The 141,620-nt window shown below is 41.1% G+C and overlaps 1 protein-coding gene across 1 annotated transcript; it reads left to right on the top strand.

Moving 5' to 3' along the window:
• The first annotated feature begins 29,101 nt into the window (after positions 1-29,101).
• tbx15 (T-box transcription factor 15) lies at positions 29,102-125,011 on the top strand. The gene is made up of 8 exons (XM_080203742.1): positions 29,102-29,598; positions 67,607-67,832; positions 73,096-73,197; positions 76,615-76,786; positions 80,826-80,993; positions 84,518-84,582; positions 107,658-107,755; positions 123,027-125,011. Exons 1-8 carry the CDS (start codon positions 29,397-29,399, stop codon positions 123,803-123,805), a joined length of 1,812 nt encoding a protein of 603 aa, XP_080059868.1. The 5' UTR covers positions 29,102-29,396; the 3' UTR covers positions 123,806-125,011.
• Positions 125,012-141,620: the final 16,609 nt, after the last annotated feature.

Raw genomic sequence — 141,620 nt, 5'->3', positions numbered from 1 at the left:
GAGAATCTGATGAACTGGTGTGGCAACAATAATCTCTCCCTCAATGTCAACAAAACGAAGGAGGTTGTCATCGACTTCAGGAAGCGTAGAAGAGAACATGCCCCATCTACGTCAACAGGGACGAAGTAGAAAGGGTCGAGAACTTCAAGTTTTAGGTGTCTAGATGACCAACAACCTGTCCTGGTCCACACATGCCATCACTATAGTTAAGAAAGCCCATCAACACCTCTACTTTCTCAGAAGACTAAGAAAATTTGGCATGTCAGCTATGACTCTTACCAACTTTTACAGAAGCACAATACAAAGCATCCTTTCAGCTTGGTATGGCTCCTGCTCTGCGCAAGACCGTAAGAAACTACAAAAGATTGTGAATGTAGTCCAATCCATCACACAAACCATCCATTGACTCTGTCTACACTTCCCACTGCCTCAGCATAGCAGCCAGCATAATTAAGGACCCCACACACCCCAGGCATTCTCTCTTCCACCTTCTTACACCAGGAAAGTCTGAGGTCACATACCAACCGACTCAAAAACAGCTTCTTCCCTGCTGCTGTCAAACGTTTGAATGAGCCTACCTTGTATTAAGTTGATCTTTCTCTACAGCCTAACTATGACTGTAACACTACATTTTACACTCTCTTGTTTCTTTCTCTATGAACGATATGATCTGTCTGTATAGCATGCAAGAAACAACTGTATGCTAATGCATGTGACAATAATAAATCAAATCATTGTATCTGTTACTGATCTAGAATGTGGCATAGTGGAGTAGCTGCTGACTTTGTGTATTTGTGCAGAATTCTTTACATCTAACATTTTCCGTGACTATCTATCCAAGTTGGCTAGTGAGTTCCAGTTAAGAAAGCCAACAGAAGACAGATGGTTAATTTTGGACTTTAATTTTTCTACATTTGCCAAATTGGCCTCACAATACAAGAAGATCTGTGGTATGGTTAATGCTGTAACTTACTTTATAATTGCACCATATGCCCAGCTCACAAAATAAACAACTTCTTTTTAACCATATTCTGATAAAATGGAACTATGGAAAAAACTGCACATAAACTGCTGCCAAAATCATTATAATGTTGTATCATTAAATTCTAACTTTAAGATGTTCCAACTAGACTACAAATCAGCACAATGTCACTGCAAAATGTTGAGAGTGTTATTGTTTGTCTTCCTGCACCTCGTGGTGCACGAGGCAGATTTTCATATGTTCCCATAGCAATGTTTTACCTAGAACGGATTACTAGCTTGTCACCTGAGAAGCATGATAGTCTAGAGTAAATCTGCGAAGTGCATTGCATGCACACTTAATATACTATGGTGATTTCTGAAAGGAAAGCAGGTAACTCACACTGTCCATTATCAGAAATCACTCCTGGTTCTTTCTCTGACTTGTTCCCTTGTTTTATATGGCTTCAGGAGGAAAAGTGTTAAAATTGTATATACTTATCACCTCAAGTGATCCCAGTTAAATTGTCATGATTGAAATCGCATCCGATTTGAAAGCAAGTGCAAGTATAACCACTGATCCATAAAACCACATGTGCGGACACATATGGGTGGCTTGTGATATGTGAAATCTTTTCCATGAATCATCTCTTCCTCATGGGGTGGTTGAATCCATGTGTGAAACGTACTTGTACCGCAGGCATTCAGTGGTCTGCGCTGTTTATGTGGCTGCTTTCATTTTACATGTACCATTTTAAAATAATTCCCTTTTGACAGAATTTTAACGTTTAGTTGTTCAATGGACTGTGGAGTGTTTCAACCGTTGTCTTGTGCCATCACTGTATGTTTAATTGCAAATGCTTTATGGACCACACACAATGCAAAAGAAGCACAATGTTCCATCTTGAAGAAAGCTAACCATAACTTTTGTTGCCAGTTAGATGTGTAACATCTGAAGCAGATTCAATTTTCAGTTGTACAATGGTTGCCGTTACCTTATGTACAAATATGGCTGCGGTGGTTGAGAGGAGACCATGTACTATCATCCAATGGATTCATTTGGCTGTGGATAATTGCAAACATGCCTGCTTTGTCTCCTTTATACTTGCAAGCTGGCTTTGCGATAGTAGAGGGTGGGGTATTCATGGTGTTCCCTTCTATTAGTGATATATGGTGACTGGACTTGCACATGGCCACTAACATGCTTTACTAACATGTAAAACAGAACTACTTTTCAAATAGTTTATTCTTCATGTGCTCCACAATTCATCTGACCTTTGTTTACTTCAGTTTGCATTTGCATTGTCTGAGGCAATGCATTATTTTTCTATTCAGCCATACAACAGTCAACAAATTCACAGAGAGTCACAGTTGATACAGCACAGAAGATGACCATTCGGCCTGTCATGTTTATGTTGGTTGGAGCAGAACTCTTTAGACTTTCCATATCTTGATTGATCGGTGGTGATTAAGCAAGAAATTAACAGGAGGTGGAAATTCCGTGAACATCTCCATCAGCTGATGAAGCCCAACATTGAATAGAAGAGTCAAGGCTGAAGTTTTTGCAGATGCCTCCAGCCAAAAGGGCCAAGTGGCAGATACTATTTGGTTTCCAGTGGCCCTACCTGCATAGATGCCGATGTGGACTGAAAGAGTCCACTCCAAAAGGAAGTGCATGAGACCCACCAAAGACTTGGCCCTGACAACATATCGCTCTGGTGCTAAATACCTGTGCAGCAGGGTTAATCAGTTCCCCAGCCATGCTGTTCCAGTATAACAATGGTATCTACTTGACAGCGTTTCTGCCATTTCACTAGGAGCTTTCTCAATGTTGCACTGAATTTATGGTGGGTTTATCAGAAGAGCTCTGTTGAGATTGTAGATTTACAGTACAATGTTTATAGGAAACCTGTAAATACTCACAATATCCCCCATCCAGGAATTTCAAGCTAAGTGTCCTTTTCAAGCAGCCACTCGTTGCTGCTTTGAGATTTTAAAGGACTGTCTTTTTCATTGGATTGTTGTGAAAACCCATGATTGATCTGATTTTTTTTAAAAAAGTCTCCTGGAAAAGAGTTAATTGGATTTAGTGAGCTTTGTTTTCACTTGGGCACAAGTGAAAGTCTAGTAGTTGAAAATCAGCCCTACAAAAACCTAATTGCTTTCTGTTAAACTTGCCTTGAGTCCGAAATAAAAGTTCCTTGTAATAGATTTTAAAACTAATCATTAAAATTTGAATATAAATTCTAAGTGAGATGCAATCTGTCCCAATCACAAAGTCCATATGTATTTGAAAACTTGTTTCTTGGACTTCATCACCACCTTGTTAGCAGAGAGAGCACAATAGACTTTGTAACAATTAGGTTAAGGCAGCCCAGTTTATGACTTCAGTTTGAGTTGGTTGTTAAACTCTATCTGCACATTGACTTGAGCTGAAAGAAGTAGCACCAACCTAGAAGTTATTCTGAAATGCATTAATTTTGTCACAGTAATATTCCAATAAGTTATGGTACTATTACTGTTCTCGGGTTTGTGTAAAAATATTCTCATGTTGCAGAAAGTACAGCACAGCAGGGGGTTATTCGGCCCATTGCGCATAGGCTGATCCAAGCTACGCATCTGGTGCTGTCTAATCCAATTTCCCTCCCATTTCGCTATCCTTTAATATTCTTCCTTTTCAAGTATTTATCCAATTTCCTTTTAAATGATATCATTTCTGCCTTAAGGGCTGCTTGCCATATAAAGCATTCCATATTCTAACAATCCTCTGCAGAAAAAACATTCTTCTAACTTCCACTTTTGTTCTTTTGGTAACTATCTTGAACTGAGATTCCCTTGCTAATAATTTGCCACCCAGTGGAAACAGTCATTTATTTATTTTTTTGTCCTGTCGAAACCTTTTGCAATGTTAGAAGCTTTGTAAGATTTTGCCCTTTAACTCCCTCTGTTACATTGAAAAATGAAATTGTTTTAAACATTTCTTCATAGTAATATTCTCTCATTTCAGATGTTATTGTAATGAATCTTCTCAATGCTCCTCCTAGAGCTTGTTCCTATGTATTGAGGATCCCCAGAATGTTACCGGCAACATTCGTAACCAATGTCCTGAAAACACAATTTTCTTGTTTTTATACTCAATACCATTATGTAGTCTAAAATTGCATTTTGTCTCTTTAAGGTCTTTTCCCTCTGCACTCCCACCTTTCAATATCTGCACTCGAAAACTCTAAATAGTCTTACTGTTTGTGGGTGTAGATCCTTTCATAAGAACATAAGAAATAGGAGCAGGAGTAGGCCATCTAGCCCTTCGAGCCTGCCCCGCCCTTCAATAAGATCATGGCTGATCTGTCATGGCTCAGTTCCACTTTCCCGCCCTCTCCCCATAACCCTTAATCCCCTCTCTTATCAAGAACCCATCAACCCGCTTCTTAAAAATATTTAGCGAGGCAGCCTCCACCACTTCAACGGGCAGAGAATTCCAGAGATTCACCACCCTTTGAGTGAAGAAGTTCCTCCTCAACTCCGTTCTAAACCGCCTCCCCCTTATCTTGAGGCTGTGCCCCCTAGTCCTACTGTCTTTTTTGAGCGGGAAGAGTCTCTCCACCTCTATCCTATCCATCCCATTCATCATCTTATACGTCTCAATGAGATCTCCCCTCATTCTTCTAAACTCTAACGAGTACAAGCCTAGTTTATTCAGCCTCTCCTCATAGCTCAATCCCCTCAACTCCGGTATCAGCCTAGTAAACCTCCTCTGCACTCCCTCCAGGGCCAAAATATCCTTGCGCAGGTGCGGCGCCCAAAACTGCACACAGTACTCCAGCTGCGGCCTCACCAATGCCCTATACAGCTGCAGCAAGACCTCCCTACTTTTATATTCAATCCCCCTCGCTATGAAGGCCAGCATCCCATTCGCCTTCCTGACCACCTGCTGCACCTGCAAGCTGGGTTTTTGCGACTCATTTTTGCGACTCTTTCATTTGAGTTTGACAGGTTTGCTCATGCTCTGTGTCTTTTGTGATAATGAAATATAACGCATTAGTCAAATATTCTGATAGAATTATGAAGAAACGAGTAAGTATTGGGGATCTGAGATATATAAAGAATATATTGGAAATACACTACACTTGGGTTAATTCTGTGCATGTAGTATGTCTAGACTTCAAAGAGGCATTTGACAAGGTGCTGCATAAAAAACTGATCTGGAAGGAGGTTGGGGTAGAGTATTGGCTTGGATTGAGGATTGCTGATAGACAGAAAACTGAGGGTTGCAATAAATGGGTCCTTCTCTGATGGCAAACTGTAACTAGTGGGGTGCCGCATAGTTCATTTCTCGGACCTCAACTATTTATAATCTATACAAATGATAACAGGCAACCTATATAAATGGGTGGCACAGTGGTTAGCACCGCTGCCTCACAGTGCCAGGGACCCAGGTTCAATTCCTGGCTTGGGTCACTCTGTGGAGTTCGCACATTCTCCCTGTGTCTATGTGGATTTCCTCCAGCTGCTCCAATTTTCTCCCACACTCCAAAGATGTGCAGGTTAGGTTGATTGACCATGCTATATTGATCCTTAGTTTCAGGGGGTTAGTAGGGTAAATAAGTAGGGTTATGGGGATAGGGTCTGGGTGGGATTGTGGTTGGTGTCTGCAAGCAGGGGCAGAGTGTGACATAGCAAAATTTGTGGATGATACTAAAATAGGTGGGAAAGCAGGCTGTGATGAAAGGAAGAGTTTACAAATAGATATTGATAAGCAAGAAGAATGGACCAGAATCTGGCAGATGGTGTTTGATGTGGATAAATGTGAGGTTTTGGCTAGAAAAATAAAAAGGCAATGGGAAGCAGATTCAAAGTGCATCAGTGCAGAGGGATCTGGGTGTCCTTGTGCATGAATCGCAGAAAGTGGGAATACAGGTGCAGCATATAATAAAAAAAAAATGGAATGTTGGCATTTATTGCAAAAGAACTATATTTTAAAAGTAAAGAAGTGTCGTTGGAATTGTATAAGGCGTTGTTGAGACCACATTTGGAGCACTGTGTCCAGTTTTGGGTCTCCTTCCTTGAGGAAGGATGTGGTGACACTGGAGGCAGTTCAAAGAAGATTCACCAGATTGATTCCCATGATGCAAGGGCTGTAGTACGAGGAGCAGTTGGATAGTTTAGGCTTTTAGTCGCTGGAGTTCAAAACAATGAAAGGGATCTGATCGAGATATATAAAATGTAAAAGGGGATTGATAAGGTGGATGTTGAGCAGATGCACCCCTTTATGGGACAGTCGAGAACAAGGGCTTATAGAAATAGAGTGAAAGGAAGTAGACACTACTTCTCTGAGAGTTGTGAATCTGTGGTACTCTCTGCCCCAGGGTGCAGTGGAGGCAGAATCAATCAATAGATTCAGGAGAGAAACAGATAAGTTCCTATTTAAAAATCGGGATAAAGGGCTATGGGGAGCAGGCAGGAAAGTGAAGGATAAGATCAGCATGATCATGTTAAATGGGCTACAAGGACTGAATTGCCTACTCCTGCTCCTAATTCCTATGTTAATTCTGTTCCAAAATGTCATTGCCATTGTTTTCTTTACAGATGCTGATTGACTTGCTGTGTTCTGTCAGTATCTTGTGTGGTATAATTGTATCGTAGAGAATAACCAAATTTGCTAATGTTTCATTGTATCATGACAAATTGTATGCATCGTAAGTGTTATAAAATATTTGTCAAGACCATGCTTATCTTCTCAAAAAGGATGGTTGGGCTGAGAATGTTTCCCTAAGGAACTCCTCCAACAAGTAATCTAAAAACACAGAGTATATGCTTGTAAGTCTATAAAAAGAAGAGAATAACTTAAGTAAGCATTTCTCCCTTGGGGAATGAGACTGGGGAATTAATACTTGCAAACAAAGAAATGACAGAGAATTTAAACAAGTATTTTGTGTTCTGACCTCACAGTAGAAGACACAGGAAGCACCCAAGATTAGCAGAAAGTCAAGAAACAAAAAGGTAGGGGAACTTAAAATGATCATGATCACTTAAAGTTTGTTTTATTCATTTGTGGGATTTGGGCATCACTGGCTGGCCAGCATTTATTGCCCATCCCTAGTTGCCCTTGAGAAGGTGGTGGTGAGCTGTCTTCTTGAGTTGCTGCAGTCCACATGTTGTGGGTTGACCCAAAATGCCATTAGGGAGGGAATTCCAGGATTTTGACCCAGCGACTGAAAGAACAGCAATATATTTCCAAGTCAGGATGGTGGTTGGTTTGGAGGAAAACTTGGTGGTGTTCCCATTTATCTGCTGCCCATGTCCTTCCAGATGGAAGTGGTCAGGGGTTTTGAAGATGTTGTCGAAGGATCTTTGATAAATTGCTGCAGTGAATCTTGTAGATAGTACACACTATTGAGCGTCAGTGGTGGAGGGAGTGGGTGTTTGTGGATGTGGTGCCAATAAAGTGGGCTGCTACGTCCTGGATGGTGCCCAGCTTCTTGAGTGTTGTGGAGCTGCACCCATACAAGCAAGTGGGGAGTTTTCCATCACACTCCTGAATTTCAAAAAGGCATTTGCAACACAAAATGTTACTACACAATATAATGTTGGGAGTGATGTGTTGACATGGATCATGGATTGGCTAGTGAACAGGAAACCAAGTCAATGTAAATGGGCCATTTTCAGGTTGGCGGATTGTGGAGTACCACAAGGATCAGTGCCCGGGTTTCAATTATTTATGATCTATATTAATTACTTGGATGAAGGGACAGATTGTATTGTAGCCAAATTTGCTGATGATGCAAGGAGAGGCTGGAAAGCAAGTTGCAGAAGATAGAAAAGTCTGCAAAGTGACATAGATTTAGTGAGGGTGCAAAAATTGGCAGGTGGAGTACAATGTGGGAAAATGTGGGGTTGCCACTGTGGCAAGAAAATTGGAAAAGCAGAATATTATTTTAAATAGAGAGAGACTGTAGAATGCTGCAGTTGAGAGGTATATGAATATTTTTATATGAATTGCAAAATACATGCAGGTACAGTAAGTAGTTTGTAAGGCAAATGAAATGTTGGCCTTTACTCAATTCAATTTCATTTTATTATTTAAATTAATTCTAACATTCGTTCATTAAAAAGTTTACATATAAATGAATAGCATTAGAGAGAATGAATGTTACCCTATCACATAGTTCAATCTTTAATTAAAATATATGTTAAAAATTATTCAAATACGCCAATCAGTGATACATCAATCACTAATTATTCCAATACATACAATCAGAGAGTCACACCATGAGTGCATGTTCTTATCCAGACTTCAAATCTATGTTAAAAGTTCTTAGAGAAGAGCACAAATGAGGTCAGCAAATGATTTGTCCTGTATTTATGAACATACAAATTAGGAACAGGCATTTAGCCCCTGGAACCTGCTCCTCCATTCATTAGATAAGTTATTGACCAGTAAATTCTATTCATTCTTCATGACATTAATGTTCTTCTTATTAAGCACAGCAAAGGATATGGGCTCCTTTAAAATCTGTTTAATTATGAATGGCTGATCTGATTATAACCTCAATTCCACATTCCCACCTACCCCTACTAACCTCTCATCCTCTTTGCTCATCAAGAATCTTATCTAACTCTGCCTTAAAAATATTAAACGTATTTGTTTCCACTGCCTTTTGAGCAAGAGACTTCCAGATATGATCCCCAGAGAGAAAAAAAACTCATCTGTTTGAAATGGGCAACTCCTTATTTTTAAACAGTGACCCCCTAGTTCTGGATTCTCCCAGAAGAGGAAACATCCTTTCAACATCCTATCTGCCAAGACCCCTCAGGGATTGTAGCCTTTTCCTTAAACACAACCAGCATTAATACTTAGACAAGAAGTGATTTTCATTGTTCACAACACTCTTTACTTTCATCAACATTCTTCAAGAGCAGGTTTTATCAGGAAAGATCTGCTCTTCAAATAGCCTCCCTGTCTGGTTCAATAATCTCTGTACCTTTAAGAGTCTACTTTCCTAAGACATCAGTACCAGGAGAAATATCCAAAAAGGAATACACTCTCAAGTACAGCCATATGGAAGAGTTTCATAACTGTAGGAACTATTCAAAAGGCTTTAAGTTTAATATTGCAGGTGAAATGGAGGATAAAGTAAGGATACCTTGCAACACCTGTACAGGCATTGGAGAGATCAGACTTTGACTGCAGCATACAGTTTGAGTCTTATTTAAATAGGATTACTTACATTGGAAGCAGTTCAGGAAAGGATCACTAAGAAAATTCCTGGAATGATGGGGTTGCCTCATGAGGAAAGGTTGAGCAGTTTGGATCTACACTCTTTGGAGTTTAGAAGAATAAGAGATGATCTTATTGAAACATATAAGATTCTAAAGGGGGCTTGACAAGGGGATGTTAAGATGTTTTCTCTCATGGGGGGAATCTAGAGCTGGGGGGGTACAGTTTAAAAATAAGGTGTCTACTGTTTAAAATGGAGATGAGGAGGAATTTATTCTCTGAGATCATTAGTCTTTGGAATTCTCTTTTGCAGAAAGCAATGGAGGTTGGACCATTGAATGTATTCAAGGCTGAGTTAGATTTTTCATCAACAAGGAAGTTAAAAGTTATGGGGGACTGGCAGGAAAGTGGAGTTAAGGCCATAATCAGATCGGACATATTCTTATGGATTGGCAGAACATGGTTGAATGATCTACTCCTGCCCTAGATCTTATGATCTATTGCAGTGATCCAATATCATAGTGATTAGCCTCTGACATCCTTTCCATTTTCCCTGTAACAGACATGACTTCACCACTGGTGATCCTCCCATTGAACCCCACTGACTTCAGCTTTATTGGGACTCTTTTGTGACATAGAGACATATGAAAATGATTGACAAATAAAGACCAGCAAGTAGATCAAGCTTGTCCCATATCTTCTTGGTGCAATTGAGTATTATGACTCCCAGTGTCCTGACCTCACCAGTAGATACATGCTCTTCTGGAAATGGGGGTGATGGGGGGCCAAATTCCTAAAGAGAGAAAGAAAATATGAAAAATTCTTCTTTTGATGCCCTGAAGATGATCAGCACAATTTCCAGGAGACCAATGACCTTTTGAAAACTGCAACGTTGACTATAGCTTGGAACACATTCAACTCCCTTTGAACATTTGCAGTGATTCCAACTCTCTCAGAATTCAGTTACACTTTTGCAAAAATAAAATAGTCCTGACTTCTAATCTAGTTGTATGTTTATGTAATTTATGTATGTATCATTTGGTCAAATGCTGCTTTGATATTGTGAGCAGAAACTCTTATTGCATTCTTCTTTGCAACAAGGTCAGTTTTGGATGGAAATCAAACTAAATATTAACATGCAAATTATTGCTAAGTGGGTATTGCTTGATTGCACTATTGAAAATACCTTCTATGATTTGCCATTTATTGGGAGAAGGTTGGAGGACAGTAATTATTGGCAGAGGTAGATTTATTGTGATTTTTGTGGGAAATTTGCCACATTGTCAGATAGGTGTGGATGCTGGAATATCTTTTCTAGTGCACATTTTCCACACTGCAACTGAAATGTCACAACATGTCCTTTGTTGTGTCCAATATGCTGAACAAACATTAATGTCATGAAGAGTGAATTGAATTTACTGGCCAATAACTTCTCTAGTGATGAAGAATGAGTACATTCTCATACATAAGAAATTTGGCCCAGCCAATCCATTCCATTGTTTATGCTTCACTTGAGCTTCTTCCCATCTTTTCTTATCCAAATCTATTATTGTAACCCTCTATTCCCTTCCCCAGCAAATGCTTGCCTATCTTCCCCTGAAATGCTATATTATTTACTCAACTAATCCCTGTGGTAGCAAGTTCCACATTCTTATCATTCTATGTAAAGGAGTTTCTTGCAAATTCCTTATTAGAATTCTTAGTAACTATCTTATATTAATGGCCTTTTTTATGCTCTTGCTCAATAGAGGAAACATTCTCTCACTATTCACTCTATCAAAACTGTTCATAATTTTGAAGACCTCCTTTATGTTACCCCTTAGTAATGTTGCATGAGAAAATGTGGCACAATGGTTAGCACTGCTGCCTTACAGCACCAGGGACTCAAGGTTCAATACCCGAGTTGGGTCACTGTCGGTGCAGAGTCTGCATGTTCTCCCTGTATCTGCGTGGGTTTCCTCCGGGTGCTCCAGTTTCCTCCCACAGTCCAAAAATGTGCTGGTTAGGTGCATGGGCCATGCTAAATTCTCCCTCAGTGTACCTAAACAGGCACTGGAGTGTGGCGAGTTGGGGATTTTCACATTAACTTCATTGCAGTATTAATGTAAGCTTACTTGTGACACTAATAAGATAAACTTAAAAAGGGACAGACTTGTCAGTCCTTTCCTGAGATGTATACCCATGCATCTCCAGTGCTTAATAAATTTTCCTTACCCAACCGAGACCTGCACTCTCCAAGCAACAAGTGACCATTTTATTCTTCCTATCAAAATGTAGCACTGCACATTTATCTGACTTAAAACTTCATTTGCTAATTATTTGCTCATCCTGCACTCTTATTGATGTCCTCCTGTAATTTGTTGCAGTGCTTCTCAATATTAATCCAACCCCCTCCGCCCCACCCCCAAGTTAGATGTGGTTCACAAATTTAAATGTAATGGGGGAGGGTGATTCTCCCATCCCGCTGCAGTGCTTTTGTAGTTCAGCAGACTGGGAGACTCGAGCAGAAGCCATTTTTTGGGCTTCCTGATGAATGCCTCAGGCTCCACACATCTCCAATCACTGGATTTCTAGCGCCGTCAGCTCTGTGTCAGAAATTGGTGCGAAGCTGCATAATTTATTGAAGTGAGGATTTTAACTTATTTTAAATATCATTAGTTGGTCTGAAGTCTCTGAGCCTGCGAGCCTCTCCCCACCCCTGCCAGGGGTAGTTCAGTCCAGCAGGGTTTACTATATCTCCCCACTTGCAGCAATCTTGCATCCTGGCCCCGCTGGAGTGAAAGGGGCAATCGGGGCCTTCCAGAGTGTCAGGGTTAAGGGCATTGGTCTTGGGCATTACCAGCTTGGCAGTGCCAGCCTAGGCCCCTGCACTGCCCAAGGGGCAAAGTGGCAATGCCCAGGGGCACTTTGGCACTGTCCACTGGATATTGGGCAGGGCCTAATGTGGGGTGGGGCCTAAAGGGTGGGACCTCAGTGGGGGAGATCGTAGGGGTGGAGGGATCTGCCCCTCTGGATAGGGAATGCAGGCAGATGGAGTGAGATCAGCAATCAGAGGTGGCCATTGTGATGGGGGAGGGTGGAAATTGGCCTGCTGGACGGAGGGTGGTCGGACTGCGGTTGGGGGGTGGGGGTCCTGGGCTTCTGGTGGGTGAGTGTCAGGGCTGCTGTTGCGGGAAGGGGGGAAGAAGATCAGGAGATTGGGGCTGCCTCAGGTGTGGGGGGGTAGTGTTTGAGGCTGGCCTGGACATGTTCGTGGGACCAGTGATCGGGCAGTGGGGGGGCATGGAGTGGCAGCAATATGGGGGGTTGTGGGCTGACTAGCAATCGAGCTGGCCAATGACTGGGAGACCAGCAATGCATTTTCACTGATCTCAGCATTGACAGATCGGCACATGCACAGTGTTATGCTGCTAGCATCTCCAGTGGGAATAGGCCCCACCTCCTGATTTTTGGATTGATTCACACCACAACACTCTTTAGTGCTCAGGCTGTGGCAGATTCATTTTGAAACTCCTGCTGAAAAAACTAGCAGGATTTACTCCAGTTTTTACACAAATTTGACACTTAGTATTTTTTGGGAGAATCGCTGCCAGTGTTATTGATTCCAAAGTCTAAACTGTCAATGTACATTGTGAACAGCAGTGGTCCCAGCAATGCCACTCTGTCAGTCTGAGTAACTACCCTTTTACTCCCAACACTCAGCATTCTATCTTAAAGTTAGCTAACACTTTGTGGTTTTCACTGGTGGTTTTGCCCTGTGTTGTAACTTCACTAGTTTGATGCCTCATTCACACAAATGTTTCTGTTGCTCCCAACCACACCTGTGTACACACCTCCATTAAAAATGTATTAGATTCTCTAATGGTATTGTCTCCTGACAATGGAGATGGAGCCATGAGTCACTGATTGTGATATACAGAAGACTAAGGAAATTTGGCATGTCAACAACGACTCCCACCAACTTTTACAGATGCACCATAGAAAGCATTTTTTCTGGTGGTATCACAGCTTGGTATGGCTCCTGGTCTGCCCATGACTGCAAGGAACTACAAAAGGTCGTGAATGTAGGCCAATTCATCATGCAAACCAAGTTCCCATCAATTTATGCTGTCTACACCTCCCGCTGCCTTGACAAAGCAGCCAGCATAATTAAGGACCCCATGTACCCCGGACATTCTCTCTTCCACCTTCTTCCATTGGGAAAAAGATACAAAAGTCTGAGGTCATGTACCAACTGACTCAAGAACAACTCCTTCCCTGCTGCTATCAGACTTTTGAATGGACTTACCTTGTGTTAAGTTGACCTTTCTCTACACCCTAGCTATGACTGTAACACTACAGTCTGCACTCTCTTGTTTGCTTCTCTATGTATGGTATGCTTTGTCTGTATAGCATAAAAGGAATAACACTTCTCGCTGTATATTAATACATGTGACAATAAATCAGATCAGTTATTTTGCTGAAGATGGATTCAGCACCTCATGAATGCCCAGTTTGGTCTGCTATGTCTGTTCTTAGTCCATCCCCAATAGGTAGTGCCATTGGACATAATGAATGCTGCATTTACATAAAGACTGGATTTTACAAATACTATGTGCTTACCTCTGCTTTCAGATCTGTCTCTAGCAGTAGAACAGCTGGATAGTGAGGAAGAGCTAAAGTGGTTTATCCCAATATTAGTTTCCTCATCACCTGATGCATGCCCATTCTGAGGTTATGCCCTTAAAGATTCAGCCACCTCCATCAGTGCTAGTAGTACTCAGCCATTCTTAGTGATGGTCAGTGAGCATACTTCTTCCAATTGCTATTCAACGTGAAGGAGTACTGGACCATCAGTGGCTCTGTGGGAGGGGACTGGTAGCTGGTAATCAGCAGCAAGTTTGCTTGACCTTGGTTGGCCTGAAGCCTTGTGGTTTCTGAGTAAAGATTTGAGGATTCTCTAATGGTATCAGATTGTGTCCTCATTCTTGAAGGGCCTATCTAGCAGTAGAACAGGACATACCAAAGGATTGTGATGGCAGAATTTGGTGCTGGCAGGAAGATATCACTCTGTGAACAGAACTCCGTATACCAGACCATTATCTGGCCTGTCTGTGGGACAGATCTCCAAATCTGGGCAGCCGTTCTTAAATATTAATGAGGAAGGCTTAACAGGGTCAGAGAGTTGAGTTGTTTAAATCTTGTCCTGATCAGATGTTGAGGTCAGTAAGTTGAATTATATTTTTCTTCTGGTTTTGTTTTGTGATCAGTGATAAAATTGCTTAAGAGAAGCTATTTAACACAGCCAAAAATATGGCACTGGGTATAGCCATGATGTGAAGATGCTGGTGCTGGACTGCGGTGGGCACAGGAAGAAGTCTCACAACACCAGGTTAAAGTCCAACAGGTTTAATTTAGAATCACAAGCTTTCAGAGTGCTGCTCCTTCATCAGGTGAGTGACTCTGAAAGCAGGTGAGTCAGGGTTGCTGTTGAGGGGGGGGAGGGAGGTTGGGGGTCGGGGGACCCGGGCTGCCTGGGTGGGAAGGAGTTGTCAAGGCTGGCAAGGAAGGAGCAGCTGAAAACTCCTGATTCCAAATAAACCTGTTGGACTTTAACCTGAGACTTTGCACTGGTTATAGGCAGAAGATTAGTCCCCCAAAGTTTTGCAGAGAAAAGATGCGAGAATAGGGCTAAGAAACTTTATCAGCTATGATTGAAAGGTGGAACAGATTTGATGGACTGAATGGCCTAATTATGCTCTGATATTTTATGGTCTAAGATATTAGAGCACGTTGGTGAACCTGTTTTTTTAAAACAAACCAGCAGCTTTTAGCTGACCAATTACTTTAGTTTCACAATTTGAGATTTGAATGCAGGACCTCTGAGGCTCCTGGGCCTATTGTGATATCCTTTTCAATGTATTATAGTTTCAGGTAAGGTTGTCAATTTAGAGAGCTTGTTAGCTTTTCCTTTCAGCCCCATTTTTTGGTGAATGATAACTGCTTGACTCCGCTCTAAACAAAGTAAGAAGTCTCACAACACCAGGTTAAAGCCCAACAGGTTTAATAATAAATAATAATAAAAAACCTGTTGGACTTCAACCTGGTGTTGTGAGACTTCTTACTGTGCTTACCCCAGTCCAACGCCGGCATCTCCACATCATGACTCCGCTCTGCCAGTAGAGGACACTACAGTGTGTTTAATATGAGTTCACACCGGAGACCTACACGGAAAATACCAAAGGAAAAGATAACCGTTCAGAGGAACTGGGACCCACAAATTCCCTGAGTTGTGATTAGCTGCTCGAATGCATAGCCAATGGAAATGGAGCCATGTAGAGTTATATAGACATTTTCCTAATAACGCATAGCCAAATATATTTCCTGCCAGAATTTGTACCGTACCCGTCTAAAACCAGTTCATTCCATGATGTTAAAATAATGACAATAACCTTTATCTTGCTAATTCGGTTATTTCTTTCCTCTAACTTATAACGTTATTTCTCTCCTGAGAGCAATTGCGATTTTTACAGGATTCGAGCTCTCTAGTTGTGTTATGAATTTGTTAAACTCGTTGCTTCTCTCTCTGCGACGACCTATAGGGAATCCAAGAATAATTATGAAAACCGTTCAAGATTAATGTGAATCATTTCATCCGTGCATCGGTTCTGGTAACAACACCAGATGGATTTACAATCCCGATGCCGGGTGATGGGAGGCAGGCTGTGATTAACTGAAGACTTAGAATACTGTACATGGAAGGCAGGAAACTGCCTAGGTATATCTGTTACACTGGAGGCAGCCTGGGTATACCTGTAACACTGGAGACAGCCTGGGTATACCTGTAACACTGGAGGCAGCCTGGGTATACCTGTAACACTGGAGGCAGCCTGGGTATACCTGTAACACTGGAGGCAGCCTGGGTATACCTGTAACACTGGAGGCAGCCTGGGTATACCTGTAACACTGGAGGCAGCCTGGGTATACCGTAACACTGGAGGCAGCCTGGGTATACCTGTAACACTGGAGGCAGCCTGGGTATACCTGTAACACTGGAGGCAGCCTGGGTATACCTGTAACACTGGAGGCAGCCTGGGTATACCTGTAACACTGGAGGCAGCCTGGGTATACCTGTAACACTGGAGGCAGCCTGGGTATACCTGTAACACTGGAGGCAGCCTGGGTATACCTGTAACACTGGAGGCAGCCTGGGTATACCTGTAACACTGGAGGCAGCCTGGGTATACCTGTAACACTGGAGGCAGCCTGGATAGACCTGTAACACTGGAATCTGCCTGTGGATACATGCATTCCTGGAGACAGTATGAATATGACAATATGAATAGTGTCCTGAGACGCATAGGTTAGAGGGATTAGCAGGTAAAATATGTAGGGATAAAGAGGTGGGGGCCCTGGTGGGATTGTGGTTGGTGCAGACTCGATGGGCCGGGTGGCCTCCTTCTGCACTGTGGGGTTTCTATGATTTTCTATGATTCTATGACTGTGATGCTGGACACAAGTTGAGTACACTGACGAATGTCTGCATATAATTAATATCTGAGACTGAATATATCTGTAACATTGTAGATTGAGTAATTACCGGAGACTGTCTGTGGCACAGTGGTTAGCACTGATACCTCACAGCAAAATCTCACAACACAGGGCCACGGATCCGGGTTTGATTCCTGGCTTGGGTCACTGTGTGCACCTTCTCCCTGTGTCTGCGTGGGTTTCCTCCCACAGTCCAAACATGTGCTGGTTAGGTGCATTGGCCATGCTAAATTCTCCCTCAGTGTACCAGATCAGGTGCTGGAGTGTGGCAACTAGAGGATTTTCACAGTAATTTCATTGTAGTGTGAATGTAAGCCTACGTGTGACCAACAATTTTTTTTTACTTTATGACTTTAACACTGGGGAAGCCTGAGTATATCTGTAATACTGGAATCTGTTTGAGTATACCTATAGCTCAGAGTCAAAAGTCATTGGAGGTAGGCAAAATGTGGAATTGAGGCCACAGTTGTAATCTTATTGAATGGCAAAGCAGGTTCAAGGTGCAGAATGGTCTATTGTTGCTTTTAATGTGTTTGTTTGTAATAGTGGGGATTGCTTGTGTTTTGCTGTGTTACTAGTGACTGTTTGAGTTTACCTTTCGCACTGGAAGCTGCCTGAGTATATCTATAATGCTGCTTATGCTCTAAACTAAAAAACAGGCTGTCAACAGTAATAATTTCTGGATTATTTCCCAAACCACATGCAAACTGGAAGAGGTGCAGACAGGTCAGGATAATTAGCATGTGGCTGGAGGACTGTAATGGGAAAAAGAGATTCCTTTTAATGGGACATTGGCATCAGTTCTGGGACAGGAAAACTGTACTCATGGGACATCCTCCACTTGAACCCAGATGAGACCCGTGTCCCAGCAGAAAAGGTAAACGGAGGTGGCAAAGATTTAAACTAGTAAGAGGAGCCAAGGGATCTACAAGAAACATAAACAACCTGAATATAAACACAACAGAAGAACATAGAGAGAAAAAAATAAAATGAAGAAAGACATTAATGAAAAGGGAATAAATGGTTCTATAGAATAGGATTCTAAAAAGATGATTAAGCGAACAGGGAGGGGGGATTCTAATAAACTTGAGTTAAAATGTCTGTGCAGCAATACATACAGTGTCCTTAATAAAACAGCAACTGAAGGCAATCATGCATTGGGAGGAAACAGACATAATAGTGATTACTGAGACATGGCTACAAAAAGTTAGGACTGGGAATTAAACCTTGTAGGATATAATTACTTAGAAAAGATAGAGATCATGGGGAGGTATAGTAGTTTTACTTATTTTGGATAAAATAATGGCAGTAGAAAAAAAGGATATAGCTATCAGTAAGGTAAAAGTAAAATCTGTATATAAATACAGATTAAATAGTATCTAAGAACAATCATAAACATAGCGTAGTCTATAGACCACCTGATAGTGGAAGAGAGGCGAAGGAAGAAATAAGTTGACAAATTAGGGATTGAGTGAGAAACATAAAATAGGAATTTCAACTGGCCTGATGTTACCTCTATAAAAGAGGTATGTGAAGGCAATAATGGAGTAGGCTCACTATAATGTGTACAGAACTCCTTCTTAACCCAATATGTAAAAAGCCCAACAAGGGAAGATTTGGATCCAGTAATGGGGAAAAAACAGGGCAGAGAAGTATAAATAGAGTGATACATTGAAGTTAGTAATAAGATGATGACAGAGATAGACATAAATATGACAAAAAAGCAAGTTAAAATATTTGAGAAAATTTGATTTTGAAGGGTAGGAATGGCTAGCCCTTCCTAATAAAATGAACAACTATAATTACTAACAAACATGTAGAAGGGCAATAAGAAATTTTTAAAAAGGTGTTCAAATGAGTGCAGGAAAATATATTCCAGTAAAAGGAAAACACAAACTAAACACCAATGGGACTCCGTGGCTGAGTAGAGTACATAAGGGAATGATTAAGGGTCCAGAAAGGAGCATACATGAAGTACATGGACAGGAGAGAAATGCATGGTAAGAAAGAATATGAAGAAATTGGGAGAGAAGTCAAAAAAATTAGGAAGGCAAAGAGGAAGGATGGTAATGGAACATCAAACAAAAGAGTAAACTATTTACACACGCATCAATAAAAAGCAGGCCATTTAAGAACAGATAAGCTAATACAATGGTCAATGGTAAAGAAATGGCAGATATAGGCCCTGATTTTACTGGCATGGCCACCCTGAAATTGAGGCAGTCAAGGCTAACAGAACAATATTCCCCATTGGCCTCGGGTGCAATCTTACAAGGCTCGGACGGCCGTGCCAGTAAAATCAGGGCCATAGTGTACAATGATTTTGCTTTAATATTTACAAGTGAGGCAGAATGGGTAGACATGATACTAAATGATGAGATGAATAATAAGGTAAATACATTTAAATTAAGAAGAAAAGAGAATATATTGAATAAACCAAGCAAACTCAAAGAGGATATGTACATATTACCGAGAAAGAGGTGCTGGAAATCTTAAAGTGCATCAAGGCAGATAAATTCCCGAGATCTGATGAAGTGTATCCCAGGATGTTGTGGGAGGCTAGGGAGGAAATTATGGATCCCCTCGCAGAGACATTTGAATCATCTACAGGTGAGGTACCTGAAGATTGGAGGGTGGCAAATGTTGTGCCTTTGATTAAGAAGGACTGCAGGGAAAAGCCTGGGAAGTATAGGCTAGTGAGCCTAACCTCTGTAGTGGGCAAGTTGTTAGAAGCAATTCTGAGAAACAGGATCTAGAGGCAAGAACTGATTAGAGGCAGTTAGCTTGGCTTTGTGAGTGGAAAATCATGTCTCACGGATTTGATTGAGCTTTTTGAAGGGGTAACGAAGAAGGTAAATGAGGGCAGTGCAACTGACATTGCCTACGTGGACTTTAGCAAGGCCTTTGACAAGGTACCGCATAGTAAGTCATTGCGTAAGGTTAAATCTCACGGGATCCAGGGTGAGGCAGTCAATTGGATACAAAATTGGCTTGATGACAGAAGACAGAGGGTACTTGTAGAGGGTTGTTTTTCAAACTAGAGGCCTGTGACCAGCAGTGTGCCTCAAGGATTGGAGCTAGGTCTACTGTTATTTGTCATTTACATTAATGATTTGAATGAGAATTTAGGAAGCATGGTTATTAAGTTTGCAGATGATATCAAGATTGATAGCATAGCGGACTGTGAAAAAGGTTATCAAGAATTGCATAGAATCTTGATCAATTGAGTCAGTAGGCTGATGAATGGCAGATGGAGTTTAATTTAGATAAATGTGAGGTGATGCATCGTGCTAGATCAAACCAGGGCAGTTGACAGTAGGGCATTGGAAAGAGTTGTAGAACCAAGAGGTCTAGGGATACAGGTTCATAGCGCCTTGAAAGTGGAGCCAGAGATGTACAGGGTGGTGAATAAGACATTTTGCATGCTTGGTTTCATTGGTCAGAACATTGAATACAGGAATTGGGATGTCTTGTTGAAGTTGTACAAGACATTGGTAAGACCAGACTTGGAATACTATGTACAGTTCTGGTCACCTTATCATAGCTTAATGGTCAAAATGGAGCAGCATGGAAAAGTTGGGCTAAAGGACTCGTTTCCATGCTGTAAACCTCTACCCTGGTCCGATTTAGTTGCACCCATGCATTTTTGAGGAATCTAGAAAAGAGATAGAAAAGACATTGGGACACATAATCAGTAATTAATAGAAAAAAAGATGGAGTTCCAGAGAGGACTGACAGATAACTAATATAATTTCTACATTTAAGAAGAGGGACATAGTATGTCTTGTGAATTATAAAGCAGTCAGCTTAACCTTACTGGCAGGAAAACTAATGGAACCTTTACTAAAGATGAAAATAAAAGAAGATCCAGAAATGAGACATACAATTAGGAACAATCAGCCTGGATTTCAAAAGAGAAAACTTTGCATGATCAGCCTTACTGATTTTTTTTTGAGGAGGTGACAGAGACAGTAGACAATGTTAATATAGTATGGATTTTTAAAAGGGCCTCAATAAGGTGCCCCATTACAGACTAATGATTAGAGTCAATAAGGGCAAACACCAGAATGATTGCTGTCTGGCATCAAGACAGAAAGCCAAGAGTTATTCAAAGTGACTACAGGTGGAAAGTGGTGTTCTACAAAGATCAGTATTTCACAATTTATATTAATGGTAAGGACTTTGGAATGAAAAACACAATTTCCAAATTTGTAAACCACTCCAAATTTCTGGGGTTGGAGAAGAAGGGCAAGGTGAAGTGAATGGCTAGGGAGAGTGTTTTCAATGTTGAAAAGGACTGCAGTAAATTACAGCAGGGCATTAATAAACTTGTAGAATGATCACTTATTACTTGGAATGTGCAAGACAAGGTAGGGCATACCATTAACACAGGAGACTGTTCAAGTATAACTGCAATATTGTAGACTGCATGCATATACCTGTAGCATTGGAAACAAAATGAATATATTTGCAACATTGGAGATTGCCTGAGCATATCTATAATACTAGATATTTTCTGAATATACCTGTAACACTGGAGTCTCTCTGAGGTTACCTGTAATGCTGGAGACAGTCTCAGTCTCAGTGTATGTGTAACACAGCAGCATGTTTGAATCTGGAAACTGTTTCCATGTCCCTGTAACACTGAAGACTGTCAATGTACATCTGTAACACAGCAGATTGTCTGCGTATACCTCTAACACCGACCATTGTCTGTATATACCTGTCTGAATGTGCCTACAAAACTAAAGACTGTCTGTGTACCCATAACACTAGACACTCCCTGAGTCCGCTTGTAATGCTGGAGCCAGTCTGAACATACCTGTAACATTATAGAATGCATGTACGCCTGTAAGACTGGAGACTTCTGTGTACATCTGCAATACTGGAGACTGTGTATACCTGTAATAGCAGAGAATGCCTGATGTGCCTGTAACGCTGAATCTGGGTGTACTGTCGGAGTAAACTTGGAGTCTCGAAATGTCTGAAACCAACTGGGGGTAGTAGTGTCGGTCCCCCTCTTATCTCTTACGGGTTATTTTATACATATGTTATAAAGGTTCACTCGAGGACCATAAACTCAGATAAATCAACTGGGATTAGAAATTCGCTCATTCCACATATGTTACCTGTTTATTTAATGTCGGCCTAAAGTATAATCCAATACGCTTGTGTAATTACCATTAGTAATAATGACCCTCACTAACTGTACTGAACAATTACATGTTTAATTTTTCATAAAAGATCTGTTTAAACAATTGCATTAATAGTCTACATTGCAAATACAGCGTTGGTTTTTGCAACAAATAGTTTCTGGCCGTGCTGAGGTTTTTAAAAAATACATTAGCTGCAACCGGAGACACGCACACTTCCGTAGTGTAACAAACTGGTTATATATTAGAGTTAAAACGTTCTACCAATTACTAATATTAAATATTTCAAGAGAAAGAACAAAAGCATATTAGTAAAACAGAGGTAAACATTTAATTAATGTTGCCAATAAAATCTCCTAATTGCGATGAAAATTCATTTTGGGGATTCGCCTTCTAACCCTTCACTGTCTCTGGTTTATGATGTTATTCGTTCTCACCCACTGAGGGACTCCGGATACAGGAGGAATTCCACAATAACTTCATTGCAATGTTAATGTAAGCCTTCCTCGTGACGAATAAAAAAAGCTTTACATGAAGCGGATTTGTGTTCAAACAGGTTTCTCCATTAAGTGCGATCGTCCCCGTGTGAGGAGCCTTGTAGATCGGAGTATGTCCAAGAACCGATACACTGGTGGGGCGGGGAGGGGGGAGCGAGATAGTTTTCTATTCTAACTTCCCGGGAGTGGGGGAGTAAATTGGAGCTCACTGCAGCAGGCAGATTTGGCCCATCAAAAATAAATAGTGTACAGCACTGTCGATTGATAACTATTGTATCGGGAAATATACCGGCAAATTCAAGCATTTAGAAGCAAAGGCCATCCCTCCAAGTCATTCAGCAAGCTGCGTTTGTTTTCTGTGTTAAACACAAACCCTAATGATTAGGAAGTGAGCGCCCATCGCTCTAAGAAGACATTGGGTTGAGTTGACCAGAATTATTCTAAAACACGTCTGCAGTACATTTATCTCGTAAACAATCTCTTTGATTGATGAAAAGGTCACACATCAATGGTTTAGATTTGAAAACACGCGTGCCAATGCCCTGAGAATGTGTGTAAAGAAAGGAGCCGTCTGCACGATTTACCTACCTCTGTTGCTGGTCCAGATTGTACTGTATATCGGAGCCAGCGAATGATTTTGATTTTGATTTGATTTATTATTGCCACATGTATTAGTATACAATGAAAAATATTGTTTTTATACAAAGCACACCGTACAAAGAGAAGTAAAGGAGAGAGTGTAGAATGTAATCACAGTCATAGCTAGGGTATAGAGAAAGGTCAACTTAATACCAGGTAGGTCCACTCAAAAATCTGTTGGCAGCAGGGAAGAAGAGTTTGAATTGAAGCATTGTTACAGATTTTAAAAGAGTTGGCGTTTTAAAAGTGTAGAACCAGAGTGAAATATAGAATTAGACGTATGTATGCTGGGCTTTAGAAAAGATTCCTTCATAATATTGTTCAGGGGCCGTGTCAAAATGCCTGAGCGGAAGATGCAGCCAGGTTCTGTAAGGATTATCCCAATATAATGTACAATCTTAACCAGCTGGAGCGTAGACTCACTTTGAAACTCGCATCTTCTAGGTACCTTGGCCGATATCGGATCAGGATTGAACCTGAGCTGTTCCAGATAAATAAAACCAATGCTTCCTTTTCTGAATGAATGTCCTCTGACGTTTATTTTCAATCTTTCTGCCTAACATTTATTTAGCCCGAGGATAGGAACATATACAATGTGGCTTGAGCTTTAGAGAAGGGAAGTTTTCCTGTTCCACGGACGTGGTGGCCTGGAAGAGGGGCGGGGGAGAGAAACACTGCTGTTACTTTCATTCATATCCGAATAATCCCGCTAAAACTCTGGGCATTTTGACCCTCCCAGGCCAGAGACTTCAATTTCCTTTGATCTGGTAGGACGGACTATATAACCTAACCGCTAGAAACAAGTTCTCATGGTTTCATCGATCCCACTGTGTTTTTGTTCAAATCCCGTCCTAAACAAAAAGGCCAAATTACAAGAGCAATCGTTCTTTCGCCGTTCTTCGGTTTCTTAACCTCACACTAAGCGGTGGGCTTCACTCCCCCCGCTGCTCCGTGTTAAAGGCGAGCAACAGATTGAGGAGGAATCCGATCATTTGGGTGCCGGGGTTAAGGTTTCAACAGAGCCGGAGCTGCAGTGAACCATTCCCGAACTTCCAGCACGCCACCAAGAAGCGATCATTAGAAACTAAAAGCCGGGGAAGTGGTGACTTTGACGCGGGATGAATTTTGATTGACGTGTTCGAGGGGCCTAGGAAAACCGGCCTCTTGTTATTGTTGATGTTTGGCAAGTAGAATTGACGCAAATGCGGGTTGAAATTTGTTTTGCTAACTCTCCTTTCAATTACTAAAGCTGGACTGGCAGTTTTACTCCGCAGTTCTTAAATGTTGGTTTGACTGTCTCTTCCCCAACACAGCGCGGAGGAGAAAAGGTTTCTGAGAGAGAAAGAGAGAGAGGAAGAAATATTTGAAGGTTGGCGTTCTAACCCAAAGTTCCTAATGACTCCTTGATGCAGGATCTGACAACGCCGGTTAGTTGAGAGATCGTCAGAATGTTTTAAATTCTTACTAGCTTGTTTAGATTGTATGAACAGAGATAAGTGGCATTATTGGAAAAGTACATCGCTCTGCCAAGTGTCCAGGTCAACATTATCCCTCCAACCCACCGCAATCCAACCCAGGGAATTGTTTTGTGTACTCGTGTGTATACGCTCTGCTGTATCCAAACCGGCAGCGCCCTTTACAATAGACTGCAAGTGCAGCCAGTGCTTTGTGAAGGTCTCTGAGACCTCCTGAGAATCTCTTTAGGCATTACATTGACATCGGTTATTCATTTCCTTCACGGTCTTCAGATGCAAATAGAACACGATAGGACTTTTCACCAAATCACTGAGTGTCTCAGTTGTGGCCTGACACGATGCTGTGGTTATGTTCATGCTACTAACCGCACTGCCAGGTCCCTGTATCAGCTATGGCACCAGTCATTCAATTTTCCCCTGAGAGCGGTCACTGTGCAGAGTAATCGCCCTTGGGCCTTGTGCCTATCTGTGAATATGCACCCCTTATAGCAATGGCGAGTGTCAGGGGTCTAGCCCCAAGCTGTATCATTAATAACTGACAGTGCCAAACACGACACCACCCTCAGAGAGAAAAATAAACAGCCTCTAGTTTGATTTGAATTATATATTTGAAGGTGGCGAGGATCATTTGGTTTCATTTAGTGGCAGGGATAAATTCAGAAGACCATGAAGACGGCGATTTTCCAATGACTGTCAGGCCCTCTGTGAATCACGCCGAACAATTCCCTGTTTAGTCTTGAATTCTGTGGCGATTTCTGAATCCTGTGGCGATTCCACTATTTTCACGATCCTGTAATTTCTGAGCCAATGTCGGCTCCGGGGTGCTGGGAGAGGCGGAGGCACGAAGGTAACAGTCAGTGAAAAGAAGAAGTCCTCTAAAACTGGCCTCCTTCTCTGTATTAGAAATCGTACCGCCGTCGCATCAAGAGACGGTGGCCATCAGTCGGTAAAGCAACACGGCGTGTGAGGACCTGTCTTGGGGACAGACAGAAGTTGGGCTTCACTCACCACCAAACTTCACCCAAGTCTTGTTACTTACAATAAGATTCGGTGATTCTTTGATTATGCTTACGGGGTGATTCGCTTTTTGATAATGGCGAAATTGGAGCGAATTCTTATTACAACACAGTAATAAATGGACAGTTAACTAGATAGTTACGTATTAATATTTATATATTAATGGATATTACTAATTCACCTATCGCGACACACATCGAAACGCACATATACAGGTAGAATTCTGTTTTATGGAACATGTATTAGTGATAAACACTTAAGCATTCCGCCAGCCTCGAAATCTAATGTGCGAAGTTGTAAAACTGTCCGAAACATTTCAAATGCCTTAATGGGTAGAATTTTCAGATCTAAAGCTAACATATAACCTTCACATCAGACTATTATACAGGCACAAAACAACTGTAATCACGGCCTCTGTGTTTCGACAATAACTAATCGCATACCTTCATGTGTTTTATTCCTGTTCGCGTTCCTTGTCCACGTGAATTCTGTCACATATACCCCTTGGCCGTACAGATGCATCTTACACCAGATTTCACAAAGTTTGACAGATTTATCGGAATTCTAATTCCTAAATTAGATTTAAGAATAAATTCTCATTTTTAGTCTGCGCGCGTGAGGAAAAAAAACTCATTTTTTTCCCAATTGTTTAGTCTCCTGGTCCGTATAATTATTCTGAAGGCACATGCAAAGAGAGTATTTGTTCAGTCTTCTGTCTATCGATACAATTGAGCTTAATTTTAAAACTTAAAAAGAACACTTAGAAAAATAAACTAAAAGATATTCACTTTATCATTGCCGGCCCTATAGCAAAAAATGTTCGGCGGTTGAAATGCAATATATTGAAGTAGGAAAGTTATGGATATTGGAGGTAGACATTTCCCCTTTGGCTGACAAGTATGTGTATATCTATATCTATTTATATTTTATATATTGTATTTTATATAACTATATACACAATATATAAAACTAACTATTTTATATATTTTACCTAAATACATATATATATAAAAGTTTCCTTTCCTTAAGGTCTTAATTTCTTTCCGTTATTTCTGGACCTTATATTTTGTTTATCTCTTGCTACCCGGTAGGATGTGTGCAGAGTAACATTGCGGGATGGGGAGGGAGGAGGAAGGGGAGAGCTCCTCGATTCGAGATCAGTAAAACATTAATGGAGCAGTCCAACCTGCTGGAGAAGATAAGGAGAAAACAATGAGGCAATTGTTTATTAAGTGAGATCCAAAACATTATGAAGATACTTCGCGGAAGGATACCGGAGATGTGACAGTGTTGAAATAAATTGTCCCTGTTGAACACTAATTTTTTCAGCTCGAGTTTATTCGATGATTTATTATTACATGATATGAATTACACTTTATCTGTAACATATGCATACGTTTATTATACATACAGATATATAATTTACATAGGATGTCCGCAATTAGTATCTATTAGTTTCCGCTAGTTAGCTTTGATTTAAATGGTTGTTTTGAATAATAAGGAATTTGGTTTTGTGAGTTTTTTAGGGATTATTTCCGAACCAAAGCGATCTAAATAAGTAACAGCGAAAAAAAATCAAACAATGAACATGACATATTGATTAATTAACGAAGACATCGATAACATTAAAAACGGCTAAATGTTACTGAGCATTTGCTCCACTTACAGGATCAGGACGTCAAAAAAAAATCCCAATTTGAATTTCAGTAAATGCATAAGTGTGTGTGTGTATGTGCGTATGTACACGTGTATACGCGTGTGTGCATGTGTATGCGCGTGAGTGTGTGTATATTTGTGTATATATGCGTGTTTGCATATGTGTACATGCGTGTATGTGCCTATGAATGTGCAAATGTGAATGTATGTCTTTATGTATGTGTGTATGTGCGCGTATGTGTGTGTATATATGTGTGTATGTACGTGTGTGTATGTGCGTGTATATGTATGGCGTGTGTAAGTGTGTATCTGTGTGCGTGCATGTGTATGTGTGTTCGCATGGGTGCACGTGTGAATTTGTATGTGTGTGTTTGTATGTGTATGCGTGTGCAGGTTGGGGAGGATAACGAATAAAAATCTACACCTGAACCGTTAACCTATTTCTGTACACATTCTGATGGAGCTGGCGTACAATGCTACAGCATTTTCCATTTTATTCCGTTTATTCCCGGCATCAGAAACAGTCAGCAACGGGCGAGCTGATCTGTCCATCTTCCTAAACACCCTTAGCGAGGATCTGGTTTGAAAAAGGTTGTTCTTCCCCACTGTTTGCATACTTTTAAATCAGAATATTTCTTTCAGGTTAATTTCGGTGGGTGCATGCACCCAGCAGCAGAGTGCCAAATGCACGGGGTTTAAATCTGGCAAGTTTCACAATGTTATATAAGCATTGCTTCCATCAAGTGACCCCGTGTGCCCAAGAGTAAATCGAATGCCGGTAATGCTACATACATTCAAAATGGGAACATAACTTCGGTGCTCATAACACGCGCAGCCAACCAAGACTAATTTTCCCCAAGCAAATCCAACAGCGTGGAATACTCAAGGGAGACATGAAAAGCATATCGACCTGTTTGTTTGACACTTTGTTCGTGCCTTTTTGTTTGTTTTAATAATTTCTCGAACCAGAATATCTTGATTCTTCAAGACCTAAACTAAATCCCGTAAAGAAAGTGGAGGAAGCTGTTTCGGTGTGAAAATTCATTCTAAGTACCGTTTGTAGGAATCTGAGGATAAAGTCAATAATTCTGAAACGTCAAAGCACTTTTGCTTTATCCCAGTCGATGCATTTTGCTGTAGATGTCTTTAGTTCTCTCCCCTGTTCCATCGCAACATGGCAAGGAGAAGGGAAGTACAGATGGGAGTTAACTATTAAGTAGCAGGGAAAAGCTTAACAGAATCTGCGGGAAATTGGTGTTTCTTCCAATGTTGCGCTAGCATGAGTATAGTTTCTAAACTATCCTATTATCACCGTTGGCAAAAATTCGCAAGAAAGTTTGACACAGTGCTCTGTAACGTTATTATTAACGGAATTTAAAACACCAGCAGAAGTGGAGGGGGTGGGGAAGGGGGGTGTCAGCAGCCACCAAAGGGTTAATCCTCAACACTGGATAAAAAGCAAATTACTGCCGATGCTGGAATCTGAAACCAAAAGAGCAAACGCTGGAAAATCTCAGCAGGTCTGGCAGCATCTGCGAGGAGAGAAAAGAACTGACATTTCGAGTCCAGATGACCCTTTGTCAAAGCTGGGCAGACCTGCTGAGATTTTCCAGCGTTTTCCCTTTTGGTTTTAATCCCCTGGTCCATTTTAAAACGGCACACGGAACATGTGGGAGGGAAATAGCAACTCTTCCAATGCAGTTGGCCACAGAGGCGGTAGAACGGCGCCTTGCGGTCCCCAAACGGTTAAACCTGGGCACTTTTTTCTGTCGCTGTGAACATCAAGGTGTCTGGCTGGGGACGAAAGTATCCAAAGTTGCGGCTGTTTGTCTTGGAGTTCTGCTGGCGTGCCATTGGATACTGGCCGCTGGCTGAGTGTCTATTGGATGGGGAAGTTTTGACAGACACGGAAATCTCTGCCCTGCAGTAAAATGCAGCAGAAGTTTGCATCAATCAGCCAGGGGGGGAGATGACAGAGCCGAGGCAGAAAGTGGACTAAGTTCAATGACTGCTCTCACTCAGTCAGCAACATGCTAACTGGGACTGTGAGAGATGTAATCAGCTCTGGACTTCTTGCCTGAAGTACTGAACTTGCTACCGTTATTCTGATCTTGTTTCTTATATAAAAAGAATATTGGAATCTGCAACTGGTATACACACAACTGCCCGCGCCCCGCAACTTCACAGTGTTGAGAGTAATTTGAAGGAAAATTTGGTATTTGCTCATTCTTGGACGGTTCTTGTACGGGCGATGAGTGAGCGGAGGAGGTCGGCCGCTGCCCTCAGTTCAAGGGCTCACGCGTTCTCCGTCGAATCACTGATCGGGACAAATAAAAAGAGGAAAATCCAGGAATGGGGCGAAAAGACCATGGAACTGAGTGTGGACAGTCTAAGCCCGGAGTCAGAGCTCGCAGACAACGTGGATTCCAGCCAGTGTATGGAGGTCAACTCCGGTTAGTCTTCATATGTAATATATTTTAGATATAAAAGCACTCCTGTCTTCTCCAACACAACTTCCTGACTACGCTTCACCCTACAGACTGTCGGAGTTCATAAAGATTAAACCCGGAAGAATGGCGGTAGACCATTTTCTTTTTAGAGAAAAAAATCATCTTGCTTTTTTTATGTCCCTTTGCTTTTTTTTGAATAATCCTTCCGTTTTATTTTTATTTTTCCGGAGTCGCGTTGCCAATTTTTTCTTTCCCGTTTTCAGGGGCGCGAAAAGGCTAATTCTGGGCGGGAGGATCAAATTCCGTGTACTCCCACTTAAAACAAAAACGTGTTTTTAAAATGATTATTTCATCGATGTCAAGGCGAGCTATTTTCTGGTTGATAATCGGAGGTTCAGACGGGGTGCACGTGTTCCCCGCTTTCATATCTAAAAAAAATTGACCACTGGCCAGACTGTAGGCTAGCTCTGGATCACTATTCCAGTGTATAAACTTTGATGTTTTGCCTTTGCCGCTCTGTGGGGTGGCGCGAGTATTACTTTTCAGACATGAGAAAGTTCACTCGCAGTAAGTGTTTATCCACTTGTTCCAGTGTCTGACTTTAAACCTTAGTTTAAATTGCGCTTTTATGCCCGGTGCCCCCCCCCCCCCACCCCCGCTGTTTGACAGATAGTTCAGCGGGTCAGGGTGAGGACTGACCGAGATATCTGTCCTCTGTTGCTCCGGAGGACAAGTGCCACTCCGGAGTGATTGGCACAAACATTGTAACAGCTCGAGTGATATTTAACCAGGAGATTTAGGATAAATAACAGGACACTGTTTACACCACAATTATCACGCACTTCATTCACAGTGCGATCTCGATAGTTCCTGTCAAATGTCAGATTCTGCAAATAATTAAAAAGGTTCAACATCTCGCTTCTTTAGAATCCGCAGTGACATCTGCTCACCAACTCCAATCCTTTTAAAACGCGGCGATTATGTTTTTTTGAGAAGTTGCCGCTTGCCTTGCCTTGTGTTGAGCTTGAATATTGATTCCTCGCTGATGCTAAGTTGTCTGCGTACGCGGTCTCCGATGGCTGTGAAGGACGGTAAGATATTCTCGGGTACAACTCAGTTCTGTTTGGGAGGTTGACGCAGGCCCCTGCCATTCTACTTGTTCTCACTGTGAGACTGGGAAAGGTCTGTCTATCTGTGCCCGGGAAGCTGGTAAGTTGCTCACGTTTCATTTGACACCGGCTATACTTAAACTCCGAGACCACCTCGAGAAACCTTAAACAATCAGTCAGAAATAAGAGTTGTGTGTCTCTCTTTAAACACAAGAATTAGAAACAGGCTGACATTAGATAATGTAGGTTTCCATCGACAAATAAACTTTAAAATAATAAGTCGTGCGGTTCCAATTGTATTTGGTGCAAGGCGGGCAGGTATATAAAATGCCAAAGTGGCTCCTTCACTCATTCCTCCTTACCTCTGGTTTACTGGATTTTAACTCGCATTGGACCGGGAGAGACTGATCCGATTTACATTGCATTTGGCGATACACAGGCCACAACCCAGTCCAAAAAAAAGTCATGTTTCTTTCTAACTTTCGGTCCCTCTCCTATTATAGGGGAGCTAGGATGAAAAGCGAGCGCGTGTTTGCAGGTAGTTTGGAGTGTGCGGAATGACAGGTACCTATAGGGGTGTCTGCTGCGGCTGGAGTTCCTGTTTGCCATGACAGGTACCATAGGGGTGAGGGTTCTTCTGGACAGTGCAGAGGACAGAAACCAGGCGCTACCGTTTTCATATATTCGAGATATAATATAGAAACTGGACAAACATTGGCGCAACGCTGCTCTCATTTGGATAGAACAACAGACCAACTCGCCAGCACCAAGCGGTTTGTGTTTGAGGAATGGCCAACTCGCACTCGGCACATTTGGCCATGTTAAATACAATATGAACGGGTTTTGCATCCAAAGAAATGTTGGCATTCCCCACATCATTTTTCACTGTGGGGAATTCAGTCTGTGTGCTTTGACAACGACTCGTCTTTCTTTTCGTTCCAAATTTCAACGAAATCCCACCTGGAATGCGAAATAAAAAGCTCTTACCGCAGAATATTCCTGCAAATGAACAAGACTGGAAAGAAAGGGTGGGTGGTGTTGCGGGGGGGAAGGGGGGCTGTTATGTGAAATTAATGGGGGAGTGGGTGAGGGGGGAGTTAGCTTTTTTTTTAGCTCGAATCTCCGTTGAGGGTTTAGATTTCAATTTTCCAGCATTGGCGATCAGGAGAGAACCGCAAAATCTTCCAGTTCCTGCCCTGGAGCTGGTATCAGAAAGGGTTTAACTTTATTTATTAGTGTCACAAGTAAGCTTACACTAACACTGCAATGAAGTTACGGTGAAAATCCTCTAGTCGCCACACTCCTGTTTGTTTTTGAACCGGGTGCTATGTATTATTCCCATTCTTCTCAATATTCATGGACAACATTATTGTTAGCTCAAATGATTCGGTCAATTTTCCAGATGTGATCTGTGGGAAAAGGTTATTTGCCCGAGCTGGAACAGACTCAGCCGAGAGAAACGCAGAGGCGCACACCAGCGACCTTTCTTATTTATCGCCGATCAGTTTTATAGAATCCCAGTTTGCTGTATTTGAAATCAATCAGTCATTAGTTCCTACTTGTGAGCTGTTTGAATTTCCTGTTTGCTGCAGATACAGCTTTCGAATATATATATATTTTTGCACAAAACGTAAATTTTTAAAAACACGATTTTTTGAAAACAATCTGGTGGCTTGCGAATGATGGTAAAATAACATTGCCGGAGTTGTGTGAAGTGTCCGGGTTTTGTCTCATTCACACACTTGTCTGTCTGCAATGTCCTTTGCTGGACTAAGCTCCACTTTCAGGACATTGGCATTAGTTCTGAAGAAGCCAACAGCTGATGTTGAGTTGGAAGAATGATTTATTAGCTACAACTAGGGCTGCACAAAAGGAAGCTGACATCTTGCGGCTTCTTTAACACAGGCTAAGATCCTAAAAATAAAGATAAAAGAACGGGGGTAAGAACAATCTGCAACGCGTGGAAGACTAAAAAAATTACTCTGGAACAGTCAGTGTTGGGGACTTTGCCGATTATTCTAGAAAGGGACGGCCGTAATATTTTAGAAAGCGCGTTCCGCCGAATAGGCTGGACGGCGCGGCAGGATTGCAGGGCGTCTAATTCATTCTCAGAAGATGCATTCTGGCCTTTCATTCCAGAAGCGACGGCGTTGGGTGCCGCTTAATACTTAAGTGGACAGAATTTTCATTCAAGGCTTTGGTTTAGGCAATCACAGAACTTCAGTTTAATGATTTATCGGATGCTCACTAATTATGGAGAGGACAATTTCGGTTAATGCGTTCGATTTTTTTAACTGCAATTTACATTCCCTGATTCAAAAGCACAATTTCTTCTTAAATACTTTTAATAGGCGCGCCATCTCTGTGTAATATTTCTGTATGGAAGCAATGTGGACCCAGCTTTATAACGTGTTTGATCTACTGATATTTGGGCCGCACCTTTGTTTAATACCTTAGAAGAGCAAGTGCCTTCGGAAACAGGCTGCGGTGCAGTTCAGATGAGAGAAAAAAACAATATTTTAAGTTTGGACAGAATCCTTGAGAAAGAGAACATTCTGTAATTGCAATGTAATATTATCAGCGAAACAATTTGATTTCAGGATGGTACTTTAGCAAAGGGGCTGTTGTATTTTGTGTTCAATATTTTGTAATGTTTTCTGCGTGGAAACAGCGCGACGTGTTCGAAGCGGCCAAGCGATTTCAAAGTAACACGGTCCAGAGATACGGCTACATTGTCCGCGCGTTCACTTAGGAACAGCAGATATTTAGATCTAACGAGCGTTATCATTTGAAAGAAGTACTTATTTGAATCTGATATCTTAGAAAAATCGAGTGTTGTCCTTTTTCAGTATAGATTTACAGAAAAGGCAACTTTCAAATTGTGGCCGATGTATTTCAGACGCGGAAACGGCGCGTTTCAGCGTGATATTCAAAATTGCAGTTATTATACACTTGAGAGTGTTTTTTTTTAGCGGAGATAGTTTGTTCTTGGTCTAAGTAGTACTTCAGATGAAGTATTGCAATTTCAGTGTAATAATTTAGACACGGCAATGTTGTAATTTCAGGGTCTTATTTTAGATGAAACAGCGTTGTAATTTGCGTGACGCTCTTTACACGATGTAGATTTGTAATTTTTATGCTAGACACTAGAAAAGTAGGACTGCAAATATATATTTAATATGTGGGAACAGTGTACTTTGAGTCCAATACTTTGCAAGTTAAGTAGTTTCGCTATATGATCAGAGAGGCGAAAATTAGAAGAAGCCGTGGTAGGGTCCAATTTGCTACATTTGAAAAGGCAGTATTGTAATTGCAAAATAATATCATGGAAGAAGCAGCAACATTGTAATTTAGGCTCAGTAGTTTGGCTGAACCATTTCTGTCATCTCAGTGCAATATATTCAAAGTGGCAATGATATAATTTGTGTTATGGTGGATGGGGATAGTATTGTAAATGTAATATAACAGATTAGAAGAGGAACAATTGTCATTTAAGGGTGGGTTGGAGCAGGTAATGTTTTCATTTCATTACACCATTTTAAACGTGACTGTGTTGTATTTCGAGAGTAACAATCCAGAAAAGACTTTATAATAATTTAACCCGATTGAAATTGCTATGATTCAAAGTTGAACAAGAGGCTAATTTTCAATGTGATTTGTTAAGACACGCAACGTTGACAGCTTAGTTTGATGTTATAGAACAGGTAGTAGCTTAATTGTGGTGAAAAATTCTTGAAAACTCATTGCTGCAATTAGTGTGATATTTAAGAAATTATGTTGTTGTAATATCGGTACAACATTATAGAAAAGTTTGTGTGGAGAAGGCGGGTTCCAGAAATGAGAAGAATAATAGTGGGGGCAACTGCAATTGAATCCCATGGAATTTTAGGAACTGAACGACTCTCTTCTTTTGACCCCTCAGCTTCATATGCTTTATGAAGTTAATGGAAAACATAAAATAAAACTACAACAGTGTACAATTAGAATATTGTTATTTCCCCTCTCTCATACTTTCCCTCTCTCCCTTTCACACACAGCCTGTCTTTTTTCCTAAAAAAAAACTCTATATAAATTGTATCCTAATAAATCTTTTGAAAATTGTCTTCCCAGCTTTCAAAATTGTTATTTGTACATACTGAGCTGATAATGTTTCCTTGGGAACTTGTTCAGATATTCAGATTACAGAATGCAAATCCAGCTCAGATTGGCATAGATATGGGCAAAACAATTGTGTTAAAATAAAGGCTATGGGGAGAGTGTTGGCAGCAAATAAAAGCTTTGCTGTGGGCACTAAAAGGCACAAGAGAAAATATAATAGCTAATACTGCCGTTATAAATATGCATATTTAAACCTTGATGTGGACATTAGAAATTTCAGTTACTGAGAAAACAAATCAGTAAAAAATTCAGAGCATTTTGATCAATTTGTGTAGATCTAATTGTGCAATCAGATGGTGATGTAAAAAGTTATTGTAAAGTAACAGCTATTCTGTAGTGCAGTGTGAGACAGCTAACATCAAAAAAAATCGCAGAATCACCAATAGCAAGGAATCTTCAACGAAATGTATGTCCGTGTACTGATTTTAATAAATTAGAGATTTTAAATGTTGCAGTATTGAAATCTCATTTTAAAAGTCAGGAAGTGTTGCAATATTAAGAAGAGGCAATGTTGTAATTGAGTAAATTACAACAAAATACGCCTGCTGAATAAATCAACAGAATACTTTGGAAGGAGTAGTTTTGTATTTAGTATTGTGCAACATAGCAGATGTGACAGCTTTATAGTTTTGGTGTAATATTTATGAAGTGTTGTAAATTCTCAGTGATACTTTAATGATGGAAACATTATAATTTCAGTGCAATATTTTAAGAAAAGGAGTGCTTGTTTGACAAAATATCAAACAAAAGTTTTGTTGTAGTTTTATTGTAATATATCGATAGATGCATTATTATAATTTGTTGAAATATTTTTGAAATAATACTACTGTTGAAATAAGAGACAGTGTTGGAAATTTGGTGCAATATTTGAAGAACATGGTCATTCAACTCGTTTAAAAAAACCCAAAACCTATCAATTGACCACTTCTTCTACTATCTATCTGATTCTTACTTAAGTTGTCTGTCTCATGGGGTCCCTCAACAATTTGTTTGACATATTCACCATTCTCTGTGTGCTTGCATTTAAATTGTGTATCTTCCTTTTTCTAAGCAGAAACACATGTCCTTTGTTTTTGAGTGGAAAACCTGAACATAATATCAATTCCAATTTAATATGTGAATACTTTTTTCCAAAGCATACAATTCAGGGTCTGCTTATCTCATACGTCTGAAGGTAGCTGTGAGTTTTGTATCCCTTTTCTCTACTGCCTCCACTGCTTGGATATCCTCGCTGTAGTCATGACCAGAATTATACAGTGTACCAGCAGAAATAGATTGCGTTCAGTGTCTGTCATGATGTTAGGATGTCCCAAAATGTTTCACAGCTAATTACTTAGTTTTGAAGTAAATTCAGTGTTATAATGCAGCAACTAATTCATGAAAATAATGATTGCACAAATGGCAATTAGAAATGATGTGTGTGTGTGTGTGTGTGTGTGTGTGTGTGGAGGGGGGGGGGGGTGGAGAAGGGGGGGGGGGGGTTGGGGAGGAGAGGGGTTCTCCCCTGTCAGCTTCAAACAATTTCATTAGATCATTATTATCCACCAAGAGGGCAGAGCATAATGTCTCCAACAATGTAGCACTCCCTCAATATTGCACTGTAGTGTCAACTCTTATTTTATGTTCAGGTCTCAGGGGTAGAACTTGAATCATAGAATCCTTACAGTGCAGAAGGAAGCCATCAACTCTGCACTGACTCATAGCCAGAGCATCTTTCCTAGGGCCACCCCACTCTATCTCTGTAACCCCAAATATTTACCCCACCAGTCCACTTAACCTACAGATGTTGAGGCACTAAGGCCAGGATTTTCCAACTGAGTTTGGCCCAAGGCCAGAAATTTAATTAACCTTTGTATGGTCTGCTTCCCCTGCTATGATTCCCATGTCAGGTGGGATGTTAAAATTTTGCCCTAAGGTGCAATTTGGCATGGCCAGACCTATCCTGCACATCTTTGGATTGTGGGAGGAAACCCGCACTGACACATGGAGAACATGCAAACTTTACATAGGCAGTCACCCAAGGCTGGAATAAAATCTGGATGCCTGGTATTCTGTGTTGTTTGAATGTCCACCATTCTGACCCCTATTATGGTGTCATCTGAAAACTCACAAATCTTTACCAATATTTCTTCATCCAAATCACAATTACACATTCAACACAACAGCCACTTCAGGACTTAGGGGTACACTGCTAGTGATCCTTTGCAAAATTGGTGCACCTCTATTCAGAACAATATCACTTTCCCTCACCCTAGTTTGCTTTATCTTACCTTGCCATATTCCAATCCATCTCAGAAGTATTTTTCCTATTCCACGGGTTCAGACTTGTGGCAAATCATTTAGCTTATTGTTTAATTCACTTCCTTGGAATCAATACTCTGCATTTTTTCATGATAAATGAGCAGCTATGAAATATAAACTCAGTTGATGAACTAAAATTTGAAATAAATAGTTGATATTAGTAACAAAGACCATGAAACTAAGATAAAAGCAAAATACAGCAGACACTGGAATCTGAAGCAAAAACAGAAAATGCTGAAAAATCTCAGCAGGTCAGACAGGATTTGTAGAGAGAGAATAGAGCCAATGTTTCCAGTCAGATTGGCCCTTTGTCCAATGACTATCTGGTTTTCTGATGCCCTGAAAGGAAATATGGTCCATATGTGATGCCAGTCCTCAGTAATGTGTTTGATCTTAGTTGGTTTCTGAAATAGCCTAGCAAGCCATCAACTGTAAAGAAGTGAGCTTGTCAGCAGTATTCACATATTGTGAACAAATAAAATAAAACATTAGTATTGTACAAGCATCAAAGGCTCACATTAAATCTGAACAGATGACTCCACAGAATTTCTGTTGTCATTTACTTAGAGAACTCCATTAAATTTTGGCAGACTTCCCATCCCATAAATCGATGCTCGCACTCACTTACCATGTCATCACCGTCTACGTGTTTAACTATTCTCTCTTTCAGGATGCTTTCTTACACTTCACCCACGACGAATGTTTGTCACATGAGCCTTCAGTTTCCTGAGATCCCCATTTGACAAAAAAAAGTTCCTTTCATTTTCCTTTCGAACAACTTAGCTCAGTAAAAGCTTCCTTAATTCTATCAATGCATTCTGAGTTGAAGACCAACTTCACTCACAGAGAAGTATGCCAGCTCATTTTTGATACATTTGTTGCAGAGTTTAGTTGTATTTTATCTAAAGAAGGGTAGCCAGGAGAGGAGCCAAATCATTCAACTTGAAAGGCCCTCTTAGTGTTTTGTCAAAATATACTTTTGAGCCATTAGTTAAATTCTGTTCAAATTTCAGTCAGAAGTTATTTATCAGCTTGACTTTTCAAAATGTATTAATCTACTAACAGGCTCTGAGGAAAGATTTTCTGGAACTTTCAAAAGGAGTTAATGAGGTCAGTTAGCTTCTGCAATTCATATGAAAAAGAATTGCTCAAACTAAATGCATAATTCTAGTTCACATCATAGCTGTAAACAATATATTATTTTTGACAAAAGAATCAAATTAAGCTTAATAACTACTCTAAAAATATATTATTAAAATATCACTATTTATTGTTCAATTATACTGATAAGTGATTTGATCAGGTAAAGCCTAAAAACAGATTGATACTTGACCTGCCTCATCAAGGATGGTAAGAGTTGAAGAGTCCTTTGAAGGAACAGAATAGCATAAGTAGTTAAATATTGTCGTTTTTTTCTAAAAAAAAATGGCTTTTCTTGTTCGTTACTTGTGCCTCCTTCAAATTTTTCCTAGGTGAAAACATTCTCTGGGTCTTAGAGTTACAACTCACGTGTGAGAATTGTCTGAGCTATGAAGCTAAAAATCCCAAGAGCAAAAAGATTACAGGAAACATAAAAATGTTCCGGGCCCAATACACCTTTTGAAAAATGTGTTTTACATTAACTGCTTTCCAATCTTCAGGCATTATTTCAGTTTTTAATAATCTGAATAAGCAAGCACCCAGGACATGGTTTTAGTGGTAGAGCCATGGAAATACTAGGGGAGTAAATCTTGGATAGAACTTTCTATGCCATTTCTATGGCATTTTTTTTCAGCTCTTTCACCAAACTTACAGCAGGTAAGTTGGGAACCAGGGCAGGAATTCATCATCATTTTTTATTTTTATCTGTATTTCAGAGTCCATCTTAACATTTGTTTCCTAGCTATCAACACCACCCCTTTTTCTGACTACTGTCTGAGGTTCAACCAGACTGTTTGCAACTTTGGAATCCCATTTGCTGAGCTTCGGCATTCATAGTCTCTCCATAATTGCACACTTCTACCTCTATTTATGCATGCCTTTCTTATTTTTAGACTGGATTATTCCAATGTTCTTGAGGCTGGCCTCCAATCTGGCACTTTCAATAAACTGGAGCTAATCTAAAATTATTCTGCACCAGATCTTAACTTCCATCAAGTCCCATTCGCCCCAACACCCCTGAAGTGGCTGTTGATCCAGCAACACCTCAATTTTAAGATTCTTATCCTTATTTTCAAAAATTTCCAAGACCTTATCCCCCCTTATCCCTGTAACCCCCTTCACCCTTTAAACAATCAAAAACCTTTGTGCTCCTCTAATTTTGGCTTCCTGCATGCCCTGATCTTAATATCTCTACTGGCAGCCATGCCTTCAGCTGTTAAGGCCCTGGAATTTCACCCCCGCCCCAATCCCCCAACTCCAGGCCCCTCTGCCTCTTTCTCCTTCTTTGAAATACACCTTAAAACTTACCCCATCACCTTATTAATATCTCACTTTATGATTCAAGTCAAACTTTCTTTGAACTAACCCCTGTAAAGCACTTTGAGCCATTTTACTGCATTAATAGTTGTGTAGCTATAACCATACAACCCCATCCTTCTGGTTGGGTATCTGTAGCTCCGTGAAGCCTCTGCATATATTGGTGCACATCTATGTAGCCCATGGCAATTTAAAAAATGATTTTGGATGTGGACAACATTGGTGAGGCAATTTTTTTTTGTTCATTCTTGGGTCGATCATTTAAAACCAAAATGTGTAGAAATTTCTTCTGGCACAGGATTGTGAAAGTCTGGAATTCTTTGCTCTGAAGGAAGGCTAGATCTTTAGAAGTATTTAAAGTAGACGTGGATAAATATTTGATGGATCACATAATAAAAGGGTATGGGGAAATGGCATAAAACAGGAGCTGAGGTTGGCATAGATCAGTCATGATCATATTGAATAGTGGGACAATCTTGAAGGGTCTGGTAGCATACTCCTGCTTCTATTTCTTGTGTTCTTGAAATTCCTCTGATCTCAGTCAGAATCAACACTAAAGTATGGGTCTGGAATCAGATGCAGGTTTTGGGTGATAGATTCTCTTGACAAGGACATTAGTGACCCCATTGGGTTTGTACAGCACTCAGCTGTTTCCATTGTAATTTCTGGGGGAAAGGCTAGCAGGCAAATTTACCAGATTTATTGAAAACATCCTCCCAACTTGCCCACAAAGCCCAAGGTCAACAATGACATGGGGTGAGTGAACATGAAACCCAGTAACACTGTTTACACTGTATATTGAGACATAAAAACAAGATGCGTATTGTAATTTTATAGAAACATTTTTAAAGTGCTAGTTATGTCATTTGTCTGAATAGCCGTCGAGGACATACTATTAAAATTCCAATGTCATATCTGGATGAAACAGCCTAAAGGTAGATATAGCAACACAAAACTGAGCAGTCATTTGGAGCTTTGAGCCATTACAGCAGCTGTATTGTGTTCCAGCACAATCTGGAATCTCATAGCCCAGCACAACTCCCCCACCACCGGATGACCTACTCCATAAAAGAACATACAATGCACAGTATAACAGTTCCTGTGAAACGCTGTATAACCCAAGTGGAGCTATTACACTTGGTTAGCTGCATGCTAAACACCAGGAGTATGGCTGGCTGGGCCAACATTAATTGCCCATCCCTAATTGCCTGTGAACTGAGTAGCTTGCTGGGCCATTTCAGAGGACATTTGTTTTTAAGAAGTCTACCACATTGCCACAGACCTGCAGTCACATGTAGGCCAGACCAGGTAGGGAAGGCGGATTTCCTTCCCGAAAGGACATCAGTGAACCAGGTGTGTTTTTAACGACAATGGGCAATGGTTTTGTGGTCATCATTAGACTTTTAACTAGAATGAGTGATCCTGTATGGACTCCAGGGACCTACAAGATCACATACCCCAACCCTATCCCTATAAGTTGTCTCATCAAGCGATACTTCCATCCTGAGATTGCTCACTGGATTTTACATTTTAAAAAGTGACATATTACAGTGCAAGTAAGTGAATGTTCATTCTCGTTATGAAGATAAATTGAAATAAAGTAGCACCATTTGCCGTGATGTGAATACGGTTATCCCAGACTGTGTGGTGGGAGTATGAGGGACACTGACTGATTAACCAAAAACACCCCTCTCTTTCCAAACACTGTCTGAAAAAATCTCCATGGCACCCAATTTTATCTAAACATCAATAAGCTTTTCAAAAATCTGCGAAGTTTAATATTCCGAGAAACGCTTTACGTTATTTGTCCTAGGCTTTGATCGCTCCCACAACAAGCAGGCAAGCGATGCTTCTAACTTCAACGGCCGTTAATAAAATTCAGGCTATTGAAAACATTGCGCAAGTGGAAAATACATGCAGTACTACCGGGTAGAAATACTCGCTTTTATGAATAAATCTGAAAGGGGACTTGTTGGAGACCCAGGCCTGGTCTGGATGATCACACGAATTATTTGGAGTAAGAGTAACGGTAGACTTCCCTAACCTGGAGTTAAGTCCAACAACCCCAGTCAACTATGGCCTTACACTCTTTGCTTTTACATGGTTCATTTCTGACATAGTGAATTTCACTCTCTTCCAAACGACAAGGTTCGGCTGCAAACGGGGGCTCGAAATCCATTAGACTCCGTATAAATAGTTCGACCTGGGTGGTTCGCGTGCTTTATAACATTGTGGCGTCGCCTATAGATCGGGTGAAAATAATTACGTGAAATTAATGCTGTGTAGGTATTCTTTTTAAAATTAGCGGCTTGGTAAAATCGGAAGTGGCGAGATTTCTTTAGTGTCCCAAACTAATGAAATCATCAGTCCGATTTTTTTCTCGCATGGAAAAGGATGTTAACATTGAATTCTCCGAGCCCTCCCAGGAACGGTTCCATTTCATGCTGCTTTTAGCAATCAGCGTACATTTAGTGAAAATAATTCTGGAAAGGACACCATACAAGGGGAGGTTTCGGAGTTTGGTGGATTTTTATCAATACCAAAGTCTCGACCCGTGCATTTTAATTTTCTTCCAAAGTTGAATATTTATTTCAAGAAATCGGTTAGCTGAACAGTGAAGATCCCAGGCACAACGCTAAAGATAAATGATCACTTTAAGATAATAACAATCTTGACAGTAAATAGTCTCTCCTATATTGAATACAAATTGTAGTTTTATTATTGGGCCGAGCTGACAGGGGCAGTGTCGTTGTGCATACTATTTGCCATTAGGTGTTTTTTGTTGACCTGAAAACACAACAGTAATGATTACAGTTATGATACATTGGAATAAATATACTCAGATCCAGACGCATTAATGGGTCATCGTTAAGCATTTGTTTTAATGATTTATTTCAAACATTTTGCTTGCTTCCTCGAACCAGCTAGTAACAGCAGAAACCATCTCCCAACCGTATCGCCCCACCCCGAGAGATCAGGTCCATGAGACATAGGAGCATTAGTGGGCCATTTGGCCCATCGAGTCTGCTCCGCCATTCAAATATCTCGGTTCTCTAAAGCATCAGGTTCCCGGAATTGCGGCCAATGGTCCTTTATCCAGCCCGAAACAAATCCTCGAAAACGACAACACCGGATGAATATACATGTTTTATAACATTCAATTTGAAAAGTTAAACATTTTTCTACTTCAACAGGAATCTGGGAAGTCAGTAGCATTTCAGTAATTGTTGAATGCTGCTACACACCTTACAGTATTTCTAAATATTATTTTCTAGATCCTAATAATATCTCTTTTAACAGAAGTCAGCATTCCTACAACCTGTTTGTAGGTGACACAATTCGCAGTTACCCGCAGAGCAGCATAGGGGCAAAGATCCTGTGCGTAAGGCTGTACAAACTGAGTCTATGTACACAGTATGAAGGGGTAGCGTTTGGACATAGATAGGGATCCTCTCCCTCTCCTCCCCGTTGTGTGTTGAGCAAGTTTTGTGAATGGAGTGTGTGTCCACTTGGAGTCCTGGCCTTGGTAAAGGATCGCCTCGTTCCATTATTCTCCTTCCCTGCTTGCTGCATCGAATTTCAGAACGAAAGGGTATTTTATTCGGAATCATTTTTTTAATGACGCTACACATACTTACAGAGCTGTATTCTGTTTTTCGGAAACACCGATTAACTGCTGTTTACATCCAGACCCAATGCGAATGTGAGGAAGAAATCTGTATTTATGGAAAACGATCCTCGTTTGCTTATTCTGATTGTTTTCAAGCCTGAACAGACTCATTGGGCGGCACGGTGGCACAGTGGTTAGCATAGCTGCGTGACAGTGTCAGAGACCCGGGTTCGATTCCCGGCTTGGATCACTGGGTGGGTGAAACCTGCACATTCTACCCGTGTCTGCGTGGGTTCTCTCCGCGTGCTCCGGTCCTTCCCACAGTCCAGAGATGCGCCGGTTAGGTGGATTGGCCATACCACACTCTCCCTTAGTAAATTCGAACAGGCGCTGGCATGTAGCTACTTGGGGGTTTTCATAGTAACTTCATTGCAGTGTCAATATAAACCTATTTGCAGTAAATAAATAAGCTTTACTTTCATAGAAAAATGCAATCTAGGAGGAGGCCAGTTAGCTAAGAACAAATTTCTTTCATGAGGTGTAGGTGTGGCTGGCTAGGCTAACATTTAACATTTGTTCACCATCCCTAATTGCCTCTGAGAAGGTGGTGGTGAATCATGGAACCCCTATAATGCATATGGAAGCCATTTGGTCCATTGAATCTGCACCAACTCTCCTACACTATCCCCATAACTGCACATATTTACCCCACTAATCCCCCTAATCCAGGGACACTCTGGAGTAATTTAGCATGGCCAATCCACCTAATCAGCATGTCTTTTGAACAGTGAGAGGAAACCAATGCACCCAGAGGAAACACACACACAGACACAAGGAGAATGTGCAAATTCACACAGTCACCCCAAGCTGGAATTGAACTGTTAACTAAGCAGCTCCTGGTGCTGTGAGGCAGCAGTGCTAACCACTATGCCACCATGTCACCCATAAGCTATGGCTTTGAATCACTGCAGTCAATGTGGTGTAGGTACACCCATAGTGCTATTAGGATGGAATCCCAGGATTTTGACCAAGCGATCACAAAGGAACAGCAACATATTTCCAGGTCAGAATGGAATGTGGTTTGGAGGGAAACTTGCAGGTGGTAGTGTTCCTTTGCATCTTCTGCCCTTGTCCTTCTAGATAGTAATGGTCTCGGATTTGGAGGAGTATTAGAGAATTGCTACAGTGCAGCTTATACATGGTAAATCTTGTATGTGGCGCACACTACTACCACTGTGTCGGTGGTGGATGGAATAAATGTTTAATTTGATGATTGAGATGTTAATCAAGCAGGTTGCTTCATCCTGGATGATGTTCAGCTTCCCAAGTTTTGTTGGAGTTGCATTAATCCAGGCAAGTGGAGAATATTCCTTCACACTTCTACTCCATATGGAAGGTGGTGAAGTAATGTCTCCAGAGACCCAAGATAATCCCATCAGAATTGCAGATGGTAAAATTTGAAATCAATAAAAAAAATCTGAACTAAAAGTCTAAAGACAACCATTAAACCATTGTTGATTGTTATAAAAAAAACCATCTGGCTCACGAATGGCATTTATGGAAGGAAATCTGCTGTCCTTACCTGGTCTGGCCTACATGTGACCTATTTGGCCTCCTCCTGAGGTCCCTGGCATCACAGAAGACAGTTGTTAACCAATTCAATTCACTTCACGTGATCTCAAGAAATGGCTGAAGGCATTGGAAAGCGCAAAGGCCATGGGCTGTGTCAATATTCTAGCAATGGTACTGAAGATGTGTGCTCCAGAACTTGCCAAGGCCCTAGACAAGCTATTCCAGTACAGCTACAACAGTTACATCTACCCGGCAATGTGAAAATAGCCTGGGTATGTCCTGTACACAAAAGCAGGACAAATTCAATGTAGTCAATTCCTGCCCCATCAGTCCACACTTGATCATTGGTAAAGTGATGGAAGGGATCATCAACAATACTATCAAGTGGCACTTGTTTAGCAGTAACAAGCTCACCAATGCTTAGTTTGGGTTTGCCAGGGTCTCTCAGCAACTCTCCTCATTACAGCCTTGGTTCAAATATGACAAAAGAGCTGAACTCCGGGAGTGAGGTAAGAGTGACAGCCCTTGCCATAAAGGCAGTATTTGACTGAGTACAGCATCAAGGGAGTCCTAGCAAAACTGAAGTCATTGGGAATCAGGAGAAAATCTGTCCGCTGATTGAAGTCACACCTAGCACAAAGTAAGATAGTTGTGGCTATCGGAGGTCAATCACTTCAGTTCCAGGACACCACTGCAGGAGTTTGTTAGGGTAGTGTCCTACACCCAACAATCTCCAGCTGTTCCATCAATGAACTTCCTGCCATCATAAGGTCAGAAGTGGGGATGTTTGCTAATGATTGCACAATGTTCAGCACAATCTGCAACTCCTCAGATACTGAAGCAGCAAGACGTGAACAATATCCAGGCTTGGGCTGACAAGCAGCAAGTAACATTTATGCTACACAAGTGTGAGGCAATGACTATCTCCAACAACAGAGGATGTACTCATTGCTCCTTAATAGTGAATGGCATTGCCATTGCTGAATCCATACCATTAATATCCTAGGGTTACTATTGACCAGAAACAAAACTGGATTAGCCATAAAAGTACTGTGGCTACAAGAGCAGGTCAGACCTGGGAATCCTACAATGAGTAACTCACCGCCTGACCATCCCCCCGCTCCCCCCACAAAGCCTGTTCACCATCTACAAGGCACAAGTCAGGAATGTAATGGAATGCATCCTGTTTGCTTGTTGTAACTCCAACAGCACTTAAGAAGCTTGACACCATCTAAGAGAAAACAACCTGCTTGATTGGCATTCCCATCCACAAACTTTCAATCTCTCACCGCTGACACACACTGGCAGCAGAGTGTACCACTACAAGAAGCACTGTAGGAACTCACCAAGTCTTCTTGGACAGAACCTTCCAATTCCACATCCATTCCCATCCAGAAGGACAATGGCAGCTGACGCATAGGAACAGCACACCTGGACGTTTTTCTCCAACCCACTTATCATCTTGACTTGGACATAATCCCTTCAATGTCTCTGGCTCAAAATCCTGGAACTCTCTTCCTAACAGTATGTGCATGTATCTATACCGTATGAACTGTGACAGTTCAAGAAGGCAGATCGCCACAACCTTCTCAAAGGCAATTAGGGATGGGCAATAAATGATGTCCTACCCAGCGAAGCCCACATCGATAACCAAATACAAAAACTTTTGACTTATGCTTTCTCAAGTATGGACAGACTTTGTGGAGTCGGGAGGTGAGTAATTCCTCCTGCTCCTGTAGACACAGTATTTATATGGCTTATCCTGTTCAGTTTCTGGTCAATGGTCACCCTGCTAGGATGTTGATACTGGAGGAGGGGATTTCAATGATGGTAATGCCATTGAATAGCAAGAGGAAATAATTAGATTATCTCTTGTTGGAGATGGTCATTGCCCGGTACTTGTGTGGAACAAATGTTACTTGTCACTTGTCAGCCCAAGCTTGGTTTCAGTTGATTGTTACTGCATATGGACACCAGCTGTTTCTGTACCTGAGGAATTGTGAATGGTACTCCACATTGTGTAATCATCAGCAAATATCCCCACTTCTGACCTGATGATGGTGAGAATGTCATTGATGAAGCAGCTGAAGATGGTTGGGCCAAGGACACCACCTTAAGGTTTTGGGATTGAGGTGCTTGGGCTTCAACAACCACAACCAACTTCCTTTGTGCTAGGTATGGCATCAACCAGTGGAGTCCCCTGACTCCCATTAATGTCAGCTTTGCTAGGTTTCCTTGATGCCCACTCGGTCAAATGATGCTTTGTTGTCAAGAGCAGTCACTCTTACTTCACCTCCTGATTACAGTTCATTTGGGAGCCAAAGAGCAGAAAGTGGAATCGTTGTGGGTGGAGATTAGGAACAGCAAAGGGAGGAAGACGCTGGTGGGTGTCGTCTATAGGCCCCCGAATAATGATCTGGAGGTGGGGCGGGCTGTTAACGCGCAAATAAGTGCGGCGTGCAGGAATGGGACGGCAGTAGTTATGGGGGATTTCAATCTGCATATTGATTGGTCGACCCATGTTGGACGAGGTGGGCTCGAGGAGGAGTTCTTGGAATGCTTCCGGGATAGTTTCCTGGAACAGTGTGTGTTGGAGCCGACGAGGGAGCGAGCTATCTTGGATCTGGTGCTATGTAATGAGGCGGGTAGAATTAGGGACCTTGAGGTGAAGGATCCTCTTGGAGAGAGTGATCATTGTATGGTGGAGTTTCTGTTGCAGATGGAGGAGGAGAAAGTGGGTTCCCGGACACGTGTCCTTTGTTTGAATAGAGGGGAGTATGGTAGGATGAGAGAAGAATTGGCGAATGTGGACTGGGGGAGCGCGTTGGAAGGTAGGTCTGCTGAGGAGCAGTGGAGGATCTTTAAGGAGATCTTTCTTGGTGCTCAGCAGAAATTTATTCCGATGGTTAAAAAGGACAGTAGGAAGAGAGGTAATAAGCCGTGGATAACGAAGGAGGTGAAGGAAAGTGTTAAATTAAAAGCGGAGGAATTTAGAGTAGCTAAGAGCAGTGGGCGAGAAGAGGATTGGGAAAGGTTTAAATGTCAACAAAGATTGACAAAAAAGTTGATAAAGGAGGGTAGAAGAAGCTATGAAGCTGGGCTAGCGCTTAATATAAAAAAGGATAGCAAGAGTTTTTATAAATATATAAAAAGGAAGAGGCTGGCTAGGGTGAACGTTGGTCCCTTAGCGGATGAGAAAGGGGACCTAGTGGTAGGGGATGGGGATATGGCTAAGGTCTTGAATAACTTTTTTGTTTCTGTCTTCACGGAGGAGGACGTGAATAATTTGCCGGGTGTTAGCGATGGAAAGGTGGTAGGACTGGAGGGTCTTAATGACATTACTGTTACTAGAGAGGTGGTGCGCGACAGACTGGAGGGGCTGATTGTGGACAAGTCCCCAGGACCGGATGGAATGCATCCGAGGGTCCTGAAAGAAATGGCGGAGGTGATAGTGGATGCCTTGGTGGTTATTTTCCAGACGTCGCTGGATTCCGGGGAAGTGCCGGAGGATTGGAAAACGGCTAATGTTACGCCGTTGTTTAAGAAGGGTGCCAGGCAAAAGGCGGGGAATTACAGGCCGGTTAGTTTAACGTCTGTGGTAGGTAAAATGTTAGAATCCGTCATTAAGGAGGAAATTGCGAGGCATCTTGAAGGGAATTGCTTGATAGGGCAGACGCAACACGGTTTCATTAAAGGGAAGTCGTGTCTGACAAATTTACTGGAGTTTTATGAGGATGTGTCTAGGGCGGTGGATAGAGGAGAGCCGGTGGATGTGGTCTTTCTGGATTTTCAGAAGGCGTTTGATAAGGTACCTCACAAGAGGTTACTGCAGAAGGTCAGAGGACATGGAGTTGGGGGTAGGGTGTTAGCGTGGATAGAGGATTGGTTGTCAAATAGGAGGCAGAGAGTGGGGGTCAATGGGTGCTATTCGGATTGGCGGTTGGTGACTAGTGGGGTGCCCCAGGGGTCGGTGCTGGGGCCTCAGCTATTTACCATTTATATAGATGATCTGGAGGAGGGAACCGAGTGTAAGGTGTCGAAATTTGCTGATGACACCAAGATTGGGGGAAAGGCAAATTGTGCGGAGGGTGTGGAGAGTCTGCAGAAGGATCTAGATAGGCTGGGCGAATGGGCCAGGAAATGGCAAATGGAATTTAATGTTGGCAAGTGTGAGGTGGTCCACTTTGGTAGGAAGAATGGTAGGAAGGACTATTACTTACGTGGCGAAAAACTGCAGCAGGCGACGGTGCAGAGGGACCTCGGGGTCCTTGTGCATGAGTCGCAAAAACCCAGCCTGCAAGTGCAGCAGGTGGTCAGGAAGGCGAATGGGATGCTGGCCTTCATAGCGAGGGGGATTGAATATAAAAGTAGGGAGGTCTTGCTGCAGCTGTATAGGGCATTGGTGAGGCCGCAGCTGGAGTACTGTGTGCAGTTTTGGGCGCCGCACCTGCGCAAGGATATTTTGGCCCTGGAGGGAGTGCAGAGGAGGTTTACTAGGCTGATACCGGAGTTGAGGGGGTTGAGCTATGAGGAGAGGCTGAATAAACTAGGCTTGTACTCGTTAGAGTTTAGAAGAATGAGGGGAGATCTCATTGAGACATATAAGATGATGAATGGGATGGATAGGATAGAGGTGGAAAGACTCTTCCCGCTCAAAAAAGACAGTAGGACTAGGGGGCACAGCCTCAAGATAAAGGGGGGGCGGTTCAGAACGGAGTTGAGGAGGAACTTCTTCACTCAAAGGGTGGTGAATCTCTGGAATTCTCTGCCCGTTGAAGTGGTGGAGGCTGCCTCGCTAAATATTTTTAAGAAGCGGGTTGATGGGTTTTTGATAAGAGAGGGGATTAAGGGTTATGGGGAGAGGGCGGGAAAGTGGAACTGAGCCACGACAGATCAGCCATGATCTTATTGAATGGCGGGGCAGGCTCGAAGGGCCAGATGGCCTACTCCTGCTCCTATTTCTTATGTTCTTATGTTCTTATGTCCATGTTTGGACCAAAGCTGCAATGAAGCCAGGGGCCATGTGGTCCTGTGGAAACTAAAACGAGCATCAGTGAGTAGGTTATTGCTGTGTTAGTGTTGCACTATCAATGACACCTTCCATCACTTTGCTGTTGATCGAGAGTAGACTGCTGGGTTGGATTGTTCTGCTTTTTGTGAACAGAGTCCATGCAACTTTTCACATTTCCGGGTAGATGTCAGTGTTGTAGTTGTAGAGAAATGTGGTAGCTCAAGGCACAAAACTTCAGTACTATTGCCGGGATGGTAGGAGGGCCCATAGCTTTTGCAGTATCTGGTACCTTTAGCCACTTTTGATATGTTGTTGAGAGAATCAAGTTGTTTTAAGACTAGTCTGTGATGTTGGGGATCTCGGGCAGAGACCAAGATGGCTCATCCATTCAGCACTTTTCCCTAAAGATGATTGCAAATGCTTCAACCTTGTCTTGCACTGATGTGCTCGGCTCCCCCATCATTGAGGATGGGGGTATATGTGGACTTTACAAGAGCAATCCAGTGAGTCCCACCCATCCCTCTCTTTCCCTATATTCCTGCATTTTTTTTCCTTCAAGCATTTTAGATTTACCACACAACATTTATGTACCACTTTGTCCAATTATGATGAATTAGAGTTATATTGAAGACTTTTAGATTAAGTATACAATTATGCTGGTACTTGGCTTCACTACAAAGTGTAAAAGATGACCTCAGAAACATTCAAATCTGGAAGCAGATCCTGATCTGACTCAGGAATAGCATTTGAGATTTTCCCCAATCTGGCTTATATTACTTGAATTTGACATCAGTTGGGATTTAACTCAAGCGTATAATCAAGGATAAGTTTACAAAGCAATTTGACTTCCTCAATCTTTCCTAAACTTTAAGAGGTGAGTTGAAATATTTCAGGAAAACAGGAGCTCTCGAGTGGCTGCTAGATGACTGACAATATGCAGCATAGCTCTGATGCGGCCAGTTGCAAACCGCAATCTGCAGATATTAATCTCAGATCAGCCAACTAATGCACGGCTGTAGTATAACAAGTATCCACCAATACACATGTGACATACACACACACACACACACACACACAGACACACGCACACACACAGTCTCAGATAAATTACAATTTTCATAAACTATTGAAACAAGTATAATTTAAATGTGTTATTACTGATTTCCTGCATCAAATGTACAGCAAGCAAGAATTACAAGGAGTCTTTATGCCATTATCAGTTATATTTAATGGCTTGTTATGTTATTACTGGCAAAGCCAATGATCCCACTGTAGGCTGGCGTTAGAGAGACTTGACCTGTAATTCCAGACTGCACACTGATTAGCCTTGTGTTTGATAGATGAATAAAGGTCAATAGAAGAAGTATTAAATCATATGTATAATTCTAACTGCCTATACATGAACAAGGTTGAAATTTAATGCAATCTTGTTGATGAATGAGAAGATACATACATTGTGATGTGAATAAATTCTCTTCTGAAATATTATGAATTCTACATTAGATTGGAATCTTATGCTCATAACTTACCATATAAATGTTTTATATTCCTGGATTACATTGTCAGAAATATTTAAACAACACAAAGTAAGCTCAATTTGAATGTCAGTTAAAAAATATTATCATAAAAGATCATAAATATACAAAGATCATAAATATATTTAGTTGTTTTATCGTTAATTATAATGCAGTAACTGAAGAATAACACTATCAGATAATCACAATCAATGATATTCTCAGAGCACTTCACTAGTTTTAGTTTTATTTAAGTTACATTTTAGTTTTTAATTTTTAATATATGCTTATTTAGACAATGAATGCAGTATGTACACATGTTAACATTTGAGGCAATACCAAATCATTTTAAAATAATTCTCAAAAACTGATAGTCATTCCACAATCATTAGATACTGAGGACAGTGACTGTCTCAGCAGACTTGTTGCTTGGTGTTCCTAACAGGCCTACTTGCTTGAAAAATTGTACTGAGAATCTGATTAAAGAGCCTTGTAAATTGAGCTATTTACATCTGTGAAATGCTCTCTATATGATCTCTTATCATTGGTTGTGAATACCTCATTTCACTAAGAGCCTGGTTTATATCATAGAACACAATGGTTGTGCTGCGAGCTACGTTATGGGATCCAAAGATGGAAGAAATGTGCAAAAGTGATGCCTAAGAGACATATGAATCTCAAAAGCAGTTCAAGAGGGTCTTAAACAGTTTGGCAGCTATCGATTGTTATTTTTGGATTTTGTGGTTTTGATTAAAGGAATAATCAAATACTCAAGGCTAAAAAGTCTCAGTTATATTTATGCTTAGCATCTCTGCAAAGATGCATCTGATTCAAAGTGGCACATTAGTGACAGTATACCAGGGCAGCAGCCTGAGCCCATCTGGAGGAGACTACCTCAAATTCCATGGAATACAAATCAAAGTCAAGCATAGTGTCAGGGTCATTTAAAAATGTGCTCAGTTCCATTGGGCCTGCTCTTTGAATGTTGGTGATGTTGGTAAGGCAGAATTTATTGCTCATCCCTGGTTGCCTCAAGAGTGTTAAGAGTTAATTATGTAGTGCAGAATGATAGATCAGTGCAGGAAGAAAGTACATTAATGAAGCAGATAGGTTTTTACAATAATCCTTGCAATCCCAGTTGATGGATATAATTTACTGAGTTCAATGCTACAACTCACCATGTTGGGATTGGAACTCACAAGCTCTGGATTATTGATCTACTCTATCATACCCATTTTAAACTGATATCAAATTAATTTCACTAATTTGAATCTGAGAACACCCCTACCTGTTGTCTCAATACGTCGAACATTCTCTGGAAGGTTAGGTAGATTGGAATTCTAAATTGCCCCTTAGTGTCCAAAGATGTGGAGGTTAGGCTGATTGGCCATGCTAAATTGACCTTACTGTCAGGGGATTAACAGGGTAAATATGTGGGGTTATGGGAATAGGCCTGGATAGGATTCGATGGGCTGAATGACCTCCTTCTGCACTGTAGGGATTCTATGATTCTATGAAGCATGAGTCAGAGCGTATTCATGCACAGATTTTGGATCTCACAAAGTTATCCTGGCTGACAGAATCACGCTTGCAGTCAGATGGTATAAACTGGGAGGCGCTGCTGCGAATGGACACCATATGTATCAATCTGAGATCATCGCGACAACATAATTACAGTTTAAGAGTGAAAGCAGTACTGGCATAGAACCAGGGTGTACGTGGCAATGCAGAATTGGTGCTGTAGAACAAGTTTGGTTTTGTTCTGTCAGTGGACCGTGAGAATTTAGTCTGCAATGCACGCTTTTGTACAGAATAGTTTTGTTGTCAACTTCGCTTTGAGACTGGATTCCAGATTTGAAATCATTCTCTAGTAGTGCAAATTTATTACAGCGCATATACTTATAATTTTTTTTGTAGGTTAATAGCATCTATGTTAGGTTGTTAGGTCTCAGCATAATGTTGGAGTGTGAGCATTTTTACCATTTTCACTTAGTTAAGCCTGATCTCCTGTGAGTAAATGGAGACCATATTATTTAGCTGCTAGCCCAGTTTGCCCCACATGTCAGGTACTTCCTGTGGGGAGGGAGCGCTCTAAGTGTTCCCTAAGGTCAATTAGAGACTAATTACTGTTGTTGTTGGAAGTTTTTTGTAAAGCAGCAACTGCCTGGACTTTCTTTTTTTAAATCTCAACATAAACAACAGGTTATCTCAAGATCAGAAAAAGAATTTTAAAAAACTGGATCTCTTTTCCATTTTGCATGCCTTTTAAAAATTGCTCTCTTTCGATTTGCTCAACTATGTTAATTCTAGAGCACAAATTTAGGAAAAAAAACTAGATAGGGAAGAGCCTTGGGGAAATTATGTCTGCATGAGTCAGCAGATAAACTAACGTAAAAGGGTCAGAGAAGTTGCAGTATATCACTGCAGTGACAGAAAAGATTCACTTGTGTACCCTTGGATCAGTGAACTGTTGGGAATGTTACTTGTAGAAAACAGAGCAGCTGCACAATTCTGGTTTACTGAAATCTCATTAAGCATAGAACTTCTGTGTGAAGCTTTTTTTTACACAAATGAATGACTTGACATCCATTACATGACTGCTGTGTCAGCATCTGGCATACTGAATCTTCAGCAAAAAATGTTTACTTGTTTTCAGTGGCAGTAACAAATGCAGAGATACATTTTTAAAGAACTGGCCAGGCTTCCAACCCTTGATGTGCAGCACATGGTTGTGCATGTAAAGATAGAAATGAGGCATGTTAAATACATTTTATCATTGAATAGCCAATCAATATGGATGTATTCAGAGTGGCTTTCTCCTCACTTCTCCATTATGAAAGGATATGGTGTATAGTTTTTATTTCCTAACTGTAAGCTCTTTCTATTTTTGTTCCAGTGGCAAAAGAAACAGAGCTAATTGTTTATTAAATGTCAATGTTTATAAGAGAGAAGTTGGCCAATTACTTCCTGTGCTGGGTCAGTAGATGACCCTGCGACTCTAAGCTTTGTGGGTATTGATGCAATGGTTGCCTGTGTTGATATGTTATTTGATCATTTATCGTTATTTTGGTGAGGCAACTGGGTATGATGGACATAGTGCCCTCACGATACACAACCCATTACCCTTGCAAGTTCCTACAATACATCTGAAACTGGATACCTTCTCTGCGATCTGTGTCAGAGATTTATGCTCTTGTTGAAGGCATACATTATGACCATCTCAACTTGATTGCCAGATATGTTGAAACTGGAATGGAAGGTCTGTGGACTCTCATTAACCGTATTCAGGAAAGAACCTATGGCTGAACTTAGAAGATCAGGCAAAGGTGCTGTGGGTGTTGCACAACTTTGTTGAATGACAAAAAACACAGCCTGAGGACAAATTGCAGACTCCTCAGAGGATGTCTCGAATTGTATTGGTTTCTTGCTCACTCTCAAGTAGTTACACTTATCAGCTGCACAAATCCTCTGCCCTTCATCCAGGTTTCAATTCCTCTAAGTGCTCCTTGTACTTTCTTTGTGCATTGTGATCCAACAATTGCTCCCTGATGAAACCACCAAAGCATGATTGTATCTGGATATATTAGCACTGTAAGAGTAAGTGTTATGAATGCTTGATGGAGACTGCATGTTGTATTCTGACACTTTCTAAATGAATAGAAGAAGAATATATTTTGGAATACTGCAGTAAGATGCCCCTTGGAACAGAGTTTAATGTGGTCTTTGTAGCATGGCTGTGCAGGAGGGAATGAATGAATAAATGAGGAGAAAAAATATGCTATTCCATGTATAATGCTAACCATGGGTTTGAGGATGGCCTATAAGCACTTCGTAACATATCCTAGCAATTGTTAACATTTCAACATCTGCAGCACAGTCTTCCAGAAGTGATCAATGTCTGCAATATCAATCGCTTTCTCCCCATCTGCATTTCTTAATGCCAAAAATGTGCTGGAAAAATCAATATGAGAGACATGTAAGATCCATTAGCCCAAACGGGCAGCCTCCTTATGTAAAGATGCTGACATACCGCAGCCCTGTAGCATCATACTTGATGACTGTTGCCATATTTTTTGGCCTACATCTTGCTGGCTGCAAAGCGAACTGATATAAAATGAGTATGCTTATACATTTGGAGAGTACATGAACTAAAAGACATGAACTACATAGAGCTTTACATTGTATATTACAACAGTGACTGCAAAAATACATTCCAAAATCTGGTTGGAAAGTGCATTGGGATGTCCTGAGGTGGTAAATGGTGTTATATCAATGCAAGTCTTTTATTTTTAAATCTTTGATGCTGAACTAGGCTTACATTACAGTGCTGTTATGATACTCTATAAAAGTAAACTATTGAACACTGCAAACTGTAAGCAGGCTTGCCTTGACAATTTGGAATAGATCAACACATGTACCCTTCCTTAACCTGGAATGCAGATGAGGCAGGATTCACTGTACCTATCATGTCTAGCTAGAGTTTCTTGGTAGAATCATTGACTGCAGGTTGCCCTTCCATTTCAAAATATACACTCTTCTCCATAGCACTTCCTACTGGAGCACCTCCAAAGCTGCCCCTTGAAATGGTGCTTCTCAATGTCTGTGCCTTCCTTTGGCATTTTATTACTTTTTCTGTTGATTCAATTTTAAGAGCCGGCATTATCCAATAACCCTCCCAGAGCTTGCATTAGGGCATGACAATAGTTTAGTAGAGGTGGACTCAGTGCATGGAAAACAGCTACAGCCTGATCAAATAATCAAACCTTGGAATCAGCCTGTTTGACAACCTTAAAGTTAAAGAAGCTATTCCTTAAAATTGTATTTGACTTGTGACTTTTCTAGTCTCAGATAATCTAATTTTGGTCCCTGATCCCAGTTTTCATAGTACGCCTTTCTTCATGATGACACAGTGGTTAGCACAGCTACCGCACAGCACCAAGGACCTGGGTTCAATTCCTGGCTTTAGTTACTGTCTGTGCAGAGTCTACACATTCTCCCTGTGTCTGCGTGGGTTTCCTTCAGTTGCTCTGGTTTCCTCTTACAGTCCGAAAGTCATGCTGGTTAGGTGCATTGGTCATGCTACATTCTCCCCCAGTGCACTGGAATAGGTGCCAGAGTGTGGCAACTAGGGGATGTTCACAGTGACTTCATTGAAGTGTTAACGTATGCTTCCTTGTGACTCTAAATAAACTTTATACCCAGCTTATGAACTTTTGTCATGATCTTAAAAATAAAATTAAGAATGCTTCTATCGATTTATTTTTGGCATAACATCCAACCTGGGCCTCCTCCAAAGGCTGAGGTGGAATTGCTTACAGCTTCTCTGCCTGCCGCACCAGCATCCCAATGAAATTCGGTCTCGTTGGTGCATATTCCACCAGAGCACTTTGCCATTGTTAATTTCATTTTAAAATATCTGACCATCAAGCTATTGGATTATTATAAAAACCCAAGGGATTCACTAATGTCTTTCTGGAAAGGAAACCTGTTGCTCTTATTCAGTCTAACCTATATTTGGCCCCAGTCCAGTTGACTACTAATTCCCTTCTGAAGTGACCTAGCAAGTCATTTGTATCAAATAGCTATCAGCAGTTCAAAAAGATGAATATTTTAGGATAAATAGGGAGCAAAAATAAGTTCAGTCAGGAGCATGACTGCCAGACCCATTTCTGCTCTAACCTCATGTTTCAGCAGAGGTGACAGGGTAACAATTAGGAGTGAACCTTTTGTTGGTTATTTTCACTCTTTAACCTGGGGTAAATGCAGTGCTTCCCCTCCCAGTTTATGTTGCATGAGTTAATAAAAATTGCCAAAGTCGCAGACAACTGTAGGCTGTTGTCCCCTTTTTTGAGAGAGAGACAGCTGACTGGTGATGGTTTAACCTGAGGGTAACCAGACTTCAAACAAGGGGCAAGATTGAGAAGGTGAGGCCTTCATGAACAACCTCAGGATTATTGAACCTGCACTGTTGGCATTGCTGTGCATCGCAAACCAGCTGTCCAGCCAACTGAGCTAACCAACCCCCTACATGAGTTAATACAGTGCAGTTCAGGAATTAAACCTGAAACCATTCATATTTATTGAAGTCATTACTTTATTGCAGCTCTTATTTAGTGTGTTACTTAGTGCAAGCATATGATTAATTTCTTTTATTCATTCGTGGGGCATGGGCATTGCTAGCTAGGCAGCATTTATTGCCCATCCCAAGTTCCCTTGTTCAGAGAGCAGTTGAGAATTAACCAAATTGCTGTGGTTCTGGAGTTATATGTAGGCCAGTACAGGTAAGGATGGCAGATTTCTTTCCCTAAAGGACATTAATGAACCTGATGGGTTTTTCCAACAATCAACAATAGTTTCAAGGTCATCAGTAGATTCTTAATTCCAAATATTTCTTTTCATTGAATTCAAATTCCACCATCTGCCACGGCGGGATTTGAACACAGGTCCCCAGAACATTGGCTGAGTTTCTGGATTAATGTTCTAGCAACAATACCACTTGGCCATTGCCTTCCAATTGAGTCTCTTTGAGGATAGACTTGCAATATTTTTATGATACTGTGCTGCAGCATGTGATATATGAAATCTAAATAATTTATTTTAATGCTGTGTTCTGGTTAAGGGCTGTTAATGTTCAAAATAAAACCTGAATACCATGTGAGTAACCATCAGAACTACAAGATTTCATATTTTTAAACAAGAATCACATTTATTGCATGTGAAGAGAACTTAAAGCAAGCACCACAAACTCAACACTGTAGTTCATAAAACTTATGTTAAACTCAGTTCTGCTTTTTACTTCCTCTCCAAGCATTCCCTTATCTTATCACAACATTTCAAAGGTTCATTCATGTTTCCTGGCAGCAACATACAGCCCTCTGGAATTCACTTTAATTCTCCTCAAGCAATCTTCCTAGGCAAGATTCAATGGAATCCTTCCATTAGCTTTTTCACTGCATGGCCCTCCACGTTTTGTTCACAGAATTCAGAATTGTTGACGTCTTGATCAAGTTCCCAGCATATACCCAACTGCCGTCCACAGCTAAGTCTGATGATTGTTTTCAGCCACAAGGTTCTGGGAGGTCACCTGTAGATTTCTTTCACTAGCTGCAAACTAGAGAAAATCTTTGAGCTGCATTTCCCTCAGCTGATCCAAACTTAGATCGAACTCCATCCACATTCTACACAGTGAACAATGAAGTTAATAATTTCTCTACTTAAAAGTTGGTCTGACTAACTTTCACTTCCTTCATCTCTCCCCATTCAATGAATTGCAGCCTGCACAATTCCAAATCTGCAACTTCCTCTATCTGTTTGCAAAGTGAACTGTTGCCTTCTATCAAACAGAGATAGATTAAACAAAAGAATCATTTAACCAAGGCTCCACCCTGAATTGCTACCTCTATGGCAACATGGTATGCTTTGGGATCGTTCAAACTGAAATGCAAATAAATCATTTTGCCTTCAACACCGCTCTTTGATTCTAATGGAGTTTTATGGCACTCTTTCCCAGAATTGCTAGCTTTTGTAGAGATAACAATAAACTATCTAGTTCTACCAAGAGATCTAGAAAGTTATTTTCCTTAAACCATATGAACCATGAACCAGATTTTGTTTGCAACATTCAGAATACCTAAAATGCTTAAAATATATACACAGTGTAATTATGAAGACATATGTAGTGAGGGTATTTTTTAATAATTAATTTTCTTGACATTTAAAATCCTGATGAATTGTGCAACGCACAAATTTACAACACACAGTTTTATGAGGTTAATTAACAAAGCATTAGAAACATAACAAAGAGTTAAGATGTTCTGTTTCACTCAGATTTTGGACCAGATGACTACATATTTTAAGCACAAGATCCAGTAAAATTGGAATATATATGAAAGTGCTGGAAATAAGACAGAATTCAGGTGGTAGTGCAATTTAGAAACATTCTTGCCCTCTGTGATTAATATGAAAAATAACAACACAGGAATTTTTATTGAAATCACATTTCTGATTATCTTGGGTATTTTTTTTTCTATTCAAATGTTACCTCTGCCAGATGGAATTTTCTGTGTAAGTGCTCACACATGTCGCTTTGAATGACAGATAGGATTCAAAATGGGTGCCAATGTCTTTCTATCACCGCTGTTGAATTTGAAAGCAAAATAAATGAAAAATAAATATCTTTTCCTTCAAGCCGCCTTGATTTTCATATGTTACCGAATTTATTCCATAACTTACATTTTAATTGCAAGTGAAAATATTTGAAGTGCTCTGCGTTTGATTGTCAATTGTCACAACTCTGTTATGCTGTATGAAATGGCTACTCCAACTGTGAGGAGAAATTGCCATTGACGTGTATAGCACATGCAATTCCCTTTGTACAATTTAATCAGAGAATCCCTACAATGCGGAAGGAGGCCATTCGGCCCATCAAACACACACTGATAACAATTCCACCCATGCCCTATCCCTGTAACACCAGGTATTTAATCTGCTAGTCACCCTGATGCTGAGGGGTCATTTAGCATGGTCAGTCTGCCTAACCTGCACATCTTTGGAGTGTGGGAGGAAACCAGAGCACCCAGGGGAAACCCACACAGACACGGGGAGAATATGCAAACTCCACACAGACAGTGACTTGAACCCAGGTCCTGGTGCTGTGAGGCAACAGTGCGAACTACTGTGCCACCGTGGTTAATATCTAATTATATACTATATACCAAGCAAATAATTTGATGCTGGAAAATTCCAAAGAGTAAAAATCACAGAAACCGATAGCTTAGCAATTATATCCTTTGAACCATGGCTGATCAAGGGAAAATTAGCAATGGTGCTTGCCCCTAATCATTATCCAAAGAGAAGAACACATTTGTGGATGTCATCACACACAGGCTTAGATACAATGCCCCCACCAGCCAATTAGTCAACAACCTGTTGCCACTCACTAATTAGATTCACTCATGAAAATGTCTGTTTTAACAAAGTACTGGACAGCAGTAGATGTCTGAGGAACCGTTCCAAGATTGGCTCGTTACATTCAGCAAAGAATGAGAGAAAAGGCCAAAAAAAGGGAAAAATTCATAATAGAAACATTAAACTTGTTTGCTCTACAGAAAGTCTCCAAGTAAAAGTTCTGAGATTTTAACATTTAAAAAGGCACTTTATAATACTTATCTTTAGTTTAATCTCTTGGTTCCCTTCGCCTTAACAGATGCCTCTAAATTTGATAATAGATACAGAATATAGAGAATGCATATTCAACATGGAGGCAAATACAATCAACTGATCTCACAAATGTGGCTGGCTAAGTCTAGATCTCGGTTAATTTAGTTGACTTTTTGCTCAATGTCCTTAGGCAAAGTATTGTTCACATTGGAAATTGCTTCCATGACATCCTGGGGTCACACTGTTGTTCAACCCAAAGATGATTGTTAAATATATGAAATGTGAACAGAACTTCCATCAATTTTTTTTTACCCTTAAGGCAAGCTTCCTTGCTTCCCACCTGGCAGCTGGAATGAGAACTGATGAAATTGCAAAAGTATTTTTCTGTATCAGAGGGGATTTGGGGTTGAAAAGCCATATGTCACAGAAATCTATGACTTGAACCAGTTACAACATCCAACTTGAAATGTTTTTTCAATCTATGCGAATTGTTATATAGTTTAGGAAAGCTAATGCAGTTGAGTGATTTTATATATATTCTGATTTTTTTTATTTGTAACATTTGATTAATTAACCTGGTGGGACTGTGGCACAGTGGTTAGCATTACTGCCTCACAGCATCAGGGACCTGGCTTCGATTCCTAGGTTGGATCACTGTCTGTGCGGAGTCTGCACGTTCTCCCCATGTCTGTGTGGGTTTCCTCTGAGTGCTCTGGTTTCCTCCCACAGTCCAAAAGATGTGCTGGTTAGGTGCATTGGCCATGCTAAATTCTCTCTCAGTGCACCCGAACGGGCATTGGAGTGTGGCGACTATGGGATTTTCACAGTAACTTCACTGCAGTGTTAATGTAAGCCTACTTGTGACACTCATATATAAATAAACTTAATTTATTCAATATCAAGGGGAATACTGGTATAAAGTGAAAACCTTTAACGTTGACACCAGTACTTTGAATCTATGTTTGGTATAGGTAATATCCTCTTTGTCTTCTTTTTCTCCTTTACTCAATTGAACATTCATACTCAATGAGTATGTTACAATCAAGGAGGCTTACAAGCTTATGCTGCGTTAACCCAGAGTTAGAAAAGAATGGCTTGGCTTGGAAATCTGTTCCACTTTAATCTTCCCTGCCCCCTTTCCTGCAGGGGAACTACTGGCCTCTATTCTATACTTCACACAGTGCTGAGGGTAAAATTTCAACTCCGTGGTGCAGAGATCTTTGAAATCAATACACATCCCACCCTTTTACGGCAACACACAACTTGAATGTGCCACTCCACAGTGCCTTATCTTAAATCTACATCTAAGCCCAAGTGATATCTTTCACAATGTGTATTTTAAAGTGGAAAGTAACATGTATTGACAACATACATGGAGGGATCAGACGCTTGAGAAGAAATAGATGAATGACAATGAGTTATAAGATTGTAATTGAATTGAGTATGTCTGAGAATCTGATAAACAGCGAGAGAGAGCGCCCCAGGCATTTTACAAATCCCAGTAGGATTGTAATTCTTAATTATTACTTTTCCATCTGCCAGATGTTTGATATTCTATATATAAGGTAGTCTTTAGTTTTTCTGAAGCTGAGTTTTTCCACCACTAAATGGCATTATCTACAGTTAAAGCAACATGTGAAGATGAATGTGTGACAGAAGTAATAATGGCACAGATCCTAAAGGCATGTGTCATGTGTTTTCAGCACCTACATCACAACAGAAAGCAACAAGGAAGGTCAGTGGTGAATTAATGGAAAATAAACTATGAGGGAATAATTCAACGTAATGTAATTCCTTTAAACTGCAATGTTTGTGCAATGATATTACTCAGTACCTTAGATATGGTGTTTCTAAATGTTGTATTGCTCCAGAATGCAAAGCACCCTGCTTTTGATCTATCAACTACAATCTGTATACCAGACTAGCTAGCCTTACTGCTAAATTTAGACCGTTGGCTAGCTGCTGCTCAAATTACTAATTCTAGTAGGAACGGTGACTCTACATAAACTAAAGTAACTTTCTGAGCAAGAAATGATGTTTTGCAACATCAACACTTACTCAACAAATTATTTTTATAATTTTTCTGTAGGGTTGGCAAACCCAATCAACTTGGATGAATAATATTTCAGGTCTGCCGTGACGTTGTGGTCCTTCTTAAACTTGTCTTGTGTTAAAATGTTATCTACATTTCAATTTTTATCCATAATTATTTGCAAAACTTTTCTGACATTTGCCTATATTATTAAATCAAAGTCAAAATAATAAAAAGAAAACAACTTCAAGTATAATTCTAAGCAATCTATCCATGTCTCATTGAGCCCCATCCTATTCAACTCCAACATATTAGTTCATATCCCCTTCACACCCAGCATATCAAATTGCTGTACTTGTTCCATATATCCATTACCTTGTGGTGGAATGTGTGTTGAATCTCACATGTTTCTTGTATCATCTGTATTCTGTTCTCTATTTCTGCAATCCCAATCTAGGTTAAATTGCACACCTAAATATGTATTATCCATTTCCCTCAGTATTTTAAAATCTTGGATAATGTTCACATTCAACCTTTTATTTGTAATAAAAACAAAATGGCTCATGTAAGATTCTTGTCATAACTCAAAGCCACTATGCTTTGCATTATTCTCACTGCTGTATTGAGTCTGTTCTGTCTGCATCAACATTCCTTTCGAGAAAGGAACCCAAAATTTCCAACGAATTTCTCTTCAATCTCCTGCTGTAAATTTGGGAAAAGATCAATGTAGTGAGAATTTCTGCCATTCTTCCCAATTCTCTAATGATCTTCTATGAAAGCTGTGATGGTAGAATCAGGAGAATCTGATGCTCTATAAAATACTGCAGATGCTGGAATCTGAAACAAAATCAGAAAATGCTGGAAAATCTCAGAGTTCTGACAGCATTGGCAGAGAGAGAATAGAGCCAACATTATGAGTCAACATAACCCTTCATCAGAGCTATTGCATGTGGTGTGGACAACCCGGGAGAATTCCTGCAGGGTTTTTCAGATTGCCTGCCGTAAGTTTGGTAGAAGATTAGCTGAAAAGCTCTTTTCTGCCACTCCTCCCCAAAGTATTCAAAATACATATAATATTCTAATTCTAGCCTTATCAGTGAGTGATCGTAATCTGTTCAAATTATAATCAAATGTTTTTCAGACAAACCTCAGTATTTGACAGCCTTGTTGATAATAGCTGTACTCTGACTTTGGTGCATGTTACATTAACCTAAAGCAAATCTATTAAATGTACTCTCTACTTTATGCCTTTAATGACTTTCTGTGCAGTATATATAAGATTCTAGTTGTTGTCCATCTAATGCTGTGTACAACGGTAACTTTACACTATGCTTTATTTATGAAATAATGTTACTCAGCCCCAGTAGCAATAGTCCCAAAATGCACTAAGAGCTGCTGTGGCTCAGATTTGACATTGCAGAATTTCGTTTGAAATTCTCATACTCTATTCCAGCCATCTGAATTGCTATCCCATTCAGAGAATTCGAATTGACAAAATCATCTGGGGTCATTCCCATGTCACAGAATTCCTTATTGAAGGCATCAATGGTTGGTCCTTGGTGGCACTCTTGCATCCGAGTCAGGACGCTGTAGGTTCACAGTTCCTCTCCAGAGACTTGAGAAGAAAAATCACAAACACCAGAAAATAAATCAAGACCCATCTGCCCTCTCAGATGGCCTTCAAAATCTCTTGGTACAATTCTGAGGAGCAGCTGGGGAGTTATCACTGGTGTCCTAGTCAATTGTAATCATAGAATCCCTACAGTGCAGAAGGAGGCCATTCAGCCCATCGAGTGTGCACTGAACACAATCCCATCTAGACCTATTCCCATAACCCCTCATATTTATCCTGCTAATCCCCTAACACTAAGGGTCAATTTAGCATGACCAATCAACCTAACCTGCACGTCTTTGGACTGTGGGAGGAAGTCAGAGCACCCCGAGGAAACCCATGCAAACATGGGGAGAACATGCAAACGCCACACAAACAGTGACTCAAGGTCAGAATTGAATCTGGGTGCCTGGTGCTGTGAGGCAGCTAACTACTATGCCACTATGCCCCCCTTAATCCCCTAATCAGCATCACTGATGAAAGATTATCTGGTCATTTTAACTTTGGTGTTTCTGGGAGTGTGCAGTGTGCAGATTGACTGCAAGATTTCCTAAGCTACAACAATGGCTACGTTTCAGAAGTACTTATTGTCTGTACAGGAATTTCAGTTTTCCTGAGCGCATGAAAGTTGCTACATAAATGCAAGCCTTCCCTTCACTATTTAGAAACACAACTCTCCTTTAAGTCATAGCCATTATCTGGATTTTAACGTTCAAGTTCACAAATTAGAGGTATAACTATAAGTATCATCACAGACACACACATAGGTGCAGATGTTTTACTGAGAGGTATCAGCATGCTTCAAAAATACAATTCCTCAATGCAAAATGTGTTTTGGTTAAATGTTTTCTGTTAGTGTTGTTTAGATTGATTGAATTATTTATTAGGCTGTTGTGCGAGTACTCTGCCAATTGGCTACTTTTAATCTGCAATTTACAAAAATCCTCATCCAAGCATAACTTTCATCCAAGCATAAATGTTCTTGGCAGTCTCACGATGCATTTATTAAGATTCAGCTGTACATCCGCCGTTCCCCCCGAATTAGAATTTTCAGTTTTTCAGTGAAGTTATTTTGGTGAAGATTATCATTACTTTGAGCTAAATGGAGCTGAGAAACACTGGTCTACTGTGAATCATAACAGAATCAGGTCTGATTAGCACTGCCCTTCAAAAATCTGGAGCAGCATTGTGAGTGGCATCAAGTCTCCTCTCACAGTGATTGTTGGATATGATGGATTTTGAACTTAATCTGTTCCAGCTAGGTAAATTTAACAGATGCATTTTATTCTGATTTTGTACAGGTGGTTTTTTTTCTATGTAGATAAGCTTAAGGCATGGCAAATATTTATGTAAAGTTCTGGGGTTTTTGGACCATTTTTCCACAAACGTTTTTTTGGAAGAATGTTATTTTCAAATCCAACATTTCAAAGCATGATATATGTGCATAAGTTAAAAATTGAGCACAAAACAGAATCATAGTGGTTAGAGTGCAGGAGAAGACCATTGGGCCCATCATGTCCATGCTGGCTCTTTACAAGCACAATTCATTTAGTCCCCGGCCCCAACTTTCACCGTAGCCCTGCAAGTGTTTTCTCTTTATATTCATGTCCAATTCTCTTTTGAAGACCTCTATTGAACCTGTCTCAACCATACTTTCGAGGTGTCCATTTCAGGTCCTAACCACTCAATGCATAAAAATATTTCTCCTCATGTCACCATTACTTCTTCTGCCATTTCTCTTATTTTTAATTATTTTGGATGTAACTGTTCTAAAATGCAATAAATATTTATGATACAATATTGCAGTAACATCTATCGTGTCAACAGATTGTTCATTACCAACTTGCATTTAATCATTACATTTGCATTTATCTTAAAATTAACATTAAAATTAAGTTTAAATCTTATGTACTCAGCAGAAGTAATAGCAATGTAAGTCATTGGTTAGGTTCACAGAGACAGTGGGGGAAAAGTGATTCATAATAAGTATAATGTACAAATTGGGCAGAAGGATTTTTACTACAGTGAATTTGCTCATTATTTTTGAGATTTATATAAAACCAAGATCCAGATGAGACAGCTTTTTATATATTACACTGGAGCTAGTTTAACAAGGGTTTACATTAAAGCTTTGAGAACTGGCAATGGACTGTACAAGTCTCCTGTGTAAATAGACCGAAGTTGCAATTATAGAATTCCTATGCCACCAGTTCACTTCTGTGCAGATCTGTTTCAACAATTTTGTAAAAATTTGGCAATACTTCCATTTTAAAGTGAACAACACTCGATAAACTTTCAAAGGGCTCTGAGAAGGATAGACTAAGTTAGGCTGAACAACAATATTTTATCTAATAATTAATACAGAAAATATAATTGCAATTCACTGGATTGTGTTAACGTGCAACAGAGATCATATCAATAGCAGTGTATATCTTCGATCTATCAATGTGGTATGGCAAGGCTCAATTCAAACCTGTTATTTGTCTAATATGTGGGTTATACATACTAAAATAGAACAAAATGTGGATGCTGAAATAAACAAGTTAATAAATAAGCAGATCAAAAATAAATGCCTGAATTGACAAAAAAAAGGCTTTACGCTAGAGCTTTTGACAACCTTAACTTGTCTAAACATGTTGGAGGACTTCACATTTGGGAGCTGCAAGTGAGAAAGAGTAGGAAGGGAGATGACTGAAGGTGCATTTGAAGAAGGATTTCAAACTGGAAAGTGTTGTAACAAGGTAATGGAACTGAGTTCCCGACTTTGGAGAGAACATGGTTGAGTGCTTTCCCATTGATGGTAAAGTGAAAGAACATGACCCTTAAAAAGAAACAATAATTATCAAGAACCATTAGGTAGATAGGTATTTGGTTTATTGAACCAAATTGTGCCAAATTGTGATGATGATACAAATAAAACAAGTAATCATAATTCATAACATTGTTACAGATGATCATTACAATAAAAATAAAGTATAAAATAATACAAATAATTGTAATGTGTGGCAAAAAGCAGATCTCTTAATTTATAGAATATTTTATTTACAGAATAAAAATTCACTGCATTTTCTATTACTGTCCTCATAGAGATGGTGGCAGTGGGAGTTGGGATTCAAGAGTGGTCTAGTAAAGACCAAACAGGGCACTTACTGCCTTTCAGTAAGGAAACACGTTATTCAGTTGTTCAATTGTGTCAGGGTAGTTTTAAAAAATTAAAATATTAAAGGAGAGAATGATGCCTGGGGTTTATATTCTTTGTGAAGGAATACTGGCTTGCACTAAAACTCCAGTATCCTCTATTTAACATTTCCATTCCGCCTACATGGGTGATAATAAGGCGATGCACATGAAGTACTTACCTATGTGTCTCTTCCGATGTTGATTGACTTTTGTTTAATTTCCAAATGTTTATATTTTTGCTTCCTATTTTCTTTTATCCCTATTATCTAATGAGATTTCTTGTGTTGTGTTTGTAGAGTCCCAGCTGAGTTCAGATCAGGAGCAGAGCCCGGGAGCAGAGGGTGAGAGCCCAACCCAACGCACAGCCTGTTCATACAGCTCGCCCACAGAACTCACTTCCAACTCTACCACATCTCTCCCAACCTCCTCCATGGATGAGATTCAGATGGAATTGCAATGCGTCGATCTTTGGAAAAGATTTCATGATATTGGCACCGAAATGATTATTACCAAAGCTGGAAGGTATCAGGCCAGATTTCCTTTTGCTCATTTAAATTGGTGCTATTTTAGTAGTACTCAGCCTGAAGCACTATTTCAAGGCTCATTTTGTTTTCCAATGTTATTCATGTTAAACTACCAAGTTCCTCCAGGTTTTTCCAGAATTGTCACTCAAAGTTTGCTATTGCCAGTAGCAGAGTCTTTGCTCATCATTTCCCGAAACTCTGTAATTCACTCCCTAAACTCCTCCTAATAATCCTTCTCGTGTCAACTCCATGAATGCCTACATGGAGTTCAGTAGGCTTCATGAAGCCTATCCTTTTGACTGTTCCTTTGGTTAGTTCCTATAATCTCCAATTGCTGAATTCCAATTTCCTGCCAAGTAGTTTAAAATGCTGGTAAAGGTGCTACATAAATGTGAATCGTTGTTGCTACAAATAGCTTTAGCATCCCATGTTAGGGAACTATGGTTCCCAACCATCCAGTTGTAGTTTCGCATGTCTGGAAACAGTGAATGAGAATAGAAATCAGCTGGGTTGCAGCCTCCTCGACACTCATATTACCTACTAACACTTGGGCGACACGGTAGTACACTGGTTATTACTGCTGCCTCACAGCCCCAGGGACTTGCGTTAAATTCCGGCCTCAGGTAACTATGTGGAGTTTGTACATTGTCCCCATGTCAGCGTGGATTTCCTCTGGGTACTCAGCTTCCTCCTACAGGCCAAAGATGTGCTGGTTAGGTGATTGGTCATGCTAAATTGCCCCTTCATATCAGGGGGACCAGCAAGTTACGGGGATAAGGACTGGGTGGGATTGTTGTTGGCACAGACTTGATGGGCTGAATGGCCTCCTTCTGTACTGTAGGATTCTATGATTCTATTCTATGACTTAATGTAAGTGATGTCCATTGTGTAGGGTCTCAGAAGCCATCAGAACAGAAGGGAAGAAGGGAAAACTGATCAGAAAATTAATCAAACACAAACAGTTAAAAATGTTTCCCTCTTGTTACTGCTATGTTTTTAAATTGATAGTAAATTATATATTTTTCAAGAAACACCCTTAGTTCTCCCCACCCATTCTGCTTGGAAGATTTTGCAGCTTAGCCAAGAATTAACAAAACTTGGACTCATGAAACTTGAAGCTGCCAACAGCTGGCTTAGAATACAGGGATTGAAAAGGAAACTATTCAAATCACAGTTCCCATGAATTAAAAAGTTGAAATAATTTACTTAACCTTTTCCCTCAATATTTACATTTTTGGAGGTGATTTATTAAAATAAATGTTGATCTGAACTTTATGGATTGTTTTATTGGCTTAAGCCTTTTGGAGGCTGTGATTTAAAAATGCGCAGTCTGTAACACTGACTGTTATGCAGGGATTTGCCTGCCTTTGCCCACTAACACTGATAGGATTATAGTTTGCATGGGTCTGCAGCAGCCAGCTTCATTTTCATTGGGTCAGTGGGTGTTCATGTCACAATGGGTGAAACTTTGGTGACCATTGTGCCCCTCTCCTGCCTTCCATTGGACAACAGGCCAAGCTTTTCTCCTCTCTGTCTCTCTAGTTATCTCTCCTTCAACTCCCTGTGACAATTCATAGGCAGAAAAAATAGTAATTCAGGAGCTCAGGCTGTTTCCCTTACCGATGCTGACAACCTCCCCCTTTTAGAGCTATTTGCACTCATATTAAGTATTTCTTGTCTCGCTCAGTATACAGATGTGCAGCACTACATTAAACTCCTACTAAGCTGTGAACATGGGAACTCCCAAAGCTAGGTAAATCCCCACCTCAACAAGCATCCAGGGGCTATTCCCTGTCATCAGTGCCCTTGTAAAGAGTGGGTGGAAGTACTAAGGCTGGCTGGAAAATTATGGAATTGACGGAGACCAAAGCACAGTTAGGTGCCTTCCGTAGAACCTTAGAACACTACAGCACAGAAACAGGCCTTTTGGCCCTTCTTGGCTGTGCGGAACCATTTTTCTGCCTAGTTCCACTGACCTGCACCTGGACCATATCCCTTCACGCCTTTCTCATCCATGTACTATCCAAGTTTTTCTTAAACGTTAAAGGTGAGCCTGTTTTCACCACTTTATCCAGCAGCTCATTCCACTCTCCCACCACTCTTTGTGTGAAGAAGCCCCCCCATAATATTCCCTTTAAACTTTTCTCCTTTCACCCTTAACCCATGTCCTCTAGTTTCTTTCTCCCCTAGCCTCAGTGGAAAAAGCCTGCTTGCATTCACTCTATCTGTACCCATCATAATTTTACACACCTCTATCAAATCTCCCCTCATTCTTCTACGCTCCAGGGAATAAAGTCCTAACCCATTCAACCTTTCTCTGTAACTCAGTTTCTCAAGTCCTGGCAACATCCTTGCAAACTTTCTCTGCACTCTTTCAACCTTATTAATATCCTCCCTGTAATTAGGTGACCAAAACTGCACACAATACTCTAAATTTGGCCTCACCAATGTCTTATCCATTTTCTGGTTAGTTCTACCAGGGTGATACCAGCCAGAACTCTGATGGAAACCAGTGTGTATTTCTTGTGGGTTAATTGTAAGAATCTTCCAAGGATTGTTCCTTTCCTCGCCAAAACTTGCAGGATTAAACCCTGTTCGAACAAGACACTCTACTGTTTCAGCAAGTGTGCACTATAGCGCGTGTATCTGAACTTTGATATAAATCTGGTGTCTATTTGAATCCATTCGCCAATTACATTGATTAAACACCATCATTTTATTTTTTATTCTGAAGCTTGCTTTTTCATTAAGTGAGCTCTCTCTCTCAGTCCACAACCAGTCCTCCTCCTGTCTGGAACATCATCCTCAACAACACAATGCACCATTCCAGGACAGAAACATTTGTTCACTGTTTATGGAGCTTTCGACAACCAGCTGCTGGGAAAAGTATAAGGGAACTTTTGAGTTGACTTGGCCCCTGGTTTAACTGTCCTGTCCAGAACTACTAACTGAAATTAGGAATAACTAAGGAATCACTGCTAGATCTACCATTCTGTATAATATCCAGTAGTGCTGCTCCTAAAAAAAACTCAGGGAACCTGATGAAACAACTTTCATCTTGCAAGTAAACAGTTTGAATTCTAAATTTTGTTTTCAAATGAGGCATTGAAAATATAACTGAAAAAGGATTGGTGAATAACACACAAATACTGCTGACTATTTATTTCCCTGCACTGATTTCATTCAGAACTAAATATAAGTGTATAACTTTGAAAAGCTTAAAGAGGAAGGAAATCCCCCAGGCAGTCAAAGTTAATAAAAATAGGCCCTTAATTCCCTTCTCTAAACTGTTTCTGCCATACAATTTCACTTTCAGTTATTCCCTTGTTGAGATTTTTCTGAGTGAGGGCAAAGGCGAAAATGCAAAGTGGCATTAAATTTCATTGCAATGAATTCTGAGCACACAGCCCTCTTGCATTATGCATACATGTCACCACTTATTCTGTGCTCAACAGGCCATATGTAAAATGACTGGTACTCAAAAACCCTTTGAAAGTAAATTTGAATCTGTACAAGATTGGGCAGCTTGCAAATCAGGTTCAAGCAGGATTAACCCTTCTTGGACTCACCAGCTTTCAACTTTCAGTTGCGTGGAAACACATTTCTCTTTGTATATCTATCTAAGGTGCACAAATTGGCTATTACCAAATACAAGGAAATTCCAAATAAGTTTGATTTTCCTATTATATGCTCTGGAGTAAATTAAAATTTACCCTTCACTTTTGCTGCTGTTTTATCTCTGATTTGTGCCCTATTCCTTTGCTCTCTCAGGATCTGTTATCACATATAGCTTTCTTCATCCAGGATACACTGTGTTTATGTTGTTGATTATGTTGTAATTTATAAAGGTCAAATGGGGTAATAACAGGGAAACATGCCAAAACACTGGGCCCAGTTTCAGTTTCCTAATGTCCCTGGTGTCAACTCAGGACAAGTCAAAGTGTGGCATTCAGATAAAGTCAAGTTTGCACATTGAAGTGGACTTTTCCTTAGTGATAATTAGCAAAGTTAATGACCCCCTATTTTAACTGAGCATCAGAAAGCTTTAATTGTGTTGTGCTATTGGCATGGAACTGATCAGGGATTGAACTCAGACTGCTACGGGGTTCAGAACTTTGATTAACAGCTGGCAACAATTGATTAAGCATCAATGCGGCAGGATGGCACAATGGTTGGCATTGCTGCTTCACAGTGCCAAGGACCTGTGTTCGATTCCTGGCTCGGGTCACTGTCTGTGTGGAGTTTGCATGTCCTCCCGTGTCTGTGTGGATTTCTTCTGGATGCTCCAGTTTTCTCCCACAGTCCGGAAGATGTGCTGGTTAGGTGCATTGGCCATGCTAAATTCTCCCTCAGTGTACCCGAACAGGTACCAGAGCGTGGGGTTTTACACAATATTTTTATTGCAGTGTTAATGTAAGCCTACTTGTGACACTAATAAATAGTCCTTAGACTACTTTGTGAAACTTATTTTTTCACAAAGTGAGTTCCCTCTCTTAATCCACACTTTAGCCCTCCTCCTCTTGAAACATCATCTTCAACAACACAATGCACTATTCCCAGACAGAAACATTTGTTCGCTGTTTATGGAGCTCTTCAACCAGCTGTTGGGACAAGTATCAGGGAACTTTGAGTTGACTTGGCCCCTGGTTTTACAGCCCTGTCCAGACTGCTAACTAAAATTAGGAATAAATAAAGAATTACAGACGCAGGACTGATCTACCATTCTCTATAATAACCCAGTAGTTCTGCTCCAAAGAAAATCTCAGTGAACTTGATGAAATGACTTTGAAATTGTGTGGTGATGGCATGTAATTTTGATTTTTACTGAATGTTCCACCCCAGGCTATGTAAAGTAGCCAAACTCCATAAATTAGGGGATGAGCGAAACATTTTAAACACTCCCATGCTTTAAGATCTAAGGATGTGATGAAACTAAAAGATGTTTCTCTATTGCCAAAGAGCCAACTATGTGTGAAGAGTTAGTGAGCAGATTAAGCATTTTGAAGATTTGAATGCGAGAAGGGGGAACTATAATTTATACCAAAAAAACTCAATGGATAATTTCCTCTGAACAGAATGTGCAGGTCCAAAGAAAAGGAAAACTGAAGGAGGAGTCAACTCCCAGCTTGCTCTTCAGCACTTGATGCTCTGCTAAGCTGTCTCAGTCAGGGAATGATAATGGGCTGTGGGAAAGACAGAAATATAAAATCCATGAACTAACTCATTCTGATGAGAAAACACCATTTATTTTTTATTCACAGGCGAATGTTCCCAGCAATTAGAGTGAAGATCACAGGGCTGGATCCTCATCAGCAATATTACATAGCAATGGATATCATCCCCGTGGACAACAAGAGATACCGGTATGTTCCCTAGTAGTTGGGCCACTTTAATTATATGGATATATTTAACTTCAGTCCAAAAATATGTGCTTCAACCTGATTATCTCATTATCATTCAATAATGTAGATACCAACGGTGTGCGAGAGATGGTGTACTTTGGAAGAAGAACTGCAACAGGAACATTGTCTAAGTTAAATTAATTCCCATATGTTTTAATGAAGCATTTCTGTTTTACAGGGTTGGTTTTCATTGCTTGCTCCTTGTAAATGTTTCCAAATGAAAATGTGTTGAATATGTCATTAGCCATTGATGAATTTACTGTAATAGTCAAAGAAGGAAGCATCACTTCAAATATTTTGATCTGCAGTAATTTTTTAATTGATTTTGTTATTAATTTAACCTATTTTATTTAACTAATTTTAGCTTGGTTTATTTCACCAATTTTAGCTTGGTTTATTATGTTATACTCAAGGTTCCCTCTCACATACATAATTAACAAAGGATATTTTGCTTAGTATCTCTGACTTTCAGTCAGGGACTTCCTACTATATTGTCTGGCTGAAACCCCCGCAGTATTGTTCTCCACATGAGGGTCTGCATATATGTGCATAGCTCCTCTCCTAGCAACTTCAATTTAAATATTTATAATATTTGAACAGCAGCATCAGTATTTTTCAAATATTTAAACTAATTGAATGCTTTTTACACGGGATTCTATAACATAAGCAACTTACTGATCTGCTCCAGTTTTGCAAGTGTACACCAGCAGTCAGAGCAACTAGTGCAAGATCTAATATCCTGCACCAGATGAATTCTGTGCTGTATTTTATGACTGGGAAATTTTAAGGTAGAAAGAGAAACATAAGCAAGGATAGGCCACATTTCAATCAAAAAAATGCTTTAATTCTGAACTTTACAGTAGTAGACAAGATTCTGCCTCAGCTTGCACCATATCCACATAATATTAGTTACCTGTCTGCCTGACCTACTTTGGTGTGATTTTTAAAAAAAATCATTGATGGGATGTGGGTGGCATTGGCTAGACCAGCATTTGTTACTCATCCCTTTAGAAGGTGGTGGTAAACTGCCTTCTTGAACCTTTGCAGAGCCTCTGGTGTAGGTGCACCCACAGTGCTATTAGGGAGGGAGTTCCAGGATTTTGACCCAGTGAAGGAACAGTGATACAGTTCCAATTCATGATGGCAAGTGACTTGGAGGGAACTTCCAAGTGGCGGTGTTCCCATGCATCTGCTGCTCTTGTCCTTCTATGTGGTAGTGGTTGTGGGTTTGGAAGGTGCCGTCAAAGGAACATTGTTGAGATCCTGCAGTGCATCTTGAAGATGATACACATGGCTGCCACTATTTATTGGTGGCTGAAACATTGAATGTTTGTAAAAGGGGTAGTAATCAAGCAGATTGCTTTGTCCTGGATGGTGTCAAGCTCCTTAAGTGTTGTTGGAGCTGCAGTCTTCCAGGCAAGTGGGGCATATTCTATTACTCCTAATTTGTCTTTGTAGATGGAGGACAGGCTTTGGAGAGTCAGGAGGTGAGTTGCTTACTGCAGGATCCCTAGCCTTTGACCTGCTCTGGTAACCACAAGGGGTGATCTTACCAAAAATGTCCTGAAAGAGTGTGAAAAAGGTACAGTTTCAGATCTGTTTTATTGGTGAGGCCACAATTCCAATCTTATACCACACTGTGCAAAAAATAATGCAAAATTGTGGTCTAAGCTGGGTGGAAAGCCTACAGCTCAAGGTAGAGGGTCTGTTGCACATGCGTAGATCTCAACACCCCTGTCCCCGACCTCCCGGGATGCCTCAATTGCTCCCAGTCCTACTGGCAAGGCCACCATGACAGGTCCCCATTGAAGTTGTCAGCTTGCTAAGTAAAACTTCCAATATCTCTTTCTTTGGCTCAGTGTCAACTCTTGGTCCAGTATGCTCCTGTGAAACAACTTAGTACATTTTTATACTGTAGAGACACTATAAAAAGCAAATTATTGTTGTGGCAAGGAATATGAAAGTGAAAAGATAGTAAGTGGAGAATATTTTTTAGATAGCGGCGCCATGTCTTCAAACTTACTCTTGCCAAACCTTTCCATGGCTCAAAGATTCATTTCCTCATAATGAGTGAACTATGTCAGCATGGTTTTTTCTTTGTCTGTCCTAGTCATTTCTTGCGTTACAACTTGATATATTTAGGAAGATTTATCAACTGTCTGATCACCCCATCGGCATTCCAAACTGCCTGTTGACCTAACCTAGGCTTTCACTCAATTGTGTTATTGCTGTGACCCTGTGCAACCTAAATAGTTAATTACTATGTTCAACATATTATCGTGTTTACTGCACTAACGCTTTATGTTGTATGAAGGAATGTTGCAAAAAGGAGTAAATGTTCCTGGCACGTTATCTCCATAAAGACATAGTGTTTACTTTGGAATCCCTACAGTGCAGACGGGGGTCATTTGGCCCATGGTTTGCCAATCTCAAAAATTGCATTCTCTCATTTTTCCAGCATTACATCTTGTCCCTCAAATGTATTTGATACCAAAAAATGCCAATTTTCTTTTCAGATTCTCCTATACAACATTTCCAATGAGGAAGTCTTAACCATAGCCTTCTTGGGGAAAAAAATCTCCCTAAAGCTGTACTTTGTCACTAATTGTCACTGGTATTAATTAATGGGTTAATAAGCAGGTGTGCAGCACGACATGTAACTCATTACTCATAACTTTTGTTAACACTCACCACAAAATTTAAAGTTCAGTTATAGCTTGATATTTTTTGCATTTCAATTCCAAAGTTCTCATCACTTACAGTATAAGGCAAAATAAAATAAAAATCTTCTTCAATTACAAGCAAAACCTTTTTGGAGGTGGTGGCTTACTCTATATAGAAACTGTCAACTTAGAAAAAGGCTGGGCTGCCTTACTGCATATTGAAATAAATGAAAAATAAATGTAGGATAATAGTTTTGAAAATACATATCAATTCAAATGTTTCAATCATTCTGCATATTTGAAGAGAAGTGCATGAGAGGATCTGAGTTAAAGAAAGAACAGATCCAAATAATAGGACATGTTGTGGTAAGGTTATTTTATATTGTGCTGCTATTTCCACTGGAATAGCCATAGAAGATTATGTGTTTTAACATTTGTGATGAGTAAAAACCAACTATCAGAATTTCCTTTGCCCAAACATGTAAATAAATTTAAACCTCTTCGTTTGAAATTTCAGCAAATAGAAACATGTTTACATTCAGATCTAGCTTTTAACTTGTTCCCATAATCAAGTCACCACCAATCACAGGTGAAGATCTTATTATTCATTTGAATTTCAATTACCATTCCAATGATGTAAAGGTAAATGGAAGCGAGCTGTGCTACATTCCAGGGGGTTTTCTGATTTTGTTATTTGTTTCCCTTCTGACTGCAGATATGTTTATCACAGTTCGAAGTGGATGGTGGCTGGGAATGCTGATTCACCAGTGCCTCCTCGGGTCTACATCCATCCAGATTCCCTGGCTTCTGGGGATACATGGATGCGACAAGTCATCAGCTTTGATAAACTCAAACTTACAAACAATGAGTTGGATGATCAAGGACATGTATGTAGATTTTAAAAATTATATTTTAATCTCTGGCACTGAAATAGCTCCTCATATTAATGTTCCAAAACTGTGCAATATTCAACAAATTTCTAATTTGTCATTAATTGTCACTGATATTAATTAAAGGGCTAATAAATAGGCACACAGCACAGCACCAAACTCATTAGTAGATTACCTTTGTCAACACTCACCACTAAATTTAAAGTTCATTTATTGCTTGATTTTTTTTGCATTTTAATTCCAAAGTTCTCAACATTTTAGGATGGATATGAAGGCTTAAAAGAGGGTACAAAGAAGATTTATGACAATGGTTTCAGCAATGAAGACCTTCAGTTACATGGATAGGTTGGGCTGTTCACCTTAGAGGAGAGAAGGTTGAGAGAAAATTTGACAGAGGTTCTTGGATGGAGTAGATAGAAAGAAATTGTTCCCACTGGTGGAAGAGTTATGAAGCAGAGGACACACGTTTAAAGTGATTAGACCAAAAACACTCAAGGAAGTACTCTTTTTATGCAGTGAGTAATTAGGATCTGGAAACTGCAAGAGTGGTTGAAAAGTATTAGTTTGTGTGTTTTGAAAGGGAACTGGACAAGAAACTGAAAAACTGCAGGGTTATGAGATAAAAATTGGAAAATGGGAGTAATGGAATTCTTCTTGTAGAGAGCCAGCATGAACAATAGAGGCCAAATGGCCCACTTCTGTGCTGTAGCTATTCTATGATTCCATTATAATCAAGTAATTCCAGGGAATAATATAACAACTGAATTATTTTCCAGCCCTTCTCCACCTGATTTGTAATCAAAATTTTCAAATTAGTTTGTGAAAGATTAGATTTCAACTAAGAAACTAACAAACAGAATCAAACCTGAATCAGTGCAAACCTGACACATATCCTGCTAATTTTCACCTTTTGACCACAATCTATTGGTTCCTAACTTGATAAATCTATGTGCTGCCAATCCTGCTATTTGCAAGTCTAGCTGTAAAAATTTTTTGGTGACATCTGATTATTGCATCAAACTAAATTTCACCAAATTGCTCGGATGCAGTGTTTGATGTTTGTGATACAATTTGCAGGAATAGTTTTCATGAAACATAAATCAATAATGATAATGTGTCTGGAATATATTCATTTTTAAAACAGACCCACTATGATTTGGTTTAGCATAGAACTATTTTCAAAATTAAAACTGACAGCTAAGGAATAATTGCAAACTTAAATCGCTCTGCGCTCTGTGATGACATCATGCCTTCCAAGGTCAAAAATAGCACTGACCAGATGTGATCCAAATCTTCTACTCCGTGTCTCAACTCCAGTTTCTGAAGAACACAGTGTACCACATCAGCGGTGTTAGTTCCATACTTCTAATTCTTGGTGTACTCCAATTTGATGCTGACGCCATGAGTGCTTGTATGCTGTGGATGAATGTCCAAAGGGAACTGAATTGGCAGTCAAATCTCATCCCGCAGCAGTTTTCATGAAAAAGAAACCCAGTACACCCCGTGTGTCAGGTGCATTCCCATACAACTTCCTGGAGCCAGAGGACACTGCCTTCTGCACTGCCCAATCCACACAATATTTTTATTTAACTTTTTCTTCAGGGTAGAGATGAACGTGTTTGTGTGATCTATCTAGTTTTATACCTTTGTTTGATTATGTTAAGAAAAGGTATTTTTTGAAATATGAAATAAATTCTGGCCCTTCTCGTTCATCTTTTAAAATCAGGTAGTTGCAATCCAAAGCAAAATTGTTTGTCATTTCTTATTTGTAGAGCTCAAAGCACAATGGACTAGTGACACTGCTAGATCAGCATCATTGAGGTTTGTACGGAGCTACTTGACAGCAAAGGTCTATGGTTGAGTGTTTGTCCACTTGCATAGATCCTGCTCTTATGATTTGTTTAATTTCTTCACCTGATTTGACCTGAAATCATGCCTTAGAGGGCCGTATTCTAATGAACTCTACTGCCAATTCCTTTGCACGGTTAAAGGGAGATCGCATCAATTTTTGGGCTATACTGTATGTAGCTTCCTGCAGTGAAATTATTGTATTCCAATCAATTATACACTAGATTCCTCAAGGGAAGCTGATAACCCTAACTTCTGTCTGGTTTATAATTCAATCCAACTCACAGAGGTGAAATAGTAATGTTTTAACACACTTTGCCACCACACCATAAGAATAAACATTTACGGATCCACTTTATAAATGTAATGAAATTCGAATATAAACTCGATAGCAGTTAAGTATGTCAGTACAATAATTTTAACCAGACATCAACTCATTATTTTGACACTGTACAAGTTATTTTAATAATTGACTGCATCTGGACATAGGCTTAATTTTCTGTTTATGTACAACAAGCTACAGATGGTCGCCATTTTCAACTAATTATGTTGTCCAATTAAAATATAACATTCTTCCCGATTCAAAGTCGACTTCCAACAGATGATTGAGGAGTATTTATTTGAATTTAATGGGGGCAGCAATGATCTCCATTCTCAATACATTGGCCTGAAAACAGTGCAATGCCAATGGCCCATGCCACCCTGGCTTGTTGCTGCATTAATGTACATCGAGTTGAGTACCAGTCTTAGTTCATTCCTCTCTGTCCTGCCGCAACCTGGTGTTGTCAGACTTCTTACTGCCGCAATGCTGCAGCTTCAGACGCTGCTCCTCCTTATGATTTTAGTAGTGGTTCTGATAGGAGGGCGAAAGAGGAGCCCGTCGCTGTTAAAATTAGAAATAACAACCATAAGAGGCAAAAAGATGGACTTAAAAGAGGGACTGCGCCGTTTTCCTTAAAAAAAGCCCGTTACGTTGACTGTCATTTAATAGTTGGACTCGCCGCTACATTGTTTGGTAATAAGCCATGGTTTGTCAGGCAATCGAGCCTACTCTTGGCTCTAAGGAAAAAATACAAGGTGAATTTAGAACGGCAAGATTTTCAAGTCGGTTAACTACAATCACATAATGAATTCCAGAGGCATCCACCAGCACATTGCATTTTAAATTCATACCAGCATATATAGAAACGGAGCAAGATGACTAATGGGAAACTAGCCGCTGGTAGAGTCTGTCCCATATCACTATGACCCAACACCAGCCAACAGCCACGTATTCAACTAGTTAGTATCTCAGCTCCTGTTAACGCAATGTTCGGAGTGATGTTACTTTTTAACATGCAAATCGGTTTCATTGAATTGTGTGTGACATGGCTGAGAGCCAAGTTTTAACTTTCTAACGCGAGGATCTCGCTAATTCACACTAATATTCAGAGGTCCGAGGTCGGGAAGTTAATAACCTGAGACCAAGGCTTTTTGACCATTCGTTGAATAGATGTCTGTTTCAATGCACCGTTGAGAAATTAACAATTGAATTCGGGTAGCACTTGTTCAGTGATAAAGGTCTCGCTATATTAATAACACCTCTAAACGCAGATGCAGTTGGTTATCTGTCAGTTGCATCGATGAGAATTTAACTGATTCCCCCCGCCCCCAATCCCCACCACAGAAAGCTTAGTTCCCCCGCCGCCCCAAGCTCTCCCAGAAAGCCAGTTTGATTTTGCAATGCACATTTCAGTGAAGGAACTGGCAAACACCAGCTCTGGTGAAAGACTGAAATATACATTATTTTTGTTACCCCACTGAACCACATTGTTACCCCGATCCGGAGAATTCTGATATATAAAGAACATATGCATTGCCTCCGTCTCTCTTCCTTCTCATCCTGTCAATAATAATTTATTTTGTTGGATCATCATATTAATTTAATCGGAAGATTGGAAGAAAATGTTTTTGTCAGTTGCAACCAAATGGTCGACGTGCTATTTGCTCGTCTGTTTGTGATCCTTTGGAACGGGAACACATCATGTTGTGATGTTTTAATGAACATTCTCCTCTTGTGATTTTTTAAAAATCGGCTTACAGGACAGCTTAAACCATCGTTTGTGTTTATCCTGTTTAATGTGGCTCACCTATAACAAAATTTCATTCTTCTTCGCCTCCAATTGCCCCTACTTCCTAATTCGAACAGATAATTCTTCATTCAATGCATAAGTATCAGCCAAGGGTGCATGTGATCCGAAAGGACTTCAGCAGCGAGCTTTGTCCAACCAAACCAGTGCCTGGAGGAGAGGGGGTGAAAACGTTTACTTTCCCGGAGACTGTCTTCACGACAGTAACAGCATATCAGAACCAGCAGGTAGGCTTCCCGTTATCAAGACAGCGCGCAGAAAGAAATGGTGCGTTTTAAATATTCGTTGTTAAGAAGTATGTATCGGTACTTACAGAACCTATTGTTTGATGTGCAGTGTTGCCGAATTGAAGCCGACAGATAAGCAACCCTGTCTGGTACCGAATTCTTTGGGAAAAAAAGAGAATGCGTGCGATTAATTTTTAACATATGTCTATTCTCAAAGTGGTTGCAATTAATCACAGCCGAACAATGGGGCATGTTTCGTGTTTTTATAAAAAAAGGAAAATGAATATAGTCCATATTTATTTCTAGGGATTTTATTTCTGGTGAATGCCCGTCAAGAAACTATAATTACCCGAAAAGAAGACATAAAACAAATACTGTGGATTCACTGATCTCTTCCTGCATTGTTCTTGCTGTTTACAAATTTGTTTAAAAATACATTTGTGTGCGTGTGTTAACGATCATTTCGTATTTTCACCAAATTCAAGGTTTGTTCTGTCGTAATTAATAGTTATTTAATTCTCACAAGTTAAATTCTGAAGTAACCGGGTGGAGTAAACACAGAATACGTTTCATAATCGACACCTCTTTCACAGAGCGGCCTTTGACTGATAACCCAGACCAGCCGGAATGTTATAAATGTAGATGGAAAATGCTGTCTAGAAATCTTCAAATAATCCGCTAGACCTTCCTGGAACGCCTTCCTTCTCTAAATAAATGGCTGAATGAGTAAACACACATATATATGTAAAAATTACCATGACGTATTTATTTTCAAACAAAAGGCGTTTCTGAACGCCGTGACATATCACTTGTTATGGAGGACCTTAAGAAACAAAAGCAGGATTATATTGCAACATTAAAAGAACATTCCAATCTCAGAGGAAGAATTTCGCTTGCAGCTGTACGGAGGGGGCAATTCTTTCCTTTCTCATTACGTCCCTTCACTGCGCAACCCCCCTTTTCCAATCCTTTGCAACTCCTTATTACAGGCGAGGTTCCCCCCCCCCCCCAGGATTCTTTGATTATCTGCGCCAAATGGCTGAACAAATTTGAGTACAGTTGTCACACACCTTCCTATCACTAACAGGCCTACGTCGAAGCAAACACAACGTGGCATGCCCAGTTGGAAGGAAAGAACTATTGCTTATCCCTTTCATTTCCAGAGAGCAGTAATTACAAATTATTTTCCCAACTAATTAACTCCAAACAGAAAACACACTCTGTAGAAGGGCCGGCCAGACAACATCTATACTCCAACATCCGCAGTAGTTTTGCTTTTATCTCAATAATTTAAAGACCGTTTTAAATGTTTTTTAAGCGAAATTCTCCGTTATTTTGCGCGCAACGTCAAAAAGGGAAGCGTAAAGTGCGTGTTTTTTGTGGCAGTCAGTAAGTATTACTGCCAGATATAAACTGCTTTAATACAGTTAACTCCACTATAGTCGATGGAAAGTTCTGATGCTCCGTTTGCAGTTACAGCTTTAAACCAAACTATTTAAATGCATTCGAATGTTTAATATAAGCACTCATTTCTTCCTGGGGGGAAATTGTTAGCGAAATATTTAAGTTTAATATTTTATATTAAAAGATCAGTTCAAGTATTTTGAGTGATTTAATTTATTTTTTGTAGAACTGAGAAATTCCACACACGTTTCCATCAAACCTCTCAAACCTCTAATAGTTCCTGTCCCCGAAAGGAAATATTTATATATTAAGTAAAACAATAATCTATTTAAAATCATATCGACAAGAGTTATAAAACGGCATAAATCAGTTCTCTGGATCGACGAGCGTTAGGAATGATGCTACGTTTTAACACTTTCCATTCTAACCTGGCTGACCTCCTCTCCAAATCAGAACAGAAAGGGTCTGTCCGTTCTTACCAAAGACCAGATATCTTCATTTTACCGTATTATGTATCTTTTTGGAATAGCCACTGAAGTATTCAGAATCATAAAATCCTACAGTGCAGAAGGAGGCCATTCGGCCCATCGAGTGTACACCAATCACAATCCCACTCAGGCCCTATTCCCATAACACATGCATTTACCCTAGCTGGTCCTCCTGACACTTAGAGGCAGTTTACCATGGCCAGTCCACCTAACCTGCACACCTTTGGATTATGGGAGGAAACAGGAGCACCCGGAGGAAACCCACGCGGACACGAGGAGAACGTGCAAACTCCGCACCGACTCCACACAGTGACTCAAGTCAGGAGTCGAAGCTGGGCCCCTGGCGCTGTGAGGCAGCAGTGCCAACTAACTGTGCCACCCGTGCCGTCCCATGTTAGGCTCTCAACATGTTAAATGTGGAGGTGGAAGGACGCATTACTGAAAGCAGGTTTGGCACCGGCCTTCAACTACAGATTGAATCGAATGGTGTGAGCTGCTTCCTCCCGACTTCTTTCACCTTGTTGTCCTCTGGACCGGGAGCTGGAGTTGTTCTATTGGTGATAAGGAAACTCTCTCTTCCCTAGCAACACACCCACCCCACTCCCTTCCCGCCACCACCACCCCCCCCACCCCGTCCCGCCGACCACCAACAATACAAACATGCGATTCCACAACAGAATCTCCTGTGCAATTCTGATTGCAATCTGTGCCTGTTCCACTGTTCATCTCAGCCGTGATATTTCCCCGTCCCAGGGGTTGGATTCGGGGGCTCACTGACTGTGATGCACAGCAGTGGGAGGGAAAGGATTCATTTCCAGTCACTGGGACAGTTTGGGAACATTCTTAAAGCTGAGAAAGGGATTTCCTGAACTTATTTTAAAAATAATATAAAACAAAATACAACAGAAAGGATCAATGTAAACATTTTTAGAAAATCTATTCGGAGTTTTTCTGACAAAAAGGGAAGTCTGGTGAATATACCCGTCAGATCTTATAAGAACATAAGAAATAGGAGCAGGAGTAGGCCATCTAGCCCTTCGAACCTGCCCCGCCATTCAATAAGATCATGGCGGGGCAGGCTAGAAGGGCTAGATGGCCTACTCCTGCTCCTATTTCTTATGATCTTATGTTCTTATAAGATCTGACGGGTATATTCACCAGACTTCCCATTTTGTCAATGATATAACGCAGAAAAACTCCTAGAAACATTTGTCAGGACTATTTCGCTGCGTTCAAACGGTATAAGTGAACATGATTGTTAGACATTGCTACGAATACATTTGAGAAGAATAGTTTGCTGAGTATGAATGAGCTGCAATATCTTAACCACAAATAATACATCAAAATCCTGACAAGTCTACTCCATCTAAATTCAACGATCAGTCCTTTGTCCTGGAGATTATTTTAACAACTGCATCATTTGCAACCATTCTTATTTCCCTCGCGCGTTACTTATTACTGAATGGGGCGTTGACTTTGCGAGCTTATTTCATTTCCAATCTAGGTTTCATTTGGATGGGTATGTGAAGACTGTCTCCCTCCTCCATGTGTCCTTACACTGAAACCTCTCCAAACCTTTCTCATCTGGAAGCAGTGTTTTCTTTAAAGTGAATTTCTTTTTCTGTTTCTCAGATCACCAGGCTGAAGATCGACAGGAATCCGTTCGCAAAAGGCTTCCGGGACTCAGGGAGAAACAGGTAAGGGAGGAATCGCTACTGGAAAATAACAAAAAAAATTCTTTCAAACTGAATAATCCAAAATGTAGCCGCCCCAGACAAGAGCTTTGTACTCCTGATCCGAAAGAGAAAGGATGTTCCGGTCGGCAGACACCAGCCGATGATCCCTTTATTAGTTAAGGGAGTGCGTTAGAAGCTTGCCCAGTTTTGACTTTTTAACCAGAGTCACACCGCCTCTGTTCGCAGTGGCTGTCTGGTCCAGTAACTGGACCTTGCCAGTTATCGCCTCCTCCCATAGAGCAGTTGTAGCAGTCAGTGCCTTCAGATGCCTCACATTTCCTACCTCTTCATGTCTAGAATCACCCAGAAAATCTCCTGTTGACGTTTATATCACAGCTGAAGGAAATACGCAGGCTCTCCGAAGTATTAGATGTGTACAAACTAATTGCAAAAAAAGCTATTTTATAAATAACTTCGCAGGATCTTTAGCGATTTATTGCAATCCTGTATATACTAATTACATTGGAGATTTAGCACTGAGCTATTTCAGGCTGCAATAACAGTCTTCCACATCCGTGCAGAGAGGTTTCAGTGCACGGTAGGTGGGAATAGCGGAATAATTCGGGAGTTAAATGCCAGTCTTACATATACACACCCTGTCGTCAGCTAAAACAGCAGGATGCGCAGTGGATAGTCTGACACCAGGTACAGTGATATCAGAGCTGATGTAACGCCACATTGATTTGAACTGATTTGATTTATTGTTGTTACATGTATTGGTATACAGTGAAAAGTATTGTTTCTTGTGCGCTATACAGACAAAGCATACCGTACATAGGGAAGGAAAGGAGAGAGTGCAGAATGTAGTGTTACAGTCATAGCTAGGGTGTAAAGAAAGATCACCTTAATGTGAGATGGATCCATTCAGAAGTCTGGTGGCAACAGGGAAGAAGCAGTTTTCATATAGAAACATAGAAGATAGGAGCAGGAGGAGGCCTTTTGGCCCTTTCAGCCTGCTCTGTCATTCATTAAAATCATAGCTAATCACCCAACCCAGTAGCCTAATCCTGCTTTTTCTCCATAACCTTTGATCCCATTTGCCCCAAGTGCCATATCCAGCAGCCTCTTGAATGCATTCAATGTTTTGGCATCAATTACTTCCTGTGGTAATGAATTCCACAGGCTCACCACTCTTTGGACGAAGAAATGTCTCCTCATCTCTGTCCTAAATGGTATTGTCAGACTTTTTACTAAATGGTCTACCCTGAATCCTCAGACTGTGACCCCTGGTTCTGAACTCCCCCAGCACTGGGAACATCCCTGCATCTATCCTGTCCAGACCTGTTAGAATTTTATAAGTCTTTATGAGATCCCCTCTCATTTGTCTGAACTCCAGCAAAAGAAATCCTACCCTAGTCAATCTCTCCTCATACGTCAGCCCTGCCATCCCTGGAAACAGTCTGATAAACCTTTTGAGTCGGTTGGTACGTGTCCTCAGACTTTTGTATCTTTTTTCCTGACGGAAGAAGGTGGAAGACTGTATGTCCAGGATGCATGGGGTCCTTGATTATGCTGGCTGCTTTTCTGAGGCAGTGGGAAGTGTAGGCAGTGTTAATTGTGGGAGGCTGGTTTGAGTGACAGACTGGGTTTCATTCACAACCCTTTGTAGTTTATTGCAGTCTTGGATAGAGCAGGAGCCAAACCAAGTTGTACCAGAAAGAATGCTTTCTATGGTGCATCTGTAAAAGTTGGTGAGAGTTGTAGCGGACATGCCAAATTTCCTTAGTCTTCTAGAAAGTAGAGGCATTGTAGGCTTTCTTAACTATAGTGTCTGTGTTGAGGGACCAGGACAGGTTGTTGTGGTGATCTGGACACCTAAAAACTTGAAGTTCTTGACCATTTCTACTTTGTCCCTACTGATGTAGACAAGGATGTGCCCTCCACTATGCTTCCTGAAGCCAATGAATATCTCCTTCATTTTGTTGACATTGAGGTAGAGATTATTGTCATTGCCCCAGTTCACCAGATTCTCTGTCTCTTTCCTGTATTTTGCCTCGTCATTGTTTGAGATCCGACCCACAACGGTGGTGTCATTAGCAAACTTGAAAATCAAATTGGAGGGGAATTTGGCCACACAGTCACAGGTGTATAAGGAGTATAGTAAGAGGCTGAGGACACAGCCTTGTGGAGTACCAGTGTTGAGGATGAAAGTGGAGAAGGTGTAGTGCCTATCCTTACTGTCTGTGGGTTAGGAGGTTGAGGATTTTATTGCAGAGGGAGGTGCCAAGCCCCAGGCCACGAAGTTTGGAGATGAGTGTCATAGCAATAATGGTGTTAAAGGCTGAGTTGTAATCTATGAATAGGAGTCTGACGTAGGTGTCTGTTATCGAGGCATTCCAGGGTTGAGTGTAGGACCAGGGAGATGGCATCTGCTATAGACCAATTGCAGCAGTAAGTGAACTGTAGTGGATCCTGACAGTCTGGGAGTCAGGAATCTATTTGTGCCATGACTAACCTTTCAAAGCACTTCATAACGATGGATGCCAGAGTCACGGGACAATAATCATTAAGGCATGCTGCCTGGCTTTCTTTGGTACGAGAATAATGGTTGTCTTCTTGAAGCAAGTAGGGACCTCAGATTGGTGTAAGAGCGGCTATTCATTTCAGTGTAAACCCCTGCCAGCTGGTCCACGCAGGATCTGAATGTTCATCTGGGTACCCCATCCGGGCCAGTCCCTTTCCATTGGTTGACTTTTGAGAAGGCTGTTCTGATATCGGCAATGGTGACCTTGGATACAGGTTTATCCGAGGCTTCCGGGATGGAGGGCTTGTTCTTGCTTACCTCTTGCTCAAAATGGGCACAAAATGCGTTATGCTCATCGTAGTGGGGTGCATTGGTGCGGCAATTTTTACATGCCTTCATCTTGTAGTCTATTATGTCTTGCAAAGGAGTCAATGTGCTAGCCTGGGACTCCAGCTTGGTTCAGTATTATCTTTTGGTATCTTTGATGGATCTCCTTAGGTCACATCTGGCTTTCTTGTACAGGTCAGTGTCACCTGACTTGTATGCTTCAGACCTGGATTTCGGCAAGCAGTGGATATCCCTGTTCATCCGTGGTTTCCGGTTAGGAAATATGCAGATTTGGCACACAGTATTCTGCACATTTACTAATGAAGTCAGTTACTGTAGTGGCATACTTGTTCAGGCTGGCCACAGAGATTTTAATACTGACCAGTCTACTGCAGGCTAGCACCTCGTGAAAAATGTGGGACTGTTTTGATGTTAGGAGAAAGCTGATGTTCCACATCCTGCGCTGCTAATTGGAACCGGGAATAACACTGTCTATATTCAAACGCACACAGCTCCTTTGTCACTCACTTCAGTGTAGGCGTAGGAACTGGCAGCAAATTCAGGGAAGCTGTCGAGTGCAATGCTCCGTCAATAAAAAAGAATTGTTAAATTGCTGTTTTGCATGAATGGTTATGCGGATATTCATAGAATCCCTATACTGCTGAAAGAAGCCATTTGGCCCATCAGGTATGCACAGACCACAATCCCACCCAGGCCCTATCCCTGTAACCCCACGTATTTACCCTGCTAGGCTGCCTGACACTTAAAGAGCAATTTAACCTGGCCAATCCACTAATCCGCACATCTTTGGACTGTGGAAAGAAACTGGAGCACCTGGAGGAAACCCACCCAGGCATGGGGAGACTCCACACAAACAGTGACCTAATGCAGGAATTGAACCTGGATCCCTGGTGCTGTGAGGCAGCAATGCTAACCACTGTGCATTCGTGCCACCCATAAAGTCATTCATAAAGCCCATGTGCTTACATACACAGTAAGAAGTCTCACAACACCAGGTTAAAGTCCAACAGATTTATTTGCCAGCACAAGCTTTCGGAGTACTGCTCCTTCATCAGGTGAGTGAGGAGCTATGTTCACAAACAGGGCATACACAGACACAAACTCAATTTACAAGATAATGGTTGGAATGCAACTCTTTACAGGTAATTCAGTCTGAAAGGTACAGATAATGTGAGTGGAGAGAGCTTGTGAGACTTCTTACTGTGTTTACGCCAGTCCAACACCACCATCTCCACAACATGGCTTGCATACATACTCAGAACTTGCTCCTTGGGTGGTTAATGTTAGGCGAGTTCAGGAGAGAGTATTTACCCTCCCTGGAAGTTATTTTTAAAATGGAAAATGATCATTTAAAGGTTAACGTTGCATCAATACCAACCCAAATTAGGAAAGGCGCCTAACGAATTTGGCTTTAACACATTCAGGACTTCCATCAGTATTTTGCCTACACACTATCCTCTCATAGCTCACAACAATTTTCTCAAGGATCATTTGGGATGGGCAATAACTGTTGGATTTGTCAATGTCATTCACATCTCAAGAATGAATTAGACAAGAAAGATCAATTGAAAACAAGTGGGACCAATGTGTAACAAACACAGATGTGCATAGTGGCAGGCAGGTGGCATAGTGGTACTGTCACAAGGCTAATAATTCACAGACTCAGTGTCCCACCATGACAGATGGTGAAATTTAAATTCATAAAGATACGCTATAGCAGATGCTGAAAATACAGAACCTGAATCTGAAATGCCAAACTCAATTTCTCCCTCCACAGATGCTGCCTGACCTACTGGGTATTTCCAGCAATTTCTGTTTTATTTCAGATTTCCAGAATCTGCAGTTTTTTTTTCAAAAATATATTTTATTTGTAAAATATCTGAAAGGAGCATTGGAAAACATTTCAGATTATCATAGCAAGGAAGTGCAATGATATTCCCATTCTCTACAGAGATCAAAATGCACTCTGAGGTGCTTTGACACAGTAACAAGAACATTGCAAGCATTCCAATATTTTTGTTACAGAGAGTACACTGTTGTTCAAACTATATGCATAAGCCATCTTGCACTCTGAGGTGCTTCAATACACTTACGTAGGGTTAGGAATAAGCACACAGCCTGAGGGGTTTTACACATTTGCTAACCCCTCAGTGTACATTGGCTGAAAGGCCTTACTTACACAGTGCCCTTTGTCCATTGTGCCTTGGCGGAAGTTGCCCCAAGCCTGAGAGTGTCCCTCACAATGGACATTGGAATGTGCCAGTCTGCAGTACTGGGTGAAGGACAGTATTTTCTTCTTATATCAGGTTTCACATGAACATTGATGACACTCAGCTCTAGCTCACCACCACCTCTCTCCAACCCTCCAGTGCCTTTTATTCATCACGCCACTTTTCTGACATCCAATATTCGGTAAGCCAAAATTTTCTCCCGCAGGCAGATGCCATTGCCTTTGGTTTCTCCACAAATTCCATTCCCAATAGCCAATGATTGCATCCCTCTCCTATGCAGCAGTCTGAGTATGAACTAGACTGTTCCCAGCCAAGGTGCCATACTTGACACCAAGTTGAGCTCTCGACCATTTGCGAACATCATCATCAAGACTGTGCAATTTCACCCCTGTAACATTTGCTAACTCCCACATCACTTTCGCTCCTCTGTTGCTGAAAACCTCATCTATATCATTGCTTCCTCTATACTCGACAATTCCAATACATTCCTGATTGGCCAGCACTAAAGCTCATCCAAAGCTCTGCTGCCCTTTTCCTAATTCGCACCAAGTTTTTTTCAACCACATCCCTGTGCTCAGTCACTTATATTGGTTCCTGGTTAAACAACACCACAATTTTAAATTTTTCATCCTTGCTTTCATATCTCTCCATGGCCTTGCCCCTCCCTAGATCTGTAACCTCCTCCTAAGATATCTGCCCTCCTCTAATTCTGGACTTTTGTACGATCCTTGTTCCACCAACTGGTGGCCTGGCTTTGAGCTGCCAAAGCCCTTAGACCAAAATTCCCTTCCTGAAACTTCCTGGCTCTCTACCTCTTTCCTCTTTTAAGATGTTCCTTCAAACCTACCTCTGACTAAGCTTTCGATGATCTGGCCTAATATCTCCTTAAGAGGCTCAGGGTCAAACTTAGATTGCTAATGCTCCTGTGAAATGCCTTGAGACATTTAGAACATGAAATAAATAAAGTTGTTATGATCATCCTCCTTCTTTGAATGAACTAATTTGTCTTGACGTGAATGTGGGCACCATGAACACTTGGAACAGAATTTGTTTCCTTGTTATAGCAATGGTATTGAAACTTTTGGCACTTAACCTATATTTGACATTAAATTGAAATTGAATGTCATTGAGTTCTTAATTCTTCACGATTGGTCAGAATTTGCAGTGGGTGGTGATGTTCCTCAATTTAGTAACGGTCACCAAGGATTTGAAAGTCTTTTGAGCAGCCTACCTTGAATCAGTTGTCTATTCCAGAGCATGCCCTCTGCAGGGCATTTGTAATGTGCATGAGCAGGCGAAGAAACAACAAGGCAATCAGATCGATGAATCCTCACTCAGGCAAGAGAGTCCAAACCTGAACATATAAAGCAGGTTCGATTTCAATTCTATAAAGAAAGAGAAATGGATATTAGGGAAATACAGATGAAATTGAGGGAATAGGGCAAAAGAAACAGACAGAAAATTTAAACAAAATTTACTGATGTTTTATACTCTCCAATATTAATTTTTTTCTGGGTGGAATGAAACTCCCCACTTGTAAAATTGTCTTTTGAGGGTCAGGGACATTGTTCATCCGCAAATATCACATACCAGATCTCACATACCACTAAATGCACCAGCTGTAGATTTCAGATTTTAGACCATTGCAGACAACCATAGAATCAACAGAACCAATAGAATCCGTACAGTGCAGGAGGAGGCCATTCAGCCCATCGAGTCTGCACTGACTCACCTAAAGAGAATCTCACCCAGGTCCACTCTCCTGCCCTGCCCCGTAACCCCGTGCATTTATCATGGCTAATTTACCTAATCCACACAAGCAATGTAACAGCACACCAGAGCAACAACGCATTTCAGACAGCAACCTCTGGATTTCTGCTTTTAGCTGCACAAGCGTGATGCCAAAAGTTATCTAATTTACTCTGTAACATTGATGAATACTAAGGGCCTGATCGTCATTAATATCACAAAATCTGGGATTTTTTGCTGGTTTTAGTAGATAGACTTTGAAGATATTAGGTTGATTGAATTATCATTTTGCGATGTTGAGTATTCATGATTGTTCAGGAGCAGAAAAATAATTCAAGCTTTCCTCACTAACAAACCAATCTGAATAGGGACAGCCAGACCATAAAGCTCAATTTCTACTCTGCTTTGCTCTGAGTCAGTTTGGATCCTGATTTCAGCATTACATTATCAGTTGAGTATTGGTATGAATCTTACATTGTTTTGAAGGTACTGGATATTCATACTGTTAAAGTGTAGAACAGAGATCACCTGGAATCTCCCACCTCAAATTTTGAGAAGACTGAAGGCATTTGTTTCTGGTCCCTGTTCCAAAATCTGTTCTTTTGCTGCAGACTGCATCCCTTTCTCTGGCAACAAGTCTGAGACTAAGACGCACTGCTCACAACCTTGGCATCATATTTGACCCCAAGATGAGTTCTAATCACACATTCACACTATCATTAAGACCGCCTGTTTCTATCTCCGTACCTCACCCAACTTCTTCCCTGTCTCAACTCATCTTTGGAGTGGCACAGTCATCAGCATTGCTACCTCACAGTGCTAGAGACCCGGGTTCAATTCCCGGCTTGGGTCACTGTCTGTGTGGAGTTTGCGCATTCCCCCCATGTCTGCGTGGGTTTCCTCTGGGTGCTCTGCTTCCCTCTTCTGCTTCAAAGATGTGCGTGTTAGGTGGATTGGCCATGCTAAATTGCCTTTTAGTGTCAGTGAAGCTAGTGTCAGTAAATGCATGGGGTATGGGGATGGGGCCTGGGTGGGACTCCTCAATGGACTGAATGGACTCCTAGGATTTTAGAATTCTATTCTATCTACCTCGTTCATGCCTTTGCTACTTTTAGTCTTAACTATTCCAACACACCCTTGACTGGTTTTCCACAATGTACCCTCCATAAACCTGAGGCCATCCAAAATGTTGCTCCGTCAATTAACTCACATCAAGTCCAGTTCACCAATCACCCCTGTACTCACTGACATACGCTAGTTCCCAATCAAGCAATATCTTGATTTTTAAATTCTCATCCTTGTTTTCAGATCCTCTGACCCCACCGATTTCTTTAATCTCCTCCAGTCCCAAAAACCTCTGAAATTCCTGCACTTCTCCAACTCTGGCCTCTTCCACATCCTTGAGTAGCCTTAGTGCAACCTTCTGTAATTCACTCCCTAAATCTCTTTGTCTCTATCACATTTTGCCCCTTTAAAACATATCTGTTCAACTAAGCTTTTGGTCATCTGACCTAAGGGCGGCACTGTGGCACAGTACCAGGGACCTGGGTTCAATCCCTAGGTTAGGTCACTGTCTGTGCAGAGTCTGCACTTTCTCCCTGTGTCTGTGTGGGTTTCCTCTGGATGCTTTGCTTTCCTCCCACAGTCCAAAAGATGTGCTGGTTAGGTGCATTGGCCATGCTAAACTCTCTGTGTACCCAAACAGGTGCCGGAGTGTTAATGTAAGCCTATTTGTCACACTGATATTTAAACTTAACATCTTCTTATGTGGTTTGCTGCCATACTTGGTTTTATAATGCTCCTGTGTACCGCATTGGCATTTTATTATGTTAAAGATGTGATGTAAGTATATGCTTTTGTTAATTTTATAATTTTGTTAATTTTATTGCACAGTTCATCCAGAATTTGATTTGTCAACAGATTAATAACCCTGTTGCCTATGTACGTGGCAGATTTTTGCATGCAATTGTAAGTTTGATGTTAACAGCAATTTCAGCACTGTGTACCTTTCTACGTATTGATTTTATTTCCTCATTCCATTGATTCCATTAACTTCTTTAAGCCTTAGTTGATGTCATTACCATTCCAGGTTTAACCAAAAACTTTGAATGCAATGTAATTTTAAAAAAAAGTCAAAGTTAGTCCTTGTTGAAATTAATTAGTTAATCTTTAAACCAAATCGAAATGATATTATTACTCCTCTGTCTGAGTTTCTATATCTAAGTGCTAAATTGATTGGACTATCGATAGTTCCCTGCAGAAGTTTTAATTTTTATGATCAGCTAAAACTAGGCCCCATCTTTTAAGCATTAATGGCATATTGGAAACACTATTGGATTTGTGTTTGTCACAGCTAGTTGCTAACAACGGAGTTACAGTTACAAAATATAGGTCCAGATGTCCTACAGAACTCTACGTGCATTTGAAGATTGTACAGATGCTGTTGAAAGAAAACTGTACAGCAGTTTTTAATAACAGCTTGAATTTGGAAACTTTCTGCTTATATAGTTCTGTCATAATAGATTGTGATAGAAACCTTTTTCTAATCTACTGTTCAGGGCTGAATTCTAACGTGCTGAAAGTGATTTGAAATAACCAGCACCGAATGTACTGAAGTGTACTTCTAGTGATATAGAGACATCTGAAAGCACAATTTAACTGTTTCGTGTCTTTAAGTACCTGATAATTGATGTGCAGTACACAGAATATTTCTGCAATGCGCAAGATGGTATTAATTTAGTACAGATCAGATGATGCCTATGCCAGATATTGTGCTATGTTGAAAGTCACCTTAGGTCCACATCTTAAAAATGATGGGATTTCTCAAAATGATTTGTAAGTGAAATGAAACCTTAGCATTATTTTCTGGTCATTGGGTGAGCTTAATGAGTTATTGGCTAGACTGTTGGATGGAACATGATTATTTTACTGGATGGGCTGGGAGATGAAATCATGAGCACTGTTTTCTCCTCAGAAATACGCAATTCTACTCTCAGACATTTATGGATCCATATTGATTGTACGGATATAAATCCCTCAATTTCCACCTCAGCCAGCAATTATAGTGACAGAAAGCAAATAGTGGAGAGTCAGTAGGGCGAAACTGTGGGAGAAAATACTCCCAGTCAAAATGATGACTATCATTAATAGAGCTTTTCTTTGAGCAGCCAAGTGCACAGTTGAAATATATAAGTAATGCCCAATAGCTACAGTATTAATATGGAAAAACTCCATGAGTAGCTCCTTTTTCAATTTTCTGCTCAGGAAAGAACACATTTTGATTTGTTGCATAAATCAAAGTTTTACTAAGGCAAAATACTGCGGATGCTGGAATCCAAAACCAAAATGGAAAATGCTGGAGAAACTCAGCAAGTCTGACAGCATCTGTGACGAGAAAATAGAACCAACGTTTCGAGTCTGGATGTCCATTGTCTAAATGTTGAGTTTCTCCAGCATTTCCTGTTTTTGTTTCAAAGTCTTATACTTCGGGGACTTGCGTTTTCATGCATGCATTACCGCTGTCAGCCAGCACTTTATTATTTATTTAGAATTGCTATGTAGTGACAGCACAGTATGCTCACTGATGATTTGTCCAGTTTCTTCATCCCTTGGAAAATTTTTGTTGATTGCACATTTCACTGGTTGAAATATAGGGCAGCAACATAACTCAATCAGAAAGCTTTTTGCATAAGATATAACCCCATTAAAGGGAGAAAGTATTAGTTTCTGAAATATTTGAAATAAATGATTCTGGTTCCAAAGTAAAGAGCTACTAATTTTGAGAAGTGTTGCCTTGTCCACTCTGACAAACAACTGGCTGAACAATCCCTTCAAAATACATCAGACAGGTCGCTTCCTTAAAAATCGTCCAGCCTATTTTCAACTAAGGGTTACTTGCAAATTCTTCAGTCTGAATTAAAAGTGTTGTTATGCAGTCACTAAAAAAGTAACGAGACCTTTATTTTCTATTCAAAAAGCTGAAGGCTGTTTTCTGTTGTTCAGAATGAATTCTATTAGCGGTTAGTAGCTCAGTGCGATGAACTGTTTTTGGCACATTGGGGCCTTCTATCTCACTGGAAGGGCATTGTTTCAGACACATAGCTTGTACCACTCTTAACTAACTGAAATGGTATTGATAAATATTTATTAGTGTCACAAGTAGGCTTACATTAATTAGGTTACTATGAAAATCCCCAAGTCACCACACTCTGGCACCTATTCAGGTACACTGAGGGAGAATTTAGCATGGCCAATGTATCTAACAGCACATCTTTTGGACTGCGGGAGGAAACCGGAGCACCCAGAAGAAACCCGCGCAGACACAGGAGAATGTGCAAAGTCCATACGGACAATGACCCAAACTGGGAATTGAACCCAGGTCCCTGGAACTGTGAGGCAGCAGTGCTAACCACTGTGCCATCAAGGTAAATTGCATAATAGCTCCAGTGGACAAAGCCAGATTAAATATCCTAATAAAATGGGAAAAGTAAAATCTATTCATACCTCATTGGTTAATGTTAATCTATATTATGTTTTCCTATTATTTAGTTAAATTATTTTGCTAAAGGTTTTGACAGGCTCATGAGTTATGTGTTTGCTATGAGCTTGTAAGAATTCTTTTGTTCTGATTTATTTTTCCTTAATTCTTTAATACTAATGATCAGGAAATTGTGGTTATTTCCAGTCCTTTATCTTTTAAAATGTCTTTTCCTAGTCTTTGAGCAAAATAGCTGGACAGTTTTACAGTGTCTCACCCAATTCCTGTCCTATCAGCATTCAACCTATGGAAGGATTCTTTAATAGTGCCATCGAGTAGCACCTATCACCCATAACCTGCTCACTGATGCTCAATCTGAGTTCCATCAGAATCATTCAGCTTTAGACCTTATCACAGCCCTGATGCAGACATGGGCTGGATAAAGGAGGAGAGCAGATGATTCACCTCCAACAACCAACTTTCCTTCACTGTGCTAGACATGAATTCAGCCAGTAGACAGATTTCCTCTGACTCCTGTTAGTTTCAATTTTATCAGGGGCTACTCAATCATACTTGGTCAAATACTGCCCCATCAAGGGCTGTTATTCTCCCCTCATCTCTAGAATTCAGTTCTTTTGTCTATGTTTGGACCATGGCCAGGAGTGAATGATCATGGCAGTACTCAAACTGAGCATTGGGAACACATCATTGGTGCTTGACTGCCACTCACAGCTTCTAAGACTTTACTGATGATTGAGAGTAGACTGATAGGGCAGTAATTGGCTGTGTTCGATTTGTCCTGCTTTTTGTGGACAGGCCATACCAGGCAATGCTCCATAACATTAATTAGATGCCAGTCTTGGAGTTGCCTGTCGAGGAACATTGTGGGAGCAGCCTCATGACAAGAACTGCAATACTTAAATAAAACTCACCATCACCTTCTGAACCATTAAATGTTATTATGGTCTCCGTAGAAACCGATCATGTTTTCAAAGAGATTAATTTCCCAGGGATCGACAAAAATAACTGAATGAAAAGATTTCATCTTTAAATGTAACAAAAAACTAAAATCAAAGTGAGTCAAATATTACATGACAGGCACTAATAAATCAAACTAAAGAAAATATATTTTTGCATTAACTGTTGCAATCTAGACATGTCATACGACCCTTTATGCTGTGCATCTGGTCAATGGGCAGCATTACAAGAACTAGAAGAATAAAGTTACCGCTGGTTCTCCAGGAAGTTTAGTTCTCCTGTTGTGCTAAGTCAAAACTTTCCTCTGGTATCCTTCAAAGTCGTTCCACTCAGCCCAAGTCTTCCAGATTCGACTTGCTCCAGCAAGCTTGTTCCTTAAATTTCCAAGGCCCTGTTGATGCTCTCCCCTTCTTTTTGTACAAAAAAAACCTCTCACAAGCATCCTGCTTGGTTATTAACAGAAAATTCTCCTTCACTGTTCTTCACAGCATTAGTGCCTTTGTTCCTCCACATGACAAACATTGTCTCTGCGTCTCCTTTCTGTAAGTTAATGTGCACAGGTGTGAAAACTTTACTTGATTTGAAGAGGTTGTGTTTGAGTTCTCACTCTCAAGGCAGCTAGACTATATAGACATGTTTCCAAGCTGGGGTGCTTCCCAAATTCCTAATTTGCTTCAAGTTAAAGGAGACATTTAAAATATACATGCCTTGTAAAGTCCAGCATTTCTAACAACATGGCCTTGCCAACAACATTACAGGGCTGAATTTTAGGTGTCCCCAGTGGACATATTTTCTGTGGTGAGGGGGAGGGAATGTAAAGTGCAGTGCGTGCCCGTACCACCACCTTCCCACTCATCCCAGGGCTCTCCCCCATAATACAGGGGTAGGCAGGTTGCCAAAACCGCGCAAAAAATCATCCATGCCAGGCTCAGGAAGCCTGTTTTTTAAGGAGACAGGAAGGAAGTGGGAGTGTTGTTCTTTGGAGGCTGTCTTTAACCGAACATGGGGTAGGTGCCCTTTGGTCGAACACCCTCTCCCCCCGCTCCTCTACCTAACTAACCTATACAAACCCTCCTTGCCCAAGACCGTAGACTTAGTTACCTGCTCTGGTGACCCATGGCTTTTGATGTTGCACTTTTTGATGTTGCCCAGGCAGCTACCACTGACACCTTCTTGGCGCTGCTGGGTTAGTTGGCGGCTCCCGATGGTGGCACTTACACTCCAGTGAGGGGCGCAAATCCCACTCAGTCCTCATTAATCAGCTTTATGTCTGTGGACGAGCTCCACGCTGATGTCGCTTCAGGAAGGATCTGTATTATTCCGTCCACAGAGTGTGCAAGTACGTATGTATGTTTCAGGCGAACTGAGACGCCAAATGATTTTGGCTAAGGGAATCGTCCAGGCTGTCCGAGTGTAATGGGAACAGACATCCATTGCAGTTAAAGCAGGAGTCCAGCCTCGATGACTGGGCTGTAGAGCCACAAAAAGTTCAATGACCTCTCCCAAGTGGTCAAGTCAATGAACTTACCTTCAAATGCCATATCCTTAAACCTGAATCAGTAGCTCAGACAATAATTAATTCACTACAGACCCCTACCCCCCGTCCCCCGCACCTCCCCCCACTCCTTCATCACTCCCCTACTATCATTTATGATGCTCACCTCACATTCATAGTTTCACATATTTGACACTGCTGCAAGCCTTACCCTCACAACTGGCACAGGCTGCCAGCTATTTAAACATGCCAGTCACATCATCCAAAAGCATGGCACCCAACTTCCCTTGTCTTACAGGGCAAGGTTTCACATAACTACAAGCAACAACACCTAACAGGTAAGGGCAGGCACAGATCCATGTCCTGGCAAACTAGAGGAAATGGTGTTCACCATCATTGGAGTGATTGTTCCTCCTCCTCTTTCTCCTTCACCAACAGCAGCCGTCCCCTCCCCCCCCACCCCCCACCCCCCACCACCACCCTCCACCCCCCTTTATCTGCTAGCTGCTTACCTACTGATATGGCCTTGGTCTCAAATTGGTGACATTAAATAGGAGACCATGACAAATAGTGTGTGACATACACTCTTAAAGTGGGACTCCTCCAGAAAGAGTGGAAACATTGCTTAATCATCCCAGTGGTCTGATGACACTACTCATTGTAAGTGGGCTATCCATGTGCGCATGGGTTGTGCACTAACGTCATGGGCCAGGATGTCAGTGAATAGCCCTTGTTGCCCTGTGGTCACCCTCTGATCTTCCTGGTAGGTCAACTGCTTATGTTAAGTGTAGAATAAAGACATCATGACAGTGTCAGGGTACGGGGTGATGAACAGAGTCAGGTCGCACGCCAGCAAAACATTAAGGGAATGGAATTCTTTGGGGTTGCAGCACACCTCTGAATTTAGATGCGGCACTCTCAAAATGACATGTATACAGTCAGTAGCACCTGACACCCTGGGGAAGCAAGCTATCCTGGCTAAACCATGTGCTGATTCTACTTTTAACTGAGAAGAGAGAATGTAACCATTCCCCTCTCTTTGCATGCACCTCATTTATATACCGGCAAGCAGAAAACTGAGATGTTGAAGGTGTTCCCTTTCTGCAGCCTGAAGGAAGCCCAGTGTGAAGTAATGAAAGGCACAGTCACTGACAGTGACATTCTCCACCTTGCTCTGTAGTTGCAGGTCTGCCTGCAAGAGGTGGCAAACTTCAGGCAGCACCTCCTTTGTGAAATGGACATGGTGCACACACTGTTCCTGATGTGACGAGGGAGGAAAAATGTTCTTTTGAAACCCAGGATGAATACGGACGCCTATCCTCTCCCTATGCTTGCTCCCCCCAATCTCCCTCCCCTCATCCTCCCTCCCCTCATCCTTCCTTCCTCATCTTCCCCCATCTTCCCTCTCCATCTTCCCTCCCCTCTTCCTCCCTCGCCTCCATCCTCCCTCCCTCCCGGCATGCTCCCTCCCGGCACTGGTGTGTGGTGACAAGGGGGATTTTCATAGTAACTTCATCGCAGTGCTAATGTGAGCCCACTTGTGACTAATAAATAAACTTAACTGGAAATAAGTAGAATCCTTGAAGTGAGAAACAAGGTCTTCATCATGTACCACTCTACTTCATGTAGATATTACTAGGCCAACAGTACAAACTATCAACACTTTCACTAAGTGGAAGTAAAACTAGTTAAGACAGAACATTTGTTGGCACAGATGGGATGAAATCGTCATTAAATACTGACCCCACATCACCATCTCCCGAATCTGCATGCATCTGGCGCAAGTGATAACCTCAGCAAAGTAAGGACCAGTGTGGCCTGCGGCAGAGGTGTGCATACACAGGCAGATGCTATATTGGACAGCATCCATAAAAAACGGGGGTGATGCGCATCTGAATTTTATAGCCCAAGCCTCTCAAAAACATTAAAATACTTGTTCAATTCTGAAATAATCTATTTTTAAATTGTTGGCGCACGAATCCTTTGGTTTTCTGCAGTGAAAGTGCACTGAAGAAAATAAGAATTCTGTGTGGCCCACCAAGCTTTCAGTGTCTGGAGTGAATAGGAGGAGATAGATATGTGAAAAGAAGGGTTTTTGAAAATTTGATCACCGTAAGTGGAAAAACTGGGTTGAAATGGTTGAATCACAAAATCTTGGAAAATTAATCAGAACCTTCCTACCCACATGGACACAGATTTATGCTGGGTGCCTCCCAAGTACCCAGCTCATTTGTATCAATCCTAACTCGCTCCATGAGCACAGACAGAAATAACATTCCAGAAGGGGAAAGCAAACAAAGAAACAAAAATGTCAGAGGCAGAATGAATGACATTAAAAAACACTTAATAAAACCTCTGTAGCTTTTCTCAGATCCAAAATATTTGAGGATGAGAAAGGAAAGAGACATTACGCTAATACATAATACAGGATGCATGTGGAACCAATTAAACTGCCAATATTGAAGAAATCTTTTTTGTTGTTCTCATGGAACACCAAATGATTTACACCAAGCAGAATTTTTTTAAGGGAAATGAACCAACAGACATTGCTACAAAATGAAGACTTCACTGTGAGTGAACTGCTTTCTGCCAAGTTTCAGGTGACACTCTGCAGAGCTGAAAAATGCTGATCTGTTTATATATACGAATTGAAGTGTCTCTAATTCTGGGAAGAAACTAAAGTTGCCACTGAAAAATGCAACGAGTTGGCGAACTCATTGCTCCAGGTCCCAAATGCATTGAACCAAGCAGCTGCAGACATTGATCCAGCTTCTCAACAACCTGAGCTGCTGCTGACCCTGGCTATGGTCCTCTGGTAGATCCTAGGTATTGCGGGAGATGCAAAGGTGCTGGGTTCTGTATCAAATTTGTAAGGACCACTGGTGACAGGAAACTGAGCCACGCATGCGCGGCTTGGGCACAGCTCAATTATTTCCAAATTTGAACAATTGCAGGCATTACAAGCAGCCAAAGCTGGGGACCTGAGTAAGATTAGGATAGAATGTGATTAGAATAATCAAAGTGCCAAATGCGTGTTCTGGGCATTGCCGCTGGGAACTCTGCAGTCACCGACTGACTGTCTATTGATGACTGATACACAGTGATTTTGCACTCAGAAATCAATGTGCCAATTACTCTTTCATCTTTTGATCTTTGATTTGATTTATTATTGTCACATGTATTAGTAAACAGTAAACAGTGAAGAGTATTGTTTTTTGCACGCTTTACAGACAAAGCATACTCTTCATAGAGCACATAAAGGAGAAGGAAAGGAGTGGTTACAGAATGTGGTGTTACAGTCATAGCTAGGGTGTAGAGAAAGAGCATTTTGTATACGGTAGGTCCATTCAAAAGTCTGATGGAAGCAGGGAAGAAGCTGTTCTTGAGTCGTTGGTGCATGATCTCAGATTTTTGTCTTATTTCCATACCAGATTCTCCATCCCCTGAGTTTTAATCCAACAGACTTATCATTTGTTTTAAAATGGAGTAATGATATATGTTTGCCGGAATCTGAAATTCCCTTAATTCTCTGGCATTGATTTATATGAAAAAAAATGCAACTTTTAACAGTTCTGTTTCAGAATGTGTTGGCTCCTTTGAAATGAACCATATTAAAAGCCAAAGCCAAGACTGGCACAAATCTCCCTTTATTTGAAGCTGTAGATTTTGTTCTTTAGGAAGTTTTTTCCCCCTGTAATTGTTAATACAAATTTAAACACATATTTTCCTTTATTTATTCTTTCACTGGATGTGAGCATCACTGGCTGGGCCAGCATTTGTTGCCGATCTTTAATTGCCTTTGAACGGAGTGGCTTTCTTGGTCATTTAGTTCAGAGTCAACCGCATTGTTGTGGGTCTGGAGTCGCACGTAGGCCAGGTTGGGTAAGAAGTGTGTGTGGTGACACACTCAGGACTCTGCTGCAATGCTCCATCAGAGTTATCCATGAACATGAAGCGTGTGTTCAGCGTGTTGTTGAGGTGTTTGGGTAACGTTACTGTGACAGAATAGCCCTCATTGAACCTGTGATTTGGATGTTCCTGAGAATCCTCAAGTACATTGTTAGCCAAGACAAAGGAGGATGTTTTACTCCCACAGATTATCAATAGATGTTGAAGAAAGTTTGAAGAATTGTGCACTGCCTCAAGAGAAAAGTTACATCAGTTCCCCAATTAATTATAATTCACGTGCATTAGTTTATGACAATGGCCAAACAATGGCTGTGCATATATAAGACCATCAGACTATAAGCAATTGGAATAGGAGTAGGCCATTCGATCACTCAAACTTGCTCTGTCATTCAACAAGATCATGGCTGATCTGATTGTGGCCTCAACCCTTCATTCCACCTACCCTGGCTAATCTTTGTTTCCCTTGTTATTCAAGAATCTATCTGCCCCTGCCTTAAAAATCTTCAATGACCCTGCCTCTACTGCTTTCCAAGGAAGAAAGTTCCAAAGATTTGCAACCTCCTGAGAGAAAAATGTCTTCTTGTTTTCTGCCTTAAATGAGAGATCTCACATTTTTGAATTGTGTCATCTAGTTTTAGTCTCTCCCACAAGGGGAAACATCCTATAAGCAGTAACCCTGTCAAGTCCGCTCAGGGTCTGATATCTTCAAAACGCCAAAGGATACAGGCCCAGCCTGTCCAATCTTTCCTTGTAAGATAACAACCCCCATCTCCAAACCTTGGTATCAATTGAGTGAACCTTCTCTGAACTGCTTCTAACCCATTCATATCCTTTCTTAGAGAGACCAAAGCTCAAGCTATATTCTCAATAGGATCTCATCAATGTCCTGTAAAGCTGTAGCAAAATATCCCTACTCTGTTTCATACCCCTTCCAAAAAACAACATTCCACTAACCTTCCTGATCACTTGGTGTACCTAAGTACTAACTTTCTGTGATTCATGTACTAAGGCACCCAGATCCCTCTGTACCTACAAGTTCTACAATCCTTCTCCACTTAAATAATATATTGCTTTTCTATTCTTTCTGCCAAAGTGGACAAGTTCAGATTTTCCCACATTATACTCCATCCATCAATTTTTTGCCCGCTCACTTAACCTATCTATGTCCCTTTGCAGACCCCTTACTTCCTCTTCGTAATTTACTTTCCTAACAATCTTTGTGTTATGAAATTTATCAGCCATACATTCAGTCCCTTAATCCAAATCACAGATATAAATTGTAAATATTGAGGCTTTGTCTGTCTCTCTCCCCATGTCTGACAGGATTAGACAGGATAGATGCAGGGAGAATATTCCCAATAGTGGGGGAGTCCAGAACCAGGGGTCACAGTGTGAGGATTCGGGGTAGACCATTTAGGACAGAGAAGAGGAGACACTTTTTCGCCCCAAAGAGTGGTGAGCCTGTGGAATTCATTACCACAGGAAGTAATTGATGCCAAAACATTGAATGTATTCAAGAGGGAGCTGGATATGGCAGTTGGAATGAATGAGGTCAAAGGTTATGGGGAAAAAAACAGGATTAGGCTATTGAGTTGGAAGATCAGCTATTATCATGATGAATGGCAGAGCAGGCTCAAAGGGCCAAATGGCTCTAGCCAAATGGCTCCATCTCCTATCTTCTATGTTTCCACGTGTCTCCTAACCACCCGTCTCTTTACAGTGAAAGGTGTGGAAACTGTCACTTAATATTTCAATAGGCTTTTGTTTGAGTTTCTGCTTTGTGGTAGCCAGACAGGTAGAGATTTTTAGTATGACTTCACCATCCTCCAATCCAGAACATTCAATTTCACTTTAATTTAAAGGAGACATTTTAAAACATGTCTTGTAAAGTCCAGTGTTAGTAACAATTCTTTGCAGTGTTGATAACTTCCATTTCTGCAATTTTGTGCAGTGATGATTAGCTGCAGGCTATTTTTTGTTTCATTTTTAACAAATTTTCATTTTATTCTACTAAAACTGATATAATTCCTCTCATGCTATTCAACATTACACAGTACATTTGGTTACCTCTTTCATTCAGTGAGATTTAGTTGATTTGTTATCCTGATTCCAATTCCAATGTGTTAAGGCAGCTCTTCCTCTGTTGCCGTAGGTAGTCATTTCCAGGTCGCAGTCTGTTACCAGGGGCTTATAGGTTACGGTGCCCCACCCCACATCAAGCATCGCTGAGTCTATTCTGCTCTTACCATCAGCTATTGGCATGTTGGAAGGATTTGCAGGTTTACATGCTTGACATGTATGACCATGTTATGAATGCACCTTCCTTGACCATCAAGTCCTGGGGTGGAACTCGAACCCAGAACTTCTGTTTCAGAGGCAGGTACGCTACCCACTGTGCCACAAGACCTCCTGTTTCATGATGGTTGTATTCAATTTTTGATTTCTGTCATGTAGTACATCTTCAAAAATGTTATAGGTTGTGGAAATCAATTGTGATAGTTTATATTATTGAGCTGTATATAAATTAATTGTCAAAATGAAGTCTGCAGCACAAACTTTGACTTCTGAGTGCTTCAGTTGGGTATCTGAGTATACAACAGATGTACGACTGGCTAACCCATGTACAATTCCACTCGGTCTGAGGTGTTTGCAATAGCAATGCACGCAAACTATAGGAAAACAGTGATAGGTAGTTTCTCTAATTGGACAGTCGAATAGATGGAGATGAAAGTAAAGCTACGTTCTTGGATGAGGACTTGCAAATACTGACATAGGAGAGGGAATACAGAGATCCTCTGAGATTGATGAAATATAAGAATTAGACTGAATTAGACGAAAGGCAGACTTGTTATAGGTGCAGAATATCAGAAATCATGAATGCAACAGTTTTCTGAATGGGCTTGAAATAACAATGTAGAAATTCAGTGTAATCTATAGCAGTTGACATTTTGAATTACACGTAAGAAAACTCTGCAGCATCTATTTGGAGATGCAATGAAGAGTCTTCCATGAACACACATAATTATGCTTCTATAATTACCTCACTGTTTCAGGTGAAAGTCAGGTGAAAAAAGAGAGGGTGGGAAGAAGGGCAAGCTAAAGTATTGGGAGAAATGTGTAAGAATACATAATCAGTATTCTGCAGAACCTGAGAGAATACAAGAGTGAACTGATGTTTGAGGACAGATATAAGAATGCTTCAGTCTTTAAACATGCCTATTCCCTATCTTGTTTGCTTGGAATTTGTTTTGCTCCATGGTAACATGTGGTACATGTTTACTGTTTAATACATTGCCTCAGAAAGAGTTACCACCATAACATATCCTGGCTGAGTTTGATTGGTTGAGGTGTACAAGAAACAGATGCGATGCAATATTTAGCTGTGGTAATTTTTCTGCCAACACCAGATGTGAGTTGCCTACTCATGCCTTCCTGATTGGATATATCCACACAGAATCCCATTGCCCATCAGTCTGCACCTTCAATACAAAATTAATCAAATTAAGCATTGCAGCCAAAGTTTTTCAAACCACTTTTTTTTATAATCTCTTCTTTCAAATCCATTTAACATTCTCATGCAAAAGATCAACTGCTTCATCATCTGATTGCTTTTATGGTGAATAGCTCTGACCTCTTTTGTACCTCTTCTATAAATCTTGTTCCCCTGCCTTGTTCCCTTTTTACATCCACCCTCTTACTTTAGTTCACCCTCTTATTATTTTTTACATCTCTCTGGTTCTACAGAACATTCTCTATGCGTTTTTACAACTTGCTCCCAATCCTTTATTTATTCATTAGTTCGTGGGACATGGGCACCACTGACTGGCGAGCATTTATTGCCCATTTGTAGTTGCCCTTGAAAGGGTAGTGGTGAGCCACTTTCTTGAAAAGTGGCAGTATACAATTGAATGACTTGCTAGGTCATTTCAGAGTCAACCACGTTGCAGTGGGTCTGGAGACCCACGTAGGCTAGACCAGGTAAGGGTGGCAGCTTTCCTTCCCTAGAGGACATGAATGAACCAAATGTGTTTTACTGACGATCGACAATGGTTTCATGGTCATCAATAGATTCTTAATTCTGGATTTTTTTTATTATTGAATTCAAATTCCATCATCTGCTATGGTGGGATTCGAACCCGGGTCTCCAGAACATTAACTGAGTTTGTGGCTCAATAGTCTAGTGAGAATACCACAAGACCATTGTCTTCCCTGTCTTTTCTGCACTTCACCTTCTCCCTTTCCATCATTCTCACAATTTCTGCAGGATATGGAATGCCCCTCTTATTGGGCCAGTGTTCTATAAATAGTTACTTATGTAGGTGAGCTATACAGTGAAATAACCTATTAAACCCATCTGTCCACTGTATTCCTTGGTGCATTTCTAATATTCTTGAATCCTGATCGGACTTTCAGAGTTCTTTCTTGAGACAGATTAAGATTTCTTCTTCCATTGCTTGCAATCTACCCCACATACTTAGAAAAGTTACTTCCACGTTTGTTATTTTCTTTTGTTGTCGGACCAGAGGTACACAAAAGAAATGGAAGAGCGGAAGTACTTAATGGACAGTAAATGTGTGAAAAGTTACATCAACATCTGTTATCTTCCTGAACTTAATGAACTTAATTAAATGAAAATCCTATCTATTTTACAATGCTGCCCCTTTAGGTCAAATGTGCATTCTAGGTAGCACAATGGCCGAGTGATTAGCACTGCTGCCTGACAGCGCCAGTGACTCAGGTTCGATTCTCAGCTTGGGTCACTGTCTGTGTGGAGTCTGCATGTTCTCCCCATGTCTGCGTGCATTTCCTCCGGGTGCTCCAATTTCCTCCCACAGTCTAATGAAGTGCGGGTTAGGTGGATTGGCCATTCTAAATTTATCCTGAATGTCAGAGGGACTAGCTAGAGTAAATGCATGGGGTTATGGGGATAGGGCCTGTGTGGGATTGTGGTCAGCGCAGACTCAATGGGCCAAATAGCCTCCTTTTGCACTGTAGGATTCCATGATTCTAAAACATCTTGATAAAACCTGCCTGTCAGCCGTGTATATTTAAAGAAATTATTTTCTGAAATAAGTGTACTTAGAACATGTGTGTAAGATTATGGAAGACTGATTATAATACAAGGGCTTTGTTAAGGTAAAGATTCCAAAATTAAACAACGCCTCTTTACAACCTTAGAATAGCGAAGGTTCAAAATAAGGATTTCCAGCCCATTAAATGATCTGGTTAGGGGTTAAGAATACGTTTTGTGGAAAATGTTGGAACATAAATCTGACTGGAGCAGTGTGAGAAAAAAATGTACCAGCTGGAAACAGGACAATGGGGAGATTGATGTGTGTTGAAGTTATACACAGTTATATTTCCTCTTTGCTTTCTTTTGAGCAGAACTGGCTTAGAAGCCATCATGGAGACATATGCCTTCTGGAGACCTCCTGTTCGGACCCTGACGTTTGAGGATTTTACCAACATGCAGAAGCAACAAGGTAATGTTTACCTGCATTTTTAGTTTCTTTTCCTCCCTGTACAGGTTGCAGAATTACTCTGCCATTGTCACAGTATCTCTTTGATTAGCTCTTAACAACAACTGTAGCTACATAGCACCATGAATGTAATAACAGAATCCAAGGTTTTTCTCAGGAGCATCGTTAAACAAAATTTGCCACTGAGCCACCCGAGAAGCTATTAGGACAAATTATCTAAAGCTTAGTTCAAGAGGTGAATTTTAAGGAGCATCTTAAATGAAGAAAAAATGGAAGCGATTTGCAGAGGTTCAAGGAGGGAATTCCAGAGCTTCAGGTCTTGACAGCTGAAAGAACAATCACTAGTGGCGGAGCAATGAAGATTGGGGATGTTCAAGGGATCAGAATTAGTGGGAAGAATATGTCATGGAGGGTTGTAAGGTTGTAGAAGATTACGGAGAGACGAAGAGATGAGGAAGTGGAATCATTTGAAAACACAAATTCGAATTTTAAAGCCAAGACATTACTTAACTGGGAGTCAACATAGGTCACTGAGCAGCTGGGTGAAGAGTGAATGCATTTGGTATGAGTTGGGACACAGGCAGCAGAGTTTTAGATGACCTCAAGTTTATGGAAATTAGAATGTGGGAGGCCAGCCATGAGTGTGTTCAAACCATCAAGTTGAGAGGTAAATTTACAGATGAGAATTTCAACAGAAAATGAGCTGAGAAAGGGGTGGATTTAGATGACGTTACATGTAGAAATATGTGGACTTGCTGATGATGTTAGCACGTAGTTGGGATCAAGTCTGACACTGTTTGCAAGGTTGCAAACAGCCTGATTGAGTCTCAGACAATTTCCAGAAAGAGAGTTAGGGTTGGTACCTCAGGAATAGAATGTATTACAGGGACTGAATACAAAAGTTTGAATTTTCCTATTATGCGAGTGGATGAAATTTCTGCTCATTCGTGGATGTCTGGGAAGCAGTCTGACAATTTAGAGTGATCAAGAGAGGTGGTGTTGAGTCACCTGGAAATTGACAGTGTAGCCAGAATTCCATCTCCCTCACCCCTTCCCTCACCGCCGCAGAGTGTTTTCTGGTGGTAGAGGCAGATCGCCATTGATTGCTGGCAGGATCTTCCAGTTCCCCCCAAAGTCTATGGCGTTTTACATGACTCGCCTGCCCCGCCACTGGAGAAACTGATATGGGAAGGTGGGGTAGGGTGGGGGAAGTGGGGCGTACCTTTGGCCGGACCAGGGGATCCCATCAGTGGGTCAGTGGAGGAGTCGGAAAACCCCTGCCATCTGTTTTTGCATGATGTCAGAGCTTAGGTGTGAACTAGGAGGGAGACCAAGGGTGGATTCCTGGGTGACAACAGAGATAACAGTGTGGATGGTGAAAGATATGAAAAAGAATAGAACTAAGCAAGGACAATTGCATCCTTCTGCGCAGTAAAGAAGAGGGTTTGGAGGAGGTTGGTGTGGTCAAAGCAGCAGATAGGTTGCGAAAGACGTGAAAGAATGCTTTATCTTTGGCACTGTCACATAGGATGACATTTGACAAGAAACTTTCTGTCAGGTTGCATCTCCAGTCCCTTCTCCAGAGAAGTCCTACTGCCACACGGCTCTTTTCACTGGTACTTCAGTTAGGACATGGAATCATAGAATTTTTTCATCACAGAAGGAGGTGATTTAACCCTAACCCTGCCAGCACATTGCAAGAGAAACTTAGCTCGCCCCACTCCCCCGCCTTACCCCCTCTAGTCCGCAAATTCTTTTCCTCTTCAGGTAGTTATTCAATTCCTTTTTGAAAGCCATAATCAAATTTGTGTCCAATAAGTTTTCAGGCAGTCCATTCCACATCCTAACTACTCACTGTATTAAATGATTTTTCCTCATGTTGCCATTGGTGCATTTGCAAATCACCTTAAATTGGTGTCCGCTGGTTCTCAACTCTTCCAACAGTGAGAAGACCTAACTACACTGTCTAAATCCCTCATGATCTTGAACCATGTCAATCAAATCTCCTCTTAATTTTTACTCCTTCAAGGTGAACAACTCCAGTTCCTCCAATCTATTCACATAGTTGAAGGTCCTCATCACTGGAATCATTCTTTTAACTTATATATTTCCTAAAGTGTGAGACCCGAAATTGAATACAATACTCAGTTGAAACCAAACCAGTGTTCCTTCCTTTTGTACTCTATTCTATGCCTCTCTTTATAAAGGTCAGAATCCCTTGTACCTTTTATAACCACTTCCTCAATCTGCCTGGCTATCTTCAGTGATTTGTGCACATGTACCCCAGGTTTCTCTGCTCCTGTCTCCCTTTTTGAATTGTATCTTTTGTTTTATGTTGGGGAGATGGTAGCATAGAGATAATGTAACTGGGCATGGATTCAAATCCCACCATGGTGGAATTTAAATTCTACTAACAAATGTGGAATATAAAGCCAGTCTCTGTAATAGTTACCATGAAGCTACCATCAGTTATTGTAAAAGCTATCTGTTTCATTAATGTCTATTAGTGGAGGAAATCTGCCATCCTTTCTTGGTCTGACCTAAATGTGACTCCAGACTCATAGCAACATAATTGACTCTTTGCTGCATTCTGAAATGGACAAGCAAGCCGGTCAGATCAAGAGGAATTAGGGATGGGCAACAAATGCTGGCCTCGCTAGCGATGCCCACATCGCATGATAGAATAAAGAAGAAAACACTTCCCCCTTTCTTCTTTTTACCATAATGTATCTCTTCACACTTCTCTGCATTTAGTTTCAGCTGTCACATGTCTAGCCATTCCACAAGCCTGTCTATATCACTTTAAAGTCTACCACTATCCTCTTTACTGTTCACTATAATTTTAACTATTGTGTGAACTGCAAATTTTAAATTTACCAACTTTCACCACCCTCTCCATTTCTCATCAAAAAATTCAATTAAGTTAGTTAAACATGATCTGCTCTTAAACAAATCTGTTTTGGCTTTTCTCAATTAATCTTCAATTATTTAAGTGGCTGTTAATTTCACTCCAGATTTATGCTTCTATAAGCTTTCCCGCCACTGAGGTCAAACTCACAGGACTGTGGTTTTAGGGTTTATTTTTACACACATTTTTGAATATGGATGTAACATTTGCAATTCTCCAGTCCTCTGGAACCATCCCTGTATCAGAAGAGAATTGAAAGGTTATGGCCATTGCCTCTGCAATTTCCACCCATAATTCAGTCAGTATCCTTGGATGTATCCCATCTGGCCCTGGTGACTCATTCACTTTTAATACAGCCAGTCTTTCTGATACTTCCTCTTTATCAATTTGTGAATTCAGTAAAAACAGAGGCATAATCCTCATTTAAAGGAGGCGGTGGCATTGTGGTAATGTCCCTGGCTTCTGTGCCTCTGCAAGACTGGAAGCCAGCTCAACATCAAAGCTGGAGGTTTCAAATATTTGACTGTCCTGGGCATTGAATTCCAAATTCAGAAACTTGTCAAATAAGTGTTAAAACTAATGGAGTGGGACGTTTAAGTTTTAAGCTTAAGTTTATTTATTAGTATCACAAGTAGGCTTACATTAACGCTGCAATGAAGTTTCTGTGAAAGTCCCCTAGTCGCCACATTCTGGCACCTGTTTGGGTACACTGAGGGAGAATTTAGTATGGCCAATGCACCTAACCAGCACGTCTTTCAGTCTATGGGAGGAAACCAGAGCACCTGCATGCAGATGTGGGGAGAACATGCAGAATCTGCACACTGACCCAAGCCGGGAGTTCGAACGCAAGTCCCTGGCACTGTGAGGTAGCAGTGCTGCCACCCTGCCGCCCTCAAAGACAACTGCCAACTGCAACAAATGGTTTGCAACAAATTGGAACAAAATGGAACAGTTTGGATCAGGAATTGGCTAGCTGATAGAAGACAGAGGGTGGTGGTTGATAGGAAATATTCAACCTGGAGTTCAGTTACAAGTGGTGTACCTCTGGGATCTGTTTTGGGGCCACTGCTGTTTGTCATTTTTATAAATGACCTAGATGAGGGTGTAGAAGGATGGGTTAGTAAATTTGCTGATGACACCAAAGTCAGAGGAGTTGTAGACTGTGAGGATGGATGTTACAGTTTGCAGAGGGATATAGATAAGCTGCAGAGCTGGGCTGAGAGGTGGCAAATGGCGTTTAATGCGGAAAAGTGTGAGGTGATTCACTTTGGTAAGAGTAACAGGAGTACAGAATATAGGGCTAATGGAAGGACTCTTGGTAGTGTCAACGAGCAGAGAGATCTCAGTATACATGTGCATAGATCCCTGAAAGTTGACACCCAGGTTGATAAGGTTGTTAAGAAGGCGTACGGTGTGTTAGCTTTTATTGGTAAAGGGATTGAATTCCGGAGCTGTGAGGTCATGTTACAACTGTACAAAACTCTGGCGCGGCTGCACTTGGAGTATTGCGTACAGTTCTGGTCGCCGCATTATAAGAAAGATGTGAAAGCATTGGAAAGGGTGCAGAGGAGGTTTACCAGGATGTTGCCTGGTATGGTGGAAAGGTCTTATGAGGAAAGGCTGAGGGACTTGAGGTTATTTTTGTTAGACAGAAGGTTAAGAGGTGACCTAATTGAGGCATACAAGATGATCAGACTTTTAGATAGGGTGGACAGTGAGAGTCTTTTTCCTTGGATGGTGATGGCTAACACCAGGGGACATATCTTTAAATTGAGGGGTGGTAATTATAGGATGGATGTCAGAGGTAGGTTCTTTAATCAGAGGGTAGTAAGGGTATGGAATGCCCTGCCTGCAGCAGTTGTGGACTCGCCAACTTTAAGGGCGTTCAAATGGTCAGCGGATAGGCATATGGATAACATTGGAATAGTTTAGGTTAGAGGGTCATTAGATTGGTTCCACTGGTCGGTGCAACATCGAGGGCCGAAGGGCCTGTACTGCGCTGTAATGTTCTATATCTATATCTAAAATAGAAGCTCCCAAGTCCATAAAGTGGTGGTAAACAGCACTCAGTTTTATTAAGCTCCATCAATAACAGATCATTTCAGGTTGTATCTGTTTTTAATTAGAAGGTGCCTCTCTCATTCTGACTTTCAAAAAAGTACAAGTAACTCTCTGTCTCACCTGGAAGGAAGGATTGGGGCCTTGAACAGAAAGGAGAGAGGAGATAAAAGGACAGCTGTCACACTTTCTGCAAATGCATAGGAAGGTGTTGTAGGAAGGTGAAGCAGCAATTTACATGTATGTCTTCAATATAGTATAGTGTTTGCTGGTCTCCTTTATACTTGGGAGATCAAACACTTGACCACCTTGTAGAATACCTCTGCTCAGTCTGCAAGGATGACCCTGCTCCTCTGGTGATTTCAATTTACCATCTTGCTCTCATGCCTACATTTCTGTCCCTGGCCTGCTGCAATGTTTCAGTGAAGCTCAACACCAGCTGGAGGAACATAAGAACATAAGAAATAGGAGCAGGAGTAGGCCATCTAGCCCTTCGAGCCTGCCCCGCCATTCAATAAGATCATGGCTGATCTGTCGTGGCTCAGTTCCACATTCCCGCCCTCTCCCCATAACCCTTAATCCCCTCTCTTATCAAAAACCCATCAACCCGCGTCTTAAGAATATTTAGCGAGGCAGCCTCCACCACTTCAACGGGCAGAGAATTCCAGAGATTCACCACCCTTTGAGTGAAGAAGTTCCTCCTCAACTCCGTTCTAAACCGCCCCCCCTTTATCTTGAGGCTGTGCCCCCTAGTCCTACTGTCCTTTCTGAGCGGGAAGAGTCTCTCCACCTCTATCCTATCCATCCCATTCATCATCTTATACGTCTCAATGAGATCTCCCCTCAATGCACCTCACCTTTCAGTTTGGCATTTTACAGTCTCCTGGGCTCAACATTGAGTTCAACAAATTCAGACCATCAAATCTGTCTTTCAATTTGATTTTTTATTTTGCTGTAAGAGCCAGTCCATATCGTGTTTTCATGTTTTTTTGCTTTCAGATGGAACGACGCAGTATTCTGCCCTTAACACAAACTCCGGGCCAAATATTTGTTTCTTTGCTACAATCATTCCCATTCCCTTTGCCTTTTGTTCTTTGTTATTAAATCTCTCTGGCTCTTTAACCTACTCCAGGCTTTCTGAGGGGCCATTCTCTGGTGACATTGTGCCCAGCGCAAATCCTGCTATGTCAGGAAAATACCAGGAAAGCTCTGGAACAAGGAGTGTGCCGGGTGCCAAACAGTTTGTGAAGTTTCCAGGCCGTCCTAGCAGATATAATCAGGTGCATGCCCAGTAGGGGGTGATCCTGATTATCACTCATTTAAATAGATTTGTATGTGCAAAAGCACCTTGGTGCTGAACCTTCTGGCAATGCCCAATGTTCCCACCCACCAGCACGGTAGCACAGTGGTTAGCACTGCTGCTTCACAGCTCCAGGGTCCTGGGTTCAATTCCTGGCCCGGGTCACTGTCTGTGTGGAGTTTGCACATTCTCCTCGTGTCTGCGTGAGTTTTCTCCGGGTACTCCGGTTTCCTCCCACAGTCCAAAGATGTGTGGGTTAGGTTGATTGGCCATGCTAAAAATTGTCCCTTAGTGTCCTGGGATGTGTAGGTTTGAGGGATTAGTGGGTAAATGTGTAGAGATATGGGGATAGGGCTTGGGTGGGATTGTAGTCGGCGCAGACTCGATGGGCCGAAGGACCTGTTTCTGCACTGTGGGGTTCTATGTTCAAAATGTGGCATTGGCAGGAATCAAAACCGCGCTTCATAATGGAGACCAGATATAATGATCATGCCCTGGGAGAGGGTGGTGGGGGTGTGGGGGTTTGGAGGGGAGTTGTTCGGAGACCATTGAGGTCTTGCATGGTCAGGAGCATGGCACTGCCACTTTCACACAGCCAGTTTCACAGTCGCAGATTGGCTTTGCCAGCTTTCAACTGCGATGGTGCTGGGGATAGTGCCAAGGGAGTGGGGCAAGAAGGAAGTGGGGCTTCACCCAGGGAGAGGACCCATTGGGAGATCCCTGATGCTGGTGATTTATGTTCGGGATGGGGGGAAATGAGGCCCAATCTATTTCCAGTGGTGGGGGAGGGGCGGGGTAAGGCGATAAGGCCTGCAATTTATTGTTGAAGAGGGAGGGGTGAGTGTGGGTGGCACGACATCAATGTTGAGGGTCCCGATGTCCGTGGTGGGGAACGAGGTCTTCAATTTCACTTTGAAATCTGGGCGCCCTTTATAAATGGTGCCTAATCGCTGAAGCTGGACTTGCCAGCATGTTTAAGTCCTGCCCCCCTCTAAATTGGTGCAAAACTCATTCCCCTCGCAAAAAGTAAGATAGTTGTCAAATTTGCCCCGGACATGTTGGTGTGAATCGCACCAGTTTTCTCACATTTTTGTTCTACTTCCCTCTCTCCACCTCCCCTTTCAACACATAAAACCCATCACATTTCTACTCCTTTCAGTTCCGAAGAAGCCATGTTGGACTCAAAACATTGGCTCTGTTTCTCTCTCCACAGATGCTGCCAGACCTGCTGAGTACTTCCAGCATTTTCTGTTTCTGTTCTATTTTACCCTGCTTCGCGGTTCATTGCTAAGATTTTGGAAATATGCAGTGTAGCTAGTATGAGGACTAAATACTCAACCTTACTGTGGCCAGCAGATTTGAGAGGCAGATTGAATAACTCAACATCCTGTCCATTTGAAAGAGAAATATGTATCACGACTGCTAGGCTGCTATGGTTGGATTCAAAATCATACTAAGACACATAATATTCTTAACATATTAAAATGAATTTTATTTCTCCATTTAATTTTGAAACTATTTTTCGTCTCTGACCCACAAACAATTCTCCAGCTGACAGTGAAGGTTTTAAATGTGCTTCTGCGTCTGCATGAAGATGGTATTTACTCACTTGTTTCCTCTCTTCCTAGAAAGCGGCATCTCCCAGATTAAAAAACCTACTTTTATATTTTATGCTAACCATTTAGAGAATGTTGTTGGCGGAACTTCCAACTTACTTATAGATGCTGTGGTGCATTGTTAATATTTTCTTACTGGTATTTACTTGCAAGTAAATTATTGGGTGGAATCTTACTGGCTGGACCTTGTGGTGAAGGATCCCCTTGGGGAGAGTGATCATTGTATGGTGGAGTTTCTGATGCAGATGGAGGAGGAGAAAGTGGGTTCCCGGTCATGTGTCCTTTGTTTGAACAGAGGGGAGTATGGTAGGATGAGAGAGGAATTGGCGAATGTTGATTGGGGGAGTGTGTTGGAAGGTAGGTCTGCTGAGGAACAGTGGAGGATCTTTAAGGAGATCTTTCTTGGTGCTCAGCAGAAATTTATTCCGATGGTTAAAAAGGATCGGAGGAGGAGAGGTAATCAGCCGTGGATAACGAAGGAGGTGATGGAAAGTGTTAAATTAAAAGCGGATGCGTTTAGAGTAGCTAAGAGTAGTGGGCGAGAAGAGGATTGGGAGAGGTTTAAATGTCAACAAAGAATAACAAAGAAATTGATAAAGAAGGGTAGGATAAACTATGAAGCTGGGCTAGCGCTTAATATAAAAAAGGATAGCAAGAGTTTTTATAAATACATAAAAAGGAAGAGGCTGGCTCGAGTGAACGTTGGACCCTTAGAGGATGAGAGGGGGTCTTAGTGGTAGGGGATGGGGAAATGGCTGAGGCCCTGAATAACTTTTTTGTTTCGGTCTTCACGGAGGAGGATGTGAGTAATTTGCCGGGTGTTAGCGATGGAAAGATGGTAGGAGTGGAGGGCCTGAATGACATTATTGTTACTAGAGAGGCGGTGCTCGACAGACTGGAGGGAACGGATTGTGGACAAGTCCCCAGGACCGGATGGAATGCATCCAAGGGCTCTGAAGGAAATGGCGGAGGTGATAGTGGACGCCTTGGTGATTATTTTCCAAACGTCGCTGGATTCTGGGGAAGTGCCAGAAGATTGGAAAACGGCTAATGTTACGCCGTTGTTTAAGAAGGGTGGCAGGCAAAAGGCGGGGAATTATAGGCCAGTTAGTTTAACGTCTGTTGTAGGAAAAATGTTAGAATCCGTGATCAAGGAGAAAATAGCAAGGCATCTTGAGGAGAATTGTTTGATAGAGCAGACGCAGCACAGTTTCGTTACGGGGAAGTCGTGTCTGACGAATTTATTGGAGTTCTATGAGGATGTGTCTAGGGCGGTGGATAGAGGAGAGCCGGTGGATGTGGTCTTTCTTGATTTTCAGAAGGCGTTTGACAAGGTGCCTCACAAGAGGTTGTTGCAGAAGGTCAGGGGGCATGGAGTTGGGGGTAGGGTGTTAGCGTGGATAGAGGATTGGCTGTCAAATAGGAGGCAGAGAGTGGGGGTCAATGGGTGCTATTCGGATTGGCGGTTGGTGACTAGTGGAGTGCCCCAGGAGTCGGTGCTGGGGCCTCAGCTATTCACCATTTATATAGATGATCTGGAGGAGGGAACCGAGTGTATGGTGTCGAAATTTGCTGACGACACCAAGATTGGTGGAACGGCAAATTGTGCGGAGCGTGTGGAGAGTCTGCAGAAGGATCTAGATAGGCTGGGCGAATGGGCCAGGAACTGGCAAATGGAATTTAATGTTGGCAAATGTGAGGTGGTCCACTTTGGTAGGAATAATGGTAGGAAGGACTATTACTTACGTGGCAAAAAACTGCAGCATGCGACGGTGCAGAGGGACCACGGGGTCCTTGTGCATGAGTCGCAAAAACCCACCCTGCAGGTGCAGCAGGTGGTCAGGAAGGCAAATGGGATGCTGGCCTTCATAGCGAGGGGGATTGAATATAAAAGTAGGGAGGTCTTGCTGCAGCTGTATAGGGCACTGGTGAGGCCACAGCTGGAGTACTGTGTGCAGTTTTGGTCGCCGCACTTACGCAAGGATATTTTGGCCTTGGAGGGAGTGCAGAGGAGGTTTACTAGGCTGATACCAGAGTTGAGGGGGTTGAGCTATGAGGAGAGGCTGAATAAGCTAGGCTTGTACTCGTTAGAGTTTAGAAGAATGAGGGGAGATCTCATTGAGATATATAAGACGATGAATGGGATGGATAGGATAGAGGTGGAGAGACTCTTCCCACTCAAAAAAGACAGTAGGACTAGGGGGCACAGCCTCAGGATAAAGGGGGGGGCGGTTTAGAACGGAGTTGAGGAGGAACTTCTTCACTCAAAGGGTGGTGAATCTCTGGAATTCTCTGCCCGTTGAAGTGGTGGAGGCTGCCTCGCTCAATATTTTTAAGACGCGGGTTGATAGGTTTTTGATAGGCAAGGGGATTAAGGGTTATGGGGAGAAGGCGGGAATGTGGAACTGAGACACGACAGATCAGCCATGATCTTATTGAATGGCGGGGCAGGCTTGAGGGGCTAGATGGCCTCCTCCTGCTCCTATTTCTTATGTTCTTATATACCCCATTGCCGCTGCAGTGACGACAGTGAATTTAGCACCCAGCCAGACCTCCGTTCACTAGAGTGAGACCAGAAAATCCCACCAACATTCTGCCCATTATATTAGAGATATAGGGTGGGATTTTCTGACCATGTTCGTACCAAGGCTGGAAAATTCCACCCGAAGTCAACAGACTTTTACGTGTTCCGCCCCACCCGCAACGATTCCCATGGTGGGCATGACAAAAAATTTCCGCCCCTCAGTGTAGATTATGGAAGAAGCAAAATGTCTTTCTATGATATTTTCAAATGCACGATGTAATGTTAAAGCCAATTATTTATACTTCTGAATTAATTCAGTGTGAAATCTTTGTATTAATGTAAAGGAATAAGCATGATGTGGGTATGCCGGCGTTGGACTGGCGTAAACACAGTAAAAAGTCTGACAACACCAGGTTTTAGTCCAACCTATTTATTTGATAATATTCTCACAAGCTTTCGAGGGGACAGCCTCTTCGTCAGGTGAATGGAGAGTTCTGGCCTCAGACAGAGCATATAAAACTGTCTGTGCTTTATATGCTCTGTCTGAGGCCAGAACTCTCCATTCACCTGACGAAGAGGCTGTCCCCTCGAAAGCTAGTGAGAATATTATCAAATAAATAGGTTGGACTAAAACCTGGTGTTGTCAGACAAGAAATAAGCAGCCATATTCTAATAATGGACAATTTTGTCCTTTAACCTAATTGGCAATGGATACGGCCTATGTTTTCCTCTCATTTAAACCCAATTGAGTATTCTTGTGTATGCCAATTTCATGCTGCCCAGAGCAATGCAATGGTTTTATTTCTCTCACACTCTCCCATTGTCTTCAATTGGAGACACATTCAATATGTGTAATAAATCCTCTTTGCTGAAGACAGTCTTTTATGATGTCATAGAAAAGGCAGAAAAGAATCACTGGGAAAATGTTGTACAAGTGCCAAAAAGCTGAATAAAATGCAGTTTTCTTTTCAACCATGGATTGGAGCAGATCCAAGTTTGGCAGATTGATTTATTTTCATAGTTTGATTCATCTTACATAGTTACTTTATTCTGTTAGATGATGCTGTAATTTAGTAACAATTCATAATATTTGGTCTGGCCAAGAGTATTCTGCTTTTTCTCAATTGGTCTCCCAGGTGTAACACAAAGCTGCATTCAAAAACTATCACTGGCACAATATTACAAAATAAAAGGAAGAGAAGCTTACATTTATATAGCAATTTTTACAACCACAGGACATCCCAAAGTGCTTTACAGCCCATGGAGTACTTTTAAGGTGTAGTCAGCATTGTAGTGTAGGAAATACAGCAGCCAATATGTGCCCTGGAATCTCCCACATATGGCAAAGTGATGATTAACATATAATCTGTTTTTGCGATCTTGATTGAGGGATAATAATATTGGTCAGGTCACTGAGTGTAACTTCCCTGTTGTTCTGAGTAGCAGCATAGGATTTTTATATCCATCTGACATGGAAGATTGTCCTCCATCTTCCATCTCAACCAAAAGACCTCCAACAGTGTAGCACCTCCACTGGAATGTAATTTCTGATTTTTACGCTCAAGTCCTGGAGTAGGATTTGAATCCACAACCTTCTGTGTCAGAGTTAAGAAGAGAAAAAATTGGCTTTGGGAATTGGATAATTATTCAAACAATTTTTCGGACCAGCGTACACACACATACTGGGCCGAATGGCATCCTTCTGCTGGTAAGCATTCAATGATTCCAACAGGAGTGAAACAAGGTCAACAGCACTGAACCAGCTGCAATATATAAATATAACCTTATTTTCCTTTTCATTGGCCAATGAAGTCAGATCAGCATCAAGAGGTGTAATGGCTCACCTCTTCCATTTAACAACTTCACTAGTTGACTAACACCACTTCCTGTTCTGTCCCATTAACCATAACATTTAAGGTCATCAGGTGATCATTTCAAATGACTATCGTTTTTTTATTCATTCATGGGACATGTTGAGTCAACCGTATTGCTGTGGCTCTGGAGTCACAAGTAGGCCAGACCAGGTAAGGACGACAGATTTCCTTCCCCTAAAGGGCATTAGTGAACCAGGTGGGTTTTTCCAACAACTGACAATGTTTTCATGGTCATCAGTAGATTCTTAACTCAAGATTTTTTTATATTGAATTCAAAAGCCACCACCTGCCATCGCCTCCCCTAAAAAAAGTTGGCCAGTGTATAAGATGACCCCATTTTTTAGCTACGACATGATATTAATAGTTTATTATTACTATTTTATCTATTTCTGTTAGGCATTATTAATCGGCTTCAATTTTCTACCCTACAAATGGATGTTTTACTCTATCTTATAACTCAGTGCTCAAGGGATAAAGCAGGCGTTGTTGCAGAAGTTTAAGACACGTCCACATAGAGCAGACCCACATGGTCAATGACAAAGGTGGCCACTAGCCACGCCAGCAGTTCACTTTGATACTCCGCGTGTAAGTCAATCCCTGCTTTTGGCTGGATTTTTTGAGGTTTCAAAAGATGACTTACATGCTGATGTCTGTGATATTTCAAGGGATCCACAACTCTTCTCAGACACAGCTAAACAGGGCTTATGAGGACAATGTTTTTAAATAGCATTTTGAGTTCTTTTAGAATTAGAGAATACTTACAGTACAGAAGGAGCTATTTGACTTGTCGAGACTGCACCGATCACAATTCCACCCAGGCCCTATCCCCACATATTTACCCTACTAAGCCCCCGACACGAAGGATTAATTTAGCACAGCCAATCCACCTACTCCGCACAGCTTTTAACAAAAAGATTTGCAAGTCCCTGTCATTGCTGGATAAGTAGGCTGTTTTTAGAACTGCAATTATTTCCTCATGTGGGTCATGTACAAATCCTGAGAGGAGGAGGGGAAGGATGAACAGGTGGAAGGAGCAAACAGCTAGCAAGGTGCATGCCAGAACCAACATATCTGCAGTTCTCTGAGGAATGGTACATCAGAAGACTGATTCTCTGGAGAAACAGTGTGAGTTGTGTTCCATCTTGCAAGAAGACATATAGCTAACTGCAGCCAGCACTGTAATGTTTACTGCAGGAGCAGGTGGAGGTGGTTAGTGATTGAGTTAAGCCCAAGGCCAACTCGCTTTCGAGCGCTGCTGAAAGAGACAGAGGTGCGGAAATCAGGGGCGCAGCACTAAAAATGAAATTGATTTCTATGCGCCAACAACTGCTGAATAGTTTGGGGGGCCTGTTAGGGAGCAATATGATGGATAGTATGGTGAAATCTACAGCCTACTTTGTGCAGGCCCGATGTGACCTCACTGGTTCGAAAAGAATGTTCGCATTATTTTTGTTTTTAAACAAGTTGACCTTTCTTGGTGGATATTGAGGAATCCTGAGCAGAGTAAGCCTGGCTCCCACCCTATTCATTTCGCAGATTAGTTTCAACAGCTAAAGCAGGATTTCCAATGGATGGGACTGGATGCCTATTTTGAGTGGACAGTGTGTATTGACCCCTGAAACTGGACCCTGTACCATTGGAATTATGCCAATAAAATAAGCAAAATAGTGCAATTTCTGCTTGCTAGGCCTGGTTTTCAAGCAGAAACAGACCTGTAAGAAGAAGGAAAAAACTCAGCTTTTGAGTGGTGTAAAAGTGTGGATGACGTAGATGTAGCTCAGCACTTCAACTTGGGATGTGACTGTTGAATTAGAAGAGAATGGTTAATAATGTCACATTCCTCTGAGATCAGAAGGGGGATTTTAAGGCCTCGCTCGAGTGAGATCGGAAATTCCCGCCCGAACTCACAGGATATTTCTGCTGTCTGCCCCTTGCCCGCTCTGAATCTATGGCGAGCAATTCTGTAGAATTCCGGTGAAGAAATTCAATGTGGGCAGCATGGTGGCAAGTAGTTAGTACTGCGTCAGGGACCCAGGTTCAAGTCCTGACTTGGATCACTGTCTGTATGGAGCTTGCACCTTCTCCCAGTGTCTGCGTGGGTTTCCTCTGGGTGCTCTGGTTTCCTCCCACAGTCTAATGATGTGCTGGTTAGGTGGATTGGCCATGCTATATTTCCCTTTAGTGTCAGGGGGAGTAGCTAGGGTAAACACATGAAGTTATGAGGATAGGACCTGGGTGGGATTGTGGCCAATGTAGACTCGAAGGGCTGAATGGCCTCCTTCTGCACAATAGGATTCCATGATTCTAAATCAGAAAAACAATCTTTTCCTCTATTGAATAAATATATGGAACAATATTAGAAAGAACAGTTAGTGGCATGTTGATTAAAAGCAAGCAAACTGAAAATAAATCTGATTGCAACAAAGATTGGAAATTTATAGGTATGTTATGTTATGGTGAAAAACTATAAGATACAAACAGAATTGTTTATCAAACGTCCTTTCTTTGTCCTTGCTTTCTTATGTTTTATGTTATATTTGCCTCAACAACGAAATAGATTTATTTTATTTCTGAGTAAACTTTTGATTAACCTCTCTCATCAGTGACTTGGCAGCATGGTGGCACAGTGGTTAGCATTGTTGCTTCATGGCACCAGGGACCCGGGTTCGATTTCCAGGTTGGGTCACTGTCTGTGTGGAGTTTGCACATTCTCCTTGTGCCTGTGTGGGTTTCCTCCGGGTGCTCCCACAGTGTGAAAGATGTGCTGGTTAGGTGCATTGGCCATGTTAAATTCTCCCTCAGTGCACCTGAACATATACCAGAGCGTGGCAACTAGGGGATTTTCACAGTAACTTCATTGCAATGTTAATGTAATGTACTTGTAATGTAAACTTAAATTTTCCTGTGGGGTTATGAAGTTGTTCTCACTTGTGGGATAACATGCAAAGGATTGGAAACTATTTCAACATCTGGTGTTTTCTGTTTTGATTGCAGGAGGTAGCACTGGAACATCTCCAACAACATCTAGCCCAGGAACTCCATCCCCTTCTGCTTCTTCCCATCTACTGTCTCCATCCTGCTCCCCGCCTACTTTCCACTTGGCCCCCAACACCTTTAATGTTGGCTGCAGGGAAAGCCAACTCTGCAATCTCAACCTCTCTGAATATCCAGCCTGTGCCCGAGGCAACATGGCTACTCTGCAGAGTTACCCTGCTCTAGGTGAGGGTGGATACAATCGATTACAAGGTCCCAGTGCTTCTTCTCAACCACCATCAGAAACGTTTGTTCCACAGAGGACTTCTTCATTAATCTCTGCAGTACCCACCCCTTCTTCACTACAAGGCAACAACAAGATGGATGCTTACAACAGTCAGCTGCCACCATTTACTGCCTCCCAATTTCAATACGTCATGCAAACAGGAAGTCCTACCTCTAACACCTCTTCATCTCACATGTTTAGCGGTAGTCATGTCCAACAGAGCTCCTACAATGCCTTCTCATTACACAACCCATACAACCTTTATGGTTACAACTTCTCTGCCTCCCCCAGACTGGCAGCCGGCCCTGAGAAACTTAATACCTCCCAAAGCACTTTACTCTGCTCCTCTTCTCCCAATGGGGCCTTCAGCGAGAGACAGTTCTTGTCCACGGGAATGGATGGGATGCATGTGATTGGCTCCACTCCTTCCCAGCAGCCTCAGAATGCGTGCGACACCAGACAATATGGGACTGTCCCAGGGAGTTCTTCACAAATGTCAGTGCATATGGTATAAAAGCAATATTTAACAAAAAATAATTACCTGAGTTGTCCATACACATGTAGCACTATGCACCAGGGCCTCCACAGTGGACTGATGTTAGCACCAGCAACAATTAAAATTGTGCCTCCAAAGACTATTAATACTAATCTTCCTAAGTTAACTGGCCTAAAAGCACCCATAACATTACAATCTCTGAAATTGTAGTGACATTGGGATAAGCAAACCCTCAGCTAAACTATACAGAGCACAGAAGATAAAAATGCCATTGGGTCTCTATCAGTGTCTAGCATTTGCTGATATTTTCCCTTTTACACGGGTTACAGAACAAATATATAATTCTGTTTCTTCTAGAAACTGTAAAAATGCCTTGCAGCAGCAGATGTAATTTGCATTGGATGTGGACAAAGTATGTTGTTTAGTTTTGAGGAACGATTGCTTACCTTTCTCAATATCTGGGAGTATTTTGTCCCATTTTGGACCCTTACCATGCTGAGTTCCACATTGTTGTGTTCAGAATTGCCTCATCATGCAAAGCAAAGCAGACATACTGTAGTATTTCAAGACTGGCTCATTTCAACATCTCTTTGTGTATAGGCCCTTAGCAGAAGAACTTTGCTTTAAGTTTCTGAGAAACAAGCTCATTTGTCGTTTTTTTTCTCCCTTTTTCTTTTGCAATTTTGCAAAACTGCAGCGTTGGCAATTACGATCCCTAACTCGAACCGAGTATAGAAAGTACAGTGTATCTATTTCTGTTCACTGTGAAGAAAATACAAACATTTCTAATCAATGCTGAAGATGGCTATAAATAGTGAAACTTTGTTATTTCTAAAATGCTCCTTACCAGCTGTGCACTCATCCAGATGGGGACAATGCTGTGCAAGTGGCAAAGAACAAAAGACATTAACTGACCCTTTTAGGTGGTAAGACTGTCCCATTGGGAATGCCATATTAAATAGCAGAAAGGCAGACAAAATTTGTTCAGTCTCTGCATGTATAGGACAACATACCTTCACCAAAAGAAGAACTCAACACTTCTCAAGCTGATCACAGAACTTGGGGGACTACATGCAAGGAAACTCTTGACTGTTTTGTGCTAAGTGTTTGGATTTGCTAATCTAATAGTGGGAACTTTCCCTGGTTCAAATAATTGTGCCTGTAAAGAAGCAACCTCCTGTAAACTGATCTGTAAATCAAATTAAAAATGTGTGGGGAATGAAATTTGTGCTTGTGAAAATGTTCCTTTTAGACAAATGTTCCTGTACAATTGTGCTTAGGAAGAGGATTGTGCTGAATTTGGGGCAGAGGGAGAAATGACAACGAAGGGTTAATACATTTGTGTTGGAAATAGGCAAAGTTCAAGACATCCTTCAGCACAGCTTCTCTGACAGCCGGATAGCAGACATCATTAAGATCTGTGGCATTCAGGCAGCGCTATGCTTATTAATTGGAGCAAGAGAAGTTGAAGCAACACAATACACAGCTGCAGCAGCTAAGAGTGTATCTGAGGTCTGAAACATGGCTAAATGTCTGACCCATATGGTATTGAGCTGATTCCATTCAACTCCATCACCTTTGCCCATTGTTTAGATTGAACTTTTCTATTCAAAATTAGAATTAAAATTTTAAAACATCAGATTTAATGAGGATTTCTAAATGATTGTTTGTGAACCTGGGTCCCTTTCCAAAAGTCCTTCTTCAGGCATTTAGATTATCTTAGTTTTAGCCAATTAGTGAGCTCAGGTGCAGACATGTGTTTAAGCGTTTTACAATGTTTCCACCTACAACTGCATCTGCAACGAAAGCTTCCAACTTTCCTTTGGAATTTTCTGCAGAAAATCCTGATGAGAACGAGCCTTTCCCTGTACAACCAGCTTTTTCACCACAGCTCTACAATGACAGCTAAGCAAATCATAATGATCTACATACTGCGCTCAATTGTTCCCTTATTGCAAATATTTTCCCTTACCTTTCCCATAAAATTTATTTGGTTGGACACAGAAAGATGTCCCAGAAAATCTATGAAGCAGTCTATTTCCATAGGACGGATAAGAGAACCAACTGCAGCACTGCTACACAAGCAATTATTTTGCACTTCCTGGGAAAAGCCCAACCTGTTCTGCAGGGCTTCCTAGATCTACCTGAACAAATTTAGTAGTCTTCAGATTAAATCCTACACAATTTCAGAAAGAAATTGATCCTTTCTACCCCAAAAAACTTCCATTGTAGGCCCGAAAAAAGTTCAAACTTCCTCAAATGGTCAAATTAAACAGCAAACTCACAAGAAAAGTTTTACTGAGATAAACAAGCTCATAGGCAGACATGATTTTCCAACATACTTGTCCAGGAAGGTAATAGGCCAAAATTTTACTGCCTCTCAGAATGGCATTCTCTGTTGGCCTCGGGTAGGATCTTACGAGACTTGGGCGGGCGAGGCGGTAAAACTCAGGCAATAATTTCCTAAATAAATTCAACAGCTCACTAATAATGCTTTTTCTTGGACAAACCAATACTCAATGATAATTAATTTTACACATGTGAGTATTTTTTACAAGCTAACTTAATTCTATTTTTAAGTACTTAAGTCTGGAAAAGATACTGTTACTTGCTTCTTGATCTATTTTTTTTCATGTGGACTAGGCCTGCATCTATAAACACGATCAAGATTTCCATTTTCCTTTTTATATGTGCCCATGTATCAGGTGTCTGCATGTCAATGCTATCTTCAGATGAACATGATCTGCTTATTGCATTGCATAAGGGAGAGAGTTGAACTCAGCAATCTTCATTAAGAGGAGCTCTGTGAACTGAACTGTACATTTCAATGAATAGCTCCATGATGGACAAGAGATTATGCTGAGGAGACCAACATTTATCGGAATAAACCATGTCTTTTACTGGCGACCTCTGTGGATTAAACAGTATTATAGTAATTGGATCTTCAGATGTATTAATGTGTTGCATTAAGGAGATCTGTGAGCCCAATGCCATATTTACATGGAATATAAACAGTTATAGGGAAATTCTTTTGACTGAATGGTGCATTACACAGGAGAGCTTTATAGACTGGGTAATATGTTTTGTTGAGAAGAGTGAGTGGAACGGTACTTTACACATAGGTTTAGGTTTGAGCTCATATGGTTTCAAAATGCATAATTATGAGTGTAAGATATTAATAAATAATTAAACGCTTTTTATTGGTAGTTAAAAGAACATTAGTTTTTTTAATTTCATTGTCATTTCATGGTACAAAACTTGAGTATTGCTGAAAGAAGAGACATGCTGTTGAAACTTTTCTTCTTGCACTCATCAGGACAGTCCACAAAATAAAGCAACAGTAAAAGAAACAATAAATTATACTGCATGGGAAGAGAATACTAATTGGTTAGCAAATTGACTCTGTTAACTCACTTCAGTTGTTCCTCTTCCCCCGCCATCACATTTTGCCACTTGTCCTCAAAAGGCATTTTGCTGAAAAGTAACCATTTTTATATGGTGATAAATGGTGGCCCAAACATCAGTTTTTGTACACTCAGCCATATTTTATCCTTACAAGATAACTTACATGATTTGAAGACATTGTTTGATAGAGCAGACGCAGCACGGTTTCGTTAAGGGGAAGTCGTGTCTGACGAATTTATTGGAGTTCTATGAGGATGTGTCTAGGGCGGTGGATAGAGGAGAGCTGGTAGATGTGGTGTTTCTTGATTTTCAGAAGGCGTTTGATAAGGTGCCGCACAAGAGGTTATTACAGAAGGTTGGGGGCATGGAGTTGGGGGTAAGGTGTTAGCGTGGATAGGGGATTGGCTGTCAGATAGGAGGCAGAGAGTGGGGGTCAATGGGTGCTATTCGGATTGATGGTTGGTGACTAGTGGAGTGCCCCAGGGATCGGTGCTGGGGCCTCAGCTATTTACCATTTATATAGATGACCTGGAGGAGGGAACCGAGTGTATGGTGTCGAAATTTGCTGATGACACCAAGATTGGTGGAACGGAAAATTGTGCAGAGGGTGTGGAAAGTCTGCAGAAGGATCTAGATAGGCTGGGCAAATGGGCCAGGAACTGGCAAATGGAATTTAATGTTAGCAAGTGTGAAGTTGTCCACTTTGGTAGGAATAATGGTAGGAAGGACTATTACTTACATGGCGAAAAACTGCAGCATGCAACGGTGCAGAGGGACCTCGGGGTTCTTGTGCATGAGTCGCAAAAACCCACCCTGCAGGTGCAGCAGGTGGTCAGGAAGGCAAATGGGATGCTGGCCTTCATCGCGAGGGGGATTGAATATAAAAGTAGGGAGGTCTTGCTGCAGCTGTACAGGGCACTGGCGAGGCCGCAGCTGGAGTACTGTGTGCAGTTTTGGTCGCCGCACTTACGCAAGGATATTTTGGCCTTGGAGGGAGTGCAGAGGAGGTTTACTAGGCTGATACCAGAGTTGAAGGGGTTGAACTATGAGGAGAGGCTGAATAAACTAGGCTTGTACTTGTTAGAGTTTAGAAGAATGAGGGGAGATCTCATTGAGACGTATAAGATGATGAATGGGATGGATAGGTTAGAGGTGGAGAGGGTCTTCCCGCTCAGAAAGGACAGTAGGACTAGAGGGCACAGCCTCAAGATAAGGGGGGGGCAGTTTAGAACGGAGTTGAGGAGGAACTTCTTCACTCAAAGGGTGGTGAATCTCTGGAATTCTCTGCTCGTTGAAGTGGTGGAGGCTGCCTCGCTAAATATATTTAAGACGCGGGTAGATAGGTTTTTGATAGGCAAGGGGATTAAGGGTTATGGGGAGAGGGCAGGAATGTGGAACTGAGCCACAACAGATCAGCCATGATCTTATTGAATGGCGGGGCAGGCTCGAAGGGCTAGATGGCCTACTCCTGCTCCTATTTCTTATGTTATGTTCATTATTACTGCTCCTGAACAAAGCCAAACATAAATCATAGAATGCTCTGAATTTCAGAATTATCTGATAAAAGAAACTGGCCCAGCAGTGGATTGGTCATATCTTGCTTAGGTTCATTCAGCCTCCAGCCTCACATTTGCACAAACTAGGGAACACGATGCATTGATACATCCTCAGAACCTCAGAGTCAATTTAGGATCATTTCAGGTTAAAGCAAGCACTGTTAGAAGCTTCATTCAGGCTGAGGTGTTGCTATGTTCATATTTTTTCCACAAACCTTAACTTTGTTCTGTGACTACACATGGCAATGTATTTAATTGGGAACTGCATCCTACTTCAGAGAAAATTGAATCACAGTCACCAAAATTTTAAACTGTATCTGCACTAAATTGAAATTTTGCTGGTTATGAATGTTCAGTTAAATTTAACAGAAACCTATTCAAAAGCAACCTTTTAAATAATGAGCAATTGAAAGACCTATCTTTCTAATTACAGGATACCTATGTTACAATGTGTAACACTGGTGACACTAATAAATAAAATAATGTCCACGATTCTCCGAACTTGCCCATGGCTGGGATTCCCCGGTCCTGCTGCAATGAATGGAGATTTGGCTGACTGCCAAATGTTCTATTCTCGATGGCAGCTGCGCCAGGATGTACAAAATTGGAGAATTCCGGCTTATATTGCTTAAACTGCTCACTTCTGAGACTTTCAAAATTAACCGCATACCAATATTATTTGCTGCCAACAATCATGGTACTGAACTCCAGAAAGAAAATAGGACATTTACATAAGCAGTTAAACAGTCATTGTCATGCTAATTGCCCTCGGACTGAGAGTCTTGTGTGGTCATTTCAGACAGCACTTTAGAGTCAACCACACTGCTGCAGATCTGGAGTCACAAATAGGTCAGACCAGTTAACGATGGTCGGTTTCCTTCCCAAAAGGCAACTAGTGAACCAGGTAAGTTTTTATGGCAATGGTTTCATGGCTGTCATTCGAATTTTAATTCCAGATTTTTATTTAATCCACATTTCACCACCTGCTGTAATTTAAACCCAGGTCCCCAGAATATTATCATGGATCACTGGATTACTGTCGAGCGAAAATACAGCTATGTCAATGTCTCCTTGCTGTTGTCTAACAACTATAAACAGATCAATTGCAGCAACTCATCTATCTGTTGCAACCTGAGCTTTGTTGCAGCAATTTGTTCTTCAAATTTGAACATTTTATAATCTTCAGTCATTGACCACAATCCTCATGGAGCAGTTTTCTGGGTAAGAAAAAAGTAATAATCAATGTTGGTCTCCACAAAAGAAAAGAAAGGCTCAATTTAGAATCTCACTGCTGGTTTCGTAATATGAATTTGGGTGCAAAGAAGGCCTCATTTTACGTCACTTCAGTGTTGTGCACAGGAAGTCACTCCGTATTGCTTCCATTGAAAGGAAGTACAGCTGCAAACGTTCTTCTTATTTGAAGTATCATTTAAGAAATTATCTTGGAATGAGAAGCAGCACTTGGAAAGTCAAACTACAGATTTTATTTTGTTTGACTATTCTTGAAGCAGAGTGTGATATAAAGTAACAAGATTGAAAAGAAAGCAGTGGCATTCTCTTTGCATGCAAAATACAAGGGGAGCATGTTCCTGTGGCTGTCACCTACAGTTTAACTCAACGGGACATGAAACATGATAGTAGCTATCCAAATATGTGTATTAAAATCAATTCTATTAACAAATTTTGAAAGTCATATCCATTGTGTAGTTTCACAGAAGTTAGCATCGTCATTCTTAAGTAACAAAGTAAGAAGTCTCACAACACCAGTTAAACTCCAACAGGTTTATTTGTGATCATGAGCTTTTGGAATGCTGCTCCTTCATTAGGTGAATGGAGAAGTAGATGGAGAGGTATCCTTACCTGATCGGGCCTACTTGTGACTCCTACCTCTCACCCACCTAATGAAGGAGCAGCACGCTGAAGCTCATGATTCCAGATAAACACATTGGACTTTAATCTGGTCTTGTGAGACTACTTACTGCGCCCGCCCCAGTCCAATACCAGCATCTCCACACTTTAATTAACAAAATCAGTATTGATGAGAGTATTAAGTAAATCTTTTTTTTAAATTAATTTATGGGAAATGGGCATCTCTGGTTGGACCAGTATTTATTGTCCATCCCTAACTGCCTTCCATTTCAGAGGGAATTAAAGAGTCAACCACATGGAGACTGGACCAGGTAAGGATGGCAGATTTCCTTCCGTAAAGGACATTAGTGAGCCAGATGGGTTTTTAAGGCAATTGACAATGGTTTCATGGTCATCATTAGACTTTTAATTCCAAATTTTTATTAAATTCAGATTTCACCATCTGCAGTGGTGGGATTTGAACCCACCTTCCCAGAGCATTACTCTGTTTTTTTGGATTATTAGTCTAGTGACAACGCCACTACACCACCAGTCTGTTGTTGACACAGATTCCTATTTATATGATTAACAGTAAATCAGTAATGTAGGTAATGCAACACAAATCAAGTATATGGGCTAGAATTTTACCATCCCGCCCACCACAGGCATTGGAGTGGATGAGGGGTGGACCATGGAAAAGTCCGTTGACCTCAAGTGGGATTTTACAATTTTGGGATGAGCGAGTCCGTGAAATCCTGCCCATGTAATTTGTAAAAGGTGTAGGGAAGTAGCCTATACACAAAATTGTGTATATCGTGACAGACGGAGAAATGTTTCAATAAATAATTCCACAATGCTTACTTTGGTTGCGAATCTGTTATGTAAATGCTTTCTTTTTTTTTTGACACACATACATCATTCTCTGTATAAACTATGAAGTTGGGTACCTATACTACATCTCCCACAGAACGTAATGTTTCCAATTTCCTGGTTGGGTGCAGTAAATCACATGCAAAAACAATCTTCATTTCATTGTTTGGAGTCTCCTGAAGTTGTGCACGTTTATATGTTGCAATAAATCAAAGACAAAAAGAGTTTAAATCTGTTGCAGATGCCTCACCAAAAATGCCACATCTCTATGATAAGTGTCCCAGATGTGGTAAGGATGAGCACGCTGTCCTAAGATCCCTAGGGTGATTTGGTTTGATCTTACATGTTGAAGTGGAGGTTAGATCTAAATCATTCCAATTGCTGACCATCCAATACCACAAGGCAGATATTTCCACAGCCTATTCTGATTTCTGGCTTGGATTTGAAAGTTTGAATCTGGTTCAAATCAATCAAATTTCCCAAATTCACATTGTGTTGGATTTCCAACCCAGATATGGGCATAATTTAATATGGAGTACTGATTGTGAGCACCACAGTGTTTTCTCACAAAGTTAAGATACGTGCCTGAATGTGGCCCATGTTGGCCATACATAATGGGTGGGACCAGAAGCAGTCATGTTTTCCGCTTCTATGTGAGATCGACCAAAACCCATGATAGAACACTGGCTGGCCAATTGATGGGTAACCTGTGAGAAACATGTTCTGAGAAAGGCTCAGTGCTGCTGAGGAGGGCACGAAGAGAGCAGACACCAAGATAACAGAGGGTGCCGGCTGGTACTCCTGATGGGCTCCCTCAAGGTGGACAACTGCTGCGGATCTGTCTCAGGAGTAGCACACTGACCTGTCTACAAATTAAATCCTGATAGAAAAATGCAGCAAACTGTCTAGGCAGCCCAATCAAACACAAATCTCAGTCCCCTAACAACTTTTAACATTTAATTTCAGTCCCACCTTGGATTGAGATTGGAACTAAAATAGAAAGGCTGCCTGGTCAATGGATCCCACCGGTCAACCATAAAAGTTGATGACCCAGGAAAAATGACTTTCAATTGGTCCCTTAATAAGTTTAATTGCCAGCTTTATTGTTGGAGGTAGCACTTATATCTCTTGAGCATGCCCATGATTGAAATATCACATGAGTCCATCACTGTGAAGAGCCCCACATTGTCTTCAGCTCTGCCTTGAGAGAATGGCCACTCTCATGGAGCGACACATAGAGCAACATTTAGGATCAATGCAAGAACGGTGCCTCAATCTACAAATGGTTCATGCAGCAGCCTGTATTAGTCCAGTCAGAGTATGAGAACTGACATCCAAGGAGTACATCAGGATTTGCAAAACGGGATGGTTATACTGTTGGCACAGTAGTTGCTTGTTTGGATGACTGCTAGTTACCAGTGGCCAGACCCATCAACTACACCTGGCGACTAATTCAAGGCCGTGGAGGTTAGATCAGAGGATGAAGATATCAAGAGCATCTCAGACCTTCATCTTCTTCCAACACTTCAGCCCTTCAGTCAGCGATGTCTTTGTCTGTTTTTGCACCCTTAAAACCTCACTAAAAGCAGAATGAATGTCATTCTTACCAGTGACACAGTAGACTGCATGCTGAGGCCAACGTCACATTGAGATTATTAGAATCCGGGTGTCCCTATACTTCCAGCTTTGGAAAGCTTCTTTCTTCTCTGCTCCTTCAGATAAGGACACCAAGAGCTATGGATGGAGACCCTTGCATTGGTTATTGTCCATCAGTAACTGACTTTAAGGCAGATTTAATGATCTAAGTCAACAGTCAGATGGAACTTATCAGGACATTCTTACAGGGGAAAACTGTAGAGTGGTCAAGACACCTGAAGCACGTGTTGAGAATGCTAGTAGTCTGCTCTGTCATACTCTATGTCACCAAATGATTGTTGCTATAGTTCCGTTTGGGCTTCATGTGTAGCCACCTACAGATGGTTATTACCTCCTTAAGGGTAGCCTTTGTCTCCCCGAAGCCAATCAGAGATCTGTGTCAATGCTTGAAATAGCTGAGGCAGTAGTTAATTCCTCATTATTGAGTTGTGGCAGCTACCAGGGTACCCAGACTCACATGTACACTTTGGTGTGGGCACACATCACCTGCACATTCAGAGTGTGAAATGGTTTGCTGTTCGTGAGGTGTCAGGTTGATGGGTTGTGTCTTTATGGTGATGTAAGCACAGTTGATAACCTCCTGCACTTGAGTGAAGCCTGCTAATAATGCAGACCCCCCTCGCCCTCTCTGCGTGTGAAGATGTATCCAGTGGGAAGTGAATGTGTTCTGTCCACCCGAGCAAACAGAACATCAGTGATGTGTTAATGCCGCTGTGTGCATCTGACTGTGAGATTCCACAGAGATCTCCCAAGGAGCCCAAGAAAAACTTTGCTGCATAATTCTTCGGAGCTACAGTAAATTGGGCAGTTAATGAGGGAATGACGATTGGCAGACTGTGGTTCAAAATGCTATTGCTCCATGTCACATGCGTTGGTGACCATTGCCCAGCTTAACCTGAGCCACCTTCTATCTTGGTTTTCGATCATTTGAGATATAACCTATGCTGTCAGTAGATCTTTACCTCAGGGTAAAGCCTGGTTGTTGTCCTCCTCCTCCCTGGTGCACATGGACTGACCTGGTGCCCCCCCCACACCACCCCCCCCTCCCCCGCCTCTGGCCTCACATTCACTTTCCTCTTTTACACAAATATGTAAAGGTGCCATCCCACTTAATCTCTTCTTTGGAACAATGGTGGCATTGTGGCCAAGTGGTTAGCATTGTTGCCTCACAACTCCAGGGACCTGGGTTCAATTCTGGCCTGAGGTGACTGTCTGTGTGGAGTTTGCATGTTCTCCACCTGCCCGTGTGAGTTTCCTTAGGGTGGTCCGTTTTCACCCACAGTCCAAAGATGTGCAGTGCAGGTTAGGTGGATTGTGGATTGGCTATGCTAAATTGCTCCTTAGAGTCCCAAGATGCATTGGTTAGGTGAATTCACCATGGCAATTGTGTGGGGTTACAGTAATAGAGCAGGGGAGAGAGCCTGGATAAGATACTCTGTCAGAGATTGTGCAGACTTGATGGGCTGAATGGCTTCTTCTACATTGTAGACATTCAATGAATGAACAATACTCTCTCCGGTGGCACACTCTACTTCCTGCCAGCTGGGGTGCCCACTTGAGGGAGGAGCTTTGTCTCTGTAAGGCTACCTATCCTACCCTCCATATCCCTTGGATGTCAGCCACAGGCCTGTGATTGATTTTTTTCAACTTCTGTGCCAGTTGTTGCAAATTTTAATTGGTATCTAAAGAGGGTTTCAGGACCTATCCAAAATGGGAAAAAGATACAAAATCTGAGATCACATACCAACCGACTCAAGTACAGCTTCTTCGCTGCTGCCATCAGACTTTTGAATGGAGCTTCATTATATGAAGCTGATCTTTCTCTAGCTCTGACTGCAACATTATATTCTCTACCCTCTATTTTCCTTCTCAATGCATTCTATGAATGGTATGTTTTGACTGTGTAGTGAGCAAGAATCAATTCTTTTCACTGTATCCCAATGCATGTGACAACAATAAATGGAATCAAATCAAATAGTTTTGTGATGGATAACATGATTAACATATGAATAAATTCAATACAAATAATTACATTTTCACTAAAGTGTGTAAAACCATTGTTGATTGTCAGAAAATCCCATCTGCCCTGTTGGGAAGGAGATCTTTGAGTTTAGTTAACTTAAGCTTATTTGTTAGTCACAAGCAGGCTTACGTTACATTAGGAAGAATTTAGCATGGCCCCAACATTCCTAACCAGCACATCTTTCGCACTGTGGGGGGAAAGCAGAGCACCCGGAGGAAATACACGCAGACATAGGGAGAACATGCAGATTACCTGCAGACAGTGACCTAAGCCAGCAATCGAACACAGGTCCCTTGCATTATGAGGCAGCAGTGTTAACCACTGCGCCACCATGCCTTGCCTGGCCTGGCCTATATGTGACTCCAGAGCCACAGCAATGTAGTTAATTCTCAACTGCCCTCTGAAATGGCCTAGCAAGCTACTCAGTTGTCACCACTGTATTCTCAAGAGCAACTAGGAATGGGCAATAAATGCTGGTCAACAATGCCCCACAAATAAAACAAAAGTGAAAGGCATGATGTATTAATCAACCATACAGGGACGGAATATTTAATCCACATTCTTTGCTCGCTTGATCCACCTCACTCAGAGTGGCAGCTAGGTATTACAAACAGGTTGTGAAGATGACATGTACTGTATTGTGATTACTATTGAGCAGACCTAACTCAAAATGATTGCATATACATCTCAGATGAATGCGAGATCGCGGCTTTGTTCTGACGTTCTTCATGGTCAGCATGCTCATGTCAATTTCCATCTTCAGGAAGCTGGGAGAAAATTGAAGAACTGGGGAACAGATGAGAAAAAGAAAAGCCCATCGTATCACAGTATCCCCAGTTTATCAGATTATAATGATATAATGCATTTCAGGTATTTTCAGACTGGCTAGATTGCCCCACTTTTAGTGACTTGAACATCTTGAATTCATTATTGTGACAGTGAATGTCTGCCCTTATTATACTATAGTTGAAAAATACTCAAATAATATACGCATGTGCCTATCAGCTTGTTGCTCTTTAAATTGTTGGTTAACCGAGTTTATTAAATCATCCATTCGGGAAAGGGTCTGCACTTTGGTACCCAACACAATTAATTTTATATGCCATGTGTCCCCTGTCATGGTTCCCATCAGCTCCACATTTCTGGTGTGTCACCTTAAATAGTGAAACAATTCAGAAGGTATCTTTGTGTGATAACGCTGCTGATGCAATAAAACATTAACTGAATGAAGATGAATACTTCCATCAGACTAGAACTGTGCAGACAAAGAAGATGCCAGGTTGATCTGGCCTAAAATGTGGTCATTTATATTAAAAAGAATAAGTACATGAGTCTTTGATATAGTATGCATGTTACTGAATGGATAGCATTCATAAAACTGCTGATCATATGGTCTACCTTCTATATCGGTTGTCACATGATTGCTTGTTAGTTTGTAGATGTGCTAGTTTGTGTGTAGATGTACAGTTGACATTTCAGTATGTTAATGTGTCATGCAGTTTTGAATATGTGTTTGTAAGGGCATGCAGGCAAGTATGCATGTATAGTGTATAATTTCTGTGTGTATTTGTGTGTGTGTGTCTCATGTCAGAAGGTCTGCCCCTTTCACCTATTACAAATGTGGAGCACACACAGGCCACATTCAAGAGGAAATTTGTTATTGAAAAAAGTCATTTATCACATTAGAAAATTCCACACAAACCGTATGTGTTTTCTTTAGTTTGCTTGTCTGTGCAGGTGGTTTCAAATGAATGAAAAGATTAATGAAAGATTAAAGTCAATATTAAAAGTCACATCTATTTTCAGAAACTGGATTGACTCACATGTATTGGTGTCTGGGTTAAAATTTGTTGACATATTTAGATAATTATTTCAACATGTTGGCTCTAATTTGGCTGAGTAATTTTAGAATTTGCAGCCTGGTATTTAGTTCAGTGTTTCCCACCAAATTGAGCATCTAACAGGAGGTATGTTGTGATGGAGTACACTTGTACTTGAACATGAAAACCAATGAACTCTTTGATTCAGAAAGAAACATTAACTGAACACGGAAGAAGCAACCGAAAAAATATATGTATTTAAATGTCAACCTCTGTCTCTCTTAATGGCCCATACACATCTGTTCCATATTTCTTTCTTGATTTTTTTTGGGTGTCTTTAACTTACTGATTTGGCAGAACAGATAATGCCACAAAATTGTCCACAGGCATGACCTTTATTTGAAGGACGGAATGGCTAAATTTCCACAATGTTATTTTCCACTCGCTAAATAAGGGACATCAGTTACAATACAGACTGTAGCATGAAGTCCTTGCTTCAAATGCTTAAAAAGTCTAGTTGTGAAATGCTAACATTATATTCTTATAAGGGACTTGATTTAAATACAGCTCAAATCTAGCTCAATCAGACAATACAAGGGGGTGAGGGGGATTTCCTGCTCCTGTTTTTGTAGGGTGGGTTAACAATGGGAGCAGAAATCCCACAAGAGCCCAAATCACATTTCATGCTGATATAAAGATATGATGCAATTGTCCTGCCACACGTGTCCTGTTCTCCCCCTGCTAGTGATGTAACGGATACCCCAACGTTCAACATCAGCAATCTAATTATCAGGCATCGACTCCTGATAATTTTCCCTGTTACATTATCCATTATCCACTTCAGTGCCTAAGTAGTTCCCAGGAGGATGGTGGGATCGCTTTCGGGGTCTCCTCAGAACATTCCTGAAGCAATCAATCATCGCCACTGACTCATGGAAGTCCCTGGCTTGTCACCAACTGAAATGGAGAAGGTTTATTCAGGAAGCAATTGAACACTTCAAGAGACATTGTTGGGAACACACTGAGGTGAAGTTGGCGCAAAAACCTCCTAATGCCACATCTACTCATCCTTTCAAGTATCGTCTACCCTGCAAGTAACAGAGACTACAAATCGCACCTTGGGCTTATCAGCCATCTCAGAACCCATCAAATGAAGTGAAAGCAAGTCATCCTCGATCCCAGGGGACTACTTTAGAGGAAGATTTTTCAGTCAGTAATTTACTGTGATTAAAAATTCATTGTCAATTCTGGTCTATGCTAACCTACATCTGAAAGTAATAATGCTGCATATTGATATTCATGAAAATCTTGATCTGCTGTAGAAGCTGTAGCTGTATGGGGAATTAGAGAGAAATCTGCATTTGTGAAAATGGGTAGTGGCAAAATTGAAATAGTTTTGGCCAAATTAACTGAAGACCTATGAATTTACAAAAAGCTTTTAAAAAAAGAACATTATGCATCTTTCAAAATGAAGATAATTATAAACCATTTCACTCATTGTAAAACACATTGGGCCATGTACCCCAATGATGCGCTGGGATATTCCTCTTGGAAGTTCTCAGGTAAGGGTTTCAGTGAGAATTGTCCAGAAATGCTCACTTCCCATGGACAATTAAACTGGGCTGGGAACCATCCGACAAAGTGACTTAAATCACTTTGGATGGTTCTGCCAGTTTTATACTCATATTTACTCTGAAGGAGTTGGAATGAAGAAAATAATTTCTAACCTCAGAGGAACTATTTGAAAGATCCAAACTGAGCCTTGCATGGACCCCCCACATCCACAACACCTAGGGAAACATCTATATTGTACCACCACCCCCCAACCCCCCGCTCCATGCCACACCACTCCTGAATCCCCAGAGAACCCCCAACCAAGTGTATACTCTCCTAATTCAAACCCTGCACCCCACCCCAAGGCCCAGTTCTACCCGGTATCAGAACCCCCTCCCCCCACATCACCCTCTGGCCCAACCCCATGTCAGGGACCACCCCCTCACCCACCCCCTACACTCTGACCTCTCCCACCTCTCCTCAGCCCCCACAATACCTGCCCTGTCGATGTCTGAATACCCACGTCCTGTTCATTCACCTTTGAATGTTACCTTCTCTCTTTCAATCATTCTTTTAAACTCACCTGCTTTATGGCAACCAGTGCTCTAAAAAGAGGGTGTGTCCTCCTTTGCCTTACTCCCTTTAAACCTTACTGATGGAGCCTTGGATCTGCTTCACTGCTACTATTTCACTCAGCCTCCGTGAGTACGGTCAGGCAAGACAGGAATTTTGGAATTCCAGTGAAGGTAAGTGCTTACCAAGTGACAATCCAACAGTGATTGTTACTGGTCAGTCAAATCTCTCAAACATGGGGTAGGGGAAGATAACATTCAGGAATAGATTGACTGATTTCTGCAGATAATTCTTGACGGGCTGAATGGCCTAGTTCTCCTCCTGTATCTTATGATCTTATGTTGGTAATGGGTTGAAAGGTTATGGGGAGAAGGCAGGAAAACGGGGGTAAGGAGCATATAAGCCATGATTGAATGGCGGAGCTGGCTCAATGGGCCGAATGGCCTAATTCTGCTCCTACGTCTTCTGAACTTAAGGTATCCTGACATGATAACATCATTATATGCATAAGTTGAAGGTTTGTGGTAATTTACGAGACAGTTATCACGCAAATAATGGAGACAGAAAGGACAGTAGACCCACATTTTGGAAGGGTTTCATGGGAAGCATTGTTGAATTGCTAATTGAATTATCAATTTATGTTGCATTTGTTAAGTTTAAAATCATTCATGCAATGTGGGTGTGACTGGCTTGGCCAATATTTATTGCCCATCCTTAATTGCCCTTGAACTGCGTGGCTTTATCGACCATTTCAGAAGGCATTTAAGAATCAACCACATTGTTGTGGGCCTGGACTCACATGCAGGTCAGATCAGGTTTGGGCGGCAGATTTCCTTCCCTAAAGAGCATTTAGTTAGTGAACCAGATGGGTTTTTGCAACAATGAACAATCTTTCATGGTCATCAGTAGCCAATTCCAAAAATTTTTAATAAAAATTCCAAATTTTTATTGAATCCAAATTTCACCACCTGCAGATCTCCAGAGTCTCTGGATTACTAGACCAGTGGCAATATCACTACACCACCACCTTCCCTAGTAGTACCAATAGTCTGGCGCTGAACTTAAAATCTGATCTGCACAGTGGTAATGGTGTTTAAAGAAACAATAAGTTTCTTCATTCTTATCAACACCTGTTAGTGTAGAAACTTCACTTGCCACTTCCATGCAGGAATCAGCTAAAGCAAACAAATTCTATATTAGAAATGTTAACATTGTAAATTATTCAATTCATCACTCCCAGCTTATTGTAGTATTATCCCTGAGTAGAATGCCTTACCCTCCGACACATCCCATTATCCTTCAATTTTTGATATTTCTTACAAAAAGAGATTAAAAGAAGTACACTCTTAAACAAATCTGAAACCATAGGCCACTTCAGTCTCTGGATAATAGATTTAACAAATGCTTTCCACCTGTTGGAGAAAGGAATGTTGTATTAAATTTATGACAGCACTGTATCGACCAATGAAACACCCACAGAATGTCTTTTAATTAAATATCCATAATTGAATACATGTTTTGTTGATAAAAGAAATCAAAGTTTTAAGGAAGCAAGCTCTAAACTACCAGTTATGAACTCAAAAGGCCAAAACATTGAATTTAACATTTCCATGACTGGAGTTTCTCAGCATATTTGCATTATATTGACTTAAAATTTATACATTTTGATCAAAGTAGTTAGTAAATATTGTACTTCGTTCTCCTGCCACCCACCCCCATCTCCTTGTAGGCATTGTCATGCCATATTGGGTTAATACAGTGTGGGGCTTGTGTGATATAGTAGTTTTGTAAATGCTCTTTTACCTCTGGTGCAAATTTCAAACTCAGCCCAGTCATGTGTGATGTAACTCTTTTCTTGGAGATCAAAGAGGTTAACAAGGAATGAGGTTGGATATTCTTAACCTTGTTTCTTGTGGGACAAGGTCCATTCACAAAAGTTTATTTATTAGTATCACAAGCAGGCTAACGTTAACACTGCAATGAAGTTACTGTGAAAATCCCCCAGTCGCCACACCCTGGTTCCTGTTCAGGTCAACTGAGAGAGAATTTAGCATGGCCAATGCACGTAACCAGAACGTCTTTCAGACTGTGGGAGGAAACTGGAGCACTCCGAGGAAGCCACGCAGACACAGGGAAAACATGCAGACTCCATACAGACAGTGATCCACGCTGGGAATCGAACCTGCGTCCCATGGTGTTGTTAAACAGCAGTGCTAACCACTGTGCCACCTTCAGGCAGGGCAGCACAGAACTGAAAACCCCAGTCAATGAGATGGCTACAGGAATCAAAACATTTCATTGGTTAATTTCAATTATTAACTTACATTTACTGGTAACAGGGCACCAACTAACACAACACAAGGGTGTCAGAATTCCTTAAAGTGACATGAGAGAGAGGGAGAAAACTTTGTGTTGGTTTTGATCCAAGTGTTAATGTGAAAAAGGAAATAATGTTTCGCAAGCAAGTCAGACTTCAAGGTATAAGATATCTTTATAAAAAAAGGTATCAGATTCTGACAAATGCTTTC

The sequence above is a fragment of the Carcharhinus amblyrhynchos genome, chromosome 15, assembly GCF_965287045.1.
Source record: "Carcharhinus amblyrhynchos chromosome 15, sCarAmb.v2.hapA, whole genome shotgun sequence".
In the NCBI taxonomy this organism is placed as follows: Eukaryota; Metazoa; Chordata; class Chondrichthyes; order Carcharhiniformes; family Carcharhinidae; genus Carcharhinus; species Carcharhinus amblyrhynchos.
The sequence above is the reverse complement of the archived record's forward strand: the minus strand, read 5'-3'. Positions and strand labels throughout refer to the sequence as shown.

Coding starts and splice junctions, on each gene's coding strand:
- tbx15 (XM_080203742.1), top strand. CDS start 29,397: ATGAGTGAGCGGAGGAGGTCGGCCGCTGCCCTCAGTTCAAGGGCTCAC. Junction 67,833..73,095: donor ATTATTACCAAAGCTGGAAG/GTATCAGGCCAG, acceptor TTTTATTCACAG/GCGAATGTTCCCAGCAATTA. Junction 84,583..107,657: donor CGGGACTCAGGGAGAAACAG/GTAAGGGAGGAA, acceptor TCTTTTGAGCAG/AACTGGCTTAGAAGCCATCA.